The sequence below is a fragment of the Rhinichthys klamathensis genome, unplaced genomic scaffold, assembly GCF_029890125.1.
Source record: "Rhinichthys klamathensis goyatoka isolate OS25496 unplaced genomic scaffold, OSU_Roscu_1.1 h1tg000624l_1, whole genome shotgun sequence".
Taxonomy (NCBI): Eukaryota; Metazoa; Chordata; class Actinopteri; order Cypriniformes; family Leuciscidae; genus Rhinichthys; species Rhinichthys klamathensis.
This window is the reverse complement of record NW_026607073.1, coordinates 384303-525508: the sequence shown is the minus strand read 5'-3', so window position 1 is coordinate 525508 and position 141206 is coordinate 384303. Positions and strand designations below refer to the sequence as shown.

At 38.1% G+C, this 141206-nt stretch overlaps 13 protein-coding genes, 1 long non-coding RNA gene and 2 other non-coding genes across 21 annotated transcripts; 11 read left to right on the top strand and 5 right to left on the bottom strand.

The window, feature by feature from the left end:
• Window positions 1–6780: 6780 nt before the first annotated feature.
• u2surp (U2 snRNP-associated SURP domain containing) lies at window positions 6781–27380 on the top strand. Of its 3 annotated transcripts, none has more exons than XM_056240914.1 (26): window positions 6781–6927; window positions 7852–7950; window positions 10209–10320; window positions 17649–17770; window positions 17870–17937; window positions 18933–19021; window positions 19201–19236; window positions 19355–19437; window positions 19529–19694; window positions 20816–21027; window positions 21576–21619; window positions 23235–23339; window positions 23726–23792; window positions 23874–24040; window positions 24174–24336; window positions 24428–24507; window positions 24605–24692; window positions 24786–24923; window positions 25048–25228; window positions 25439–25513; window positions 25602–25665; window positions 25886–26042; window positions 26139–26249; window positions 26334–26461; window positions 26545–26727; window positions 26859–27380. In XM_056240914.1, exons 1-26 carry the CDS (start codon window positions 6883–6885, stop codon window positions 26995–26997), a joined length of 2922 nt encoding a protein of 973 aa, XP_056096889.1. In that variant the 5' UTR covers window positions 6781–6882; the 3' UTR covers window positions 26998–27380. The 3 variants fall into 3 exon arrangements, with proteins under 3 accessions (XP_056096889.1, XP_056096892.1, XP_056096890.1); XM_056240915.1 differs by having other exon boundaries at window positions 6782–6927; window positions 26560–26727; XM_056240917.1 differs by lacking the exon at window positions 19201–19236.
• A 509-nt stretch (window positions 27381–27889) lies between these two features.
• On the top strand, window positions 27890–32231 carry tmem59 (transmembrane protein 59). The gene is made up of 8 exons (XM_056240944.1): window positions 27890–28121; window positions 28327–28432; window positions 28537–28631; window positions 28759–28911; window positions 29234–29306; window positions 31402–31534; window positions 31617–31734; window positions 31823–32231. The coding sequence occupies exons 1-8, from the start codon at window positions 27966–27968 to the stop codon at window positions 31976–31978; spliced, it is 990 nt and encodes a 329-aa protein (XP_056096919.1). The 5' UTR covers window positions 27890–27965; the 3' UTR covers window positions 31979–32231.
• A 3764-nt stretch (window positions 32232–35995) lies between these two features.
• lrrc42 (leucine rich repeat containing 42) lies at window positions 35996–39385 on the bottom strand. Its single transcript, XM_056240958.1, has 7 exons — window positions 38775–39385; window positions 38110–38241; window positions 37848–37966; window positions 36915–37000; window positions 36700–36813; window positions 36519–36597; window positions 35996–36377 (listed from the first exon to the last, which is right to left on the bottom strand). Exons 1-7 carry the CDS (start codon window positions 39206–39208, stop codon window positions 36097–36099), a joined length of 1245 nt encoding a protein of 414 aa, XP_056096933.1. The 5' UTR covers window positions 39209–39385; the 3' UTR covers window positions 35996–36096.
• Window positions 39386–39538: 153 nt separating this feature from the next.
• Window positions 39539–40155, top strand: LOC130076061 (uncharacterized). Its single transcript, XR_008805596.1, has 2 exons — window positions 39539–39760; window positions 39861–40155. It is a non-coding gene; the product is annotated as an uncharacterized LOC130076061 (long non-coding RNA).
• Window positions 40156–40199: 44 nt separating this feature from the next.
• Window positions 40200–44165, top strand: yipf1 (Yip1 domain family, member 1). Its single transcript, XM_056240959.1, has 8 exons — window positions 40200–40300; window positions 40494–40648; window positions 40736–40816; window positions 41107–41194; window positions 41276–41392; window positions 42017–42183; window positions 42342–42524; window positions 43375–44165. The coding sequence occupies exons 1-8, from the start codon at window positions 40267–40269 to the stop codon at window positions 43459–43461; spliced, it is 912 nt and encodes a 303-aa protein (XP_056096934.1). The 5' UTR covers window positions 40200–40266; the 3' UTR covers window positions 43462–44165.
• Window positions 44166–44246: 81 nt separating this feature from the next.
• zgc:113691 (uncharacterized protein LOC503529 homolog) lies at window positions 44247–45866 on the top strand. Its single transcript, XM_056240960.1, has one exon. It carries the CDS (start codon window positions 45080–45082, stop codon window positions 45827–45829), a length of 750 nt encoding a protein of 249 aa, XP_056096935.1. The 5' UTR covers window positions 44247–45079; the 3' UTR covers window positions 45830–45866.
• Window positions 45867–46611: 745 nt separating this feature from the next.
• On the top strand, window positions 46612–56939 carry ndc1 (NDC1 transmembrane nucleoporin). Of its 2 annotated transcripts, XM_056240956.1 has the most exons (18): window positions 46612–46751; window positions 46987–47107; window positions 50579–50680; window positions 50800–50974; window positions 51327–51456; window positions 52195–52303; window positions 52395–52446; window positions 52579–52711; window positions 52807–52899; window positions 53222–53303; window positions 53383–53547; window positions 53678–53938; window positions 54547–54659; window positions 54895–54945; window positions 55559–55622; window positions 55718–55818; window positions 55923–56083; window positions 56241–56939. In XM_056240956.1, exons 1-18 carry the CDS (start codon window positions 46713–46715, stop codon window positions 56302–56304), a joined length of 2016 nt encoding a protein of 671 aa, XP_056096931.1. In that variant the 5' UTR covers window positions 46612–46712; the 3' UTR covers window positions 56305–56939. The 2 variants fall into 2 exon arrangements, with proteins under 2 accessions (XP_056096931.1, XP_056096932.1); XM_056240957.1 differs by lacking the exon at window positions 54895–54945.
• A 12245-nt stretch (window positions 56940–69184) lies between these two features.
• LOC130076030 (zinc finger protein GLIS1) lies at window positions 69185–100257 on the top strand. The gene is made up of 8 exons (XM_056240918.1): window positions 69185–70111; window positions 73359–73520; window positions 75746–75856; window positions 76603–76747; window positions 93077–93212; window positions 98198–98334; window positions 99937–100044; window positions 100119–100257. Exons 1-8 carry the CDS (start codon window positions 69185–69187, stop codon window positions 100145–100147), a joined length of 1755 nt encoding a protein of 584 aa, XP_056096893.1. The 3' UTR covers window positions 100148–100257.
• Window positions 100258–101816: 1559 nt separating this feature from the next.
• si:ch211-106k21.5 (leucine-rich repeat-containing protein 38) lies at window positions 101817–105805 on the top strand. Its single transcript, XM_056240926.1, has 2 exons — window positions 101817–101910; window positions 104570–105805. The coding sequence occupies exons 1-2, from the start codon at window positions 101898–101900 to the stop codon at window positions 105775–105777; spliced, it is 1221 nt and encodes a 406-aa protein (XP_056096901.1). The 5' UTR covers window positions 101817–101897; the 3' UTR covers window positions 105778–105805.
• Window positions 105806–109049: 3244 nt separating this feature from the next.
• Window positions 109050–112512, top strand: best4 (bestrophin 4). Its single transcript, XM_056240941.1, has 9 exons — window positions 109050–109255; window positions 109343–109437; window positions 109529–109762; window positions 110626–110780; window positions 110864–110941; window positions 111021–111170; window positions 111259–111339; window positions 111425–111561; window positions 111992–112512. Exons 1-9 carry the CDS (start codon window positions 109104–109106, stop codon window positions 112278–112280), a joined length of 1371 nt encoding a protein of 456 aa, XP_056096916.1. The 5' UTR covers window positions 109050–109103; the 3' UTR covers window positions 112281–112512.
• An 820-nt stretch (window positions 112513–113332) lies between these two features.
• rps8a (ribosomal protein S8a) lies at window positions 113333–115899 on the bottom strand. Its single transcript, XM_056240946.1, has 6 exons — window positions 115765–115899; window positions 114692–114798; window positions 114370–114469; window positions 113998–114173; window positions 113675–113804; window positions 113333–113491 (listed from the first exon to the last, which is right to left on the bottom strand). Exons 1-6 carry the CDS (start codon window positions 115766–115768, stop codon window positions 113382–113384), a joined length of 627 nt encoding a protein of 208 aa, XP_056096921.1. The 5' UTR covers window positions 115769–115899; the 3' UTR covers window positions 113333–113381.
• On the bottom strand, window positions 113886–113955 carry LOC130076062 (small nucleolar RNA SNORD38). The gene has a single exon (XR_008805597.1). It is a non-coding gene; the product is annotated as a small nucleolar RNA SNORD38 (small nucleolar RNA).
• On the bottom strand, window positions 114541–114646 carry LOC130076063 (small nucleolar RNA SNORD46). Its single transcript, XR_008805598.1, has one exon. It is a non-coding gene; the product is annotated as a small nucleolar RNA SNORD46 (small nucleolar RNA).
• A 1157-nt stretch (window positions 115900–117056) lies between the features above and the next one.
• Window positions 117057–128818, bottom strand: hectd3 (HECT domain containing 3). The gene is made up of 21 exons (XM_056240925.1): window positions 128221–128818; window positions 127812–127972; window positions 126658–126750; window positions 126087–126222; window positions 125840–125961; window positions 125412–125525; window positions 125036–125118; window positions 124769–124934; window positions 124607–124688; window positions 124129–124311; window positions 123509–123561; window positions 119325–119389; window positions 119148–119251; window positions 118862–118975; window positions 118668–118757; window positions 118359–118565; window positions 118085–118214; window positions 117726–117800; window positions 117543–117624; window positions 117372–117443; window positions 117057–117274 (listed from the first exon to the last, which is right to left on the bottom strand). Exons 1-21 carry the CDS (start codon window positions 128566–128568, stop codon window positions 117190–117192), a joined length of 2565 nt encoding a protein of 854 aa, XP_056096900.1. The 5' UTR covers window positions 128569–128818; the 3' UTR covers window positions 117057–117189.
• Window positions 128819–129234: 416 nt separating this feature from the next.
• acadm (acyl-CoA dehydrogenase medium chain) lies at window positions 129235–132846 on the top strand. The gene is made up of 12 exons (XM_056240940.1): window positions 129235–129394; window positions 129931–130042; window positions 130155–130252; window positions 130334–130403; window positions 131175–131275; window positions 131360–131440; window positions 131543–131673; window positions 131743–131851; window positions 131968–132108; window positions 132195–132290; window positions 132413–132661; window positions 132744–132846. Exons 1-12 carry the CDS (start codon window positions 129380–129382, stop codon window positions 132813–132815), a joined length of 1275 nt encoding a protein of 424 aa, XP_056096915.1. The 5' UTR covers window positions 129235–129379; the 3' UTR covers window positions 132816–132846.
• A 931-nt stretch (window positions 132847–133777) lies between these two features.
• rabggtb (Rab geranylgeranyltransferase subunit beta) lies at window positions 133778–137476 on the top strand. 3 transcript variants are annotated; one of them, XM_056240933.1, is made up of 9 exons: window positions 133778–133905; window positions 134147–134254; window positions 134360–134557; window positions 135011–135116; window positions 135220–135263; window positions 135369–135479; window positions 135568–135693; window positions 136309–136458; window positions 136618–137476. In XM_056240933.1, exons 1-9 carry the CDS (start codon window positions 133903–133905, stop codon window positions 136756–136758), a joined length of 987 nt encoding a protein of 328 aa, XP_056096908.1. In that variant the 5' UTR covers window positions 133778–133902; the 3' UTR covers window positions 136759–137476. The 3 variants fall into 3 exon arrangements, with proteins under 3 accessions (XP_056096908.1, XP_056096909.1, XP_056096907.1); XM_056240932.1 differs by having other exon boundaries at window positions 133779–133905; window positions 135211–135263; XM_056240934.1 differs by lacking the exons at window positions 135011–135116; window positions 135220–135263.
• The last annotated feature ends 3730 nt before the right edge of the window (window positions 137477–141206 follow it).

The following is a 141206-nucleotide window of genomic DNA, read 5'->3' as shown; positions in this document are numbered from 1 at the left end:
TTTATGAATTTGAGGCCTATAAATGCAGTCGCCAGAAGTAAAAAGCTAATGCTATAAACGAACTAGGCCTAGGCATGGTCCACAACTTCAACATCCCCATAGCTAAGCTTTTGACAACTCTTTCAGTTTTTATCTAAAAACATTTTCCTGCCATCGTAAATATGACTTCCCACCTCGTAAATACGAACTTCCCAGGAGGACTTGAAAAACACCATAGGCTGTCTTCAAAAAAGACAGGATGGCACTATCGGATTCGGACGCGCCTTTGTTACCTTCCTACCGCATATCCTGCCGGCGGAGGCAGCATTTTTCCGCTTTCGGACGCAGCCATGATGTATAGCCTATTGCTGCGTCTCAATTCGCCTACTTATACTACGCCCTTAAAGTATGTACTTTTTGGGAAGAAAAAGTGCATACTTTTGAGTGTGTAGCAGAAGAATAGACAAGCTTTGGGACATACTATCATGTCATACAATTGCGTCTTTAAAACGGTTGCTCTGTCGCTAACGCATCCTGTCACGCAAACTGACTTGTCAATCATCTTGTCAAAGATAAAATACTCCGTATCGGAGAGAAATGCAGAAGCACATTGATCTACAGTCGCGGGTCTTTCATGCGGAGACTCTCCTCATATTAATGCATAATGATGCATTTAAAAGTTAATGGTCAAACGGATCTTTATAAAAGTCCACATTGTTATTGCAAATGATATATAATACGGATAACATTAAATAAATATTTTTCTATCAGGTTAAACTTTGATTAGTCGCTCAAACATTTATCTAAACCTCTGACGTCCATGTTTTGTAGTTTTTTAACAGTTTTTACTCATGTTTGTAGTTCCTCCTCCAAAGCGCAATGGGTTGTGGGCGATATTAGCCTTTAGAGTGTGCCAGAGGCTGCGTTCCAGCCCACTTTTAGACATGCACTTGCGAACTTCCCTAAGCACTTCCCCTCGGGGGAATTCCTGCTGCCATTTTGAAGTGCGTCTTGTGAAGTGGACGAGGGAAGTTTCTATGGACAGACCCTCGCTCCCTCGCTTTTGACCAAGGGAGCGAGTCTATATACATCAGGCAGCTCCATATACCACAATGCAACACGATTGTGACGTCAACGCACATTGCGTTTAATTTACCCCACCACAAACAACTCTGATATATTAATTAGGCCTATTTATTATTATTTTTAATCAAACAACTCAAACACACCTATAGCTGATACAGAATGCTGTAAGGGAAATTTCGTAAGGGAAAATAATAAATATTAAATAAACCCCATAGTGGATTCTAAGTGATCAAGGGCTTAGCACGTACCAATTCAGCCTATTGCAAAGGTTCCGCCAGTAGTGGGCACTCAATGCAACGTAAGCAATGACGTACATCCAAGTGAACGAGACAGAGGGAAGTTAGCAAGGGAAGGGCATGACAATTTTGCACTGGAACGCAGCCAGAGCCATTGAAAAATGTCATATTTAATGTCAAAATCCACCGGAAATATAGACCATCCGGGGACTTCTGGCATAGGCCTACTCTTTTCAACATAGCCTACTATGCTTTGGGACACACGTATTTTAATCTCACGTACTGTTTAGCATGGATAGTATGGACCATAGACTGTAAAAAAGTATGGACATTGAGACGAAGGGCATGTCTATGTTTTGGCCTTCAAAGTGATGTCATAGGCCTACCTGCACCAATCTAGAGAGACTACATTAAATATATTTTTGGTGTTCCCATTTGCTCAAATAGCAAAGGGAAAACTCCACACTATGTTTTCACAACTTTCAAAAACATGAAAAAATAAAGAGATATTGATGATGGCAGTCAGAAGAGAGAAAGATGTCAACTTTATCATCAGCTGCTTTATTTAGAACACCCTCACAACAGCGTTGTTTTGCAATGTAATTTGCAAATGTAATATAATATAGTGTTATTGTGTATATACACTCACCGGCCACTTTATTAGGTACCCCATGCTAGTAACGGGTTGGACCCCCTTTTGCCTTCAGAACTGCCTCAATTCTTCGTGGCATAGATTCAACAAGGTGCTGGAAGCATTCCTCAGGGAGTTTGGTCCATATTGACATGATGGCATCACACAGTTGCCGCAGATTTGTCGGCTGCACATCCATGATGCGAATCTCCCGTTCCACCACATCCCAAAGATGCTCTATTGGGTTGAGATCTGGTGACTGTGGAGGCCATTTTAGTACAGTGAACTCATTGTCATGTTCAAGAAACCAATTTGAAATGATTAGAGCTTTGTGACATGGTGGAAGTAGCCATCAGAGGATGGGTACATGGTGGCCATAAAGGGATGGACATGGTCAGAAACAATGCTCAGGTAGGCCGTGGCATTTAAACGATGCCCAATTGGCACTAAGGGGCCTAAAGTGTGCCAGGAAAACATCCCCCACACCATTACACCACCACCACCAGCCTGCACAGTGGTAACAAGGCATGATGGTTCCATGTTCTCATTCTGTTTACGCCAAATTCTGACTCTAACATCTGAATGTCTCAACAGAAATCGAGACTCATCAGACCAGGCAACATTTTTCCAGTCTTCAACTGTTCAATTTTGGTGAGCTCTTGCAAATTGTAGCCTCTTTTTCCTATTTGTAGTGGAGATGAGTGGTACCCGGTGGAGTCTTCTGCTGTTGTAGCCCATCCGCCTCAAGGTTGTGCGTGTTGTGGCTTCACAAATGCTTTGCTGCATACCTCGGTTGTAACGAGTGGTTATTTCAGTCACTGTTGCCCTTCTATCAGCTCGAACCAGTCTGGCCATTCTCCTCTGACCTCTGGCATCAACAAGGCATTTCCGCCCACAGAACTGCCGCTCACTGGATGTTTTTTATTTTTTCGGACCATTCTCTGTAAACCCTAGAGATGGTTGTGCGTGAAAATCCCAGTAGATTAGCAGTTTCTGAAATACTCAGACCAGCCCTTCTGGCACCAACAATCATGCCACGTTCAAAGTCACTCAAATCAACTTTCTTCCCCATACTGATGCTCGGTTTGAACTGCAGGAGATTGTCTTGACCATGTCTACATGCCTAAATGCACTGAGTTGCCGCCATGTGATTGGCTGCTTAGAAATTAAGTGTTAACGAGCAGTTGGACAGGTGTACCTAATAAAGTGGCCGGTGAGTGTATATAGTATAGTGTTATAAATGTAGTTTTTTAATGAAAATATAAAAAAAACTTTATATATTTACGATGTTGATGACCGTTACAACACGTCATCACAGTCTGTGAAAAGGGTCCAGATTAGGGAATATTCCTCAGAAACCTCATTATATGAAATTTTTTTACCGTTTTTTTTCTTTTCGTTTTTTAAAAAGCACGCTTTAATTTGTCTGTTTATCATCTTCCCAAAATGTTTATTTCACATTTTTTAACATCTATCAATCAGTCGTTTGGCACGTCATTTGTTGGCTAACATAGCCTGATAGCTAACTCAAGGACGCAGGGATTGAACATCTGTCTGCATGGTGACGTCACGCGCCTCCCTTGCAAAGTAGCGCTCGGCGCAGTTTCCATATTTATATGTCGTCGTTGGCTCGTCATTTATTTGAAAGTTCTCTTTAATATTAAGCAGCGATATGAACACGTTTTCATGGCTTCACGGAGGTATGTACATGAACACCTAAATCCTAAAATTAACGTAGATAACAAATCCGTCTCAGACATCCACCCTTGTGGGATGATGCAGTGATGATGCAGGGTATTAAACGGATGCTGCCTCCCGACTATAATGGGATTAAATAATAATAATCTTATGAAAATTCTGCGTATTTTGGTTCGATTTAATTATTATTTTTTAAATATTTCGGACCAATTATCTTTTTTCTTCTAATGTAATCATGTTACATATGAGGCATTCATTTTGGCTTCATTTGCGAGTGTTGTCTAGTAGCCTATAATGTTCTTTATTCTGTGTATTTAATTTCTAATAGGCCTGTTTGCCATAGTTTAACTGTTATGATTTTGATGCTTTAGGTCACAGGGATGGAAAGTTGTATTTGATGCTGGATGTGCAGGCATTCTGAATGCATTGCCTCCGGCTGTGTCAGTGCTTTGTCCATCAGAACACAGGCTTCCAGTAGGCTATCAGCAGGCACACCGGATAAGGACATATTCAGCATTACCAAGATGAGATTCACATCTAAATAGGCCTTAAAGTGTGCTTTTGAATAAATACACCTGCTGCCAGAATCCGATTTGTCTGGCCTGTGGTGCAAGTCATGATGTATATCCTAAATCTAAAACAGGTTCAGCAGTTCATCAGGTCCTGAAGAATCTCTTTTTGCACTTTTGGCTTTCGCTTTACGTGTTCACAGTGGACCTTGATTTAATGTATTTCAATTAAGGCACGCGGTGAATGCCAAGAGCGGAGCCACATATCCTTCAAAAAATTTAAAGCTGCCTGTTCATGACTATTCTAAAGGTGTTTCTTTCAATACATTTATGTTAAATTCCTAGTACACTACTAAGCCTACTTGCAATGTTCATACTATCAGACCGGTAGATTTCTAAAGCCTTAACAAGAAGCTCTTCCATCATCTCTGTTTGCATTGGCATACTTTCATATGGTCATGTAAGTATTCACAATTTTGTGATATTTCAAACAAAATACGGACTGATATTTTTTTAATGTTGAGCACCATGGTCAACGCATCTGCAGGTCAATTAAAGGTCATCCTCCTTTTTTATTTTTGTTTATTTAAGGTTTCTGACAGGCTTATGTTTTTCAATTGTATAAATAATTTTGAAAGTGTGTATTCTACCATGTAAATTCAAAGTGTAAATTCTAACATGTTTTTTTTTCTTTCGTTTTTTTTTTGACAGTGCATTGTTGTCTAGAATAGCTACATAGTTTTTAACTGGTTGAAATCTGGTTATCCTGAAGTTGTGTTGTAAAATCTGTCATGTCACCTCAAATACAACACAACTTCAGGATAACCAGATTTCAACCAGTTAAAATCTCCAGTTAAAAATTTGTAAATTCAAAGTGTAAATTCTAACATGTTTTTTTTTTCTTTCGTTTTTTTTTTGACAGTGCATTGTTGTCTAGAATAGCTACATAGTTTTTAACTGGTTGAAATCTGGTTATCCTGAAGTTGTGTTGTAAAATCTGTCATGTCACCTCAAATACAACATGATGCAAATCTAAAACTTCTATTAGAATGCTTACACCAAATAAAGTATTTGCATGAATATGAAAACGGTGTACCGTTTGAAGCTGTTTAACAAAGATTACTAATATGATCAGCTTTATTGGAGTCCTTGCAACACATTTCTTCATAGGCTTCTGCTTTACTGATATGTGAAATTTACTGCACGTAAGGAGTAATTTCATGTCAGCAATTCAGCATACATTCATTTCAAGGGTTGACGGATTCATGCTGTTTCTTTTTATGCTTCTTATCAATATTCTTACAAAAATTACATTTAATTTATTGTCTGGATTCAAATTATTCATACATTTGCACCATTTAAGTGTTTGTCTCAAAATACCATTCAAGGCAAAGCTATCTGAAGTGCATTATACAGACTTTTTAATGCTGCACATACATTTATGCAGGAATTACTGTTGCAGAAATGTTATGAAAATGTGTGTAGGCTATATTAAAAAAAACATATACATGACATTAGTGAAAATACAAAATTATAAACAATAAATAATGAATGTCAATCACTGCAAAGTGCTGCAGAGTCGTCTTTGATACTGGGCGCTAAAGTGGGTCCAGTGTTGGGTGTAAATCATTTCTACTACGTAATTAATTACTGCAACTTAATTACTTTTCCCTTGAAAAAGTAAAGTAAATGATTACTCTTAAATTTTTCTGATGTAATTGCATTATATACTGTATAGACTATAGAAAAATTATATATAAAACAATTGTATCAAAATTAACATCTAATGTTAAAATAATGTAATTTTTCCCCTTTAAATACATTTGTCAGCTCAAGAATAATTTATACAACATTACATTATTTGAAAGAATTAAAAGTGCAGTTTCATGTCTATCCTTGTTTTGTTCAACTGTTTGAGGTTGATATGGGATTTTTTTTTATAGTATAGTATAATGTAAGTAATACATTTAGAGAGAGTAAGAAGCACAGTAATGTTATTAGGCCACAATTTTAAAGATGTAATTAACTAGTAATTAATAACTTGTTTAGAGTAGCATACTGAGTGGGTCAGAGCTTCCATATTTGAGTAGCCTACTTTTACTTTATGCAGCATACAGAATCTGCTTGAACTAAAGCTACACTTCACTGAAAGTTTGGATAGGCCTATATAGGCTACTAAAAAATTATTTACATTGGCAAATATTACATTGATTGACCCATAGCCTATGTATAGCCTATGTCTTGTTGCAAGCCAGTTTAGCACAGCAGGTGGCAGCCATTGAATGGGTAACGTTAGCTATACCGTGTCTGGCTGGTGTTATTGGTCGGGCTTTCATCTGGCAAGGGTAGGGGCAGCTTGTCATCAATGAGTGAAACCAGCTTAACACCAGCTTGACCAGGATGTGAGACCAGCTTGAAACAGCTGGAGACAATCTTAAACAAGCAAGACAGTCTTAAACCAGCTAAGACCAGCAAATCATCTGTAGTAATGGTCAGAGTAAATTAGACTAGGTACCACATTGCATTGGTACAAAAACAATTATTTTAAAATAGCATACTGTAACATTTCAATGTCTAGTGCATCAATAACAGTCCACGTAATGTATACACTAGTACACAGATTGTGCTCATAGGCCAATGCCAGGACATTGACATCTTGATCGGTCTTCACTGTTACGTCAAATGGACTCGTTCACACTGGGAGAGTGAACGCGCTTCACGCGCTTGCACAGTGTCGGGCAAAATGGCGGACAAAACGCCAGGTGGGGCGCAGAAAGCCAACTCTAAGGTATTTCATGACTTTTCCACTTCATATCAGTATGTTAAAGCCGACCATTCTTGTTTATGACAAGAAAAGCGAAATAATATTGTGTTTGACTCAGTGGTGTTTCGCTCTGTGGTACGAAAAAGGTCCATTGAGTTGCTCGGTTGTGATGCTAACTCGCTAGCAGTCGTTAGTTAGCTAGAAACCGGCGGCTGCACAGATTTTTTTTAATAATAAAAATTCCCGGGCTAAAATCTGTTTGCCATACATGCTGCATTTGACCCTGTTATGTTTTTTAATTCTCTTGACACCACCACAGAACATGAAATAAGTTAATGTGTGTTTATTGTGTGCTGACAGAGTTAACACGAACGTATCTTTGCATTAATTACTGTATTGCATTCATATATGGACGCTATACTAGAGAAGATGGGCTTGATATATCGCTGTGAATATCTTATTTACGCGTTCAAAGTTGTGCTAACTTGCTCCTTTTGCTTTGACGAGCTAACGTGATAATGTTCGTCTTTACTGTTAGCCACGTGAAAAAGGGTCAACTGTAAAGGGAGACACAGCTGATATAGTGCCTTAAACATATTTTCTGTATTTGTGTTATAGCCACACCAGCTCATCTGTCCTGATGTTTTCAGTGATTGGTTATTAACGTTACTGCAAAGTGCACATCTTATATGCATGCCAAATAATTACATCTTTACTTCACATAAGCTAAACAAATCATTGCCGAAGATAGATAGACATTAATTGTTCCTTCCCTTTTTCCCTTTCCTTTGTGCAGTTTTGTTTTTATACGTTTTGGAAAGTATATGAGGAATGCACTAACATCTATTTTTTCCCTAGGCAAGACAACTAAAGGTCTGTGACTGTGTATTAAGGAAGGGAATGTCATTGTTGACTTGTATAATTAAATATTTTCATATTTTCATGCAGGCTTTATTGGAAAGTAAGTTAAAGGCCTTTAGTATCGGCAAGATGGCGGTTGCTAAAAGAACACTAAGTAAGAAAGAGCAGGATGAACTCAAGAAAAAGGTAAGTAGATGAGGTCCAATACCAGACTAATACCATACATTAAATGACTGAGGATCACACGCTACTAGACTTCAAGTCATTCTGAAACTACAAACTCACACAGAAATGTGCAGATCATTGCTAGTAGGAACAGCATATCAATTGAAAATATGTGTTTTAAAATCATCTCAAAATATCAAACATGGTTGAAATCCTCTGGACGGTTTCATAGTCTAAAGCTAAAAAATCAATCTGTGCCCAATCGTACACTTACTTTCAGTGAAATCTGTTTACTCCGACTGCCCAAAACCTGCAGACTGGCTCTGGCAACTAGCAGTCATAGATCCAATATGTTTGAAAGGGCCTCATGTTTCTTTGTGGGGGGGTTTTATTATTATTATTATTTTTATAAATTCAGAACAACTTGAAAGTCTGATTGTGTGTGATTCTCAGTCGTTTAGTAATTGATTTCTCTGCCTAATATTTCATAATCTGCTCACATTTTAAGATTTTAGTGTGTTCCATTTCCAGTCTTAATTTTAATTTTAGGGTGAACCATCCGCTTTAAGTCATCATTTACTCAACCTGGTGTTGTTCTAATGCAGTATGCCCTTCTTTCTTTTATGGACCACAAAAGGAGAATAAAAAAATGTCCTGCTCACATTCGTCTATATAATGGCAGTGAATATCGACCAGCCTCAAGCGTTTAAAAAAAAAAAGCAACAGAATCGTCCGATACGACAAGTGTTGTATATTCCAAGTGTTCAGAGGGGTATAGCACAGGGTTTGGTGATAAACAAACCGAAATGTAATTATGTATTATTTATGAATACTTATTATTATTTGTTAATAATTTATTTTTGTATTGTAGAAATGTATTATTTAAAGCTGCAGTCCGTACCTTTGTTTGTGTTAGCGAGTACATCATGAATCCATTTTCCAAACTGTGTTTTTGTATTATCCTGAATCACTATGGTACACCTTTTTTGTATTATCCTGAATCACTATGGTACACCTCTAATAAGTATTTATATTCAGAATATTTTAGACTGGTACGGGTCCTACCACTGCGGAGTAGCCCAGTACCTGCTTGACTCGTCATAGACATAAACAGAGAGAAGTAGCAATGTTCTTCTGCTAAACGCATGCAGTTATGTTGTTTATTAACCGCTAGAGTGCCAAAACTTACGGACTGCAGCTTTTACAAAAATCATGTCGTTGGTCTTAACTGCACGTTTGTGAGACTCTTATTAGCGCCGCAGTTCACTCCAACTGTCCCAGAAAAAGCACACAAGTTGAAAGAAATCAAGATGAATTCAAACGCGACGTGAAATACAACTCCTTGAAATCCCAAAAAAGTATGTGTGTACCTTCTTCACTGAGTTGAAATCTTTGTTTGTCAGTCAGAATGACAGTTGACAGATGTGAACGCAATAACTTGCTGTTACGACGAACACAACAGATATATTCCCCTCAGAGAAGAAGGCACAAGGGTTGTATTTCATGTCGTGTTTTTGTTAATCTAGATTTCTTACAACTTGTGTGCCTTTTCTGGGTGAGAGGGAGTGAACTGCGGTGCTAATAGAGTCTCACGAATGCGCACGTCGCGTAACTGCACAGAGAAGACCAGCAGCCAAGGTCAGGATTTTTGTTAAATAATACAGTACATTTCGATTTACATACTATAGTATACCCCAAGAACACTTGGAATGTACTGTGCGTGTCACATGGGATCATTCTGTGATACTTTTGAGTCTTTTTTTTTTAAAAAATCTTGATGCTGGTCGCCGCCATATTCACTGCCATTATATGTACAAGCCAAGTGGGACTTTTTTTTTTTTAGATAGTATACACGGCATTAAAATAACTCTTGGGTGAGTAAACGATGACTTCATTTTCGGGTGATTTATCCTTTTAAGATGCAAAATTCAGTAACTGACTTGCATTTTACTGATCCCCTATAATGACACTGATTTGCAAAAATACTTCCCAGTCTAGTCAATCTTCAGTGAAAATTACTCTGTGGCACTTTTCTTAGTGTATAAATATTGTAATTAATTTTAGAGATTTCAGAATTTCACTGCATTATAGTCAGTTATCTTGTTCATATTCACAATAGCACAATTGATACATATTACTGTTAGACCAAAAAGCAGTATTATCAATGCACAGAACATAAACACATTGGTAAGTAACTGTTACATCCCAATAAATCTCACAAGTTTAACATAATTCCACTTTATCCACATTCCACTTTTGCAATCTGTGATTTTTCACAGGAGGATGAAAGGGCAGCTGCGGAGATCTACGAAGAATTTCTCGCTGCGTTTGAGGGAGGTGAAGGAAAAGTGAAGACGTTTGTACGGGGTGGGATTGCTAATGCCACTAAAGGTAGGATTATCATTTGGATGTTGCTGCAGTGACCATAAGTTTGAACTCTTTATCTGAGATCAAGGATTTTTCTTCATTATTTGGAGTCCTCCATACAACCATATCAAGAAAATGGAAAAATGCATGTGAGACTACATGTATATATAAATATAACTTTTATAAAAAATAAAATAAATAATATAAATTATATATATATATTCAAAAGTTTGTTTTTTGACAAGACTTTTTAAAATGTTTTTGAAAAGTCTCTTATGCTCACCAATGCTACATTTATTTGATCAAAATACAGTAAAAACAATAATATTGTAAAATACTATTTCAATTTAAAATAACAAATTTTTAGGGATGCACCGAATATTCGGCCACCGAAAATTTTCGTCCGAAAGACTTTTATCACCGACTTTTATCTATTACTGTACGTTCACACCGCCGCCCGTGAGAGCGGCAAAATTCGCTCTCGCCGCCCTGCCAGCGACGCCGTGGAAAGATTCGTGGACGCACTGATGCTCTGACGTAGATCGAATGTTTGGTCTTTTTTAAAACTTTATTTAAAGGGGCCGTAAAGCAAACAAGCATGTCGATCTTTATTTTTGCAGAAAATTGATCGATGGAAAGAACTTAACAATTATAGTGGCATGTTTGCTAACGAAATAAACCAATTAAAAGCCATTTGTGTGGTGTGGCTTTTGTGTTCATGGTTAAGTGCTATTCTAATTTGCTTTCCCGCTGAAAAACAAGCCTTCTAGCGCGAAAATCTTGCCTATAAATAGTGTTGCGCGCCTTCTTATCAAATTCAAATGATAAACCTCTCTTCTATTTTGCTTGGGAACTAATGTGGTCGGAACCAAATTTACTTGACTGCGTTCTCTGGAATCCTCTCAAACGGAGCACTTCTGCATTCCGATTGGTTGACGCCGGTTGCCGCCAAACCGCGTCATAACTCATTACCATAAAGTTTAGCTGATTTCAACTTCTCGCCGCTCTCACCGTCCAAGATGCGCCGCCCTCGCCGGAGCTCGCCGCTGGCTCTAATTGAAAATGAATGACTTCCGGCCACTTTGACGCTCTCGCCAGCGGTGGTGTGAACGCACAGTTAGACCCCTTTTCAGTTGGTAAACATGGTGACGTTTTTATGTGGGCGGAGCTTAGGTGGAGGCTAAACGATCCTTCTGGTCGCTTCATTAACGCTAGTTAACAAGTTTTATTAGCTTGTTTTTTTAACAATGACTGGAGAAAATCAGATTTTATCTTTAATGTGTAAGGTCACTCACTGTCCAGGACTAGGGATGGGAATTGAAAACCGGTTCCACTCGAGAACCGGTTCTAAGTTTAACGATCCATCGATATTGTATGCCCTCGACGTTAACGAGTCCTCTTATCGATGCTCCTGTCAGCCACAGTATGTAGGCTACAGACCGTGAACTCACAACTGTCCCTTTTGTCCTTTATCAAGCACCATAGCACGGCGTCCAAAGCGAATTTTTGTACCGCCAAAGTCTTATTTGATCGGTGAGTAGTTGATCTGCTGCGCTTGTGACAGGGCGCATGTTAAACTGAACGAGCAGAGAGAGAGAGAGCCCCGGTCGCGCGCGCGCACGCACGCTCTCTCTTCGGAGCAAGGCTTCACCGTCTCAAAACTAAGCGTTGTCTTCCTCCTCTCTCTCCCTCGCACATATTAATCAAAATAAATGACACGATGGTATGGTCGGGAAACTAAAGTTTCATGTGGAGCATTCGGAGATTTGTTTTTCCTGAATTGGGCTACCGCTGGGTGTGAATTGTGCTAAAATACGTTGCCTAATCTTCTCTGTGAAAAGCGTTCCGCACATTCAGCTGACATAAACCACATAACGGAAAAAAAACTATCCATTGATGAAATGTTTTCTGTGATGACACACGTCTTGTGGGATGTCCCAACGCGCCGGGATAATCACACAACGCGCACACGTCCGATAATGACACGTCCAATTCGCGAACTAATGACTCATTTGAACCGATTCGTTTTAATGAATGGTAAGAACTTTTCTTTCCAACACTGAAGTCACAGGACGTTTAATCAGTGTATAACTAATCGGTAATAACTAAAAGGTTCCATTTATTACATACATTACATAAAAAGTACAGTTTTAAGCTTTAAAACAGTGGTTCTCAACCTTTTTTGGGCCAGCGCCCCCTATCCAATATCCAGGTCCCCGACCGCCCCCCACCCCCAAACTAATGAGCGAGCAGGAACGAGTAACAGATGAAATAAGTACAAAATTGTCATTTATTAATACAATCGAACTATACTCCACAGCGATTAATCCAAAAAACAAGCTATAAACTGCATTGAATAGCAATAGCAGTGTTTCTCACAGGATTTTTGGTAAATCTGTGGTGGGTGAACCTCGGGCCTTCTAGGGGGGTTCGGGGGGCAAGCCCCCCGTAAGAAAAATGTGTGCATTTTAATGTTAAATGCATCAATCTGGTGCACTTTGAGAGTTCAAAATTAAAAGCTCCAACCCATATTCAGTGTGCAAATTAAACAAAGAAAAATTCAAACCTCTTTTAGTTGTGTTTGTCTACATTACACTACTACATAATAATAGTTATATTATATTAATCCCATGACATAAATAGCCATATATTATAAAACAAATGCACTGAAAAATAAAGGACAGTCATTAAAGCGGTAATGTTTGCACGTAGGTTTTATTAGCATTTAGGAGAGTATTGCAAGAAGCTGCTTACATTAACCTTACTTAAAAATAAATATACAATCATGATTTTTCATGAAAAATTATGTTAAAATTGTAGGCCTAAAATACCTTGGTATCAGGTATAATTAATACAATTACAATTAATTTGGTTTGTCGTGATTAATTTGTTTTCATAATCAGTAAAAAGAAAAATCTTCTAACAAGAATAAACACACGAACAATTCAATTATTATTGTATTATTATTTGTTTTTATATCTTGAAACTAACGTTACCCAAGCAGCGTTTCGCGCTCAGATGTGATGGCGGAATGAATAGCCTACATTACCAAAATGTGATTGCAGAATATATTTAAATATTAATATAATATAAAAATTATCCATCAAATTGTCATTTTCAAATTGAGTTAACAATAATGCCTGACCAGTAAATTACTTGGTGAACAAAGAAAACATTTTGGCATTAGGCATTGGAATTAGTTAATGCCTAAAAAATTTAAAGTTTTACCTTATAAATAGAATTTAGTTTAATTTTGAAATTCGTCGCCGGAGTAAATGGGAACATGATTTATTGAAAATATTTGAAAAAATAGAAGTGTTTCAATACTTAAGTCAATACTTTTTAATGGCATGTCAACTTTCCATTCCTCCGCTGCGTGACTCTAGCCAGCGCTGGATTGTTGTCAGCGCGAAACACATGTTTGAGCGCGTGAATGCAGATTCTAGCCAGCGCTGGATTCTAGTCAGAGCGCTGGTCTATAACTGGAAAAATAATATAGTCGTTGCAAAAGTAACGATACATAGCTTAGGCTACATGTACATTAAACTGGAAGAAGAATCACAACAAGCGTGTCGGTGAGAACACTCATTTAAACAGCATTCACACCCGAACTTGACTGCACATTATATTTTTGACATTATTGATACTGCTTTCAATCGTAATGCAATAGAAATGAACACAAAAAACCTGCTAGTATACTGACGGTGGACTTGCGGTCAGGAGTAGGCTAGAACGGCCGCGGACGAATGATTTTCTTTTTTTTATTTGAGCGCTGCTGACGTTTTCTTTCACGCGCACCATAGACGTGCGCGCACACACAATATGACATCACAATCTACGCATATGTTTTACAACATAATTTAACATATATGGTCCTAACACTTTTTTAATAGCCCACTTAAAGTGTTTATTACAAATAAATTACTAAATGCTTAAAATGAATCACAGTAAATGAACACAAATTTCCGTTACTCGTGAACGCCCCCCATTAACACCTGAACGCCCCCCTTTCAAGACTCTTGCGTCTAACGCCCCCCGTTGTTCTCTGAACGCCCCCTGGGGGGCGGTACCGCCCCCGTTGAGAACCACTACTTTAAAACAAATAAAACCACTTGTTCGACTACTTGTTGTATGACTACTTCCACACAGTGCTATCAGGAATCGATAAGAGAATCGTTAAAGAATCGGATCGATAAGCAGAATCGTTAGTGGCATTGATATTGATAAAATCTAATCAATTCCCATCCCTATCCAGGACCGCGATTGTTATTTTCAAAAGTTAATTTTAACGGAGGGAACCAGATTGGCCGACCCGTAGCCTACACGCTCACTTAATGCATGGGCGATCTGACAGGATTAACGCTACCTCCGGTTGAGTGGCCTGACTTCTACACTAACCTTATAGAGAAACCGAGCGTAAAGAAAAACTGAGGCCATATAAATCTTTAGATGTCTATAAATGTGCTGAATGGTCATGTACAAGACTTGTGTGGTACGATCCGCAGTTCTGCCTAGCCAGCGCCAAGAAGACGACAATGTAAAGAGTGACATTACGGTGCCTAATGCTGTATCTGGAATTTTTATTACTAGGAAATATTCTTAGAAATAAAAATTCCAGATACAGCATAATTAATTTTTCATCGATTCTTGCACCAAACAACACAAGAAGATTACATTTAATAATAATAACAATAATTTAAGCTTCTTATTATGTAGCCGAATCTGTGCTGGTTTGTATTGGCCACCTCCAGTTTTCACTTTGTTTTGCCTCCAGCTAGCGCCGTGACGTAACTGTGACGTCGGCCCAAAAGGGGTCTATACGGCCGAAATGTTGTGATGACGCAAACAGAAACCGCGACCTGCACGTGCTTGTCTGAAGCAACATGTCTGCGGTGTGGACGTATTTCAGTATATCTGAACCCGCGAGGAGACCAAAGCCTTGTTTATACTTTCGCCTGCCTCCGCAGCGCGAGTCTCCACAGACAGCGCGCGCACCTCTCCAAACGGTCGAGGCGTTTATACTTGACGCGCTCGCCGTTGTACTATTCTTTGAAACGACAGGGGACAACTCAAGTAACTGTCCTCTCTAACCATCAGGAATCGGTGAGAAGAAAGATAAACACATGACAATGTTTAATTTTTAGTATACCACCACCAATGCAAAAATAATCATGTAATACCCAGTAAACCCTGAGATTATTACTTGTGACATTACAAAAAAATATGTATATGGGAACATCTATGTATACAACTAAACGCTCTCTTAAATATTTTCTAATTTCACTAAACGTATTTCATTGTTTCGTGTACATTTGTATTAAACATGGACCTTTGTTCATTAAAAATGCTTTTTATGCTATTGTATGCTCATTTGTAAAAATGTAAGCAACTAATTTAGTCGTTCAAACTGGGTGCTGGTGTGATGAGAAATTCCTGCTCGGCTTTGTTTTTATGAGAGAACATTTCATTTTAAAACCTTTCTGCAGGCCAGTAGATTATTATTTAATTTACACATGAGTGGGGTCAAGTTAAACATTTTAGTTTGAATTTTATTTTATACTGTGCATTGTGCTAAATAAATATTTGCATAATTTGTAATTGATTTATTCTTTGAAAATTTTATTTTAATTTATGCAATTGCAATGCCTTGATTTTAGTTAAGTTTGTACACAGTCATAGCCATAAATGCAATGGTACGAACAATTGGCATAATTTCTTTCGGTGTTTCGGTTTTTGGCCTGGTTTCGGACAAGAATTTTCATTTCGGTGCATCCCTACAAATTTTCTATTTGAATAGCCTATATTTTATAATCTAATATATTCCTGTGATGGCAAAGCTGAATTTTCAGCATCATTACTCCAGTCTTCAGTAGCTGCGTTTCCACTGTCGGGCCAGAAGCTCTGCAGCGCTTCACTAAAACACGCCTCTCTGGAGCAACGTCACACTAACCCATCATTTCACGAACAAATGGAAGTTTTATCAGAAAACTAATCACAAAGAAATCACTGGAAACAGTGTGTTCACAAAACAAACATGATAAAAGCGACCGTTTGCTGGCATTTTTGTTGTTTACTTGAATATTTAAAACCCAAGCATCGATGTTTTACCACAGGTTTACAATACAAAAATTATACATTGATAAAAATTGCACATTAGTCACACAGAAATAAAGTGATTTAGCCATGAGACCGTTAGGTCTATTTCACAAAAGAAAGAGGACACACTTACTTATCCAGTCGCGTCTGTTTCTGTTTAATTACAGGACATATTTTACATCACATTTAGAAAGAATGATAATTTCTACAAATATATATGATGATAATATGAATGATAATACTCTACTTGTATTTTGTGCCTGATGAAGACCTGAGGGTCGAAATGTTGCTTTTAATAAATTCTTTTGGAGCAGTACTTTTCAGTGTGCGGACTTCACACTTCTTTATTTTGTTAATTTCTACAAATATGCCACTAAAAATACGACCTGAGGAGCTTTAGCACTCTCTCCCAGTAGTAGGTTACACTTATATTTTCAGTTAGAGAAACAGGAAGCTCCCAAAAAAAAGTTGCTTTATTTTATGATAGTCCAGTATAAAGAGACGAGACATAGGCTACTGACAGATAAAAAAAAAAAACATGATTGTGATAACCTGTGATCAGAATCCACATCGGATCACAAACAGAAGGCATTCAAACATGAAAGTGAGTTTTGAGGTAAATTATTTTAAAAGTCTTTAATGCTGACAGACTCATCCGGCGCTGCTGTCTCGACTCAGGTAAACTCCGCCTCTGTTCGTAAACACTCCCCAGCCCCCCTAGCTGGCCCACTTTGGACCAAGGTATTCGTCGGGCCAAAAAACCCTGGCCGTTGGCCCCAAAGAAGCTCTGACGAGGCCCGATCAATCCCCGGAAGTGACAGTGGAAACGCGACTGGCCCTGGCACGCACTAGCACGCTCGCTTTTGGCCCGACAGTGGAAACGCGGCTATTGTCACATGATCCTTCATAAATCATTCTAATATGCTGATTTATTGCTCAAGAATCATTTCTGATCAGTGTTTTGAAAACAGTTGTGCTGCTTAAATTTCTTTTTGGAAAACCATGATATATATTTTTCTAATATTCTTTGATAGATGGAAAGATCAAAAGAACAGCATTCATTTGAAATGGAAATTTTATGATTCAGTGTTGTAAAATTAGGAATCTCTAATAAATCATTTCTAAAAATTCCAAACTTTTAAATGATATATAAAATTACTTTGCTTTTTTTTTTTAAATTATGCAAAATGGTCAATTTTATGTACATTCCTCTTAATTGTCCCTGCTTTAATATCTGTGTTACATATCCATTACAGAGGAAGCGGCAGTCGATGAAAAAAAAGGAAAGCTCTACAAACCGAAGTCAAGAGTTTTGGAGGCTAAAAATTTTTTACCTTTGGATACTCCACCACAGTTTTTAGCAATAGATAAACGCAATGTGAGTCTTTTGTCATTTATTTTCATTTGACCTTATTTATAAAAAAAAAAGAACCTATTTTGTGTTATTTACCCGTTCTTTTTCTATTATATTGCCTAGGCATCGAAGAAGGGGGATAAAGAAAAGAAAAAGAGCAACCTTGAACTCTTCAAAGAAGAACTGAAACAGTAGGTGTTCTTTGCGTTCTTATTTAAAGCTGCAGTCCGTAGCTTTTTTTGGGTTAAAAATGATCCAAAATACATATTTGAGAAAATACATAACCAGTCAGTGTTCAAAACTATCTGCTTGCCTTAGCTCGATTCAAAACGGTAAGCTTGTAATAATGTTTTTAATTTCAGTGGTACTGGTGGATTTCTGCGGGAGATTCGAGCATGTCTTTGCGTCATTACGTCACATCTGTACACATAAAGGAGTCTCGGCTAGTAGGCTATATTGCGTGTGAGGATGTTGGAGGTGGAGATTTATAGCCTTTTCTCACAGCACTTGATATAATTAAACTTATCAATTTGATGGCGGATCCAGAAAGGTTCAAACGACAATCACCAGCGACAACAGATTCACCCGCTGTAAATGCCAAAGACTTTGGCTAAAGAAAAAAAGAGACTGCAACCGGACCCATGCGAAAACAAGGATACATATCGGAAGGACATTACATGTAGTCACGCAATGCTGATGTTGTTAACATTAACAATTTGAGAACAAAGTATAATTTGCACGGTTTTGCAAATTATTAGTTTTGCAAAGATTTAATTGTTAGATTTAATTTGATTGTTAGATTTAATCAGCGCGATTTACTGCAATGTCAGAACCAGAACAAAAGTGGATGTTTCTTGTTCAGATGACATTTTCCGGTGAAAATTATTATGTTGTTTTTAATTATATCAAGTTCTTTTTACTTCCAAAAAGAATAATCTGTGATTCTGAATGCCAGTATCCACATCGACTGTGACTGACAGCCGCACACTCTCCTCAAACATTGTTCATCCGCGCTGTGCCGTGTCGAGGTACAACTTGCGTAAAGTTTATAATTCCGCGAATAACTGCAATTGCAGATTTCGAACAGAAATGGCGACAAAGAGGAAAAACTGCGGACTGCAGCTTTAACTAATGACAGCACCTTTAATATGATGATCTCAAATGTAATGCTATGTTTTTTTTGTAGGATACAGGAGGAGCGCGATGAGCGTCACAGGTTAAAGGGCCGAGTCAGTCGTTTTGAGCCTCTTCCCACATTGGAAGGAAAGCGATCCTGTAAGTTGTTCTTGTTTTTTTCCCCCTAGTTCCAGTTTCACCCTATGTTCACTCATGGCGTCAGACCCAGTCAAGTTTGCGCCCCCACTCCACATGTCTCGGCCACTGCCACAATTCAGCAGTGTATACGCTTTCAGATTCAGGAAACAAAATTCACACTGCTTTTCTTCTGCTTTTAGCGGATGGTTCTTCACGAAGAAACCGTCCGTCCAGTGGTAATTTTGTTTTATATACTGTGTAATGCAATGGCCTTTTTGCAGTTTATGTTATCCCATCATGGAAGAAGGGATGGTAAAACATCAGTTGTTATTCAAAGCTGCTTTTTTTTTTCAGTCTTGGATGATTCAGCTCCTGGCTCTCATGACGTTGGTGATCCTACAACTACAAATCTGTATTTGGGGAACATAAATCCTCAGGTAGCTGATCTTTTTTTCCCGGGTGATTTATTGTTAGGTAACGTCTCAAGCACAAAAATTTCCATTCTAAAACTGCTCTTTCACCCTCCAGATGAACGAGGAGATGCTCTGTCAGGAATTCGGTCGCTATGGTCCATTAGCCAGTGTGAAAATTATGTGGCCCAGGACTGATGAGGAGAGGGCCAGAGAAAGGAATTGTGGTTTTGTAGCCTTCATGACGAGAAGAGATGCTGAACGCGCACTTAAAAATTTAAATGGTAAATATATTCTTATTTTGATCTATTAGTGGTCAACCAATATAACATAATAAATTAACGCTATTTTGCTCCCTTTTTTTCACATCTGCAAATAAGGTTTTTTATTTGGCCGATAAGTGTTGGAAGTGGGACTTTTATTATGACAGCTCTAATAACATAGCACCTTAGCAGGAGCTCCAATTCTCCTCCTCCATTAGTTCCCCGTGTTTAAAAGTTCTGTCTAATAATTGAAAGGCAAATGGTATAATGCTTTTTTAAATATGTACTGGTAGCATTCAGCAAATACTTTTCTTTTTTGTGTGAAAAAATCTAATGGATTACAGAATCAAGAAGTTGCTATATGAAGCATAAATCTGTTTATTTCGCAATTATATTTAAAATTATTTTTACTAAATATTATATAAAATAACTAAATTTAATTGCAGACATTATGCATGTTACTATCTTTAAATGGTGAGATGATATATATAGGCCTATATCAGCTTTATATCGGCCGTCTGCCACCCTGCTCTCTAAAGCCACTTTTCCACCGTTGGGCCAAACCATTCTTGTTGCTTTACTGTTCCATTCCGTGCCAATCCGGCCCAGCCGGTACGAATATGGTTTCATTTCCACTGAGGCTGACAACAGAGCTTTTTGAAATGTAATACAAATGCATCAGTTGTTGCCTTTATAACGCAAGAGTTTTCAGACGATATGAGATGTAAATAGCTACCGTGTTATGGAGGATTGTCGGATATTTCTAATATTAACTTGTTTACTTCGCTCAAATAGCACACTTGGCCAGCTACTGAGAAACTGGCAACAGACAAGTGATTAATCCTGAGTGGCGACGTCAATACACGCATTCTACCAGCACGGTTAGCTGACCAAGAATTCCAGGCTGAGAAATTGTGCCGTGCCAAACCAAACTCAAATGGATATATATCTATAACTATTCCTTACCACTCTTAGAACCGTTCATCTCAATGGTGAAAAAAAGTGGCATGAGATTTCACCATTAGCCATCAAAAAATGTAATCGGTCAACCACTAAAATCTATGCATTCTTTATAATCACTTTGCATTTATTGTTTCCCTCTTGGAACTAATGAATAATTTGGCAAATTCTGACCATTTCAGGCAAAATGATAATGAATTTTGAAATGAAACTGGGATGGGGCAAAGGTGTACCAATTCCTCCTCACCCAATATACATTCCACCTTCAATGATGGAGCACACCCTCCCACCTCCACCCTCCGGACTGCCCTTCAATGCCCAGCCCAAAGAGAGGCTGAAAAACCCCAACGCTTCAATGCCTCCCCCTCCGAAGTGCAAAGAGGAGTTTGAGAAGGTAACTTGGCATACGTGGGACAAAAAGATTTTGGTTAGCATGGTCATAAATGTAGTTAGGGTAAATTACTTTCTTAGTAATGTTTGTTTATATGCATTTTATTTTTGTGTGTGAAAGAGGTGCAGACATTTTTCAAAGTTTAAAAAGTTTTTGTTCATAGAATTGTGCAATTTGACTAAAATCCAATAAATTACATTGTGTACCATGCTGATTGTACCGGTAAGTGTTTTGGAGTGTAGATTACTTATTGTCATTGCACAAGACATTTTATAGGTTTTGAATGCAAGTTAAGATAAAACTGTTCTCCTTTGATACTGTCTGCTTGAAAGAAATGTAAAGAGACTTTAAAAAAAATATATTATGAATGTAGATTGTGTATGATTTCACTGCCTCTTTCTCTAAGGAATGTGTTCAGTCAAGTTTTAAAACTGACACCGTAGAACACGTTTGTTGTTGGAGTATATGTTGCATTTAGTGTTATGCCTGTTTCTTTTTAACAATACTCACATATATTCTATGTTTATTATCTGATGTGACTTCATATCCAGACTCTGTCGCAAGCCATAGTCAAAGTGGTTATCCCAACAGAAAGGTACATGTTTTTCTTTTTTTCCAAATTCTTATGAAATGTAGAGAACTTATCCCATCTCTGTAGATTGAAAGATTGGCCATATCCATGCTACCAGAGGCTGGTTTGAGTGAGCAATAGTTGAGGCCTTGCATGAAAATCAGGAGCAGCTACTAACAATACAAATCACACACATGCATTGCATTTCTCTACAAAGGGTTTGCATCATACTGCTCAGATAGTGAAGGTCATATTAGTACAGAGTTCTGTGGGTTTATTGTTTTGGTTGACACATTTCTGTTCAAAAGTTTGAGGTCAGTCAATAGTGATAAAGACATATATAAAGTTGCAGCGATTTCTGTTTTGAATAAATGTTTGTTTGTTTTTTTACCTAGTTGTCAAAGAATCCTAAAGAAAATGTGGTTTCCATTAAAAAAAAACTGTTTTTAGCATTGATTATAAGTGTTTCTTGAGCAGTAAACCAACATATCAAAATGATTTCTGAAGCATCACGTGACACTGAAGACTGGAGTAATGATGATGAAAATTCAACTTTGCCATCACAGGAATTAATTACATTTTAAAATATATTAAAATAGAAAAGTTATTTGAAATTGTATTATTTCATAATGTGACTGTTTTACTTTGTCTTGCATAAGAAACTTCTTTCAACAACATTGAAAAATCTTACCAGCCTCAAACTTTCGAACAGTAGTATACATTTTGAATTAATGCTGTTTGGTGTTTGTAGAGCCTCCTTTTAGACAGAACTGTTGCAGATGTTAGCGTTATGGCATGCTTGACCGGTGGTTCCACTAGATTTTGAGAGAGTGGTTCAGGTTTAATCAGACACACTACATCAGATGTTATTCATTACAGCACTACTAATTTAGCAACTAAAACACTACACAATACACATTCACCTAGTGTCAGTTACACAAAAAACAACCCTCTGGCTATTGCTCACTTTAACTGCCCCTGTATCATGGCACAAAAGCAACACCCAATCCCCATAGTCTCAGTGACCTTTGACATTGGCCTTGGTGAGCAGCACAAGTTGAACTGTCTGCAGCAGCGAGGGACCAGAAAAGCGTCACAGGATGGATTGGGGAAAGTATACAGAATGATTGCCTGACATTGGTATGATCGGCTCCAATACTTGTGATTTGTGTTTCAGTACATTTGAAAAACATCATCTCTTGATTTTATCGGCCACTTCACGAGCCAGTCAGGAAGCCAATTGTTGTCCCTATATCTTAACTGACTCTAGAAGTGCTTACATGATTTTGTCCCTCTCCATCCACACTTGTCTATTGTCAATAAGCAAGAAAAATCACTGTCACTCGGCCTCACATTTAGTATCTCAGTTGCACGTCCAGTTATAAGTTACAAGGGCAGAATGCTATGGCTGAGACTCAGATGTAGATGTAGAGAGCATTGAAACGTTTTGATTGTTACAAGCTGTTAGACTGCCAGTCAGTTTTAAATGTTAAAAACACAAACATGTCAATTGACTCATGGATAGTAAGTGCAAGGATGTTGCATTTCATCAAATGTCATAATGTAGCAGTAGCATTTGTTTAGGTGTGGCTGTTGATGGCGCTGAATCTGTTTCGCTTTAACTGTGTTTTTCTCGTAGGAATTTGCTCTCTCTCATCCATCGAATGATCGAGTTTGTTGTGCGTGAGGGTCCCATGTTTGAAGCCATGATCATGAACAGAGAGATCAATAATCCACTCTACAGGTCAGTGCATTTTTATGAATGAGGCTACTTTAAAAAAAAATGAACATTCACCCCATCTATTTTGCAAATGCATGTTTAAGAAACAATTTGACTATCATTTAAAATAAAATGTCATAACTGGATCTTCCAGTACAGACTTCTCCAGTCATTGTCTGCTTAAACTCTGCCCCTTTCTTACAATCGACTGCACTCTCGCATTTACTTCTGCCTCCATCCAATCTGCAACCAATTAATAGAAATCCCCACCCTAATTTTTTTTCCAATAATTCAGTGTTTCGGTCAGACGTAAGTCACAATATGGAAGAAAAGATCTTAAGTGATTTAAGTCAGACAGTAGTGATTTTTATAATTTGATTGTGTATTCAGAATTGATTTGTATTCAACAGATTTTTATTTGAAAATCAAAGTCCAGCTCATGTTTATTACCGGTGGAAGTTATACACCATATTACAGGTTAGTCTTATTTATTTTCATGATTTTGTCAAAAACGTATTGAAATGTCCAGACATAAAATTTCAAAATGTCCGCTCATAGGGCGAATCTCCAACAAAATGGAAAACAGAAGACTTCAGAATGTTTAAGAACGGATCTTTCTGGCGACCACCGCCTCTCAACCCTTATTTACATGGCACTCCTGAAGAGGAGGAGCGCGATGATGACGATGATGAAGAAAGTGGCAAGAAGGGCACCTTGAAAGACGAGTATGTCTTTGTATTGAAATCTGTCTTAATGGATTCTATGGAGATCTTGAATTCTTCTTGTGTGGAGCTACCAGGCTTTTGGTTGTATTCAGTATTGTTGGTTGTGTGTACTAAATGCTCTCGTCTGCTGCAGCGAGAGGGATAAACTGGAAGAGTTACTCCGAGGTCTCACGCCGAGGAAGAGCGACATAGCTGACGGCATGTTTTTCTGCCTCACGCATGCCGATGCTGCTGAGGAAATAGTGGAATGCATTGCTGAGTCTCTGTCCATACTTAAAACACCTCTGCCAAAGAAGGTTACTTCTACTGTAGAATTAAGATTGACAATTATGATTATTTGATTCATTCATCACTTTTGTTTACATCTGCATTTCTGTCCTCCCTCAGATTGCAAGGTTATATTTGGTGTCAGATGTGCTGTATAACTCATCAGCAAAAGTTGCTAATGCCTCTTATTACAGAAAATTGTAAGTTTTACAATAATTTTTAAGTGCGCAATCAAGGTATTAGTTCTTGTTTGTCTTTTTTTTTTTTTATATGTGTTTGTCTTTTATTCTTTTACAGCTTTGAAACAAAACTTTGTCAGATATTTTCTGACCTAAATGCCACTTATAAGACGATACAGGGCCATTTACAATCAGAGAATTTTAAGGTGCGCCATTCGGCTCAAATTTTTAACCCATACTGGTTTATATTATAAAGTTAACTATCTGGAGTTGACGTTTCTCAATTTTGGTCCTCACAGCAACGAGTAATGTCCTGTTTCCGTGCATGGGAAGACTGGGCAGTGTATCCTGATCCGTTCCTGATTAAACTTCAAAACATTTTCCTGGGACTCGTCAGTCTCGATCCAGAAAAGGAGATTGAAGAACTGGTGCCAGAGGTTAGTTTGGTAGAGAGTGACTGATTGAGTTATGATTCATAGATTGTCAATGATAAGATTTGAGTTGTCACAACTCATCTCAGCATGGACTGAATGATTGCATGTTTATTGCGTTTTTACTTAGCTGCCAGAAAGGACTGAGGACATTGATGGTGCTCCTATTGTGGAGGAGGAGCTGGATGGCGCTCCTTTCGATGATGTTGACGGCATGCCCATCGATGGAGCACCAATTGATGGCGCTCCACTCGATGACCTGGATGGAATGCCCATCAAGGGAACAGATGATGATCTGGATGGTATTCCTTGTAAGAATGCTGACAACATTGTTTATTTATTTTACCTTTCATACACTCAACTCCCACTTAATAGACTCAACACATCACTCTATTCCAATATCGACAAGAATATACTTTACAATTACATTAGAATTGCTAAATGTCATTGCAGATGTTCTAAAATAAATTTGTTTAGGAAAAAATGTCAGTACTTTTTTTTTTATTATTATTTTTTTTTAGTTGATCAAAAACCAGGTTTTAAGGTCGCTCCGTCAAAATGGGAGGCAGTGGATGGTGCTGCTTTGGAAGCTCAAGGTTAGTCCAGATTACGTTCATCACATCATCTAAACCTTAGTTACCTCCTCCTGTACATATCATAAAATAGATTTTTCTCTATTTTTAGCTGTAACCACGTCAAAATGGGAAATCTTTGATCTGCCAGATGAATCTGAGAAAAGTAAATCAAGGTACATTTTCCTAGTTCTACTAGGCTTGGGAAACTCATGATTATTAAATGTTAAAGCAAATGCAAAGTCTTAGAAATGTCTGTACTGATAATGTTTTCTTGTTAAGCTCAGTTTAAAAATGTTAAATTTAATCTCTATAAAAAATTTCTTACAGTAATCACAAAAATCACCAATACATTTGCCATGCAGTTTTGATCTAATTTTCACTTTCTTGTCATAGTTCAACACGTGAAGCTGAAAGTAAAGACACTCTCAGAGGTTCCAGTGCTGCAGAGCAGCAGTCCTACAGTAATCCTGTTAGAGAAGAATATGATTCAAAGTCTGCTAAATTTTTTGAGATGAGCGAAGAGAAACGTGCCAAACTTCGAGAAATTGAGGTATACCTAAATGCTAATAAGTGTACTAAACATAATGCTTCACATTCTTGAAGCTTTTAGAGATCCCAGTCATGTTTTTCTTTGTTTGTGTTACAGCTTAAAGTCATGAAGTTTCAAGACGAGCTTGAATCTGGAAAACGACCCAAAAAATCTGGACAGAGTATTCAAGAGCAAGTAGAGCTTTACAGGGACAAGTTACTACAGCGGGTTAGTATCAGCTTAATTGTTTTTGACATTCATCTTAGTCCTTCCATTTTGTTTGAAACCATAATTTTTTTGGAACTTGTTCAGGAGAAAGAGAAAGAGACAGAGAAAGACAAAGAGAAAGAGAAAGAAAAAGAAAGAAAAGACAAAGATAAATCTGATGTGTCCCACAAAGAGAAGGACAAAGATGACTCCACACCAGGCAGAAAAGAAAAGTAAGATCCCTCCATAAGACCCTGAAACTCTTTCAGCAAATGAGTGAATGTCTTTCAGAAATGGAGAACTCAATGCATTTAAGATTGTTTATTTACAGAAAACGGAGACACAGTCCCTCCCCCAGCCCCACCCGAAGTAGCAGCAGTAGGCGCGGCAGGTCGCCCTCACCACGATCAGAGCGCTCTGATAGATCCTATACGAAAGACAGCTCTCGGTTGTCTTATAAAGACTCTCCGAGAGACAGTAACCGCAAGTCTTCTAAAAGGTAAACTAATGATTTCATCTCTTCATCGTCACAGCATAAAATCAATCCTGTGTGTTGTGTTGTCATTACAAGCATGTTTATGGAACTAAGCTGAATGTAATAATCGGTCTCATTTTTAAAAATTATTTTAGGTCTCCTTCACCCCCAAGAACACCTAAGAGGTCGCGTAGGTCCAGATCAAGAACGCCTAAAAAATCCTCAAAGAAATCCAGATCTCGGTCACGATCACCTCACCGTTCTCACAAGAAATCCAAAAAAAGCAAACACTGAGACTTCTGGCTATGAAAATATGCCTGGGTTGTCTTTTGTGCCTCAAATTTGTCCTGTAAATCAGTGTGAGGGACATTCCCTCTTTAACCCATCCTTGTTTTGAAGCTCACTCGCATTGGCACAAGAACAGTGTTCAAGGGTCATCAATTGGGTGTTTTATAATGTCATTTAGGAGCTTCATTTGATGTTCCAAATGTCCGAAAAGAAAATAACTGCAGTGGTTGGGGCAATCTTCCTTCAACACAAAAACTATTGTCTTATTATTTTTTTCTTTTTTTTTCTTTTTGTCATTGTTTTTAGATCCCTTGAAACTGACTTAAATTAAAATAGTGTAAGTTTCAGTTGTATAGATGTTTGCTTTTCAATAAAGACAATTTATGTGACTTCTCTGAAATGCCTTAGTATTTCCTCTTGCATGCATCCCAAATAAACATTGAAGTCTTAAACCTAGTCTATTTAAATAACGAACCAATTTTATGCTATTTTTTAAACATTTAATTCTAAACCAGTGGTTTTCAATCTTTTAGATGACCACATATGATCATTGTTGCTAAAAGGCAGCTACTGTATATATTTTTATGTGTAAAGACCCAATTTATACTGTGAAAAAAATAATATAAATATGGGGAACATATTTAGTTTCAATTACATTTGCATGGTTTTAATTCTATTCTAAAATAGAATTTTATTTATATATATATATTTAAATTCTTAATTTGAATCCATATTTTAATAAACTAGTTAGTATAAATTAATCTTATTATTTTTTTATTTATTTTTTACAGTGTTTGTGTTTGTTTTTCCACGGTCCTCCGCCCATATGCTCATGAAATGCCTTCACGGCGCTTGCGCCTTGTAACTAACTAGGAAGTGCATGCGCGTTGCAACTTGTTCTCGCGACATTTCCGCAGGTAACGTTGCACAAAACAAGGAAGAATCTTTTAGTCGTTGTTTGGTCATTCACAAAAATGAGTGCTATAAAGTCCTGCGGGATTTTAATAAGCTTTTGCTGCATACTTACGAGCTCATCAGCATCTTCCGAGGTCTTCGATGGTGTTTTGGGAAACACTGCGTCTTGCCATAAAACATGTCAAATGACTTACAGTTTGCACACTTATCCACGGGTGAGTGCGAGACATTCAACCAGTTTCTGTTTGTTTACGAACAAAGAAACGCAATTAACATTTTCAACCATTCGTTAGTTTGTCTTATTAGGAGCTTGTGCATTGTAGTTTGTGTTTGTAAAGTTAAATAATTTGTACATCAATAACAACGTTCTAAACGGAACTGGTCTATTTTCTTTATTTGGCCTGTTTGTTTTTGTTATAGGAGGAGGCGCTGTACGCCTGTCAGAGAGGGTGCCGTCTCTTCTCCATCTGTCAGTTTGTAGGTGACAGCAAGGATCTCAACGAAACCCAATCTGAATGCGAGTCAGGTAATATTCAAGTATTGTCTGAATCCTTAAAGGATTCGCTTTGCTCTATGTTGATAAAAGTGTATTTGTTATGTAACCAGTTGTGTGTGTTTGACTTCCTGCAGCCTGTCGTGAAGCCTACAGCCAATCGGATGAGCGCTACGCGTGCAATCTCGGATGCCAGAGCCAACAGCCATTTGCAGAACAAAGGATGGAGCAGGTGTGAAGAACATATGTGAATAATTACTTTGGATGCTCATAGTCATTCCATGAGCAATTCTAATTGCATGTCACCAGGGTGCTTTTTGAAGTCACTATATGTTTCTTCTTTTTTTCCGGGTATGAAGTTGTTGATGATGATGCCCAGAATCCATCTCCTATACCCGCTGACTTTGGTGAGGGGTTTCTGGGAAGACATGATGAGCCAAGCCCACAGCTTCATCACCTCATCCTGGACATTTTATCTCCAGGCAGATGATGGCAAAGTAGTCATTTTCCAGGTAATGTGGTGGTGATGTTATATTAAACTTTTTTTAATATAATTAGACTGTATTGAAAACCATTGAAGCATCTTAATTTCTAATCTATTTGATTATTTTCTTTTTGTATTGAAATATAAGTTAATACAAGTAATATATAAGTGAATTTGATTTTTTAAAAATTACATTTTAATATAGTTGAATAATATTTTTAAGCCACCAGCCTGTAATCGATTTTGATTTTTAGCCCTTCATAGTAAAAAGTTTGGGCATCTCTGGTATAAAGTAGTAAAGCTTATTTATATGTGCCAATGATCAATATTTGCTCTTCTCTCTTTTCTAGTCTGAGCCACAATTTCAGTTTATCCCTCAATTTGAATTCCAGACCGACGAGACCGAAGAGTCACAGAGCACTTGTGAGCACTGCACATAACACGCTTATGCTTTCCGCTCTGATTAATAAGCAAGATGTGGAAAGTGTCACACTTCATAACAGTTTTATTTATTTTCAGACTTTAAACCAGGATTAGGCCTTAGTTCAATTAGGACTTTTTTAAACGTGCCTTAGAAACAAACATTACTGTTGTGCATCTTGAGACAAAACAATGGCACTGACATATGTTAAGATATGTCAGTAGTTGCTTTCAGTTAAAACAGCTCAAACATTCTTGCTATTTACCCCGGGTTTCACAGACAAGGCGTAAACCCTGTCCCAGACTAAAATGCATGTTTGAGCTGTTTTAACTGAAACCTACTTGTGCTGATGCATCTTAATATATCAGTGCCATTGTTTTGTCTCAAGATGCACACCAGTTCTGTTTTCTAAGGGACGTTTATAAAAGCTACTTAATTGTATTAATTGAACTAAGGCCTAATCCTGCTTAATCTAAGCCTTTTCTGTGAAACCAAGGGATAATATCATACTAGTTTAAAGTCACAATGTAACAGAATTAGCAGATCCTTTCTTTTGTATTGTCACGTACATCAGAGTGAAATAGATTTTCAGAAAAAAAAAAAATGTAGGTCAGGGACTTGGTTATATGCATCAGTTGTTGCTTTGACGGAGCCAGATCTGAATGCGAGATCACAGTCGATTGTAAAAAAGGGGTGGAGCTTAAGCTGACTAAATCATTGAAAATATGTAATATGTAACGGAGAAAAGTCCACAATGCTATAACCAGAAGATCCAGTTATGGCATTTTGATTCAAAATGATGAGGTCCAAAATAAAATTAAAAATGAAACCTGATTTGTGAAACCTCTTAGAAAATGTTGCAGTTCTGTTTGAAGCTGCTAGTGTCACAGAAATTACAGACTGCACCGTTAAGAAATGATGTAATGAAGTATGTAAATATGTAATGACAGCCATGATTGGCCAGCAAAGGCCCTGACTTAAACGTGTCACTTTCCACTACAGCCTCTTAGCATCCTTCTCTTAACCCTATAAGGCAGCAGTTTTAAGGCCTCTGATTTATCAACATGATCAAAACTTGTTGCACACAATCTACTACATGCCTGTCATCTGATTGATCGATAATTGATAGATAGCCCCCTTCAGGTCATGGAACAGATGTCTTTTTGCTGTGAAATCTTTAATGATTTTTATAAAGTAAATGTAAGAATAACTTTTATATTAGTAATATTTCAAGATTTACATTTACTGGACTGAAGCAACTTAGGGGGCTTTTGCACTACATAATTTTCAACTAAAAATGGAAAACTTTTTATGCGTTTTGGCCATTCATTTGCACGACAACAGTGTTTTGGGAGCCTGAAAATGCAAACTTTTGAAAACGTTTTTCAAAGTGCACGTTTTTGAAAACGGTAGCATTATCATCTCCGTGTAAACTACTAAAACATGAATTTGTGAAAACGGAGACGTCATGCACATGCGTATTACGTGTTCAGTCTATAGGCGTGTAGTCTTTACAAAATAACATCGCCAACTACTGGCCTGGCAGCAGAATACAGCGTTTTTAATCATTTTCGTGGATCCGTGTGAACAGGGATCGTTTTGACAATATTGCCCTCTGTACATGAAAAACAAAAAGTAAAAATGTTTCCATTTTTAGTACATCGTTGTCTTAAATGTTACCCTTAGCTTTACTTAGTTTTAGTACATCGTTGTCATGTATACATACCCTTAGCTTTTCTTAATTATCCATTTATTTATTTTTAGAAAAATCGTGTTAAAGTGCATGTATCAAATATGATACAACAGATATCTGAGGAACATTTGTTATTTTATCAGCATTTTGGGCCTCTGAATAAAATAGAGGTGTTTTTTCTGAAGTATGAGCTTCATTTTCTCCTATATCATAATATTTGAGCGATAAAAGCCTGATGTTTTAAATTTGATACTCAGCAAAAAAAAAAAAAAAAAAAATGTATACATTGTCTAAAGGTTAAGTAAACTTTAGATTTGTCTGACTATTATTTATTATACTTTACAGGGCTAATAAAGGTTTTAAGATCACAATACTAATATAGCACCCCTTGTTTTTTTTAATAGTTGTAGATCAGGGGATGAAAAGCCCTGTCTATAAAGACTACCCAAAGAGCTTCATTCAGGAGAGAGACAGAGACATGTTCAATGATAGAAGCAACTCTGATGACGATTACAAGCTCTTCAACTGCCTTTCAAGGTTGGGCACATCTTGATCTCTTATTATTCACAATCTGTTGGCCTTGTTGAATATAAACCATCATGATCTTGTGTACTGCTAGGAACCCGTGGTTGCCTAGCTGGATCCTGACCACCACTCTGGTTCTGTCTGTCTTTGTTCTGATCTGGATCTGTTGTGCCACAGTGTCCACTGCTGTTGAGCAGTATGTCCCTGCTGAGGTAAACTACTTCACGTTTCTTAGCCAATTACATTTCTTAGTCAATTCCATTTAACCAACTGTTCCACACATTCTCCTCCTTTCAACAGAAGCTAAGCATAAATGGGGATATGGAGTACATGAAGGACACGAAACTGACCCCTTATCTGCAGTCTTCTCTAGTGATCATCAGATCTCCTGGGGTGGAGGAGCAGGAAGCGGGACCCCTTCCGTCAAAGGTCAATCTGGATCAGTCTAACATTTAGTCAGTCTAACATCCAAAGGAATTGGGGTCTCATAGATGTGGTTTTCTCTGTTAAAGGTGTGATTATTGCTCTAACTCATTTACTATGGGTTTCTCCTTTTTCAAATTTGATAAGCGTGGACTATGGGGAATATATTGTGTTGATGTTTTGGCACTTTAAAGGCATTACCTATCAGAATGAAAGCTCTGTAGTAGGAGCTCAGTTTTCCAGGTTACTACCCATTTGTAGAAATGAAGGTTTTCTTTTTTCTTTTCTTTTTTTGAGTGTTCTCAGTGTGATCAATAACTGCTTGTGATTTGAGGTACGTGTGTTGAACAATGACACATTAACATTTTGATTTATGCTTCAGTAGCAGTGGGTGAACATTTCTTGAACCTTCAAAGCCTTGTAAATGAAAATATTTTACAACCTCAGATTTGCCATCTTGATATTAATAAACAAACCTACAAAAAGTGTTCTGTCCCTATTTTGTATATTTTACAGTTTTAATAGACACTGATCAAAATCAGATATCTGGTGTATGCTTCGTAATTGCAGTAGCATAGTTTTTGGTGTGCATTCTGTCATTTGTTTAGACTAGTCAAAACTGATAGGATTTTTGTTTGTGTGGGCATGTGAAGATTATGCACAAGTGCTGATGATGTTACTATTGTAAGGGGATAATACAGTTAAAGACCCAGAACAAGATAAGATGAATGAAGACCCGGAGTCAGGAGTGCAGTCAATTGAAGAAAAGTGTTACTGAAGATTGTTTGTAGTTTCATCAGCAGAAGTCAGCTTTAAGACTCACAAGGAGTTCGTAGGGCACTCCTAACAAACAATAGTTACAAAGATCACAGCAACCTACACCAAGGTCTAAGCTACGTCATTGCTTCAGGTTGAATGATTCTGATTGGCTAAGAAATAGATAAACATAGTCAGTTTCCACACATGGACTGATAGGCAGTAGCACATCTCCATAGTCTGTATGGCTGCCACCAGGACCCTGAGTTAGGTACGACGAGTGTCCCTCCGAGGTCACAAGACTGTGTGTCTAGGTGCCAACATGTTGAAGAAAACAAGTCAGTCAATCCCCAATAATGCCACTTGTTAACCTGTTCCTTAACCTGTAACCAATAATACTTACACACACACACAGAGACATCGCTCCTTCAAGGTTGGATTTGCTCGGGCTCCAACTATAAACAGGAGACTCTTCCCAAAACATCAAGATAACATGTTCTTTGTCTCAATGAGAGGACACTTTAATATAGAACAGTAAAGTAAATGCTAAGAAATGGTCACTTAAACTATTGGTTCCAATGACCCTTGTGACCTATAGTTGTCACGATGAGCTAGAAGAACAGATATATTTTTAACACATGTCATTGACCTTTCTCAAACAAAACAAGTCCATGTTTCATCTCTGGAAGCCGGGCTAAATGAGCAAGCGCTGCATTTCTGGCATGGGCCAGACCCTCAGTCAAAAATACATGAAAAGAACATTTTTGGTAATCACACACTTTGACACTTTGGAAAAATATTGATCATTAATTAATAACTTGATTCTAAACCATACTGCATAATTATGTAAATCACTCATCAAATAACTCAAAAGGATATACTGAAGAGACAAGGGATTCCAGAATTCCCCCCTTCACTATCTTGGACACTCCTGGATGATTTATATACTGTAGCTTTCTGAGGAACATATTTTTTAATATCAGATGCAAGAATAGTATTTTGTTTTATTTTTATTTTTATAAATGCTTCAAAAATGAAACCTAACCTTAGGTGAGGAAATTAGGCTACATAACGCTTTACTGACAGTTAATTTAATAAGGAATGTTATCTATTCTTCTGTATTGCTTGGAAATATTATACATTCTATTTTTCAACCAATAGAATTTATTTGATAATTATTGTTACTTTTCATACTGAGATAGTCTGATAACCCAACTTCAGAGAGAAGTGAAACTGAAAAGGAAGGTAAGACATACTTCTCTAATTGAGAGTTCCTTCTCTAGACAGAATGTAAATTTATCAAGCCTAAATACTATTTTAAGCTATTATGTTAAATACAACTATCTTTTTCAAATAAATGCGGTTGTTTTGAACTTTCTATTCATCAAAGTGCATCAAACTCCTGAAAAATGGTTTACACAAAAAAACAAAACAAAAAAAATGAGCCAGCAAAACTGTTTTCAACATTGATAATAAGGAATATAGAAAACACTGTAAATTGTAATTTCACAATATAATTGATCAAATAAATGTATCCTTGGTGGGCATTAGAGACTTCTTTTAAAAATATTAAACAGCACTGTTTTGACTGGTCTAATGAATACATCTGCATCAGAGGCTAAAAATGCCAAGATTTCTGAAAATGAAGCTATGTACTAAAATAGATTATTGGACATTTTGTTTTGTTTTTGAGGTCAGATGTACTGTCTGATAGCATTGACTCTGGGCATGTGTTCACACTACCGTTTGTCCTATTTTGTAATTTGTTATTTTAAGGCTGGAATACACTACACAACTTTGGTCCAAATTTTTGCCCTTATTTACAGTCTTGAGTCGAATCAATGCTAGTTCCCAAAACTCAGAGCCAATGTTCAGTTTTGAGTAGACAGATTTCTCAGAAAATTGTGACATCATTCTCAGACATGTGTTTCTATGGGAATTTGTTGTGTTCAGAACGTCTTGAAAGTCTGGTAGTGTTTTTTAGTGTCCATTTTTAGTCAGTTAGTGTATTTTATATTAGCAGATTTTTATAATAAAACCTGTCCAGACTGTAAAAGTTGTGTAGTGTATTCCAGCTTTAAAGGGTTAGTTCACCCAAAAATGAAAATTCTGTCATCATTTACTCTCCCTCAAGTTGTTCCAAACCTGTATGAATTTGTTTCTTCTGTTGAACACAAAAGATATTGTAAAGAATGTTGCTAACCAGACAAATGATGGTAGTCATTGACTTCAATAATATAGAAAATAAATAAATAAATACTAAGTCAATGGCTACCATCAACTGTTTGGTTACCAACATTCTTTAAAATATCTTCTTTCGTGTTCAACAGAACAAACAAACTCATACAGGTTTAGAACAACTTGAGGGTGAGTAGAGTAAATGACGACAACATTTACATTTTTGCCTGAACTATCCCTTTAGTCACCATGAAATCAAAATTGACAATACTTATTTTACTGGAATATTGCACTATTTATTATACATGATCTATCCATGCACATCTTGTGAATGAATGAAAATGAATGCACCCTTGTTGTTGTATATGCTTGAAATAAGGTCTGTGGTGAACAAAAGCTTGAAAGACATAAATATATTGTGTTTTAAAAAAAAAAGCATTTACATGTCTTGAAAAGGGCAGTTGGAAACAAGTGGCTAAATTTGACTACAAAGGTTGTCAGGGACAGTAAACGTCATCAGTCAAACAGATAATCTCATCTACTCACTAGTCAAAGCCTCTTGGCGTTTATAATTGTGCTCTTGCAAACTTTTATAACTCAAACTTTCAGGGAAAATGTTCTTATAGAAAGAGTTGTCGGAAGCTTAGTGATGGTGAGTTGAAGTCATGCAACCATGGTGTGTAGTTTATGTTTAGCCTATGTTTAGCTTTTGACTTCTGCCTATTGTATTTACTCTTCAAAATCCTTAAGAGTTGTGTTCATTTGTGAAGTTTATCACGTAAGAATCTTAAGCTTTTGTAAGTCACAGATCTTTTTTTCTACAATAATCCAAAAGCCAGTTGATAAATTTTGTCGAGAGAACCAGGTTGATGCTACTTTCTGGGTTGGCCTACAAATTTTCATCCCTGCACCACTCTATTCCCCATGGACAAAATCAAGTCTTTCTATATATCTTTTTTTCTTGTTCGAGAAGCCGTTGCACATGGATATGCCGCAATGAAGAGATCGCAACTTCCGTTTCATGTCGACTTTCAGTGATTTACTCAATGATTTTGTATAAATATACCCATGATTGGCAGCCAGTCAATTTGTCTGAGAAAATAAACAGTACAAAAATAAAAAGCAAGCTGTTTTTAATTGTAAATAATCCAAACTAAAAAGCATTTCAGTGTCACGTTCCTCACAGAGGAATGCACTGCATACATGTGTGTGTCCACTCAATAGCTATTTAACAGATCTAAGTCCTCCACAGACAGAGCTGAGAAGGATTGGCGCTTTGAGACAGGAGTTGAACTTTGCTCTTCCTCTGATAGTCTCCTCTTCTTTCCCTTGTGTGCTGCTGCCACGGCTGATGCATGCGTGTTGTGTTCTGCTGTTGAGCTCGGGCCACAGAGATCAACCGTATAAAAGTGAACTGGCACAACTTTGTCTTTGTTTGTGGTGGCACTTGTCCCAGACCAGGAGTTCAATGTCTCTCGAACAAACTTTTCTCTTCCATCTACAGAACACAATGAAAATCATTACAATATACAAAAAATTATTATTCATATTAGAATGATAATAATATAATGATTTATTAATGTTATATAATAATTAATGTGTGATAAAGTGAACATGTAGCTAAAAAGAATAAACTCACAGAAACGGAGAGCATTTGTTCTTGGTTTGGAGTCTTTCTTTGGTACTTCTGAAGCTGTAATTTCCCATTGGTTTATTACCTGATTAAAAATTTGAATTTTATACAGAGGCCACAGTATAAAACCTCTACCACCACAACTTTACCTCTCCATCATGGTACTATATAACCTGATGTATGTTACCTGTTCAGCCCAGCCTTCTGTGTTGCAATCCGAGTGTCCAAACTCCTTCAAAGGGGTCTCTGAGAGGACCATTCCCATCTTCATTCTGAAGAATCCTTTCAAAGACACGTTCACCTAAAAAAGATTGTTAATAATACACAAGACCTCATTTAAAACTTCAGCAGTTCATACAAATTTAATCAAACTCATAGATGTTATATTTTTAATTGTGTTACCGTCACATTAGTCCTAGATATGTCTAGTTTCTGTAGTGCTTTAAAGCACGTTAGATATCCAAGACCTTTCTCAGTGATGTGATTCTCTGTTAAGAAATAAACCGAAGTACAAGAGTGTAAATTAGCATGAAAATATGTTTGATTGTGCAAAAAACACCTGAAAATATTTATGTAACACTACTTTTCAAAAGTTCAGGCGACATTTCTTTCGGCTTCATATTTTTTAGGAAACCATGATACTTTTTATTAAAAGAACAGCATTTATTTGGAACAGAAATCTTTTGTAGCCTTGTAAATGTCTTTACTGTCACTTTTAATCAATTTAAATGTGCATTGTGTAATATTTAGGAGGATCTGTTGACAGAAATGCAATATCATATACATAACTATGTATTCAGAGGTGTATAAAGACCTTACTTAATGAACTGCTATGTTTTTATTACCTTAAGAATTAGCCATTTCTATCTACATACACCGCGGGTCCCCTTACATTGAAATGCACCGACATGTTTCTACAGTAGCCCTAAATGGACAAACGCGTTTCGTCACTATGTTGTTCTTCATGCAAAGAAGTTAGCTAAAGTCAGCGAATAAAACACTGACACAATGATGAACAAGTAACAATAATATTCACAATAACATATCGATTTACTGAATAATTAAGTAAACCTAATTTCTTCATTTATCTTTGTAAAGAAGCGTCATTGCTTAACTGGCTACTCTCTGCTGTCTCAGACTACGACATCTTTTCATGTCGGCCACCGTAACTTCTGTTGGTTGCAATTTGCAACCTCACCACCAGATGTCGCTAAAATTACACAGTGCATCTTTAATGCATCCTAGCTGAAAAAAAAAAAGTATTTCTTTCAAAAAATCTTACTGACTCCAAACTTTTGAAAGGTAGTGTCTGACTATACAAATACATTAACGAACCAGAGACGTCCAAAAGCTGCAGGTTTTCTAGGCCTTTCTTCATCACCCTCACCGGCGCAGTCAGCTTCTGAAGGCCTGCATCAGAAAGGCAGTTTGCACCTATGAAAAGTTTCACAAGACTACAGAAAAAAAAAGGAAATGTAAGGGGAAAAAAGAAAGTGATTTTACTATTCATCACAAACTAGAACAAATTGAACACCCAGCAATCATTTAAAATGTTTGTTTCATTTATGCAATGTACACAATTATGTGTTATCCATACCTAGCCAGAGCTTCAGATGTTATGTATTTAAAAACCTCATGGTTGTCACCTAATCTACATCCATAGAGGTCCAGGCACTCCAGACTCTGAAACTGTCTGATTTCCTCCAACCTTTCAGGTATCAAAAGGTACCTGAAAAGACAATAACACTGCCGTAAATGCTATAGTTTCTGATTATAACGGGTATATAGGCCTACCTAGGCAGTATTTTGGATGTCTCTAAACCTTTCATTAGGTTTTGAGACCGTCATAATGTTGTTTACTTCAGGGGTTTTCAAAGTGGGGTCCGCAAGGGAGTGAGAAAAACAGTGTAAATATTTAAATAATTATAATAATAATTTAAAAAATAGATTACAATAAAAAATATATAAAAATTACATTCAAATCAGAAAATAGGTAAATAAGTTTGCAAATAAATAATGCATCTAACAGTACAGTACTATAATGAGTAAAACAAGTTTATTTATCAACTTAATAGCAACGAAATATGTTCCAAATAATATTTAGACATATTTATAATATAATTTTTTCCCAATTTAAATTAGACCTTTATACAAGAAAATAAATAAATAGGTGGCTTTGAAATTTGAGGATGGGGGGTTTTTGGGGTCCGTGGCATTTAAAAGTTGATTGGCCGGTTTTTTTTTTTTACACTTAATTCTCACCTGTTTCTCAAACACAGGGATTTCAGCACTAGTTCTCCATAGGCCTCACAGAAGACCTGCAGTGCTCTGGGTGCAGTTTGTGGCTCAGTGAATTTGTGTCTCTCTTCGGCGGCCGAGAACAACTTATCAGCCATTTGCTCAGGAAAACCGACTAGCGAGTCCACATGCTCAATGTGATCAGCGATGAACTGTAATGATATGTCAAATAAAGACTTCACCGAGTACCGCAGACTCCCCTCCTTGTTGTAGGTAAATATGAAGTGGTCTCTTCTCTTTGTGTGGCTGGCGGAGGGTAAAGGGTCGATGCAGAGTTGAAAAGAGAAGTCTCTGTTGAAGAGTCTGTGCTGCGGAGCATCATTCTTGTCTGCACTGACATATCGCAGTTCTCCTTTCTCCCTGACATACACAGCGCCGCAGTCCTCGCTTAAATACATCCTCCTTACCACCTCTCGACACAAACCGAGAGTTTAATGTCCAAAATATTCGGGTGTCTTCTTAAATTCAAGGGTATACTGCCGGAAATATCGAGAAGTTTGGAAATCGTAAAGAGATTTAAAAGCGACGGGCTGTTGAAGTAACATATCCCTCCTCTGTGTCGAGTTTCACGAGCATTCCAAAATAAAAGTCTTTACTGAAATCTTTACAAGTTTTTATTTTTACTAGCATTGTACTTCACAGATAACTGCAGTAGTTAAAAATCTTTCTTGAGAGTATTTTACCTTCATTCTTTTCCTGCTGTGCCTCATAACTCTAACGTGATGTTTTCACTGAACCACAAGGTCAAAAACACCAGGTTTAAAAATAAATTGAAAGGCCTCATTATGGACAACTTTTATTTTGCTACGCATCACTGTGATTATTTATTTCCGCGTTTCCATTTCCACAACTTCAAAGCAAAGTTTATGCTCCTGAAACCTTCAAGAAGTTTATTTAACACGACGACAACATTAGAAGTCTTGTTTTGCTATAGTTACATGTATGTAAATGTATCTGAGAGACCGTAACTTCTTAACACAATTTGTCACGTTCTAACTGCAGTTGTGTGTTGCTGGTGTATAATATCCGCATACGTCTGATTGTCAACAGGTTGTGCAGTGTCTCTCCTGCTACGTGATCAGGACACTTCAGTTACAGCAGTGTCGTCTATGGTTCATGTGGTACGTAAATCGTAATACTTAAAGGGGTAGTTCTGCCACCACGTACTCACCTATTACTTTATTCCGAGGAACACAAAAGAAAAATGTTAGGAATATTGAGAGCCTCAGTCATTATTTGCATTCGTTGTACGGGAAGAAGATGCAGTGAAAGTAAATGGTGTCTGAGGTTGTCAGTCCCTCTCATTATGCCTATTGCCCGATATATCCCTTTGTGTTCCACAGAATAAAGAAAGTCTGATTTAAAACAGCCTACAGTATCAACAACATAAACTAAAGGTTGTCTACTTATCGGTCTTCTATTGATTGCCTTTATTCACAGAGCACATAGATCTGTGATGGCAAATACTGATTTTCATCTGCAATTTCAAGGTGAGTCCCCAGACATTTAACAACATATTTGAAAAAGAATGCCAAAAATATCACCCCAAATAAATAATGACTCTATTTATTTATTTATGAATGACAACTGTTCATTTAGCATAATAATAAATAGGATATTGTGGAGTTTATTGTGCCTATTGTTCTTGAAAATTTTTCAATTTTTTTTCCAATATTTTGCTAGAATTTGAAGATGATCAAGGATTCATTGAACGTAACCAAGGTTCCACAACAGTGACCATCGATGATCCCATCAAATCACGAAAACAACGTAAAGCTGCTGGAACTGCCCCTGAAGAAGAAGAGATTGATCCATTGGACAGCAATGACCAAACTGAGGTAAGTGGAACACAATCACGAAAATCTGACATCTTCATTTTCCCAAATGAGGTATTGACTCAAAATATATGTTGCTTTGTCAAACAGCTTCTGCCAGGTGAAAAAAAAAGTGCACCTTTCTGGACGTTTGAGTTCTACCAAACATTATTTGATGTGGACAGCCATCAGGTCAGCCAGCTGGATCTTTACTGTAGGATTCACCGCTCACACTACAGCGATTCATCAGTTATAAAGCGAATTCATTGTGTATTTCAGAAATACTTTTTCAGGTCTTTCTAATCCCCTTTAAATATAAAAGATGCATTTTTGCTCTTTCCCCATTTTAGTAATTTAAATCCAACCAGTACTCATGCACATGGAATGATTATGTATATGCTAATATGCTATAATATGCTGTCAAGACAAGACAGAAATATGTATAGGTATTATAAATATAATACCTGTTTGTTTATTTATAGGTAAAGAACAGAATAGTTGGTTCAATTCTGCCTTGGCCTGGGAAAAACTTTGTCGAGGTCTATTTACGAAGTAACCCGGACCTGTATGGTAAGCTTAATTAAACTAAAATGTATTGATTAGAACAAAGCGAAAGAAGTTGATTAAAACTTGAATATGTTGTTATTCTAGGACCTTTCTGGATCTGTGCAACTCTTGTTTTTGCCATCGCTATTAGTGGAAACATCTCCAGTTTTCTGGTGCACCAGGGTCAGCCGAAGTACAAATATGTGCCAGACTTCAGGAAAGGTTAGAGATATGTTGTTTGAAATAATATTGTGTTATGACCAGGAAAATGAACAGCATTTTCTAGTTTTAACTGTAACAAAAATATGTAATACACTGTTACATTTTTAACAGAAATGACATACAACACTTTAATGTTTGAGGATGAAATGTTTTGATATACACTACCATTTCAAAGTTTGGGATTGGTAAGTCTTTTTTTATTGTTTTGGAAATAAGTCCCTTTAAATATGTTCTATGCTAATTTGCTGCTCAAGAAACATTTCTTAATTTATCGATGTTGAAAAAAGATTTGCTGCTTAATATTTTTAAAGGATTCCTTGATGAATAGAAAGTAAAAAAAACAGCATTTATTTGAAATAGAAATCTTTTGTAGTATTAAAAGTGTCTTTATTCTCACTTCTGATCAATTTCATGCATCCTTGCTGGATAAAAGTATTAATTTATTTCTGAAATTTCTCTCTAAATGACACCAAACGTGTGAACAGTACTGTAGTATGCTGTGAATAGCTCAAAAGAAGAAGAAAAAAAAGAATAAAGAAAGAATATTACCAAAATTACCCAAACAAAAAAGACCCTTTATACTCACCCTAAAAAAATGACCCTGTTTTGGTGATTGTTTTCCAGTAACCATGGCAGCCACAGCAATCTACAGCTATGCATGGTTAGTGCCTTTAGCTCTTTGGGGTTTTCTCACCTGGCGAAATAGGAAGATCACAAGCCTGGTGTCCTACTCCTTCATGCAAATAGTTTGTGTCTATGGCTACTCGCTCTCCATCTACATCCCCGCTGTGGTGAGTAGTACAATCATAAAAGATGCATTAATATGATATGCATTAATCTGTGCATAATTAACACATCTGATAGTTTGTTTTCAAGCATTCTCTGTTATTATTTTACAGATACAGTGGAACAGTTTATTTACTTGTTTGTGTGCCTTTGTGAATAACAGATACTGTGGATAATACCAAGTGAAGGGTTGAGGTGGTTCTCCATCGTGGTAGCTTTGTGTCTCTCAGGATCTGTGCTGGTAATGACTTTCTGGCCAGCCATCAGGGACGATAAACCAAGGATTACCATAGCCATTATAGCTACCATCGTGATTCTTCACGTCTTACTTGCGGTTGGTTGCAAGGTACCTTTTTTCAAGAATCCTTATACATTATAAATGAATGTGATTCTTAAAAAAAAAAAAATATATATATATATATATATATATATATTATTACATTATATCTGGATGCACAACATTTAATTAAGCAGTGTCAGTCTATATCAGGTATTTAGTTTTGCATACTCGTTTTCCCTATTTTAACATTTTAGATTACCTTCGCTGTCACATAAGTTCTTTTTTTAGACCCTAATAACTTATTAATAATGTTAAATCTTTAACATATCTTTTGCAAATCTCAAAATAATCTCATCTTTCATACTATAAATAATAATGTTGTAGTGTCTAAATGGAATGGTAGCATTTTAAAAAATGTTTAATTTATTTAGACAATATATTATAGAATTGTCAAATTGGCTATAACATAAGGACTGGCTTATATGTGTTTTAATATGACTGCATCCCTAATATGAATGCATATGATTATGTACTCCTTCAAATATATTGGATTAAACTTAACTTGATTAAAATGGTATCTTTTGAGTGTTGCAAAAATGCTGTTATTTCATAACAGTAAAGTTTGTTGCTTTAGCAGCTCAACATCAGAACTCCGGCACTGCTTTTTGTAGCGTTAAAGGATCAAACAGGTTGGTGTCAAATGTGTTTTCCCAGTGGAGGGGTGTGTTCTTGGAAACACTGGCAATAGTCATTGACTGGCTTGGAAACGTGCCAGTTTGTGAGCAGAACCATATCCTTGCTATCATGTGTGCCTTCAATTACATTCATTTAATTAGGGAATGCCATGTTAGCGGAGTTTAAGGAACAAAAGTGCTGTCAAAGTCTGAAAGATTTGTGTCCTCTCTCTTTTCTTCAGGCATGTTTCTTCAGTACATACGAGATGGATCCATCAGAGGATCACAATGAGCCATTGAGAACGACCAGCACTTTATCATCCACATAGGCAAACTGAACAACAGCCTTGACTTCAGTGATGATGTGGCACTCTCATGTGCTCTGACTGCTGAACTGTTTTAATAATGATGAAATGGTATAGAAATGCCAGCCCTTTTAAATGAGCCAAGTCATTTGATTGTAGTTGCTAATGGGAAAACAAGACATTGCATTTGGCAAGATGTTAACATTAGACAAGACTTCCTGTGCATAATATGTGCTCCTTGAGAGACTGTTATTCTTCTGTAATTGCAGCTTCTCGTCTTGCCTTATTAGAGAGAATCGGGTATCTTGATAATTAGATTGTGGGCTGTCTGGATTTCTTCATTTTATATTCTGTGAAGGTGAAATTTAAATTTTGATGGCTTTATGTTTGTAGGTGAGCAGCCAAACCTTGAGATAATCATCTACATGTTTGAAGTTTTCTGATTTGAGGTTCAGACACATGTTACTGTTACAAAGCAGGGGATGTGTATATACTGTAGCTGTTGTTTAAATATTTATGTGATAATTGAGATTGAGATGGGTTTTCAAAAGGGTTTCTCCTGTTTCTACCACTTTGAGCCATGTACATCCACTTAAAATGTTTTTAACACTTTAAAACACTACAGTGTCAGCAGACAAAAGGCATGGAAAAATCAAATATTCTATAAATGTACTTAATAACACAATACTTACTCACATAAACTGATTACATATTTAAATTATAATGAAGTTGGAAGTCAAAGCTGGAGTTTATTTAAATATTTTACAAACTTTCAGTTCTCTACGATGGCCATTGATTTTTTTGTTTTGTTTTGCATTCTATATTTGTAACAAATCCGTCTCTTTTCTTTGAACAAGATACTTGTAGACAAAATGCCTAGAACAATTAAATGTATTCCAAGATGTCATGTTGTAATAAATATATTTAATAGTTTTTTCCCCATTTAAAATGAAATGTATATAAATACAAAGTGGTGAGCATATGCTAACTGTGTAAAGTTTTGTTTTTCCATTTATAATGTCTCAATGATTGATTGTGATATTGAGAGCCAATTGGTTTTGGTGCAGATCATAGAATTTCATTCTGAGCATCATCAAGATTCACAAACAAAGGTTTATTGTCATAGATAACATCTATCTTGTCTTTGATGTCAGGATTTGATACAGTGCAAAGTTTCGTATATCTCCGAGTACCATCAGCAGTGCACTTTTAACCTTCGTTCATCACTGTCAATAGATTAATTAGATATATACAAAACATTTTTTTAAAGTTGGCACTAGCATTATGAAATGGCTGAGCTACATTTTCCAAATTAACAAAATAGAAATTTTGTGTCACTTGAAACGGTGCCAATGTGTGGTGTGTGTGTCCTAATTAATGGTCATTCTAGCCTTAGCTTAGAGTTACACCGAAGCTGCCTCCCAAACCTATAACCTTTGTGGAAGAATGTCAGCTTCACAAGTCACTGTTTCCCTTTACACAGTGGATTAAAAATAAGGCGGCTTTATTTCTGAATTCACAGGTATCTGCTGACATTGTTATTTTAATGACCTGCAAATGGAAACCCTATTTAAAGAGAGTTTGACCTGACGACCTGTATCAAAACATGCATTTTCAATATTGCATTTAAGACTGCAAATGAATGATGGCTGGGAAAGCGGAAAAGGTCTCCAAATACGAAACTTCAAAACTTCTGGAAAAGTGCCGTAAGGAAAGAGACGATGCTTTGCACCGCGAGAATATGATGAGGGAGAAAATGAGACAATATGAGTCTCGAATGAGATCAACCGAAGCTCTCAAACAGAAACTCAAGCAATTGGCTATGGACAACAAGGAGCTGCGGAAACAAGTGAAGATTCTGAGGGCTGAAATTGGTTTAGAGTCCAGTCCCAAATTTCACGGTAAAACCACCAAGGATATAATCAACGACCTGCATGAGAAGGAGCGCGAGTGCAGTTCACTTGTTGAAAAAGCGGGAAAGCTAAGTTTTACCATTGATGACCTAACATCTGAACTGGCGAACACTGTCACCTCAAAGACTCTACTGGAGGACCAGGTCCATTCCCTGCAACAGAACCTGAAGGACATGACAAACAATCAGCGGCGTCTTCTGAAGCTCTGGGAGGACAAGAAGGCTCAGCGGGAACAGCTGTCCCTGCCCGCAATACCGCAGAGACCCGGACAAAAGCCGGTGGTGCATAAAGGCATCCAGACGGAGATGTCCATCAGTTCAAACCAGATATTACCCACTAATGCGTTTGAGACCAAGACCCGCCGAGAGATCGACAAAAGCAGAACTAATCTGGAGAGACGCGGCATCACGTTAGCAAACGGCACTCATCGAGAGAAAAACGCATTAATTCAGAATGAAGCGAAAGGAATACACAACTGAAAGTTATATTGTTCCATGAAACATTTGTTTTGTCTGTCTACGCATCATAGGCTGCTCTAAATAATACTATAAAACGTTGTTTTTAAAAAATAATTAAGAAATAACATATGATAGAAGCATATTTGAAGACTGTGTAATTACCAGTTATTTCTTATTATGTTGGTTCATTATTACCTTTTTTTAGACTGCTGTTTGATGTAATGCTCACAACATTGTGTATAATGAATTACTGTTTAACATTAAATATAAAATGTATTCGTTTTTATTCAGCTTTCCTCTATTTAATTAGGATAATTTAGGCTAATTGATATGACAGTTATCTATATGCAATTAATTTATAATGATAAAAAATATGCTCCACTATATTTTAAAATCAAGTAAAAGAATGGCTATAATTAATTTGCGCAGAATTACATTGTTTAAAGGGAAAATCTACCCAAAATGTCATCATTTACTCGCCCTCATGTTGTTCCAAACCTGTATGATTTCTTTATTTCTCTGCAGAATACAAAAGGAGATATTTTGAAGAATGTTGATAACCAAACAGTTTTTGTTACCATTGACTTAGTTCCATTAATGGAATATGAACTAAATTCTCAGTCATTTATCAGAATATCTTCTTTTATGTTCCACAGAAGAACGTAAGTCATACAGGTCTGGAACTAACACGAGGGGTGAGTAAATAATGACACAATTTAAATTTTTTGGTGAACTATCGCTTTAAGTGTGATTGTACTCAGGCAGTAAGTCGGACGCACTCGCAGCGGTCCTTATGAGGTCCTTCATGGGTCCTTCGAATGTGTGGCGCGGGTACTATCCTCACTTTTGCCATGTTGATATGGATTTTACTCAAGTGATGCAGAACTGAAACAAGTATGACAAAATGTTTTCGCTCAAACAGAACTGTTGGTTTATAAAAAAGGTAAGGACTGGTTAAATTTTAAACGTATTTAAAGAACTGGACGGTAACCAACCAACTTTGGTTGGTAGTTTTGTGTGCACCCGTGTCTGTTTCTGATAAATTGATAGTATTACATTTTATTAGTTATTTGCAATGAATTAGAGTTAACTTTTAAAACTATAATCGTAAAAAGATTGTGTTTGAGAAGGTGTATGAAATGCGCCTCAACAAAATCAAAATTCTCCTTTATTTTCAGGTTGTAATATGGAGGGCGATGGCGAGTATTGCATGGTCAGTGCTTCTCTTGCCAGTGACAACTGCAGTCTTTGTGCTCTTGAGTAGATTCAGCCTGTTTCACCCCATCCAATGGATTTCAGGTGAGGAAAAGAGCAAGAAAAGGTCATTTTACAAACTGCATAATTACAAGAAGTTACTGATACCGAGAAGTGCTGGAGTGTGAATTCATTATTTATATAAGCAGTAGTTCTGACCTCAAGGAACATCATACACAATGTACTAAACCCAGGGGCGTAGGAGCAATTTTGAACCTGGGGGGGACAGTAAATGCTAGGGAGGGCGGGCGGGCGGGGGGGGGGGGGGGGGGGGCCTTATAAGTGCCTTATATTATATATAAGGCACTTAAATGCTTATTTCTAAAGACTTATGGGAACAGACTGTATTACTTAGTTTGGTCTAAGCAGTGATTAAATTGTGATTTATTATGTGGGCTCTCCCTAGGGGGGTCCGGGGGTATGCTCCCCCGGGAATTTTTTTTGAAAAATAAACCATTAAATGGCACTTTCTGGAGAGTTTTGTGCAAAGAAATTGAGAAAATGAGTCTTACATGATATGGGAAAAACTGCAAGGTTAAGAGCATATACTTTGCATTGTTGTAGTATCAACAGGTATTAGGACATTTAGCATTTACATACATTACTGTTAATCAGTCATGTTGATTAACTAAAAATTAAAAACTCAAATAAATGGTTGATTTAATTTCCATCAACCACCTAGCTTACCCCCCAAGGATTGAAAAATAAAATCAATCTATACTTGTGGAAAGGTTCCTTGGTAGCTAAGGTCTAGCAAGTCTTATATTTCTGTAATTCACACAGATCAAACACAAATATGCTGCCTGAATAGATTGCTAGTTTGTTTTGAGTAGCCAGTTAGCAGTTCTCTTGGCAGTTTGCTGATAATCCGGTGTCTGAAGTAAAATGCTCAAAACATCTCCTGAGAAAAATCACATGGCCAACCTAGTCTTGGTCATTTAATTTAGATTTAGTCTTATTTTCCTTACCTTGTCATTTAAGGCCAGGGCACTTTATGTACATTTCTGGAACTTTTGCACGCTTCCACGTCCCGCGCAACTAGGATCTCCCAGGAACACTCATTATATATTGCTGCGTACATTTATCCGTGTCACATAGATGCGCATGCGCGAGCGGTGCGCGATCATGGTCGACTGACAACGAGATTAGCAGCTGAAGAATTCGGCCGTTTTTTAAAATTGAATTATGTATTTAAGAGTTGCCGAATGGATTCATTTGGAGACTCCGAAATCGGCAGAGATAGGCAGGCAATGCAAAACAAAATCTTACATTGGGAAATAGTGGGGGGGACAAAACTTCGATTTTGAAATGTGGGGGGGACATGTCCCCCCCACGTATAATGGCTCCTACGCCCCTGACTAAACCTCGTAAAGCCTGAGATGTGACATAAATTATAGATTTTTATTTTAAGTTAAATGCATTTTTGTTTTGTATCATATTTGATCCAGCAGGCTTGTATGTCCCATATCGTATGATTTAGTAAGGAAATGGAGCTCACACTAGGAGGAAAAAAAACTGGGGGAAAAAAAGCAAATTCACATTTATTTGCATAGCGTTTTTTTTAGTGCTGGGCAACGATTAAAAATTTTAATCGCGATCAATCGCATGATTTTCTTGCGATTAATCGCGATTAATCGCATTGTTACGCGCAAAATTGAATAATGAATTCTAGTAGTGTATTGCGCACTTTTGATTTAAATGTACTGCTACGAAAGTGCAATAACATGTGGTTTGCAAAAACTTTAAACAAATAAGGTGCTTTTATACCAGCAGTATTCCCTTTACACAGTATCAATAAAATATTTCTTGTAAATCTCAACTTAAACATTAATGTAATCAAATCAAATATTTAAACAAAGCTATTTGCCACTGCCAGGGCATTACCTTTTATCTAGCTTGTTAAAACGAGTCCAGTTTTCTTGTTTTTTTTTTTTTCTGAACAGGTATCTTGTATCAGGGAGCAGCAGAAACAGTCTAGTCAAAGGGTCATGATCACTACTACAGATATAAGTCGACCAACGTTACTTCTCTGATAGCAGCTTAGGTTTGGTCATGGCATGCCATGGTTTCCCACGTAAGATTACATTAAACAGAGGTAAAGCCCAATTTATACTTCTGCATCGAACTCACGCCGTAGCTGTGTAGCGCGCGTACCCTGACGTGCATCTCTCCAAAAATGTAACGTCAATTCTACGCGTACCGCAAGCGCTGTGATTGCTAGAACCGCTCCCCGGGTTTCACACTCTCCCTCATGTGTAATTGCGCGTCAACGCGGACAACGACGCAGATATATAAATGAAAACCAACGCGTAGTCTATAGCGTAGAGAGGCTCCGGTGTAGGTCCGACGCAGAAGTATAAATCAGCCTAGAGTGAGGTGAAGTGGTCGAGCACAGGTGCAGCGACAAGCGGGTGCGTTCCTGTGAAACTGTTGCAGTCATGCTCGCCTCACGCACGCGCCCGCGCGTTGCCGAAGTTGAATTGTCTAACTTTTTTGTACACGACGCGCAGCACAAATCATTGGAAGAGAGACTGATCCTCGGCTCGCTGTTTGTGAGTTTCCAGAATCTAAATAGTTATCAGGACATCAACAGGAGGGAATTCACATGCAGAGCATCCCCGCTAAACTAAACGCAGGCCTATCAGGTAAAGTTATGTATAATTTTAATTTAAGTTAAAAAGACTAGGCTACAGCTGCGTAGCGCACAGAAGCCGGTGCCATGGTTACTATCCATAGAGCGCCTGTCATTCACTCGCGGAGCGCTGTCTCCCTTTCTGTTCACCTGAGAGAACCTGCCAAAGCCCCTCCACTGCTGGTTTGTGTGGGTTATTTGCTGGCTGACCAACATCCCACCCCTCCTGTGATCATGGTTTGACTGTAGGCCTATGTGTATTCAGAGGCAGTGAGCAACGGACTTTCAAAATAAAAATAAAAAACCTCTGCGTTAACGCGCGATAAAAAAATTGTCGGCATTAATTAATAGTGGCGGCAGTGGCTCAGTGGTTCATGTGGGTTGTCTGCAAACCGGAAGGTTAGTGGTTCAATCCTCGGTTCCACCTGACCAAGTGTCGAGGTGTCCATGAGCAAGACACCTAACCCCAGCTGCTCCCGACGAGCTGGATGGCGCCTTGTATGGCTGCCGTCGCCCGTCGGTGTATGAATGAGTGAGTGAATGGGTGAATGTGAGGCAAAATTGTAAAGCGCTTTGGTGGCCATTGGGTCTGTGAAAGCGCTATATAAATGCAGTCCATTTACCATTTACCATTTAATAAATGCGTTAACGCGATAATAACGCGTTAACTTGCCCAGCACTAGTTTTTTTACAATACACATTCTAAAAGACCTTTTATTTGCCAAAAAAAGTATGCATTTTCCATCACATGACAGAAGCCATGCAGTAGATTTTGTGCAACAGGTTTTCCAGCAATGTTTTGATCATGTCAGTAATCTGGAGGGCGGCTTTATATGGTTAATATCTAAATTACCTATAGTCACCATCTCAAACATTGCTTTCAGAATGCATAAGTCTTCTTACGGCCTCAACCACCATCTTTTCCCTTGTCGTGCTGTGTGGAGTGGTTCTGATGATTGGCTTTTTCAACCTGGAGTTCTACACTTGTGAGTAAATTGACTAAATAGATTTGTCTTTCATTAATGTGCAAAATGATTTAATTTGTAATTTTTGTATTGAATTGCATGAAGCTGATTATTTATTTCACTCTTTGTGTTTCTCTAAGTGGTTCCTTCCATTCGGTGTTCACGTATGGCTCTTCTGGGGACAGTGCTCCACCCGCGACAGTGTGTCCATTCTTTGGTCTATTGCACCATGGGCATGCTGGTAATGTGGTGTGCTTCTGTTACCATCGGTGGACGTTACAGCACTCTAGGAACTCCCTGCAGGCAAAGTGAGAGGTGGGTTATGACCGGATTCTGTTCGTCCCACATTCACTGATCCTTCGACATGCTCAGAGGATCATGTTTCAATAATTGTATTCTAGGCGCTGCGGCTCTTTCTTTTCCCCAGACGAAGAGATTGACACACATACAGATATCTTAAGTTGTTTTAATTAACACTGTGTAATCTTATCTCAAAATTACCAGAGGTCATTCTTACCCCAATATAGGCCAAGTGCACCTCTACTTTGCAAATGAAATGCATTCTCTGTCTGCGCTTGGTTTTTAATGACAAGTGTTTTTGTTACTCTATGCAATTTCTACCAATAACTGGAATGACTGTCCTTTATTTTATTGTGGGCTTTTCTAGTGGTGAATTTGTGACCTGTCTGAATGAGTATCATCTCTTTCTTCTCCTGGCTGGGGCCTTCATGGGATACAGTCATAGTTTTTTGGGAGTGGTTCAAAATATGTACTATGTGTCCTTTCAACCCATACAAGTAAGTATTTGTCTATTCAGATCAGTTGCTAAATGTCATGCATAGTGGTCGACTGATATGGATTTTTTTTTTTTTATGGCCTATGCCAATATCTTAGAGAGCGGGATGGCCAATATGACATATATTAGACTATTTTATTTAAAGATTGTAATTAACACTTGCATAACAATTGCTGCCATTAAATTGATATTTAGGTTACATAATATTTAGTCAAATATTTAGAAATAGAAATAAATAAATATTTTGCAAAAACATTTTTTTACTTTAGATAGAAACTTTTTGATTCTGTAATCCAATTATTTATTAGACATTCAAATACTTGTTTAAATTATATAAATGTGTTTTTGCTATAGTAAGTGAAAAAAATAAATAATTTGCCTCTGAGACAAAGTTTAATGAATCTTAATTCACAGTTGTTGTTTGACAGTTCTGTCTGTGAGAAGAAGGGCGCTAGGTTCACAACACTATCAAAATAAAAGTCCTGTTTTTGACTCTTTTCAGCCAAACGGAAAAATCTATCGGCCAATGCTGGTTATTTAAAAAATACCAAATATTAGCCAATATATCGGCCTTGGATATATCAGTCCACCACTGTTACTATTGTCTCATATTCATTAAAGATTTGATAGTTGCAAAAGTCTTTAGAAGGATTGAATAAGAATTAGCTGAATCATTAATGCTTTCAATAATAAGTTATCAATGCAAAACTCCTTTGTCTCTCCCACATTGGTGATGAAGCAATACAAATATCCACGGTTCAAGAGCTGTCTACCAGCGGTGGTGAAGTGCAGTGTTATTCAATCCTTATATTCAGCCAGGAATTTTGCTGCTCTCTATTTCTTTTTTGGTAAGTTACATTGATGATCAGAGATGCATACTCTAAAATTCATCTATTTTCCTGTTAGATTCTCTTTAAAATGTTGTTTTAACTTCTTTAGGTTATGTTCCTAAGACCTGGATTGCCAGCACACTTAATCTACAGATAGACAGGTCAGATTTGGAACCACAGTCTACCAAAACTGGAATCTTTAATGTTTACTAATATGATATATATATATATATATATATATTAGTAAAATCAACCTATATTCATGAATCTTTATATCCCTTTTGCTACTTTAGTTCTCTCCAACCACTAGATTCATTGACTGGACTTCTAGACTTCTCCCTACTCTACCACCTGGCGATCAGTGGCACTTTCCTGTACCTAACCTGGTACCTCACTGTGCTACTCTTCAGGATTTATGTCATAGAGGTACAGAGGTTTGATTCTTGGATATATCAAAGCAATTGTCATTACACTAGTACCTGTTTTGAAAATGATTCTGATGGCTTGTTGTGCATCTTCAGGCCTACAGTTTTCCAGTGCAGTCCACATTTACTGAGGATGCAGAGCAGTGTCTGCCCAAAGTTTTGGCTGAGAAGAACACTTCAGTCATGAAGGTCAGTTTTTTTTTTTTTTCGTTTTCAGAAAAACACAGTTTCCAGGGTCAATGGAAATGAATAACATATTACGTTTTGGGAATTTCTATAGTCAGTGTAAATGTTTTTTTTGCAAACTATAATTATCTGTTGAATATTTCTTTTTGTAAGTACAACCTCAGTAAAATAATTATTTAAAGAAATTGCTATCTAATTTTGCTATTTTGTTATATTCGTTATTTCCAACTGGAAAAGTTATGGTCAAAACGAATCCTGAATGTCATTATTGATGCTTGTTTGCAGATTTGATAGATCCTTAACTGATTAATTGTCTGTTTCACAGTTTTTGGCTCTGCAAGACCTGGCTTTGTTATCGCAACACTCTCTCTCACGTAGACTGGAAGTCTTCAGTCTGAGTCAGCCAGGTACAAACTAAAAACTTTGAAAGAACTCTAAACTTATTCCTTTTCATCACTAGTAAACTAATGTAACCTGTACATGAAGGTGGTCACCCTCACAACTGGAATGCCATCAGTAAGGAATGTCTGTCTTTGCTGAGTGAGCTGACACAAAGACTGGTGGCTCATCAGGATGCGGTTGCCTCTAATGGCCGAGTCAAATCTCAATCTGCCAGCAGTGACACCAGATCAGCCTCTTCAAGCAGCTCAGGTAAGGCCGCTTGGATTAAATCCAACAAGGGCAAAAATGACCAGTGAGTCCAGCACTGCCCTTGGTGACATGTTAGAGGTATCAAACTGCTCCAGTGAGGGTGATTTTTATTTTTTCCTTTCATCTGTAGTGATGTCAGGAACAGAGGACATTCCCGAGACTCTTCGACTCGGTGTCCCGCTAAGGACCCCTGGTTCAGTCTTCAAGTCATCGATGGGGGGTGCTCACAGCGCTCTGACGGCTCCTTTCACCCCAGACGTGGACAGCCCTTTCTCTTCTCCTGCTATCCGACGTCTGGTTGGCCAACAGGAACCCCAGTCTCCCTGGTTTGGTACTGTACAAAGCCCCCACGTCATGAGGAGGGGCCCCAAACTTTGGAGTGCCTCCACAGGTGAGGCAGATTTACTAAAACTATCTCAATAAATTATCAAATTATTCAAGCAATATGTAACCTTGGGAAGATATGTATGCATGAACAACTCTTAAAATATAATAATGGTAATTATATATTTTTTAAATAAAATCATCATGGACTGTACCTATACCTTTATTTGTTAATTAGCTAATATTTAACAATGAAAATAATTATTTCTATTATTTTCATTGTTAAATAATAGATAATTAAAATAAAGTAAAAAAAAAAAAATTCATATTGAATTATAACTAAATATTAACATTTAAATCAATTTATAATAAATTATTTGAGTAATGTTTTTTTACTTAAATTTCAATTTTTTTAATTGGTATTCGTAATTTATCTTATTCATTATTTGACATAATGAAAAAATCTATTATATAGGATTTTATTATAACGATTTAAAAGGTATTGTATTAAGTATTTTTAAGTGTCATGTTATTGGAGTTCATGTGGTTCTGTGGACTTCTGTGTTTGGTTGTAAATCGTTTTGAGAAGCCAAAAACAAATGTACACACTTGTGGACAATAATTCTCTCATACTGTGAATGTGATATAACCTAGCTTATTTCTTTTTCATTTTAGAGTCACAAACCAATGGCAGTCCTCTGGCCTCCCCAGCCACCGTTCCTAGTCCTCCTGCAGCCAATCAGAAACCCAGCTTCCTGACCCAGTGGATGCAAAACAGGAGAGAACAGGTAGAATCTTCATCTAATTCCAACTGACCTGTAAATGAAGCCTTTATTATTTCATAGGGTTTTCTTGGTTTCCAAGTGTGTGTATCCATAGGAACTGAACTGACAAGCTTTTGAGTGTCCAGTTCGGTTGCTGGAAAAAAAAGAAGCCAGTTCACGTTACAGTGTGATACCATGACATGGCTTAGAGACACCTGTTAACTCATGTTCCTGTCATACTCTCAATTGTTCTGCCCAGGTTAAAAGCTTTTTGGCAAAGCGGGTGCTGATAGTGTATTTATTTAACAAGGTAAGGTTAAGCATGCATTACTTGAATGGAGGATCTGTCTGCAACGGCATGTTGCATGTCCCCACAACAGATTTTTAGTTGCAGGAATCATTAATGCATGTGTCTAGATTCTGCCCATGTTTAAATTAACACTAACACCATTAGTCTCCCCTGTCCTTTTAGTTCTGTAGGTCAGTTGTAGTGATAGATTATAGTGACCCAGTTTACACACAGTTTTAAATAAAAGCATGGCATATTACAGTTTATGCTTGAAAAGTTTTACTTTAGACAAAATCAGTTTAATCCTTATCCATCCATTATAATACCATTATTAGAGCAACTGTAGATAAACTGGGTCTGTATGTTTATTCAGTGTTGTTTCTCTCACTGAGATTGTCAGGTGAAGGGCTTCCAAATCATTTGAGTCAGTTTATACAGTGTGTGTTTATATACCTTCTTGCATGCATCAAATCACGTCTGACATTTATTTCAGACTCAATATAATTAAATTCACATTTATAATGCACAAGCCTTTTAGCATTTTACATCTTTTTTTCTTTATGCTTTGTACCTAAAATGTATAGGTATCTGAATCATGCTTTTTCCATATTAAAAAGTTTCTTCTTTTGAACAGCTTCCAGAAGCCTCTAGCCAAGCTCTGTTTGCTGACAGCCAGGCTCATATTTGGGCTCTCCAAGGTCAGAAAGTAGCTATTCATTTTTTAAGAGATGCCATCTTGCATGCTTATTTGTTTGAATGATTTATTTAGTCTTTTGTTATTTCTATTTGTTAGGACTCTCTCATCTGGTGGCAGCCTCTTTCTCTGAGGATCAGTTTGGAGTGGTGCAGACTACATTACCTAGTATTCTTAGCTGCTTAGTAGTCTTGTTAGAGGTAAAACAAGTCATTTTGGACATTACAGTGTTAAAAGTGATGAGCCTATGAATTCAAATGGGGACAGTCTGATTCATTTGGTTAATCTTACTTATTAATTGTAGGCTGTTGACAGACACTTCAAACTGCCTCATGCTTCCAGCAAACCTGCAAGGACAATCTGCAGTATGGGTGATTCCACTTACAAAACTCTAAGGTTTGCACTGAGGGCTTCGCTAAAGACGGCCATCTACAAGATAACTACCACTTTTGGAGAGCACTTGAAGTAAGTCGCATCATTCTTTGTAGAAATATTGTTGCGAAACGTAAGCGGGATAGACTTGAACCTGCTGTATTTAATAAAAAGCTTTATCTTCCTTTTTTACAGTGCGCAGTGGTGCATGTTTACGCTCAATCTTATTGTTAATTTTCTTTGTTTACAGTGCTGTGAATATTTCATCAGAACATAGAAAAAGGCTTCAACAGTTCTTGGAATTCAAGGAATAGTGCACCACACAACCTTGTCCTCTTAGATGTCTGTGAATATATATATACGTGTGTGTCAGGAGGGAAAAGAGACAATGTGCTGCTTTGAAATGTCTGATATATGGGGGATTAGCACTGTACATCACTCAAAGCCTTATAAAGTATATTGCTTTACAGCCTGGTGCTTAACTGTATTTCCCCTTGAAATCCCAGTAACTTTAACATTTACATCTTTCATACACCATTCCATAACCTGGGAATTTTTTTTGTGTATATGTACCTGTGTGCTAGAATGTGACGAGAGTTTAAATCTGGTGGACTTCAAAATCATGGTGGGGATTTAATGAAATGTTTAAGATGTCATCACTTTTCATCTTCAGTATATTTAGATTTTAGTATGCTACCTTGAGTGATGGGTCAACACTTTCCATTTGAGTCATTTATTGTTCACGTTCTATGTTTGTGATGTTTTTAACAGCACTCTGGTTGGATGGTCAATTATCAAGGACCATTTGCGTTACATGGATTTTCACTATGCTCCATTTATTAATCTGGTTTACATGGTATTTGTTTGCCAAGAGATCATCGATTGGGTTATTTGGTTAAATATCAAATATTTACTTTGATGTAATTAAATAAACTTTTCTAAAATGTCATGCAAATGGCTGCAGGTAAATTTTGCAGATTATTCTAAATGCCCAGTTCCTCCGATTATACTGCAGATGTCACTGTTTGTGTTCTGCGCTGCTCATCAGGTATATTTAGTATTAAATTTCACTGTTTAGAGTAATGTAGTTAATTATAATGGGGTTTTATCACTGAATATTATATAAACGGGGGTAATTACAGGGTAATTTCTAGATTTTTTTTTCAAAGTAAGTCTCCACAAGGTCATTTGTAACACAAAACACTGACATGTTTCCATAGTTATTCCTTAAACGTCAGCTGTGATGAGTATGGATAAAGAAATAATTTCTTGTTTAAAAGTTCGTAAGTGCGTAAATATGAGTCGCCTGCAGAAGTCTGTTCCATTCAATCAGTAGCCTACTAGGCCTACACCATAACGCCGATATCCCTCGAATGATGTGTGACTTTCTATTAGTTTTGTCAGTTATATTATATTACTGGTTTACACGCTTTAAGAACGAGAAGGCGGTTGTTTCATTTTCAGCCGCTTTTTTAGAGGAAGAGTTGAATCAAATTCAAGGTTATGGGTTTGGTCTTCACTCTGTGGGAAGGATGGATGAGTCTTGCACACTAGTGTCGTTTCTGCTGCAGTGGACCAACAGTGATTCGACTTCGGGTAAGTTCACTGTAGTTTTACCACCGTGCATGAAAACAACACTAAACTACCTCTGAACTCGTTTTTGTTCCATCATATTTTGGTATCAGCTCTGTTGGCTAATGAATAAAATGATTTCAGTTAATCGTTTTGTTAATAATATGTTTGCTGTTACACATACTGAAGATGAGCACGATCTTTGGTGTGGCTCTACTTGCAAAACATGTTTTTCTTTTCTTTTTCTTATTTTTAGATAAACATGAGACTCGCTCCTGTAAAATGCACGTTCAGCCTTGTGATTATGAAAGGCTTGGTTGGAAACCACTCACAACCAGCTAATATTTAACACAAACTTGATTTCACTCTTGGTCATATTACAGACAATTTATGAAGTAAAGTTTATATGTTAAGACTTCAAGAAACTATATACAAAAGGGATGGGATCACCCAAAAATGAAAGATGTCACGTTTATAACGTGGTTGAGCAAATGACAGTTTTCATTTTTGAGAAATTAACTCCTTTGACCTTAAGATTTTCTTAAAATCATAGAAAATAGAGAGATATGGGGAAATAAAAAGGGTAAGGTTATTATGAATAACGTATTTTGATATGCAGTTGGAGTCTATGGCTGTTTTGAATTAGCAAGCAATTAAGAGAAACGTGCACATAATGGAAAAACTGCTGCAATCTTCATCTGCTGCCCATGGCTATTTTGTTTCGGGTGAGAAGTTAAATACATGATGAAATGGTTTAGGACCTAAACCAAAATCTTAAGGTTTAAACTTTAGGTTATAGACTTTTCTGTCTCTTTCAAGAGCTTTTGTTTCCCACTGACCAAAACGCTATAGCTCTTTTCCTTTTTGTGTAATACATTGTATTTTTTATACAGAGGACTTGAATTCATCCCACTGGTCCATCTTAGGGGTTCAGTTTGGATAAATATTTATTTAGAATTAAAGTCATCATTAAGGGTTTATGATGATGAATTACAATGTTTGATTGCTTAAAACTTCTGTAAATTGGAGGAAAAACCCAAGTCGTTTACATTTTTTATTATAAGAAAATATCTAACTCTTATGATGGTGGATTGATTCATGCGTTTCTCTGTAGAAATTTTAGGAAATTGCCACTTTTCATGAAAGAAAAGAATGAAAGAACTTTTCCTGCACTATATTGACTTTTACAGTGTTGCTGGAGCAGCAACAGTTAAGTTTGTGTTTAACTATAAAAAATTTGGCCAGAAATTGAAAAATTGATCGGTTTACAGTGAAATCCAATTCATAGTTTCACAATGTAACTGTCAAGCAGAGGATCATTTTACTTGCTTTGTGTGCAATAAAGATAGTAGACATAAATGGAAAGCTAAAGGTTCTACATTTACCAGGAGCTGGAAAAAGTTATTCTCATAAAAACTTTGTTAATAATGTAGTTATTAAAATACAATCGCTGTCTTTCTCATTAAAAAAAAGTTCCTATTGTCATCAAACTTGTGAATGGATTGGGTTTGCTTTTCAGCCTCTATGTGGTCTAGTTGAAGTTGATCTAAATTTAGGTAAATTTTTTATTTCTTTTCTCTTTTTTTGCTGTTTATTATTTATAGTAAATTAATATTTGTTTACTTAACTTCTTATTTAGTATTTAGAGTGGATTTTAGGAGTTTTGTAAGATGTGTTGGCTAACTGCTTAGACATAGTGTGATAGCAGAGACTTCAGTCAGCCAAGTCAAGTCACTCCACATTTGGACTCCAAATTAGAACAGTGAGTGAAGTGAATCAACACAATGTCCGCAACGGGGGAAAAAAAATGCTCAAACCTTTGGCAGTATCAACGCCAAAGTCATGGGTTCTATCCCTTGGGAATTATATCTTGTGTATACCTTGAATGCAATTTAAGTCACTTTGGACAAAATATATGCCAAATACACATGTAAATTACTTACGACTACTATTTTTAAATAAATGTATTACATTTATCGTTCTGTGAGAGAGTTTGTAAAATGCCCCTATATACAGCACAGAGAAAACGTACAAGATATTTGAAAGAAAAATGAGTAAGACTTCACTTAGTTTTGGCCTTGAAATGCATAAAACTTGAGCTGACTTAGACAAAAGACTTCGAAAGTCTTGACTTGAACACAGTGTTGGAGACTTGTAAACTTGTCTGGGTGATAGTTACAGTTTATTTGATACAATTATATTGTGCTGTAACAAGATGAGAAATATCCAGCAACAGGCACCTCAGTAACTCTTGTGATTTTTATATGGAGTGCAGGACTAATGGTCGACTCACTGGCTCTTCTTCACAACCCTTGTTGCTGCCATGTTCAATTTTTGTTATGCTGAACTGTTAGTGCTGAATGCTGAAGGTTTATTATGTCCATTCACAGTGTCTCTTGATTCTCTGTGATGATTTTGTGGTGCTCTATTATATGTTCACAGTATTGTTGCAGTGCTGTAAATCACTACAGTGACAAGTTATTTTTATTGGCCATTTGATACTCCAAAAAGTTAATCTAAACAAACGCTTCAGTGAGTGTCAAATCTAGTTTCATGTCCATGTAGATGTCTTGAAAGCATTATAGCACTCATGCTATTTGTATTACTGTGGTTTTAGTCTGCTCTTAAAGTTAATTGAATGTGATGATGATCGTGTTGACAGGGACAGTAAAATAGGACTTTAAGTTTCCCGTTGACTGTGGCTTTAACCGTTTAAAAAGAACCGACCTCACATATTGGGCCATCATGCCTAAAAGCGAAGATTCCATAAACTTTTATGGAATGCTGGGTAATGTGATATGAGACCAACAAGAACACTGTGGGGGATCATCAGATATTTTCACTGCAACAAGCCCCAAAACGTTTCACTTCTGAACGCAGTTTTATTTGTGTGGTGTGTTTTATAGGTGAAACTCAGATTTGTCTTTTTATGCACTTTTCTTTCTCTATACATCCTTGAGAGAGTGATCACGTTTACATTTCAAAGATTTATTTACACTAAGAAAAGTTAAAGGGGCTGAGGTTTGGAAACCTGATTGGAAATACAGGATGGGAATTTTCTTTTATATGGCTGAGGAGTTTTAACAGAGGCGTACAGGGCTACTGTTAATACTGGAGCTACAGATGGCAAACTATATATGCAAGTACATCCAAAAATCTGTCTTATTCCCACTTTAAAAATACTTTTTATTTTTAGAGAGAAAAGGAAAACCTGCAGTAAATTGCTAGTACAGTAAAAACCTATTTCATATGATGAAACATCACAGAATGTAAAATGTATGATTTTGCCAAGTAAATAAGTACTGTATGAAATAGCCCTGTGTGACACTGTGTTGTATTATATATAACAGTTTTTGACTTATGTAGTTATCAGTAATGGGTACATAAGGGTGTTTTGTGTTACATTTTCTGTTATTTGGTTAATGTTTATTGCATTATTTTGGTGTCGTGTTTTTCCCTAATGGTCGTTTGTCTTGCACCATCTGTTTACAAGAATTGGCCTTGTTTTATGGACAGGCCACTTATGATGAACTCTGTTGAAAATAAAATATACAGGAACCAGTACGCCGTCCTGTAATACGTGAAATACTGTCACAGTTTTTACTGTAAATTTCTGGCAACCACTGCTGACGTTTTTTTTTTTAACCATAAATTTAACAGCATATTTTTACAGTGCACTTCCAATGTAATTACCATAACCTCGATTTCTTTGTATTTTTTTAAGTCACAAAGGAATAACAGTTACTAACAGTTCTTATTTTTATGGAATGTTGCCGTGTTTGTTATGAGTGATTTATCCACGCATCAATATTTTTTTATATATCTGTCCGTAATATTTAATCAAAACATCTTGAGTGAAAAACTTGCCCTCCCCCTCGCTATGACATCTCTTCTTTGATGATGTGTAGTTGTGCGAGGGCTGGGCAAAAACGTTGTCCATTGGCCAGATGAGTTTCACTTCTTTCTCTCTAGCAACTTGTCACTCACATGAAATGATTGCAGCAGTTATCAAATTACAATGATCCAATCCATTCCTTTTCCTATATTCCTCATTCGATTTTCAGTTCATCCTATTTGGTTGCATTTTCCTTTTCATTCTAACATTGAAAAAAATGAGGGATTTCTTTTCTCTATTTTTTTGTTTTTTTTTTGTTGGTAAAATCAACATTATACCAAAAATGCAAATTGATGGAGGTATATTGCTTTACATTAAATTGTTTTTCATTTGTTTGATGCTCTTCAGGTCTCAAGTTACTCCTCATTTAAACATTTAATTTTGTAAATCCACAATCATAGACATTTACTCAACCAGAACCAGAATAGTTTTATTGAGATATGGAATACAAGTCACAACCAATTAGCCGCATGTAATTTAAAGATGTCTAGTCTCCTTAAACGGCAGGCCGTTGGCAGATGCATGGAGTGTGTAAGTACTGGCTCCACGTACTGTCCGCCCACCGTATTCAGTAGAGAAGCTCTGTCCATGTCTGGTGGTTTGGATTCAACCACTGTCATTTCAGTGGAATTTCCTGGCTTCAGAGTTCAGCTGAGTTTTCTCACAGATTTGCACTTGCTTGTAAATGTTTGGACTGACGAGGTGGCTGTGCGGTTGGCTTTAGTTCTTCAGTGATGCGTCCTTCCGTCAGTGCTTTAATAACAGTCATAATGTGAGATGCCAGGATCCTTTTATATTGTTCTTTATATTGTTCATTTATGTTCCCTGTTACACAAGTCCTCATATACAGACATCTTCCATCACTATAAAAGAAAAATTGTACTTCCTGACGCCACAATATGGCCTCCTTATATTTATTTATATAGGATATATATATATATATATATATATATATATATATATATATATATATAGGCTACACACACATATATTATATAAACACAAACTTTTATGTTGAATGCGATTACCGGTAATCGATTTTACAGCACTGGCTTGAGTAACTCATGCAGGCAGCCACCGTGGCTAGTGGTATTTCAAAGTTATATCCACTCTGCATTTCCACTGGCCACAATTTTGACATCGATACCATGGGGAAAAACTACCATAGATATTTTTAATATTAGGCTATCTCATAGTTTGGTAGCAGGTACTACATATTAGGCTGCTGTCACTTTAAGACCTGACGCACGGATCCATTATACTGTTACACATGCGTTTTCTTTCTCAGCTGTTTTTACATTCACTTAAAACATAACTGAGTGTGTTTATGTGAATACTCGCCAAGACCAGCATTTTGACATTATTTTGTGTTTATTTGACTGTTTAAGCTCACTTTGGCTGTGAGCACAATATCTGGGGGAATGAGTAAAATTATGCGCAATCCCTGTTGAATCACCTGTTCCCCAATACCTAACATTATTTGTAGCTCCCCTTCCATCCAATAATCACAAAAAGCTTTGTGCTATGTTACTTTTGATAAGAAACAGTCTAAGCTGTCAAATTCTGTCCTTTTTATCACGAAATTCAAAAGTAATGGAAAAAAATGCATGAACATCAGCAGCAAAGGCGTTTCCTCTGAGGAGGCAAGGGAGCCAGTGTCTCAAAAAACTGGATGAGAAAATAATCCAATTTTATAAAGATAAAACTAAGCCAATATTACAAAATGTAACATTAAAGTGTATAAGTGTATAAATCACTTGTTTTTCTAAAGTTACACTGTCCAACAACAACACCCGCAGGTAAAGTTACAGTGGGAGGCCGCGGTTTAGTGAGCAAGTGAAATTAAAGATCTATATGACACACACACACACACAACTGACATAACCAACTTGACTTTACAAAGAATATTTAATAACGGCAATCTCCACTCTCTCTTGGCACCCATTTTGAACATCCAGTGTTATGGTAATACTGTTTGATGTGAGTAATGCTTTGTAAGAGCATTATGACTGATTTCAGGGGTTTGGATGAGAAAGTGATATTTTATTCTATCTAATTCTGTCTGGATTTTGTCACAGCAGATTAAACATAGTCATTAAACATTTTACATAATGAATACTTGCAAGTTGACGTGTAATAAATGTTTTTTCTTTTCAAATATCATTTCTTTCATAGAATAGAGAACATAACACTAAGTAAATACTGAATTAGAGGAACATAAAAGGCATTTCTTGTTGGCCCTAATATAATTAGATTAGTCCTTTATTATTACTTTAATATGCATTGATTTAACATTTTCAGTGTTAATTATGGTGATAACTTTGGTTGGATGTGTATGAAGATACAGTACATTTTAAAAGCAGTTTCTCCTTTGTCTCTGCAGTATCTTAGCATTGCATTTACTGGATTAGTAGGTTGCTTGTGAGGAGTTTGAACTGCACTCCTTTGCTTCCCAGGTGAGAATTATTAATTATTTACTATTGTAGTAAAAACAAAATCCTATTACTAATCAATCTTTTGTTTTACAATTGTTTTTTTTTTTTTTTGCTCTAGCTGGCTTTTGTATAATAAATTAGTACTGCTTGTGATGTTTCTCATTTGTAAGTCTCTTTGAATGAAAGCATCTGCTATACACGTAAATGTAAATTTGGTAAGTGATATTATTCCTCCCTTCAAGGCCAGGCCACGTGTCTCGTAGAGGTACTGATAGTTTAGCTGAAATCATGTCTTTGAATTCACTTCAAAGATGTCTCGCTTGCTGAAAGTGGCAGAGTTGAAAATGACCCAATACTTTCTAAACCTTAACATGACAGTAAATTATGTCTTTTCCCTCTGTTCAGTTAACAGCTGCCTGGCACCTGCTGCAAACTAAGAGCAATTACAAAGCAGATTCGTTTGAGTCACCTTTTCATAGCCGTTCTGTAGACAATAAACATGCCAGCCACAAGTTTGTCCCATAGTTTACACAACAGTACACCACATTATAAAAAAGAAAGAAAGCATAATGAAAACATAATTTTCATTTGTTTAATGAATCTGTCGTTCCATGGCACATTTTATAATACGATCATAACGTTTGTTCTAGCATAGAAGTGCTCTGAAAATGAAGACTAATAATTATTAATTTTCCAGTCAGCTTACACAGCTGTGTTTAGCAATCTGTGGTTATATTAAAAAGAAAGAATTCCTTAAATTAAATGATATGGTTCTCAGTTTTATGAATTTTGTCCAATTATCACTTAGACATTTCCTTTAAAACTTAATTTTAGTTTTTAAGCCAATTGTTTTGCAGGTTATTTCATTCAGCATCATTCTTAAAATGTATGATAATAAAATATTATATAGTGAATTATACAACGTTCCTTTAAATACCATTGAATGTCTTGTAGAAAATTGAATTTAGCTGAGGTGTTGTTTAATTTCATCATCCTAACACTTGGTTGGAAGGAATTTTTAAGACCTCTGGTTAAAGCCTGAACAGAGTGACATATGATGTTTCTCCGTTGAGCTCTTTAGGGATGAAACATGAAAGCGTAATGGACAACAACGCATTAGTGAAGCACTACTTGAGAAAACAGTCTGATAAAAAGGTTCATTGAGTGCAAAAGGTGAAGATGCTGTGTGTTCAAGGAATCTTATTTGGCCAATTACACTGAATCAATCCATTAGTCATGCTTGTGTGTATGCATTCTTCTCATGAGTATGTAGAGATTTCTTAATTTATTATTCAATTCCCATTTATTTGTAGCTCTTTTCACAATACATATTCAAAAGCATCTTTACAGAAAATGCATGTCTACATTACATTTTAGAGATCTTTTATCAGAGGTGACTGTGTCTAAGTAATGTATTTCAGAAATGTACATATACAAATCACTCAGTTAGCTAACATCATGTATTAATTTTAACCCTTTGATGCACAACATGGGTCTAAATAGACCCGACTGAGTTTTCATTTTCTATATCTTTGCAAGAAATTAATTTCATCATTCAGTATTCCAGGTATTCCTCAATTAACTTGTTTTAGATCATTACAAATCCTTATTTAAATTTTTCCTTTCTTACTTTTCGAATAAAAATCGTTTTTGTGTCACTACCCTTCTAATGCGCAACATGGGTCTAAAAAGACCCGTATTCATGTTTCTTTGCTGAATATTTGAAAGAAATGTATTTGATCATTTATTAATCCAGGTATTCATTAAATATCTTGTTTTTGATTTCCACAAATCATTATTTTTATTGTTCCTTTCTTACTTTATAAACAAACACGGTTTTTGTATTTCTACATCAATTTTACACACATGGTTCAAAAATGACCCATATAGGAACCTTTGATATTTATAAATAGTATAAATATATTTACTGCAGAAAACTATTCACCTGCCACACATTTCACAATTTAAGACGGCTGCTTTTGTATATTTCATGCATGTAAGTTTTATTTAATACATTTTTTGTCACAGAAAATATTTGATATTTTGTGAAAGACATCTAGATATAGCCTAATATTTTAACGTTTAGGCTAAGGTTACCTTGACCTTGAAATCCATTACTAGTGCAAAAGAGAAACATGTCCAATACTATTAGCTAGCTTGCGGTCAACATATTTTATTTTATCTAATGTTAGATAGGTCAACAAAATAAAAGTTGCAAAAAAGTCCTCCATATTAGTTTTTATTTGTGGTCATAAATCAATGCTATCGGTTACATAAGCCGTCGTGTGGTGGCGTTCTGGTGCACTATGGCTGCTGTCGCATCATCTTGGTGGATGCTGCACATTGGTGGTGGGGAGATCCCCCTACAGTTGCACTACACTACAGTTCAATTTCAGTGTCATCGGTTATATGTGTGTTATGTGTGACAAAGTGGCCAATAAACATATTTCAAGTGCTACAGTAAATGTGTTGATCTAAACAACTGTGACAATGGTTATTTTAACAAAAAGTTTTCTTTATTCTTTTGTTTTATCACGCTTGCATAGATGGGTCATTTTAGACCCATGTGTGTGAACTTGATGTATTTACACAAAACCTAGGAAATATTAAAATATGAATTTGTGATAATTGAAAACAAGATATTTTGAATATTCATAAATCATGAAATTTATAGATCATGAAATATAAAATGCTCAAATAAAGTGATTTCAAAAGGTGAAACAAAAAAATGCCGAGCCATGCATGAAATAACATAGGAAATGAATACGGGTCTTTTTAGACCCATGTTGTGCATTAGAGGTGGTATAGCTTGCGCATCAAAGGGTTAAGCAGAAACAATGAGCTCATTGAAGTAATCATTACAAATATTATGCGCATTTTTTTTCTTTATTTGTGGGTATAACCGACCACATTTTTACAAAGAACCTTGGAAATTTACAACAATTTTGCTAAATAAGTGTCCAATTTTATTTATTGTTCTTTAATTTGTGTGTCTTTATTTTATTTTATTTTGTTTATTTATGTATGTCATAAATTATAATTCTGAGATGTAATTCTGAGTTGTAGTTATCGGAGTTATAGTAAGTATAATATATTTATTTATGATAGTCTGTCAGACATTTAGTCACCATTATATTTAGCTAATTAGATTCCTCGCCACTTATTCTGCAAGAGAAAACCACTGTGACACATTGCTAAATGTTTCCATTTAAATGACGCATTCTGTAAGGCAGTGCTGGTTGTAAACTTAAACTGACTTAAAAAGGTGAAAACGTTTTGCAAGAGTAATTGATAAACTTATGATATTGTACCTAAATGTTTATACTCATTTACAATAGTATAAATAGAATTTGGGGAAAGGATTTAGCATACTAAGCCCTTTTGATGTGTTTAGTCAAAGCAGTAGCGTGGGGCAGCGCCCGTGAGGACTCATTTTTACCTTAAAATCCTCTTGCCAGCTCAATTATGGCAGCACATCACTGGATCTCTTGAGCGAATTTGTGCGGCGTGTTAAGGCGTGCATGAACTCAGCACAGTAGTTCGACTGTTGGACAGCAGAGACCTTTTGAAGACCATTCCCCACTGTTCCAGGCCTGCTTCTCATTAGCTGAGGGATGTGGTACATTAGAATCTCTGCATTTGGTACCAGATCTCTGTATCTTCTACTGCCAGAGGTTCCAACCAACCTGCCAGGGCACAAATGTGTCTCTGTTTCTCTTTACTGGGCCAGTGTGTCTGAACAACTTGCACACCCAAAGAGAAGCAAAACAAACACCATGACCAAGTCCAATACACGAGAGGACTGACAGAGTTGTTTTTTATTTAACCATATTGGCTACTAATGCATTCTGCCATGTGCAGTGATTCTGACCTCAGTGGTCGTGTATGTCACCCCTGCCCTGTGGAGCTTGGTGAGGTGGTATCATCCATTAAGATGAGCTGCCATGACAAAGGCATTCTTGTACAGATAAGACTAGTTTTAAAAGGAAGTTCACAATGAAAAATGGTTTCTTTTCTTTTTACTATGCGAGACCAAGCAGGAGCACCTACTGGAAACGAATGGCTGAAGACTCTGTGATCTCCACCTATTTAATCGCTGTCATTGCGAGCACAGCATAATCCAGCTTTTGATAACACAAGTAGTACAATATTAGCATTACTCAAATATGTTAATTTTGTTATATTAGGATCTGTAATACTAAGTTGGGCTTATCAGATTTAAGTATAATATCCTTTTTGCATATCTGACATTTAATCATTTATGATTTGCGAATTAGATATTTCTACTCATTCTGTAAGAGAAAATCACTGTGACCCATTACTACATCTCTTTTCATTTACAGAAAACATTTACTGTAAGAACAAATGGCAGTAAATTGATATATTGTCAATTCAGGTTTCTAAAAAAAATAGAAAGAGAAAAATGTACACTACCATTTGGAGTTTGTAATATTTTTTTTAATGTTTGAAAGAAGTATCTTATGCTCATCAAGGCTGCATTTATTTGATTAAAAATACTGTAAAAAATATTACAGTTTAAAATAATACTTTTCTATGTGAATATGTTTTAAAATGTATTCACTGTGATGGGAAGGCAAAACTTTCAGCATCATTACTCCAGTCTTCAGTGTCACATGATCCTTCGCAAATCATTCTAATATGATGATTTGCTGCTCAAGAAACTTTTCTAATTATTATCAATGTTGAAAACAGTTGTGCTGCTTAATATTTTTGTGGATACTTAGATACTTTGTTTCAGAGTTCTTTGATGAGGAACAGGATTTATTTGAAATAGAAATCTCTTGTAAAATTATAAATGTCTTTTACGGTCACTTTTGATCAATTTAGTGCATCTTTGCTTAATAAAAGTAGTAATTTCTTTCAAAAAACCTTTTGAACAGTATAGTATGAGGATGTGTTCTTTTCTTGTTCACCTGATAATTGTAATTATTAATTATAATTATTACCCTGTTTTCCCTTTGTAGTAAATAGTGACTGGTGAAAGGGCTGAACAGCACTTTGCTTTCTGTACCAATTTAGAAGATGGAACCACCAAACTCCGCTTCAACATGCACCAGTTCCTCTTGAGGTCTTCCACGAACACACTTGATCTGAAATCTCTTGTTTGAATTCACTGTCCAAATGCGTTCATTTTTCTGATGTTTTTTCCAGGTACCTTGGGAATCATCACAGGTGCATCACTACTTAAAAACATTTGTGGGACCCCTGAATCATTTCTACAGTGGCCATTTGATGATCTACATTCAGAGGGAAAGTAACTTGAAGAACATCATGAGGCCTGCTGGTCTCAGCCCAGCGGTTGCACAGCTGGAACAGTGTGGCCTGGTTAACAGTGATGAAAAGTACCTTTCCTCTTTAAATCAAGCAATTCACCTGGAAGGTCTTAAGATGTGTAGCTTATCTGAGTCACCTGTGTCGATAAGAACAGATGATCCCGATTTGGTCTGTTCCACAGAAAGTGCCATTGTGTCGTATTTCAGCGGGGTTAAGAGTGACTCATCCTGCACTCTCTCGGTTGGAGATAACTTCTCGCACGTTAGCGACACATTGCCCCCTTCCTTATTCTACTCTTCCCTGTCTTCTTTCAGTGCATTCTCTCCGTCCTTCTCTTCCCCTTCCTCCAGCCACTCATCTGGCTCAATGTCAGAGCTATGTTTGACTTCTCCATCTTTTTCAACTTTCTGCGGTCCACCTGAGGCCCAGGACCTTCTATACAGTTGCACGCCACAGGAGAAATCTCCAGAAGGATGTTTGTATTCCAAGTCTCCTAAGCAAGAACCTGTTGTTGAATTTCATCTTTGTAACAAGAAGCTTCTACACAAGGAAGAACTGCTTCAATATCTCTGCACTGACTCGGACACAGCCAAGGAACGAACCCAGCACCTTAATGTTGAAGAGCTTCCCACACAGCAGCAGTTCAAGAATGGTTTGGCACTGAGTGGGATGCCTAGAGTTGAGGGAATGAATGGACACCCGAGGGAAGAACAGCCATGTAAATGGATGGATTGTAGGGCTACCTATGGACAGAAGGAAGATTTGGTGAGACACATAGAGAAAGTTCACATAGATCAGCGAAAAGGGGAGGAATTTACCTGCTTCTGGGCAGGGTGTGTCCGTCAGCACAAGCCCTTCAATGCTCGATACAAACTGCTCATTCACATGAGAGTCCATTCTGGTGAGAAGCCCAATAAATGCACGGTGAGTTTATTTTTTATGCCGTATACATGCATATTTGCCAACAGGGCATACAAAAAATGTCCCAAAATTCTACAAACATCATCTTGACCTGCATGTTAGGAAAACAAGTAAATGATCTAATTCCATTTTCATCGTTTTTACACAAAAGCCACGGTCAGCCCAAACCGTTCTTATTGCTTAACTGCCCCATTACGTGCTGATCCGGCCCAGCCAGTAAGGATATGGTTTCATTTTCCACAGTGTTGCTGATAACGGAGCTCTTTGGAATGTTACACAAACACGTCAGTAGTTGCCTTGGTAATGCAACAGTTTACAAACTATATGAGATGTAAATCGAGACCATGTTATGGAGGATGATCCGTTATTTTTATTATTATCTTGTGTTAACTTCACTCAAATAGCATCGCATGCCAGCTACAGAGAAACTTGCCAGCAGCCAGACAAGACAAGTGACCAATCCTGAGTCGCAACGTTACATGCATTCTAACAGCCCGGTTAGCCGAGAACATACCGAACCGAGCTCAAGTGGAAATATAACTGCAACTGTCCCTTACCGTTCTTAGAACCGTTCAGCCTGATGGTGGAAAAGCGGCTAAACTGTAGCGTTGACTTCATTTTTCGAGCTAAAACATTCAACCCTGTTACCAAAGTAATCAAAGATTAAAGATGGAAAATCTGAATTTATCAACACCTACAAACAAACAAACATTTTGTCCCAAACTAGATCTACCCTGCTATTATTATCCAAACAGTTGTTGGTAATAAGGTTAAAATCTTATATAAAATGAATAGAAATTTATATATAAATGATAGTTGGTGAGCTGCGTAAACATCATTTTCTGATGTCTTTTTTACCCTCTTTTTGCTTACTTACACAAGTATCAAATTGTGCCAGACTCTGACTCCGGTGTTGTTTTACTAATACATAGTTTGTATCAATCAGTAAAAGTTCAAGAGATTTTTCTTTTAAACCATGCCAATTCTTTGAAGTAAGACATTTGTGAAAGACTGACATGTGGACTCAATCTCTCTTCACCTCCAAAGATGGATGCAATGCAGATTTGAAAGATTTAGACATTTTAGAATTGTTTATAGTTCACGTACAAATTGCCTTCGTGAGAGATGCTTGAAGTCTGATATCATGCAATGATCAATTTAGTCAACTCATTCCAGGATAACTTTGAAGAAGATTTTTTTAGACTAAGATTTTTTTTTAACTTAATTTTCTGATTGTTCTTTAGGTATTCAACAAGTGTGACTTATAAGTGCCCTCATGCAATGTGAGGGAACAGCAAAACATCTCTTTCCTTATGCTCTGTTTCCATGCTCTGTTAGCTGATATTGAATTATAAGAACAAAAATTTTATTTAATACTGTTCCATCTCTTATTTTTTGCAGAGAGATTTGCTGTTATACATATATATATATATATACATAGACTATAACACAGAATGCAGTAACTGTTAGCAGTTATATCCATTACATGCTCAAATATACTATTGTAGGCAGGGATAAACTATAATAATTGAATACTTTAATGAAGCTGTGTTTCATTTCCTTCACAATGAGCCACATAGGAAATGTGTTTCTGTTTAGTGATGTAAGATAGCCATGGGATATTTTTTTTAATCTATTTGCTGTTTTTATTTGTTTTATTTTTCTCTTTAAACTGTGGTGGCCGAAGGACTATAATTTGGGAACTATTATCAGATTTTTACACTGTAGGTGGATTATTATAATATGTAACCTTGTGATTTTTAAAATAGGCCTACTTTTTTTTGTACATAGCATAGCTGTCAATACAAAGTGAACATTCATATGAATTTTGTAAATTTATTTACTTTTTTAATACTACCGGTATGTTATCAAGATAAAAAAAAGAAAGAAAAGTAAGAGTATATTATACATGATGCAGAAATTGTCTACTTTAACGTAGACAGGGATGGTTGCTTTTTTACATTCGTAACTCATTTGTAAGTGTAATTCACCAAAAGTATATTAAGTTTGGGTAAATATGTCTGCTAAATTAATAAATGTAAACGTCAACTTAGTTTAAATTTTAGTTATAAATGCATAGATATAAGGATGCTCAATGAAACCCTATTCATTTTTCATATAACCTCATCATGACATCACACCTGTGACCGCCAAAATGTGTTTTATAATTTTGCAGAATTGCTCCAACCAAAAGTCTGCATGACTGCGGCTGCCACCTTGAATCAGCCAGGCTTATTACTGACTCCCTCGCTGGCCTCTCTCCAACTCAAACATCTTAGCAGAGCCTTGTTCTAACAGGAACCAACTTTAAACATGTCTGTTTAATAAACTGTCGAGTGGCATGTGCTTGTGTGTGGATCTTCAGAACAGGCCTCATAAATGTGCATGAATTGACAACACAAATGGCACTTTTTGCAATTTACAACTAAAGGAATATTACAGTTTTATGTGGCTTGATATCTATTATTTTTCAATTTAAAGCAGTTAAAGTGTGTCTTTCGAAACCCGTATGACTTTCTTTCTTCTTGCTTTCTAATATTCCGTGGAACACTAAATTAATTATTGCTAACTTGAACAGCTAATGCTAATACAATAAAGTGAATGATTTTTGAGTACATATAATGGCTTAAATTTCAGTCTTTTCAGAAGAACTTGGAACATATGCACACAAATAGAAGTCGCACGGACTTCTTTTATGATGCTCCCTCCCCCCATCCACTTTGATTGAATGAAAGAGAGCAGCTTGAACATTCTTCAGAGGTTCTCTTTTTGTGTTCCATGGAAGAAAGTCAGTCATACGGGTTTGTTGTTAAAACATGAGGGTGGGTGAATTATGCCAGGGTTTTCATGTTTGGGTGGACTACTGTTACATAACTGTCACTGTGGCAAAAGCATTTTCTGTTTCAAAACTGGTATCATTTTGAGTGTTAAAAAAAGACATGGAAAAATGTTTCATGCAACCGTTTTTTAATTTTCTTGGTATCAGACGAGAAATTTTGTTTTTTGAGGAGGTGGAATGGCATTGGGTGACAAATAGTTTCACCAAAACCATCTGCCTTCTGTTTAATATCATCCTCTAATTAATATTAATTCCTGCTTACAGTGCAAAGCATGTTGTGCTCTCTGCCACTGGACTATAAGTCATAATTTGCATGTATATGTACATTCTCATACAGTGACGGACCTGCAGATATTTGTGAAGGCTTGTTTTCTTCATAATATTTCTGTGTGAATGGGTGCTGTCTTACAGTTTGAAGGCTGCAGTAAGGCATTTTCCCGTCTGGAGAACCTGAAGATCCACCTTCGCAGCCACACCGGAGAGAAGCCCTACATATGCCAGCATCCCGGCTGTTTCAAAGCCTTCAGCAACTCCAGTGATCGCGCCAAACACCAGCGCACACACCTGGACACGGTATGCATTACAGTTCTTACTGCTCTATCAGGTAAAAAAAAAAAAAAACATTAAAAAATGCACAGCAAAAAATTATACAATGGAGTTCAAAAGACTGGGAAGAGAAAAAAATAACTAAAAAGATTTAATTAATGTAAAATTTATTCAGAATAAGCTTGTGCAATATGTGCTTATAAGCTTCTGTAATTAAATATTAATAATTTGTTTAGGTCACTAATATATATAATATGTATATATAATAGCCTACATATATATATATATATATATATATATATATATATTACAACTCAATTTTTTTGAGGTCACTAATTAAATAAACAAACTAAGACCCCACTGTGTATATTTATGTAGATATGTTTCATCATGAATATACACTCAGTCATGTGTGTTTTACCCAGTCTGAAAAGGTGTACACCAATAATGAAAACAAACAAGCGAGAAAAGCTTACTTGTCACTTTTTCCAGACATAGTAGTCCCCCTAAAATAACAGGGTTTTATTTACACTCAATTCAGAGTAAGGAATTATAGTCTGGAACAGTGGAGAGGTCTCCTTTTACTTTAATGACTGAAGAAAAAACTTAAGCCACTTCAGTGACTACTAGCTCTGGCTGCACATCTCTTTACGCATGCCAGCCTGTAAAGCTGTGTAACAACCAGCTTGCAAGTGATATCTGTTTCCTCGGTACATTTAAGTCAACAGAGCTGATTTATTCAAAACAGGGTGGTTTCATTCGCTGCTGTCAGTAAGGTTTTGATGGCAGCCATAGCACTTCTAATTGTAGACGTGCTAACCGTGCAAAAATCCTAATTCGTCACTTAGATGAGTGGAGCACATCTGTGAAGGGGATTGTTTAGGCCTGTTATCATTATGTCACTCTGTATTATTAATGCAGACCTTGGGAAAGTTATCCAATAAAGCATTTATTTTTCCTTCTCACCCTCTAAATGTGCAGCTGAAACATATGATGCAAGAAGTGCATTGCTAAAGAGACAACATAATTGATTAGTCTGTGCTGTTTTCAGAATTTGTGTAGCTCATGTGTGGTTAATATTTGAAGTGGACAGATGCAGAGATTTCATAATATTTACTGAATCTTTTTGTGTGCTTATCACTCTGCACCTGTGTATCAGCCTGTGGAGGGTTTGTTTGATGTTGTCATGTGAAGAATCTGAAAACCTTTTTTTTCTTCTTCTGAAAAGTCATGACCTGTCCCATACTTTGAGTTTAGAAGGTTAAGTATTTATTAATTTTCATAACATAAAGTGTTTTTTTAATGTTGGGATTAAACTTGTCAAAAACAACAAAAAGTGTTTTCAACTGTTAATATCATGAAGAAAAGGCCCTAATTGAAAGAATTAAATTATTCAAAAGAAAACCTGGTAACACTTTACAATACGGGTGCACTAATAAGCATTAATTCATACTTAAGTAATGCACAGATAATCATGAGTTAATGTATGACTCATGAAGAACTAAACCATTAATTAATTGCATCTTCAACTAATAAAGAGTCTATATGATTAATAGATTAAGTAATAAATTAATTGCTATTAATTAAACGTGTCATCATGTATTAATTCCTTAATAACATATTTTATTAACTAATAGTGTAAATGAATGTGTTAATTACCACAATTATTCAACGCTATGCACATCAACTTCCAGTTGTCTGCTGTAATTAATCATTAGCTAATGATTTGCAAAGGTATCATTATGTTATGACTTTACTTGTTGAGGCACAATTTAATATATCATTGGTGAATAAATGTATTAATTTCTTTTAGAAAAAAAATCTTACTGGTCAAAAACACTTTTGAACAGTACTTTGTTTATTATTATTTTAAAGCAGTGAAGCTGTTTTGTTTTTATTATTTTGTCATATTATTAATATGTAAAAACCTTTTTTCATCAAATTAAAGTCATGTGGTTCAACATGCAGGACAAAAAAACAACAACGTAAAACCGGAAATTATATGATAGAGAGGACTCCTGCATACCCATATGACAAGCCAAGGTTAGTTCAGGTTGTAAAATCTCATGGGATTTGACCACTCTAGAAAATGATATTTATAAATGAAGAATTTATCATTTGCAAATATTTCTTGTTATTTTTCTTCTTCATCAGTTCATTGTTCATAAATCATTGAATTAAGCATAATGAATGACTCATTTATCCTTCTTCTGTGCCTCTTGCTTTATTTTTTTATGTGACGCTCTTCATAGAAACCCTATGCATGTCAGCTCCCAGGATGCACCAAACGCTACACCGACCCCAGCTCGTTGCGCAAACACATCAAGGTCCACTCCACTAAATCCCTGCAGGCACAGGACAAGGTAACAGTTTCAAGTGTTTGTTTTTGTATCGGGAGACTCTTGTAACAAGCTCACCCTCGCTCCGTAACTTAATAACCTAAAAAAAAATATGCACACACACATCTAGTTAGATTAACTTAATTACCTGATAAATTATGTCATTGTTTATTGCATTAACTTCAGTAATTGTCATCTCAGAGACCTTTGATGAAAATGCCTATTGTTTTATGGGCTGTTCCTGCTTTCCAAACAAAAGAGAATGAAGGAGATCTTTGTGTATTCCCATGGCTTTGGCATTCTAAACAAGAACACATGTGTTCCCGTAATACAGTTAATAAGCAGTGCAGTTCTTTTCCTCAAGAGGCCAGATGTGACATGCAAATAGCAAACATGCTCACCAACTCCACTGAATGCTTAAATGAATTAACAACAGAAAGTTTTCTCAGCCTCAATAAGACTGTGCCACTCCCACAGTCAAGCTATAGATCCTTGCAAAAACGTTATGAGCGGTACTGCTCTACAAAGGCAAAATGCGGGAAATGCGATACGTTGGAACAGAAAAAATGCTTTCATTTTTTATTTAATTTCTTTGATTTTTAAATTAGTTTTCACACTCTGATTTTCTTTTTGACTTTGGGTGAGCCAAATCCATAAATCCATGTCACAGGACAGATCCTAGTCTAAAGGCTCCATACTGGTCATGACCTGATGATTGTGTTTCAGATTGGGACATCAGTGCTGTAGATATGTTTTCTTTATCTTGACAGGTCCAGCTAGGCAATAAGGTGGAGCAGGAAGTTGTGGATGTGCGCATTGGCTTGCAGCATCTCCATGGCTCTACTCCTTCAGTACACAGCCCAAACTACAGGTGTCCCAGCTCCCTCACTAAGATTCATCAGGAAGGCTTTACTGGTAGGTGTGCTTGTGGGCAATGCTGCATTGGGCTTTTTGCTATGGAAGGCCTGAGAGACATTTTCCAGTTTGTGCTGTATAACTGAAGAAAGCAAAGTGTGCCTGATAGAAATGACCATCATGTTGAGTTTTAAATGCTGGTCCTGGCATCTTCTTGGCATCCTAACTAACCAGCTTCCACAGAAAGACTCTTCTTTTTTATTCTTTAGCTGGTCTTTTCTGCATGAAAGGCACCCATATTTTGTGGAAGGCCCCATGTTTTGTTTTTCTTTCTAGAAAAAAAGTACAAAATATTTTAATTTGTAAATTCGTAACGATTTGAGATGAATTTTATAGTTCTGTGTTTTATTGTATATTTGTACTACAATTCTCTGACAATTATCTCCAAAATGCTCAGTTCGAGCATTGCTTTGAAACACATAACCTTAAACTGTAGCCTAGTTTTTGAATAATTAGAATTTCTGAGTTCTCAATTTTAGAATTCTGAATTTGCAGTTCAGAAAATTTGAAGCTATAGTTATCAATGTACAGCAAATTTCACACAAAAAAGATGTTTAAAATAAAAATCTGAATACGTAAAAAAAAGTCAAAATACTTTTACTTATATACTTTTATTTTGATCAAAATACAAAATTCTAATATTAAAACTAAATATAGTATAATAGTATAAAACTAAACATATCAGTCATTATTAGTTAGACTAAAGTAAGATCCATGGGCGACTATAGATTCATCTGACGGTATGTGACAGCAACGTCTACTGTATCTCTAGATGAAGAACTGAAAACTGCTAAAAGCAACAGAGTCGTCAAAGACAACCATTTAGTGCATGTTTACATATGAAAACAAGTGATAAACAGCTCTGTTTGTTCTCCTGATAGTATCTGTTTGTTTAACTGACTGATAAATGGCTTCAGATGATTCAGTGGGAGTGCGTTCCAAACGAATGCAAATCGTTTAAGAACATTTTTGCAAACACGATTGGCCAATTCGCCCAAGAGAAAGAATCAACCCACAAGAATCAGTACTTCACGAATGATTGGAAACGTTGGTTTAGTCGACAGAAATACGGGACATAATAACTGCTGAAATATTTGCACAGAATACGTTTCTCAGGTCAGTCGGAGCGCTCATGGTAAGCACAGTGCGTACGGCCATACACCTGCAGACTCCACTGGTAAGACGTACAGTAAGATATACCGTTCAAAAGTTTGGGTACAGTTAGATTTTTTTTATTATCAATGTTCAAAACAATTGTGCAGCTTAATATTTTTGCAGAAACTGTGCTACATTTTTTCTTTGATTAATAGAAATTGGGTAACGCTTCCTTTTACAGTACAGTACTTACGTGTACTTACAGTGTGCTTACCTAGAAAGTACTGGCTAATATAAGGTAAGTATGGGTTAGGGGTAGGTTTAGGGGTAGGTTCAGGGTTAGTACCTAGTTATTACCCAGTAATTGTAATTACTATAATAAGTACCTAGTATGTACATGGGTAACAGGACTGTAAAAGGAAGCGTTACCAGAAATTGTTATCTTTTGTAACATTATAAATATTTTTGCTGTCTTTTAATCAATTTTGATGCATCCTTGCTGAATACAAGTATTCAGTTTAAAAAAAAAAATTCGGACTGACCCCACACTTTTGAAAGCTAGAGTAAAAGAACCCAATAATGCAAGTAAAAGATGGCATTGTGTAACCCCTGGACACAAGCAGTCTGTTACGTTGATAATAATAACGACTAGTTTCAACTTTCAATGCATAAACTCACTCGTTTATTTCCGGAACCACACAAACAACAGCGCACCTACGGTGGCCTCACAGTGTCAGAATGTGCAACGTAAAACAGGCATCCTGAATAGCAGAACTAGAACTGTATATATGTATACTGTATGTTTTACGTGAACACAACATTTCCCCCCCTCCTCCGAATGTTCGAACGTGAAAGGTAGCAACAAAGTCTTCGAAGTGCCCAGGGCGCTTACGAACCCTGACAGGCCGGGGCTCAGGAACAAGGGGGCCCGGCAGCACGGCTGAAGCAGGAGCGGTGCCCTGAGCGGCCGGAACAGCTTGGGCGAGAGGTGCCGCCACGGGATCCGGCACATGAGGGGCCGACTCAGTTGCTGGGTTGCTCTGCTCCACTCCTGCCAGGTGAGGTTGGTGAAAAGGGGAGGGCACTCTGCGCAGGCAGCTAGCGTGCCACCGGGAACCATCAGTCAGCTGAAATGAAGCTGGGCCGAGCTGCCGACTGACCTGGTACGGAGCCGACCAGAATGATGACAGCTTGTTAGCTCTGTGGGGCCGGCAGGCTCTGACCCAGTCTGACACTCTGATAGCAGGCCACTTAGCCTTGTGCTACTCAGCGAACCTCCGCTTCATGGAACTCTGTTGTCTTTTGACTTGAGCCTTTACTGCTGCTGGGCATGGCCGTGGGCCCGCGGCCATTGGTGGACGGAGTCTTGACAGGGGAAGCACAAGCTCCCTTTTCAGCATGAGTGCGGCAGGGGAGACCCCTGTTGTAGAGTGGGCAGTTGCTCTGTAGTGAAGGAGGGTCTGTGACAGTGCGGCCATCAGGGAGTATCCCTCAGACATGTGAGCACGCAGTCCATTTTTCAGGGATTGGTTGAATCGTTCCACCCCTCCGTTGGCTTGGGGGTGATAGACGGAGGTTCGGATATGGGTGACACCCTTGTTGGCAAGGAAGGTGGTGAACTCCAAGGACAGGAACTGAGGACCATTGTCCGTGGTAATTGCACGAGGCAAGCCCCAGCGGGAAAACAGCTGGTCGAGAAAGTTGACCACAGCAGCAGAGGTAACCGTACCCATGGGAGCCACCTCAGGCCACTTAGAGTGCAGGTCATAGACCACCACAAGGAACCTCTGATGGTGTGGCACGTTGTACAGCTCACCACAGATATCAAGCTGCAAGTGGTCCCATGGTGCAGACGGCCAGTCTACTGGCTGTAATGGAGTTGAAGCGGGTGGCCCAGTCTTCCCACTGGTGAGGCACGCTGCACAGGAGCGGATAAGTCCCTCCAGGTCACGGTCCATGGCGGGCCACCACACGACGTCACGGCACCGTTGTTTGGCTTTGACGATGCCGAGGTGTCCCTGATGTGCCATTTGCAAGACACACCCTCTGAGGGCCACTGGGATGACAGCACAGAGGCCACGAGCGATGCAGGCCTCACCCCAGCATGACAGTTCATGCTTCACTCGATAGTATGGCTCCAGTTCTGGTGGGACGCGGGCAGGCCAACCATGTCTGATATAGTCACGAAGCATGTTGACGACTGGCTCGGCTGCTGAGGCGGACTCCAGGTCGCGGAGGGAGACCGTGTCCTTCAGTGGTGAGTGGACCAGGTGTACTACCTCCTCCTCATCCTCTGGAGAAACAGCAGAGCACTGGATGGCGGCAGGGCGGGACAGAAAATCTGCTACAACATTAGTCTTGCCAGGCGTGAATTGTAACTGAAAGTCATATTGCTGCAGGCGGTCTGACCATCTATAGAGGCGAAGGGGCCTGTGTCCTCCGCCCAAAGTGGACATCAGGGCTGTCAGGGCCTGGTGGTCCGTCCGTAGGGTAAAAGACCGTCCATACAGGTACAAATGCCACCTTCCACACGCCCAAATGCAGGCGAGGGCCTCCCTCTCGCCCACTGAGTATTTCTGCTTAGTGGGGGTGAGCGCCCGGGATGCGAAGGCTACGGGCCTCTCCGTGCCGTCATGGAGCTGTGACAGAACGGCGCCCAGAGCCACAGCAGACGAATCACAGGTCACGAATGTGGGGCAGTCCAGCTGGAAGTGTGCCAGGATCGGAGATGTGGTGAGGAGACGCTTCAGTTCGTCAAACCCTGCCTGGCATTCAGAAGTCCAGGTCCAGGGAGCATCCTGCTTGAGCAGCAACCTCAGCGGGGCCGTGACAGAGGAGTACTGCGGCAGGAAACGCATGTAGTAGGCTGTCATCCCCAAGAACGAAGCCAGCTGCGAGGCTGTCGTGGGGTTGGGGACTGCGCTGATGGCTGCCACATTCGACTGTAGAGGGGAGATGCCATCTGCCGACACACGGAACCCGACAAAATCAATGGCTGGAGCGGAGAACGTACACTTCTCCATGTTCAAGGTGACATGATGGTGGCTGAGGGAGTCAAAGACCTGTTCCAGGCGGGCGTTGTGTGTGTCAACATCTGGCCCGTGTACCACAATGTCGTCCAAATAGGCCACGGTGCCGGGACAGCTGGCGAGGATTGTGGACATGATCTTCTGGAAACAGCTTGGTGCTGAACTGAGCCCAAAAGGCATCCTCGTATAGCGGTACAGGCCAGTATGGGTGATAAAAGCCGTCAGGTTCTGACTCTCCGGGTGCAGAGGAATTTGTAAGTAGCCCTGACGTAAGTCCAACTTAGAAAAGACCCGGGAGCCGTAGAAGTGGGTTGTCAGTTCTTCTGTCGTCGGAAGAGGGTACTTATCAGGCACCACTGCCTTGTTGACCTGATGAAGGTCGACGCAGACTCTCAGTCCACCTGACTTCTTCCTGGCGATGACGAGGTTGGACACCCACGGAGAGGCATCAATGGGTTCTATGATGCCATCAGCCTGGAGGCGTTGGAGCTCCTGTGTAACGCCGTCCCGCAGAGCCAGGGGAACACGCCGAAGGGGCTGGACCACGGGAGGCACACTGTGGTCCAGGAGTGGTTTGTGTGTGAATGAGGTGAGACACCCAAGGCCATTGAACAGTTCAGGCCGGCTTTGTTGCCAAGGGGAACCCACTTGTAGTATTCGTGTTCCGTTGTTGTCCTGTAGGGTAAAACCAAGGCTGAGAAAGAGGTCAAGGCCCATGATGTTCTCACCGTGGCGTGTGATGTGGAATGGGAAGCGGTCCACTGTTGTAGAGGTGTAGCGAACTGGGAGGTAAAGTAAGCCAACAACGTCGATTTTGCTGCGGCCGTAGCCACAGAGAGCAGTGGATGGGGGCTGCATCTGTCTATTTGGGAAGAGTAGAGTACAGGTATCAACATTCAGCAGTGACACCCTGGCCCCAGTGTCGAGAAGAAGAGGGACACAGCGGCCATCCAGGTATACGGGGCACCTGGAAAAGGTCCCTGGGTGGGGGCCTATGGTGCGCACTGGCACCACCGGGTCATGTGACTGTTCAGAGTAGTCAGCCGGAGCAGACCGGCACCATTTAGCAAAGTGGTTAGGTTTCTGACAGCGTCTGCATGTTTGGCCCCTAGCAGGGCAGTCCTGAGCCCTTGTGGCATGACGGGTGGAGCCACAATTCCCACAGCGTCTCTGCTGGCGTGTTTGCTGGGGCCGCGCGACCTGTATAGCAGCAGGGTCAGCCAGGTTGTCTGAGCTTGATAGCTGTTGCACTGGCTGTTCAATAACGGCAGTATGAGGCTTGTTTTCTGCTATTTTAGCAGCACATTGAGTTGCTGCCTCCACTTGTAAGGCGAGTGTTAATGCATCCTCAAGTGACAGTGTTGCATCTTTGAGTAACAACTCCTCCTGGACTCTGGGATTAGACGTTTTTTCAATGAACTGGTCTCGAATAAGTTCATCCCTCATGACGCCGAAATTACAGCACTGTGCTAAGGCTTTTAAATCTGCTACAAACTGCCTAGCAGACTCACCAGGACGTTGACATCTTTGTCTGAACTCCAGCCGCTTAAAGAGGATGTTCTGTGACTTCACAAAATGTCCTGTCAAAGCCGTGATTACAGCATCGTAAGTGTCCAGAGTACCATCGAGCGTGTTGAAAATCCTGTTCCCCTCCGCTCCCAGCAAGTGCAGTAGGATAGCGCGCTTCCTCGCGCTAGTAGCGTTATCCAATCCAATGGCTAAAAGGTACAGTTCAAAAGACGTTCTCCACTGATTCCAAGAAACGACAGGTTCGCCAGGGAGGGGCAGAAAATAGTCCGGAGGTGGCAGAGAAAAAACCGGTGCATCAGCCATCCTCGTCGCCAATGTTACGTTGATAATAATAACGACTAGTTTCAACTTTCAATGCATAAACTCACTCGTTTATTTCCGGAACCACACAAACAACAGCGCACCTACGGTGGCCTCACAGTGTCAGAATGTGCAACGTAAAACAGGCATCCTGAATAGCAGAACTAGAACTGTATATATGTATACTGTATGTTTTACGTGAACACAACACAGTCTGTATAATTCCAGCTGCTATCCATTTTTAACCAGTGCACAGAAAAAAAGTTTATATGTGCATTCCATTTAGCATTATAGATGTGTCGAGTGGAGAATGTGCTCAGAGCCCCGTCCACTCCCTTCCTCATTTCCCTATGCCCATCATTTACACTACGTACTATTTCTGACATCAGCTGTTCCGACAAGCTCAAAAGACCAGTGTTTGTGCAGTCACTGGGCTCACACCATGGGCAAACGGCCACCACACGCATGTCTCTCACACTCCAGGATCTTTTCCATTCCAGCTGTTTTTCCATCAGATGCTTGATACTGAGTCAAAAAGCTGTCAGACAGCACAGGGCTCTTTTAGTCAACACCTGAAGTGAAAATCCATGAGGGCAGTGCACACTAATTGCCTAAAAAGACGACTTTTATAAAAGATGTGACAGGCAGACAGAAGCCACGGATATTTCAGTCGTCTAATTCTGCCTAATAAGAAAGAAGCAACTCTGTGTTTCGAATGAAGAATGACTGTGAAAGATGTTTAACATCAACAAGCCAAACTGACAACATTATTACATGATTTCTGACCTTGATCATTCAGGAAGAATACGATAAATTAAATGGTAATATTGTGACTTTCAGGAAGATTTTACCCAGTCTTACAACAAATCATGTGATATGTATTTTACAGTACACATTTAAAGGGGTCCTATTATGCTTTTTAACTTCTTCAACTTTAGTTAGTGTGTAATGTTGCTGTTTGAGCATAAAAAAGATTTGCAAGGTTACAAAGCTCAAAGTCCGGTCCAAAGGGAGATATTTTATTTAACAGAATACACCTTTCAAGAACCACAACGAATGGCTCGTTTGGACTACAATGCACTTTTTCCGGATCTTATGAAGTCATAATGTTCCTCATTTAAATAATCCGTGCCCACGGAATATGCAAAAAAGTTTACCGGCACTAGAAAAGATGAAGAGTGTTGTCGGGTTTTTTTTTTACACCCCGGTAAAATTTTGTCCTAAGGCTGACGAACTTAGAGTGGATAAAATGTATTTTTAACACTGTTCCTGAACAATATAACTTCAACATTTGTCTGTGCGCTGCACATTTTACTGAGAACAGCTTTCAGAAGAGAGTACAAAGCAGGCTATATGCACAAAAGCTTCTCCTGAAAGACGTAGCCATTCCCATTTTGTCGGGTCAATCTGTTGTTTATGGATCTCAACTATTAACAGTCCCATTTATAAGTTTTATGTAGTTGCTGAGTTATGATGTAAATGAAAGGCAAAGCTTTGCCTCTACTCAGCTGCTAACTAACATTACAATATTGATGTAGTGTTTACTTTAGCTTTTGTAAGCTCTTGCTTTTGTAAGACTGTTCACCACCCCTTAGGAATATTATCCATGATTTTGTGATCGATTACTGTTTTTATTACCATAGTTTTCTGACAAATATGATTAAATGGTGAATAACATCATATCTATAAGAAAACTAAATACCAATCTGAAACGTCCTGTAAAGTCCGTGCTTGCAAAGTCCGTGCTTGAAATCCGTTCAGCACGATCATCTTGTTCGTTAACATTGTCAGAGTCTGAATCGTGCTTGAATCGGTTTGAAATTGACGCCATCGTTAATATTTACATCTGAGTAGAGCTCGCAGATATGAAGGGGCGGGACATTTCCTGAACATGCACTAAGTGCTGCCAATCACAACACACTGGGCTAGCTAATTAATCACAGCGCATTTCGAAAGGATGGGCTTCATCGAAAACAACGCATTCAACCGGACTGGGGAGGGAGAAGCTGTAATGATGTAAAATATGTGAAAAATAATGTTTTTTAAACAATCAAGCATGAAAACATTCTAGTACACCCCAAAAACAAAATCAAGACTTCGTAAAAGGGCATAATGGCTGGATATGCTCTCATGTGATTCTCTTTCCCACAGCACAATTTTTTTTTTCTATTTTGGAAACTTATTGAAGTTTTTGTTTCATGTTTCATCTTTTTTTGTAGAAATAGAAATTGCAACAAAATCTGTTTTGTTTATTTTTCAGTCTTAATTTTCATTGTCACTATTTGCCTGAGTTCCAGTCATTCCTTCGTTGTCATGGTTTCTGAATAGTTATCATCTGTTCCCTGTTCCGTTGAGTAGCATTCTCCGTGTATTTAAGGCTTCTGTCTTCCTCAGTTCCCTTTCAGTCGAGAACGTCAGACGTAGTCGACGTCCACTGAATGGGGATCACGCCAGGGAGCCAATCATCTTCGAGTACTATTGAACGAGCCAATGGGAATTGGCGCGGGTATAAATACGGAAGTGGATGCACGCACTAGTTGCCTTTCGCTTCGGAGCCGATCGTTTGATGTCTCTGAAGAGTGCTGTTGTTTACAACGAGCGAGTGTGTCGGTGTTCTTCTGGAAGACTCTCCCAGTGCTTGTGGTTTCTACAGCGCGAGTGCAGCGGTGATCGCAAGCTTTGAGCTCTCAACTACTGTTTTAACAGCAACAAATTTCTTAAGGTTTGTGTGTGTTGACGGCTGGTTAGAGGGTGGAAAAGTGAGTGCTTCACTGTTTCAGTTAACTGTTCAGTGTTGCCGCGGTCATAAGGGTCATTCCCCTGTGTGCTCCGGCACTGGTGATGGGTCCTATTTCCTGAAAGAGTAACACGGGTGCATTTGCGTCTTTTTCAAGATGCATTCCACCTGTGCGTTTCTGGATGCGGTCGTTCCCTTTTCCTCTCTGACGGTCACAATTGTTGCATCACGTGTTTGGACTTACTGTTGTAGAGGTGTAGCGAACTGGGAGGTAAAGTAAGCCAACAACGTCGATTTTGCTGCGGCCGTAGCCACAGAGAGCAGTGGATGGGGGCTGCATCTGTCTATTTGGGAAGAGTAGAGTACAGGTATCAACATTCAGCAGTGACACCCTGGCCCCAGTGTCGAGAAGAAGAGGGACACAGCGGCTGAAGCAGCTTTTGTGGACGGTTCATGTTCCCATTGCGGGAATATGACTGTCGCGTTGTTGAGATCGAGACTCGCCTTCGTCCGCGAAGCGCGTGTCCCTATTACCATGCCCCACCCCCGGGTGCCGTGTGGGATGGGTGATCGGAGGATAGTGATGGATCACCCGGTAACCATTCCCTGTGGGCTCCCCACTCCTCCATCACACCGCAGCCGATGGAATTCCTGTTAGACGTGCTTGTCCCCCTTGTAATGGACTGATGGACGGTTCAATTGGGGTTCCCCCAGAGGATAAGATGTCGTTAGCAGCATCGGAGGGTGAGCTGGCCTCTGGAGATGACGACTCGGCTGTGTTATCTCCCTCTGGGAGTGTAACGTTGCCCGAGCCAGATCAGGAAAAGTCAGCTATGCTGAAACAGGTCGCCCAGGGTGCCGGGCTCGAGTGGACCCCTCCACCGTGTCCCGTTCAGTCTCGGTTGGAGGATTGGTATCTCGGGGTGGGCCGCACTGGTTCTCAGCTCGCCGCCCCAGTGCTTTTCTTTCCCAAAATGCATGGAGAGCTTACCAGGTGGACGGCACCTTTCTCTGCCAGAAACTGCCTGAATAGCTTTTACCCCTCACTACCCTTGATGGAGGAGCGGTGAAGGGTTGCGAGGCTATCCCTCCAGTGGAACGGTCTGTTGCGACACAGGTGCACTTGTGTCCGGCGGCCGCTGCCTTTTGGGGGGATCCTCGTCTCCCCCCTAAGGCCTGTGAGTTCTCGTCCGTACCGACGGGCAGAGCTTACAAAGCCTGTGGGCAAGTCGCCTCCTCTTGTGTGCCATGGCGCTGCTACAGGTCTGTCAGGCCAGGGCACCCATGGAAATGCACGAGGGTAGCCCAGACCGTGCGCTCATAGGTGAGCACAGCAGTGCTTCCGACCTTGCCCTCCGGGGCACGAGTGTCATGGCGTGCGCGATCGGTCTGGCGATGTCTACCTTAGTGGTCCAGGAGCGCCATCGTTGGCTCAGCCTGGTTGATATCGCGGATGCGGACAAGGTTCGGTTCCTGGCCTCAGCCCACTCAGGCGCTGCCAAGCCAGGTGGCAAGCGACAGCGAAAGCATTCCGTAGCGGGCCGCTCAGGGATGGAGGAGGATGCTCTTGGAGTTGGTCACCGATCCACTCTCTCCCCCCGGGTGAGGGCCGGGTGGAGTCTTTGTTTGTGTGTGTGTCTGTTCCAGTGTTAATTTTGTCAGCAAATTTTGATTTAGTTTTAGTCTTAGTCTTTTGACTAAAATGGCATTTAGTTTTAGTCATATTTTAGTCATCTGAATTGTTTTAGTTTTAGTCTAGTTTTAGTCGACGAAATACAATAACATTTTAGTCGACTAAATCTACAGTAGATTTAGTCGACTAAAATATAATGGGTTTAGTTCAATTGTAATGCGTTAATTTAGAATTTCTCTAAAATTTCCAAACCCATTTACTCCCGGAGAAAACATCTATTAACCTATTAATATGAATGATTTTTAAGTTTGAACATGCAATACAGATACAGATTTAACTGCTGTTACTTAAAAAATATCTTAAAATTAAATAAAACCACTTTTCCTAAAGTACAACACAGTCTTCTTTACAATGAATGATATATGCATTCCTTATAACTACTTGCATACATCATTCTTTATTCTTTCAAGCAGACATATTTATTTGTATGAATTCAATATAATTAATCCTTATTAAAGCTATTAACAAACAGTGAATGCTTTTCTCTTTTTCTTTTGTTGCTTGATCAAAATTAAGGACACGGACCGCATTATGTTTATTGCCACTGTCACTTTAAGACGTCGGATCATGTCCAATGACATGCGGATACAATTGCACTGATGCACATCCGATACACTCACAGTTTAAGACATAACCAGCATAGTTTACATGAATACTCTCTAAAACGGACATTTAGACAGACTGTTGTGTGTATTTGTCCATTCAGACACGAAAGAGAGCTCAATTCAGTAGCCTACTCGCGCGCTGTAGGTGTATTGTGCATGACTGCACGCTTCGGGTTAGGTGTGTGCGCACAGAAAACCGCACCGAATAGAACTCTTTTTTGCATCGTCACTCTTATTCAGATCTATATGTCTGCTCTACTCATTCTCCCAGACGTTCACATTTTTTAACGTTTTATGACCGCGGGGTAGATCACGTTACAGTAGCCTACAAATGTGCGCATCTATCACACACGCTCAGGACATCAGTTCTGACGGATCGCTTCCCAAATCGTCACTATCTAACATTTTCGTCTAGTTTTTATTCGTTGACGAAAATGTCATTAGATTTTCGTCATAGTCTTTGTCATTCAAAACTAGGTTTTATTTAGTTATCGTCTCGTTTTCGTCTGTGAAAAAATGTCGTTGACGAATAATTTTCGTCGTTATTTTCGTCAACGAAATTAACACTGGTCTGTTCCACCGCTGCTCCCAAAAGGAAGTGGAGAAAGCGGTACCCACACTTCAAAGAAAGAGGAAGTTCCTCTTTTCTTGGGTCCCAAGAGGGCAAGTCTCTCGGTGTGCGACCCTGTAAAGCCTTGCACCCCTCAGTCTCCTCTTGTTCGCCAGCACGGCAGCTGGGTGCGGTTCGAGGACACGGTCATCCGCCTTCTCACGCATTCCTGGCCGTCTCGTTGGCCTGCAGCGTTCGACCTGAAGGACAGTACTTCAGATCTCTATCCTTCCGCTCCACAGACCATTCTGTGTTCTTGCGTCGAGGGTACGAAGTATCAGTACAAGTCCTACTCTTCGAGTGCTCCATAGCCAGTTGGGTCTTCAGGTCAACTGGGCGAGAGTATCTCTTTTTCAGTTCAGGAGAAGGACTCGGTCCAACACGTCTCTTCAAGAAGAGTGTGTTAGGCTAGTGCTAGAAGTGAGAAAAAAATTCAGAGGCTCCTGGGGCATATGGCAGTCGCAGCCGCTTGGCTTCCTCCATATGAAGACCGCTTCAGCACTAGTTTTATGATCGAGTCCCGAGGTGACCGTGGCAGAGCGGCACGCCCTGTGTGATAAAAGATCACCCCGGCCTGCCGCCAAACTCTCAGCCCGTGTTTTCAGACCTTCAGGTCCACTAACACCGACTGAGGGGCCATGTACAAAGGGCATGCTTTAACGGAGGCCTGGGCGACCTCCGACTGCATTGGTATTCGTTACCTCGAGTTGGCAGTTCACCTCGCTTTGAGCCACCACTGCTCAGCGAGCTGGTACTGGTCTGAAAAGACAACATCGCGACCGCTGCGCTAAGCTTCCCTCGCATGTCACAACTCGCCCGTTAAAGCTTTTGAGGTCGCTTCATTCCACTATAAAATTCTTCTGGCCTGCTCAATCGTGCCACCAACGAGCCTCACGACAGCTATGGACAGCTATGTGGAGACTCCATCCCCTGGCGGTCCAGCTGGGCAGGGACCACTTCGGGGCCGCACAGTTACATCTGTTGCCTCTCCGGACTCGTCCCTCTGCCAGTTGTGTTTCTGTCTGAGCGGACATCCCTTGAACAGACACTGGCTCTCAGCTGACCCCGGGGCCCCGCAGAAATGCGTTCCCCAGTGAGCCTTCTAAGAAAGCGGCTATGCGATTCATTATCGCTTGGGGCTGCTCAAGTTCAGTGATTTTCATCACATTCAGGTGTTGAGCAGAAATGCCCCTGAAGCTCAGTAAATTTCATCACGCTCAGGTGTTGAGCAGAAATGCTCCTGAAGCTCAGTGAATTATCACACTTAGGTGTTGAGCAGAGTTGCTCCTGAGCTCAGTGAACTTATCACACTCAAGTGTTGAGCAGAGACTCTCTTGAAGCTCAGTGATCTTCACATCTAGTGTTGAGCAGTGCTCCTGTCTTGTGCGCGCATGTCGCTTGCACCTACTGTGCTAAGTCAGGAGTGGAACAGGTCTTGATAGTTGCCCCTTATTGGCCCAACCAGATCTAGTTCCCTCGACAGCCTTCCTGACTTCCCCTGGGTACATTTCAGGGACAGGGCATGATGGCACCTACATTAAAAAAAAACTGGACGGGGAGGTTCAGGTGGCTACCACAAGGATATGTGGTAGTGACCATCACTTCTGCAAGCACCCCCTTAACATAAGGCAGTTGTTCTTTGCTAAGTTAGAAGTGGAACCTATTCGTTGAATGAGTCTTCTCTTCGTGAGGAGATCCTGAGAGCGTTCGGTCATTTCAGTGCTCTCTTTCCTGCAAGTTGGGTTGGAGTAGGCTGTTCCTTCACCCTCAATATGATGACGAACATCTAATGCAGAATCTTGGGAAGCACGTCCTGATCGTCAGGTTCCTGAGGGAGCAAGGGTCATCCCTGAGCCCCTCTTTATCCTCTTGGGCCTATCTCTGGTGCTACTGCACTGCAGAGACCGCCCCTGAGCCACTGCAGGCAGTGAGTTAAAAATTCTGTTTTTAAATATTCTCCTGCTCGCATGGTCTCTACTAGAGGGCAGGGACTTGCCCGCTTTCGGTCAACGACTTGTGCCTGGAATTCGGGCTGGCTAACTCTTACTAGCTGAGACCCTGGCCTGGATATGTGCCCAAGGTTCCTACCTCTCCCTTAAACTGGGACCAGGTGGTGAGCCTGCAAGCGCTGCGTGGAGGAGGCAGACCCAGCCCTGGCTTTCTCTGTCCGTCCGCTTCATTGCGGTTTTACATGCACAGAACGCAAGCCTTAGGACCTCAGACCAGCTCTTATCTGTTTAGGAAATTAGCAGAGAGGGAAGGCTGTTTCCAAGCAAGGTTGGCCTACTGAAATGTGGCTGCCTTCATCTTGGTGAAAATCCCGAGATGCACATGTCCACTTAAGTAGTGAGCTCCTCTTAAATGAGTGTGTGCTCCCGCTTAGGCGTTGACACAGAGTGCTTCGCTGACAGATATTCTAGAGTTGGGGGCTGGGCGACACCTTTGTCGAACCGCTGCTTCCCATGGGCTCCCTTCACATGAAGCCAGTTTCACTGTAAGCCCGGTTCGTTGTGTCGGCTTGCTGCACCATTCCCCTCCTATGGACTGGATACGTGCGCAATTCTTGCTCCAGTTGAGTTCCCCTTTTTTAGCCGAACCCTGTCGAGTTCCTCCATACCCTTCGGCAACGGACGTGGTGGAATGTCCGAAGCCAGGCCTATCACTCGTATGCACTGGTGGAACGGGGGTTGCACACGCAACCAGGACGTTCTTTGTCTTGTTTGTGTTAAAGTTTTGTTGATTGTGTATTGGCTTCTAGCTCTCTTTGTTTATTAAATCTTGGGTATATATTCATTCATTCGTTCAATCTTTATATAAACCAAACCCTGTCAGAACATTAGACCCCAAGATTGGATTAATACAGCATTATATGGATATAACCAGGCTGGCTTGGCTCACTCATTACCCTGACCACTAGCTTTATATAGTGCTATATAAATGTAATGAAATATTATTATTAGATTTTATACCACACTGGGCTTAGCGAGCAGTCGAAGGCACGCCTGCCTTTGAATGGCCCTTGAGGGAGTTTCACCCAGTTCGTGGAATCAGTGCTGGTATAAAACAACTCACCAATGACCATCTGCCTCACTGATGAGGACATTGTGAGCCCCACTCCAGACCCAGAGCCCAGCCAGCCGTCAGCCATGCCCGCTGTGAAAAAGCCAGAGCCCACCGCTGATTTGGAGCCTGAGTCCGCCACAAAATCATCTGAGCCAGAGGAATCGCTAGAGGCTATTTTTGTCCCGGAGCCTGAGCCCAATGCAGAGTCTGGCCAGGTAAGTGAGCCGGCACCAGTGTCCGTCATTGAGGGCATTTTAGTGGAGTTCGAGGGTATGGATTGGAGCCCCGCCCACACTTCTGCCACTGAGGTACAGAAACTGAGCTGGGTTGTTGAGGATATATTGTATGATGAGCTGGAATAGGAGGTGATTGCTGTACTGCAGTCACCACTGCTCCCATACAGTTCCAAGTCGTCCAAGTCGTTGCTGGTTAAGCCCAGCTCCAAGTCGTCATTGGTTAAGCCCAGCTCCAAGTCGTCACTGGTTAAGCCCAGCTCCAAGTCGTCACTGGTTAAGCCCAGCTCCAAGTCGTCACTGGTTAAGCCCAGTCGTCACTGGTTAAGCCCAGCTCCAAGTCGTCACTGGTTAAGCCCAGCTCCAAGTCGTCACTGGTTAAGCCCAGCTCCAAGTCGTCACTGGTTAAGCCCAGCTATAAGTCTTGATCGTCCAGCACCAAGTCTCCTGTGTTGTGGATGGTCCCGCCCAGCCTCCCTCTCCCTCCTCCTCACCTCTTCTGTCTCCCTTCAGCCCCTCGGCTCCTCCAGTGGTTCCGCTATGCTGCACAGATCTGCCAGAGGCTTCCCAGTCATCAATTTCACCTCAAGCCACCAAGCCCTGGACTCCACCTTGGCCCTCCGTACCATCTGCTACACCATGGACTGCCATCACTTAGGCTCTGCTGGGCTCCCTAGTCCCTATGGGGCTCCATCTTAGTCCATCGTCACTCTGGCTCCGCCTCCACCTTCCAAGTCAGCATCTTCGCCTCAACTCTCCACTCCTCTGGGTCTGCCGGGCTCCTCTTTTCCTCTGGTCTATCCATTGTCCCCACTCGCTCGACCCCTCTGGCTTTATCTTCCTGGTTACACCGGGGACCTTCCTGTCAAGGCTCTGGGTTATCCTCCTGCTCCTCCCGTCTCTGCTCTGGTTCCCCTGTCTCTGCCCTAGCTCCCCCCACACTCATCTCCTCCCTGGTCATCATCTCCTTGGTGTCTTCCTCTGCCTACTCCTCGTCCTTCTCTGGAGCCCTGCCCTCCTTCCCTCCTCAGTTTGGACTGTGTTTTTGCAACGTGAAAAGTCTTTAAAAAAAAAGAAGTCTCTTGTCCTCACCAAGGCTGCATTTATTTGATTAAAAGTACAGTAAAAACAGTAATATTGTGAAATATGAATACAATTTAAAATAACTGTTTTCTATTTTAATATATTTTAATATATAGTTTATTCCTGTGATGTCAAAGCTGAATTTTTAGTCTGATTTGTTGCTCAAGAAATATTTCTTATTATTCTCAGTGTTGTCTGAGTTCATATTGAAATCTGATTGCAAAAGACTTAATCAAAGTCTCCATTTTCTCTCCATTTAATTCCATTGCTGTCTTGAAGGAACAACTGTGATGTAACTGTATAGAGATCACATTTATGATTTTTTTTTTCTTCGTTCCTGTTGGTTTACAGCATACTCAGAGGAGGATGAATCGTGTAGCAGAGTCTTATCTGGAACCTCCAGTGTAACTCTGGAGCAGCCCAGAATGGAGCACAGCAGCATCAGCCTTCACAACCATCTGCACAATAACAAGCTCAATCAGACAAGGTGAGGATCAGCAATCTTTTATGACTCTTTTGTGAACAAAGTGATACCCATGTTTTTGAGTGCACTATGTTGCATTGTGATGATAGTGAACATTTCGGTGGCAAATATTATTCGGCCACCCCATAATGGCATCCTAGTAATGCCACTGCCTCAGAACATAATATACATTTTAGCAAACATTAAGCATGGAATCCAGTTTGCTTCTCTGATACATATGGGGACAATTTTACTTGAGTCTAATTGGCTATTTGTCACTGACTGAAAGACTCCATCTGCTGTGCATATATATGCGTCAACCACAGCAGTTAGCAACATGTGCTTATAATGTGAAACATTAAAAAAGCACAGCCGATGAGATGGGAGCAAATCATCTCTGCCCTGAGAACGAAGACATTATGATGTGTGGCAACACATGTTTCTTCAGTAGAAAAATATGATCATTATGCTTTCGCATGGGTCTTTTTACAACACAGTTAACCCATGACCTTTTCTCTCAATATTACTGTTGTGCTGTCACGCAAATATGTGCCGGGTGCCGATTGTGAAGGGATTTGATCTAATCTGGATGTCTTGCATTAAGATCTTTATACAATCATATGGACAATTCAGAGATCACAGGGATTTTTTTGTAATTTTGGTCACTGTTGTGGTCACTATATGTCTTGCATGCATAAATTTTGGTTCTTAGAAAAGGCTTTAATAATTCTTCTCGTCATTTCATTTTTCTTTATTGTTGTTTTAAAAAAAGCATATTGTTATGTTGTCACTCACCACAAACAGGCTGTGTTTGTTTCTGAACGTTTGCTTATCCAGACGTGTCCGGAAAGGGAACACATGCCATGACTTGCTGTATGTAAACAACAATCACTCCTGAGGTGATGTGACAAAAACACTGTGCAACAAACTCTGTGTCTGTAAACAGGAAATGTGTTTTATCAAATAACAAAACATATCAGCAGAACCTACACTTCCTGCACACTATTTGTTGCTGGCTAACCTACCATTGACTATGTGACAGAAACATTGAAGGCTTGGGTTTGTGATCCCAAGAAAGCAAATTTTAAATTAAATTATATTAAACATTTTATAACTAAATCATCTTTTCTAACTCCCGTCATTAGAATCTGATCCCATTGCAAAATGTGTTTCGTTTGACAAAAAAATAAGCATTTAGGAGACTTTGCTTACTGAGTATTGTTGTTATTTCAAAACCCTGTTATGAAATGTGAGATTTTGAGTGACTTGTGGTTGATTTTTGTGTGTATGTTTGTTGATGGACTTTCTTTTAAAACATGTATCAGAAAAGATTCTATCATTTAGAGTTCCTCTGGATATTTGTTCTTTCATCAGTTATTAGCCATTAGATCTTCCTGCCAAACAGATAATTCAGTTTGATTTATGTTTGCATTAAAATATATGGGTTGGTGAAATACTCTGAAGATGACATGTCCTGCAGTTTGACCAGCTTTACTTCATCTAAAACTATTTGAGCATTTTCCACATGATTTTATAATTGATATGCATGCAGTTTTATGACCTCATATCACACTTTTTGTAAATGCATACATCACTTCACACCACCATTTAAAATGAACTACTAAAAAGTAGGTTAAAAAAGTGATTAAAATTGTGGAAAAACTTTCACAACTTCTAAAATATACACTTTTCCTTCTATAATACCATCGAACAGTTTAGAATTTTTTTTTTTTTTTTGAAGAAAGATACTTTTATTTATCAAAGATGCATGGAAATGATCAAAAGTGCAGTAATTAAATTGTTACAAAATATTTATATTCCAAATAAATGCTGTTCTCTTGAACTTTCAATTTCAAAAAATAAAATCACAGTTTCCACAAAATATTAGCCAGCACAACTGTTTTCAACATTGATAATGATAAGAAATTTTTCTTGAGCAGTAAACTGGTATATTATAATGATATGTAACATATAATATGGCATATAAGGATCATGTGACACTGAAAACTGGAGTGAAGGCTGCTGAAAATTCATCTTTGCTAACAGGAATGGCAATTTAAACACAATTCATATTTTTACTTTATTTCTAATCAAATAAATCCAGTCTTGGTGCTTTTAGAGCTCCTAGTAGTCAGAGCAATGTTTGATAATAGTAATCACTTTTATGTTTAAAAGGAGGACTGTTGGATCCATAAAATCTTTTCCAAGATGAAAGTTCCTGCCCTGTAAAGTTGAGTCATTTCATTAACTTATTTAATGACCTCCTCAAACATGACAGGATACGTTACCTAAAAGTCTTTAAGCAAGTCTTTCACTTCAGTGTGCTTGCTGAAAGTAACGCACTGTCAACTAAGAGGAGGATCAATGTGATGGGTAAATTGGGATTTTTAAACACTGCATGAAAGATTCCTCTCATTCCAGCCTAAGGGTGCGTACGGGCAGCTGGCTGTGATTAATGCATATAGAGAGGTTCACTGTAAAAATATAGCGAGTGGAACTGTTTTCTGAGTTTTGTGCTGACAGCCGCTCTATTGGGACTCTGCCCTCTGCTCCACACACATGAGCAGCGCTGCAGGGCAACCCCCTCCCCCTCCAAACACACACAGAGCACTTATCTTCCTCTTATACTCTGTGACAGGACACAGCACCACAGACCAGTAACATGATGGATGGATGGATGGATGGATGGATGGATGGATGGATGGATGGATGGACGTCTCATATTCTGTGTTCATTTGACCAAACCCTTTGAGCTGACAAGTTTTTAAAATCCAAATTTAATTAAGTTTAAGTTAGATACATTTTTTTTTCTAATATAGTGGTGGGTAAATTGAAGTTACATTCAAACCATATTCAGGAGCATCAAACTCAAATATTTGTGTATTAAAACAATCAAATTGAATTGAAATTTATTTTCCCTGAATTTTTTTTCTTTCTTAGACTTGTGGTCCTGTGCACAAAACTTTGTCAAACCATTAAATAAATTAAAGCAGTAAATAATAATGAATATTATTCAATTAATAAAATTGAGAAAATGAAATGTAATAACTTAAAATAATTTTTTTATAACAAAATAAAGATTACAAGATTACAAAATAAAATAAAAATGATTATACAGATGGTAAATATGATCAAAGATGGCTGTAAAAAATAAATCTGCATTGTTTTTGCTTTTGATCTGTTGTTAAAAAAACAATGCACAAAAATCTAATCTTTCATTGAAGTAAAATAATTGAAAAATGGGGGGAAAATCACATTATGAAATGTTTTTCTCCAAAAACAGGTTGGCCACAATTATTGGCACCCCTAAAACAAATTATGAGTAAAATAACTAAGAAGTATATTCCGATTAATATTTACTTTTGTTTAGCATACCAGGGTGATAGGAACATGAAATTGTCTAACTATGACTTCTTGTTTCACAGAAATATAAATATGAGGAAACACAATAATCATCCCCTAATCATCCATCACAATGAGTAAAACCAAAGAATGTAGTTCTGATGTGCAGCAAAACATTGTTGAGCTGTGGCTGTAAGAAAATAGCTACAGTAAAGCATTGAAAAATCCCATTTCCACCATCAGAGCAATAATTAAGAAAGTTCCAATCAACTAAAGATCTTACGAATCTAGCTGTAAGAGGACATGTGTCTATATTATCTTAATGCACGGTCAGGAGGAAAGTTTGGACTCTCCAAGGATCACAGATGGAGAATTGCAGTGATTAGTTGAGTATTGGAGTCAGAAAGCCTAAAAAAAAATCAAACAGTCCTATACATCACCACAATGTTTGGGAGGGTTTCAAGAAAAATCCTCCTAACTCCTCCAAAAACAAACTCCAGCATATTCAGTTGTCAGACACGGCTGGAACTTCAAAAAGGGACAAGATTCTAATTCAATGGTCAGATGAAACTAAAAAAGAAAAAAGATATTTTTGGCAGCAAACCCACCAGATAGGTTTGGTGCAAACAGGGATAAAAGGTACACCATGCCCACGGTTAAATACTGCTGGATCTTTAATGTTATGGGACTATATTTTTTTCTGGAGGTCCTGGACATCTTGTTCAGACACATGGTATCATGGATTCTAGCAAATACCAACAGATGAAAAATGAAAACCTTACGGCCTCTGCTAGATATTTTATAATGGGCCGTGGTTGGATCTTCCATCAGGACAACGTTCCAAAACAAACATCAAAATGAGCACAAAATGAAGCTTCTTGCCATGACTACCCTAGTTCCCTGACCTGGACCCTATAGAAAATGGTGAACTGAAGAGAAGAAGCACCAACATGCATGGAGCTGGGGATTCTGTATAGAGGAATGGTCTCTGGTCTCTTGTTAGGTGTTCTCCAAACTCCGCTCATCTGTTTATGACTGGTTGACACTGGGGTGTAGCTCTATTTATGCTGATGTGAGTTATATTGACAAAAGAATCTTGTTGATGAAAAACACTGAAGATCTTCCAAAAGATGCTTGGGCCGAACACCCTCTGGCCTCTCTGCAAGGGACCACATCATTTAAATGATGCTTCTTTGCAGGCTAGCTGTGAGTCCCTCTGAGTTAAAGCCTATGCTGGGCTCTCAAGAGGAATGAGTTAGAAATAAAACATTATTTCATCTGTTACTGAACTCTAAGTGGATTCATGTATTAGACATGCTCACTCCTCTTAGTTAGTACTGCATGCGAACTATTTGTTTTTATGTCATGACAATCTTTTATGACTTTTTTTTATGAACAAGCAGTTCTTGGCAGAATTTGACATGCATTAGAATGAATAAATGTAAAATTTATAACAATAAAATAAATACATTTTATATATTTTATTCTTAATAAATGCATCTTTTTATTCTTGATACACTCTATATTTTATCTATAAAGAATAATGATTCAATTCATGCAACAATAAATCGTGGGACTTGAAATTTAATAATTTGAAGTCATTATATATTTTAGTAGAAGTGATGCATGCATGCATGAATTTAAAAGCAACTGCTGTGTTCTTTCAGACTTTCTCCACTGGTTTGTGGAATCAACCTCAGTGGTACCAATGAGCTCCAGTTGGTCTCTGAGAAACACAGCTCCTTCCTAAACCCACATCAAAAACTCAACCAGATGTTTAATGAAGTACCAATAAATCAGCACGGTAAGAAAGCTATTCTGTATTACCTTCATTAATGCTAAAAATTGGTGAAAGGCATTCTTCACTCTGCTGGTTTTTATAGTCTCGATATTTCCGCAAACTGACAACTTGTTGGCACCAATGCTGGAATATGCATTAACTTTACAAAACGCAGCAGCGTTAGTCAGCAAAGTAAGTCTGGGACAAAAACCTCGTTTCAACTGATTTTACAGCCTGTTTCAGGAAGGCCTTCATTTACGGGAACACAGAGCATTTCATGAAGAGGGTCATTGTTGCTGTTAAAGATTTATAGTTGGATTGACTTGTTTCCTATTGTCTATGTGGTTAGTTTATAATAACAAGTGGCAATGATTAAAATCTGGCTCTGTTAAATCAGTGTTCAACGACAGCTCAAAAACCACTAAATTAGATAATTTAATCGGATCCATGTGCATGTTAAGATCCATTTGTAAACAAAATGTGAGTTTTTAGGATGCTTCATAAATCCTTTAATTAAATATTGAGGTGATTTAATTGAAAAAATATGTTTGTCCTTTTTTATTGGTGAAATGTAAACTACTATGTAAAAAAATTCGGTAACACTTTACTTGAAGGGGTGTGCATAAGACTGACATGACACCTTCATAATCATGACATGACACAAGTCATGAATATGATGGAGGTTTTATGCATGTTTATGACAACTGTCATTAAGTGTCATTCAAGTCAAGTCATCCTCATTTATATAGCGCTTTTAACAATGTAGATTGTTTCAAAGCAGCTTTACAGAGATAAACATATAATTTAAGGTAACAGAGATTGGTTTGGTTTTATAAAGGTTCTTGAATAATGTTATTTTCCAGATAAAGTTAGTTTTGATTGATTCACTTCCGTCGAAATGAATTCGCTCAATTTATGACATTTTTAATGCAAAGATGACATTGTTTGAGATGTCTTTGTTATGACAACTTGACATAAACCAGTACATCATAACCTGTCATAAACATGACATAGCAGATTAATTATCAAACTTAAGAAAGCACTTAGCTTTATGGGTTAACTTTACATTAAACTGTCATGTGGTTGGTTTTGACATTGGCTGTCATGAGGCATTATAACTGTGTCATGAATATGTTTCTTGACCTCAACTACAGTGCACACATTGAATTTGTCATTAAAATGTTATAATGGCCTCATGACAGCCAATGTCAAAACCAACCACATGACAGTTTAATGTAATGTTAACCCATAAAGCTAAGTGCTTTCTTAAGTTTGATAATTAATCTGCTATGTCATGTTTATGACATATAGCAGGTTGTGTTGTCTTAGTAATGTCAAGGTGTCATAACAAAGACACTGACAGGTTATGATGTATTGGTTTATGTCAAGGTGTCATAACAAAGACATCTCAAACAATGTCATATTTGCATTAAAAATGTCATAATTGAGCGAATGACACCTAATGACAGTTGTCATAAACATAAACATGCATAAACCCTCCTTCATATTCATGACTTGTGTCATGTCATGATTATGAAGGTGTCATGTCAGTCTTATGCACACCCCTTCAAGTAAGTGTTACCAAAAATTCTGTACTAATTCTGTACTTTCTGTGTCTTTGTCTAGTTTTTCAGGCCACTGTTAATCATGTTGAGCAGATTTCCAGTAATGAAAGAGACGATCTGCATAATTTTGACGAAAATGGATTTCCTTTTACTTGTATAAACTCCTCTGGTAAGTGTCAGTTGCAGTCAGCTCCTAACCTTCATCTCTGGTTCAGTTCTTCAAACCTCCCTCTTTGTTGACAGGCTACAGCCTAACTCAGGACATACGGTAGGTGAGTGGGAATCGCCCCTGCTCACTGTCCTGCTCCGGTCGGGATCTATATGAACACTACCACGGTCAGATCGGCTCGCTATAGACTTGAGACACACATTTGACCCACTGCACCTGCAGAGCTGAGAGATTCCTTGAGCATTGAGTCAGAAAAAAAAAGAAACTCCTTGGCTTGGTCACTGGTGATGATGAAGATGATGATGATGATGATGCAGCCTTTTGCTTTGATGCTGAACAGACACTGTAATTTTCTGAGTGTGCACAGAGAATGTTAGGAGATATGCTGTTTACATTGAGTTGGTAACATGACACATTCTTTATATAATGTTTTGCTGTATTTTTAAACATTAGTTTCATGTGTGATGCCAGTATCACATCATATGGTGAATCATTAATTCTTTTTCAAATAAATCACAGAGAGAGAGAAAAAAATATCTGTCTGTCTGTCTTTCGTTCAACCTGTCGTTCTGTCGGTCGGTCATTCAACCTGTCTTTCGTTCTGTCTGTCCATCTATCTATCAATCTATCCGGATCGTTTCAGGTGTTTGACCATGCTCGTCCGCAGCTCCGCAGGCTAACAGAAGGAAGGCCTAGTAGAATGCTTCCATCTTGTGGTTAACTCGAATATAACTTCCAAAAATGTCGTCCTCCTTTTACTCGAATTGTAGTTTAAAATAAGTTGGCCAGATTTCGGAAATGTAAACTGGGGTCATAGTTCATTGGTAAAAAAAAAAAAAAAACTCATTTAAATCTCATTTATATTAGGCTATAGCTAATGAATAACAGGGACAATACATATCTTGGCGGGGGCACAAAGTTATGCAAAATTAATACTTATATAATGATTGTCATTCTATTATTATAATTACAGCAATTATAGCTTTTTCTTTAGCTTTTCAAATTCTGTTTGTGCTTTGGAAATGGATTTTCATCGGTTATTTTGTAGATGTGCTTTCTGCAAATTAATTGTTTCATAATTGAGCGGGCTTTTGCAGTGTAGCTATTTGCCGGTTGTTTTGAACGTGCTGTAAAAACGGGGACATTTTCGGGGACAGATCTTAGTCGGACAGAACTCCAAAAACCGGGACTGTTCCCGGAAAACAAAATAACAGACGGTCTGATCACCCAATCAACTCTTTGGGTATTTATATTATTCTTATATTATTCTAAAGTTGATTCTAAAGTTCAGCTCTTGGTAGGACATTTTATATAAAAGAATCAATATAAAGTATTACCATTCTGATTTTACAGAAAGAGGCAAAGAGCGCGAGCAGCGTGTTGTTGCTATGGTTACCACATCAGGCGAACGCAATTTCTCGCTAACGTTAGCTTAGCACACACTTTTATGGTTTGTGGACTTTTACCCAACTCTTGTGGTTACTGAAACGTTGTTTGAAATGCTCTTGAAACGAATATAGTGTCATGTAAAAGGATAGGCCGTTTTAAGAGCCCCACCCCCCTCCAAACACCCCTCAAACTCAGACCCACATGAAGCAACTGAGGGAAGTCTGCCCTGCCAGGTACGTTTCCCTCTCGCTGTGTTCACTCACTCACACACTTTCCTCTGCATCACACACACAGGAAGCAGAATTTCCACATTCCAGCCGGTGTTGTGTGGATCAGGAGGACACACCCAGCGCTCTCACACACACACACACACACACTGACTGTAGAGACGCGATGGGACATACTGCTGCTCTAGCGCTCATTTTAATGAATGACAGTTAGCAGTATACCAACAGCTCACAATCATGACAAGTGAAGGTAAGCGTCACTTTTAACGCTTTACTGTTGCTTACTATTGCACGCATATATTTGCGCGAGTTGATTTTTAGTAAAGTTAGAATTGCTCCGGGAATATACAGTGGTGGACATAGAGAGGTTGGTTTGTGTTCAATAAAAAAATAAATGTATTAATTAGAAATGTCTTATGTTGACCACTTCTGCTTTGCGGACATAATTTTTATTGTGTTTTGTATTGACTTGTTGCTGTTTTATCAGTGTTAGTCAGACACATTGTGAAGTTGCGCTTGAGTAAAAGATCCGCTATCTGAGAGGAAAGTGCTGGACTGGGTGTAACAGCGCGCATTGTTCTGCCATGAGATCATGTAGGATAGGTAGGAATATATATCTCATCGCTTTAATGCATTCGTTCACACATTAGTAAGAAACCTTTCACCATGCATGTCATATGTAACAAGATGCCCTCTTTTAATAATTGGAACAAACCTTGCGCTCCAAATAGGCCTGTACCTTTAACCTCACAGAATTGATCTCCCTTGTACAACATTGATAACTCAATCAGTCACAATAACGGTCATAATTTTAGAAAAGCAGTCGATGTTTATTTATTATAGGTTGTCTCCTTTTTTCTGGCCTAAATATCAAGTTAATATTTCAAGTGAGCTCATTTTGAGGACTAGCCCAGTCACATCCATTAATATATGAAATAACAGCAGGGAAACACAAAGACCGGATTTGTTTCAACATTTAGTTTAAAAAAAGTTATCGCTGGAAGGATAGTAGTTTGCGTGTGTGTTTGGGACAGTTTATTTCTACATTGAGAACCGCCACAAGACAGACATGTTTCTGTGATGGTCCGGTTTAGGCTTACAGGATAGAAAATATCATTAGCTCAGTATAAAACAATAGTCAATAGAAAGTCTCGACCATGATAGGAAAACAAACCTGTGTGCATGTAAGTGAGAGATTAGCACTTATCTGATGCTTAGATCCAAATATAAGTGATTGTTTTGTTAGTTTGCTGAACTTAAGCCAAAAAGATTGTTTCTCTCCAATGGTATTAAGTGCTTAAAATAAAAAATAATTAGAGCACATTATGAAGGACTTAATGTGGGTTTGGACATATTATATTACATCTGCAAATCTCTCAATTGTGCTACTCTATTACCATTACTTCATTATAAGATTTACTCGTATTAGTTGATTTTCTGTATTAAATACATCTAGATTTATGATGTTTGTCATTTGTGCATGCCTTATAATTTCAGTGAGACAGAAAATCCAGGGCTGGTGTTGTGTAAGCAAATAGCTGTTGATGATATCTAAACTAAATTGAGTGTTTCAGCAGTAGTGAATGCAGGGCTGGATTGGCCTGGTTCCTCAGCCCTCGTTCCTGATGTGGATAGTCTGTGTTGTCAGGGGGTTTGCACATTCCACTTCCATTGTTTACATCAGGAAAGTCTGATGCCAGGCCTATACTTGTTGTGAGGGAACAAAAACATGTACAGTCCTCTGCACAGCATGGAAAAAGATACTGGAGTAAAGTTTTCTTAAAGATAAGATTCTGAAACTACTCATGAAAACATTTACTAATAAAAAAAAGTAGCCAATACTCTAAAAAATGCTGGGTAGTTTCAACTCAACGTTGGGTCAAATATGGACTAACTCAGCAGTTGGGTTAAAACTTTAAATGACATTTTTAACCCAACGTTTGGGTTTGTCCATATCTGACCCCAAATTGGGTTAAACCAACCCAGCATTTTTTATAGTGGTAAAAAACCTAAAAGCATTGCTTCACTAATAAAAGAAAAACATTTGCATTAATTCTTTAGGATATATTGTTACATGCAGTGATCGCTGTCAATAATCAGTGTAATCATTTATGATTGTTTCACTTCTGTTTAATGAACGTGAACAGGAAAGCACTTATTGTCTTGCACCTCAGCCATCAAAGGATGTGTGTGTGATATATTTGTTCAGTTCCCAACCAACCGTGAGCTGCATGGTTGCCAGATAAGATGTTTCTCCGTGAAGCGTGGACTCCTGATCCCAGACTCACCTCATCACCATGCCAACTCCCACACTAATGACAACAGTGCCGAAGCCCTGAGTGTTGCTATGCACATGGGATCCTCACCTCTCTGCTCAACCTGAGCAAGCAGATCCCTGGAGGTCAAGCTAGAACATAACACAAAGAGACAGAATTGGCTTGCATGGTATATTTCACTCTGAAGATGTAGCATCAGAGAGCATTAAACTGTCCTTTTTCAAGTAATGACAAAATTTGTATTCAATTTAACATTTTAAAGGTTGGGTTAAGTGGGTAAGTGCCAGAATTCTTCCAAACGAATTGAATGGCACCAGGATTTTAAATAGAGCAGAATGAAAAAAATATAATGTCAAATTAGTCAAATGCATTAATTAAATATGACACCATACATAATAGTATGATTAAATCATCCTGTTAGTTCAGTATTTCGTGAGCATTTGTACATCTCTAAAGGTATGTTTTAGATGCAGTCAATAGATTAATGTATAGGAGTGTCTGGGAAATATCCTTGGAAACCATCATTATTTTTTTGTTCATTCCATTTGGTGCCACACATGGTATAGAAATTCACTGTTTAAATATTAGAAGTTTGACATTGTGTCTAATCCTTGTTTGTTTTTCTTTTTGTAGGGCTTGTGTTTTTATGCGGGTTGGGGATTCTCCAAATGCTGTGTGTGACTGAAGGAAGCACTGGGGGATGTGGGTGTCCAGCGGCCAGCATTTTGTCTGACTTTCCATCTAAGGTACCCAATGACACATGCTGCTTGAACTACTCAGGATCCACATTCAACCAGGTGTCTTGGCCGGCTTTTTTGTCACATACACACCTGCAGGTTTTGGACCTGACTAACTGTAATATCAGTCACATTGATCACAGTGAGGTCGGTGATGCTGTCAGTTCACTGAGAGAGCTGTATCTCAGCCAGAACAGACTGACATCTCCTCCAGCTGACTTCCTCGCTAAAGCTTATAGTTTGGAAGTGCTGGATTTGGGAGTGAATCATCTGAAGGATCTGCCCGAGCGATTTCTGCAGAACTCGGACAAACTGCGAGTGCTGATCCTGGGATGGAACCAGCTGAGCGCTCTGCCTCATTCAGCGCTTAAGCCGTCGCTACAGCATCTGGAGCTCATTGGAAACCCCTGGGACTGTACATGCTCGCTGTGGAAGGGGCTTCAAGGTGGTCTGCATGACAACTCCAGCAGCCTTCAGGACCTCGTAGGTAATCTGACCTGTGCCTCTCCTCAAAATCTTGCAGGGCAGACGCTTTGGTCTTTGCAGACCAGTGACGTGTGTCATTTGCCCAATCTGACTGCTCTCTTCATCCTGCTTCCCTTGCTCCTCCTCCTCAGCTTGGTGCTGTGCTGGTGCTGTGGCAGAGAGAAGAAGAAGAACAAGAAGAAGAAAGAGACCACCTCGTTCAGCCCTACTCGCAAAAGGGCCAACAACTCCCATTGCAACGGACGGTGGCCACATGCCAAACTGCCCACTGAGGAGTCAGCAGTGTCTGTCGACAGAGGAAAGGAGGTCATGCTGAAGAACCAGCTGATGCTTCAGCCCTCGTCCACCCTGTTAGACAGCACTCGGGATATTTATGAGGAGGTGGAGGTCAAACTGGGCTCTGTGGACTCGCTGGCTCCTCCGCCGTCCACTTGCTCCACAGAAGGGACCGCGGGAAAGCAGGACCTGGACACGGTGAGTGTGAGCGAGGTGATGAAGGACTCGGCCGATCGGGAGAAGGCGTACTTGACCCAGTCCACTGAATACTACAGCCTGGTTCCTGGGATTGAAATCGAAGACTCCGATCATGGAGAGTATGAAAGTGTGGACCTCTCGTGACATTACTGGAAATGCTGCATTTGGTTGAAATACTCAGAGATACTTTTAAGTACACTAGAGTTTTGTGTCTATGAATTGAATTGGATCTCTGGTCATTACGTTGTCCATGATGTTGGTGACAAAGGAAGTCACTGCACCAGTGCGAAACCATTACTTTTGCATACAACGTGAATGAATTACTGTACTGAGAAAGTGTCAAGCGAAGCTGTTTGCAGACTCAATCAGTCTGTTGTCAAGATAAGCTATCATATAGCTGTCGCCTGGATATTTGCATTATATTGAGATTTACTACTGTAATTTAGATGGGAAGTTTTTATTATTATTGTAATATTACTTTGTTTCAAATTATATATCATATTATGAAGAGGAACAAGAGAACATTAGACAGAACCACAGTCCAGCCTCTGGTCCATATCATTAGCAATCAAATCTGCTATAGTAACTATAAATCAAAACAATGCTTTGCTAAAATTTTATGTATGATGGACCAACATTTCTCACAGAAGTATGAAGTATGAATACAGAAGTATTCACAGAATATATATAGTATGATATATATATATATGTTAAAAACAGTGACCATTTATTCAATAGTACCTTGCTTGTATCTGGCCACAGCTGATGTAATCATTATTTTTGACCTTGTTAATAATTAATTTACTCTTTGCGAGGTAAAAACGTGCATAATCAAATCAACAGAAACAGCTATACTGGTCAAATGAAGCGGCTTTCAGATAATGTCAGGCTGACTCAGCGAGTAAAATTTAACATAAGCAGATTTCAGTGGAAAGACTAAATAAAGGAAAAAGGTTGAGTAAGTACACCATAGAACAAATAACACTCAACTTTTACCTATAAAATGACTTTTTCTGTCTCATGTCCATTTTTATTGTTAACTAAAACAAACTATATATATATATATATATATATATATATAAAAAGTTTTCGTTAATTAAAATAAAGCTGAAATTAAATCAAATATAAATATCAGGTGAAACACTTAAACTTAAATGAATATTTGAAATTTGATGGAATTTTACTACACAATTGAAATTTGTAAATCTTAAAAAAAAAGGTTTACATTTTTTTGTGTATTAATGAATATTGTAAATTGTTAAAAAAACAATATTTAAATAATCTCAAATATGCCAATCTCATATTTACAAAATGGCTCAAATGGGGAAACGACAGATATTGACATGCAAAATAAACAAAACAGTTTTTGTAATCTTGGGTACACGAGTTACACTGATATATGTCATTCTGTATGATTTTAATATGAGAGCTTTTGGCATTAACAAAGAATCCTGAAAATAATAAATTGTATTTCATTCTTGGCTTTGAATAAATGCTTTTTCACATAATTGTTGTTCTGGTGTTTTTGAGACTTTTTCAGTGTTAGTTAATTGGAGTATCTATATCATTGGCTGACATTTTGAAACCATTTTTTAAGTGAAATTTGTTCATTTTACTGAGTCCTAAGGGAGCAAGTAGGAAATGAATATAGCCCTTCCAGAGTCTCACACTGGCCTTCACAAGATGCCATTTATCTGCTTCTGTGTCCCCATAATGACCCAGCCTATTCATTAGTGGCTGAAATCACTCAACAGTAATAAAAAGCTAGCTCTGATTTCCTCCTGTGTGGGAGTTTGTAATTATAGCATTGGGTTACTCAGTCCCAGTAAAACCTGCAGCGCTCTAATGGCATCTATACCTGCCCTGCTGCATTTTGTGTGAATCTCTATTTTGAAAGAAACACTCAAGATTATACCTCTGAGAACAAAAGCTTCTTTTATTTAGAAGCATGATTTTATTTAAACCATCATTGCAATTATGACCATACCATAATACAATTTATAATTGCTTAACAAACTACTTGTAATAGTGTTACAAAGACAGTTCATTAGTTATTACCGAAAGGGTCATATTTCACACACAAAAAAAATAAAGAAATAAAATAAGCAAACTAAGATGCCTCTTCAAAATAGATGTTTGTTTGAATAATGAAAATGCATGTAATGTTCCTTTAAGAGCAAACATTTTTCATCAATTACAGGTTTCAATTACAGGCCTACTGTCTTGATGTATCTATTTTACATTTAAAGGAACTAAAAGGAACGTTTATCATGATTCTTCTCGCCTTAATAAATGTATCTGATCAAGCGTCTGCTGTATTTAACTAGGGAGGAAATGTGTGTTCTGCGAATGAAGTGAACTGGAATCTCCAGCGCTGTGATGGGTCTCCCTCAGTGTACTTTCTTTCTCTTAGTGTCTAGCGCCCCCTAGTGTTGGTCACCCCTCACACCCAGTGCATCAGCTGATCGTCTAAACAAGCGCATTCTCTGTGGAAATAGTTTGAAACATAGAATTTAAGAAGAATTTAAAGATGAATTTATTTGATATTTTAACTGTTTAAAAAGCATTTCAAATGTAAAATTTACATCTGCATGACAAATGTTATCTGTGTAACGTTTAACGTTTTTAAATAAATAAATAAAATTTGAGCAGCAGAGGCTTCGTGCAGCTTAATTTTAAGCCTTTTGAACCTTTATTGTTCAAGAACATCTTTAATAGTATCAATGGGAAAAGTCTAATAAAGACTACAAAAGAAGAAATAGGATATAACCCAATTGAGTTGACTAATAAGTTCTCTCTCAGGATGTTTGGATATGGATGTAAAGCACTACTGGTTTTAAAATCACTGTTCTTTTGGGTGTGTTTGTCGATGAGCACTGAGCAGTTCACACGAGAATGGTTTTACAGCAGTGACATAAAAGAGGATTTATAACTTAAGTAAATATTGCCTTTCAGAGAATTCAGGTTTTATATGCTGTAACTAAGAATTCCTATTATTTTATACTTGCTGTTTAACATGCACCAGAGAACAGTGGGATTCCCAACAATTCTCCCCAGACATGGAGTTTGAGGCTTGCATAAGCTTTTTTTTTGGTTCTTACTAAAAAACTATTATAAACAAAGAACAACATTTTGATCAAAAGATAATGTAGCAAATGAATAATCAAGTGATAAATACCTAGTCATAAATTTGACCTTTACTGTGTGTATAATGATGAGACCTGTGTGAAACTGACATTGACCACAAACATGTTCTTTTAAACTGGGTTCCCAAACCATAAATCACAAGATGGATTGATAGGTCCACATTAAAGACAGATATAAAGGTGAAAGCAAGAGGTGTGTGTTTTTTTCTCCGAAAGAAGACGGGCTTGAAAAGAGCTTGAGGTAAGAAAAAAAAAAAAAAAAGACTGTTCCAGTGACAGGACTGATGACTTCTAAATTCCTTGGGTTTTCCCTAGAATTCCACCATGACGGTGTCCTACACGCTAAAGGTGGCCGATGCTAAGTTTGGAGGCTTCTCAAAGTTGCTCTTCCGATGGAAAGGAAGCATTTACAAGCTTATATACAGAGAATTCGTGGTCTTCTGCCTACTCTACAGCTTCATCAGTGTTATATACAGGTATTGTGACATTTCCAAACATTCTGATAATCCACATTTACAATAATCGATCATAAGAAGGTGATCAGTCTATGTGGCATCTTACAGGTGTGTCCTCAATATCGAACAACAGGAGATGTTTGAGCGACTTGCACGTCATTGCAACAAGTTTGCTAAACTCATCCCTATGTCATTTGTTCTTGGTGAGCATAAAAGATCTGACCATAGCAACATGACATTACTTACTCCTTGGATTCCTTGTAACAAGTTGAACTGGTCTGTGGTCCTTGTTAGGGTTCTATGTCACACAGGCGTTTCAACGCTGGTGGGGTCAATACACAAGCTTTCCCCTGCCAGATAACCTGATGATGGTGGTATCTGGGAATGTCCATGGCACAGATGAAAGAGGCCGTCTGCTGAGGAGAACTCTGATGAGATACGCAAACCTGTCATCGGTCCTCATTCTGCGCTCCATCAGTACACGAGTACGCAAGAGATTCCCAACCCTGGAGGACATTGTGGAGGCAGGTAAGATCTAAATTCGCATCTGATAATGTTTTGGAGGAATTTGAATATTAGTACTTTTAAGGTGTTTTCCATATCTTCATCATAACGACGAATGAAGTGAACAGCATTGTTTGTATACGGTGCAGGGGTTTTCAAACTGGGGTTCGGGGACCCGCGAGGAAGTGCTAAAGTTTAGAGTAAAAGTCAGTGGAAAAAGTTTAGAGAAAAACATTGTACCAATAAAAAAATATTAAAATTAATAATTAAAAAGAATTAGATAAATAATTAATTAATAATTAATTAATTGAAATAAATACAAAAGATTCAAATAAATATTACATATTAGATTAATCAAATCAAATCAGGTTTATTTATATAGCACAATTCATCCATCAAAGCAATTCAATGCGCTTTACAATGAAAAATAATTTAACATCATAATAAAAATACAAGATACAAGCAGACACAAGAAAGATTTAAAACAATAAGATAGAAATGCATAAAAAACTGTAATTCTGAACAGTATAGCTAGGTTTAAGAGCTCAGTCATATAGTCAATTAGTCATACTATTGAATAGATTATTTTAAGATAAATAAATACATAATTAAAATTAGGTTCAAATAAGAAAATAATACAAATGTGATTTAAATAGATAATAAATAAAACAGTTAACAGTACAGTACTAGAGTAAGTAAAACCTAATTTAACTGAACAGATATAAAATATTTTCCAAAAATTTCTTTAAATTGGTCTTTATCCGTGAACATATATAGTTCCTTTTTGAATTTTATGGGTGTCCCTTGCAAGGATGATCTTTTTTGGTGGGTGGTCTCATGGCCTCTAAAAGATTGAAATCATCTTATTATTATTATCTATTTTGCAGGATTCATGACTGCAGAGGAGCTCAAGAAACTAAACCATCTGTACTCTGACTTTAACAAATACTGGATGCCACTTGCATGGTTTGCAAACCTGGCTTCACACGCGAGAAAAGAAGGGCGTGTGAAAGATGATATAGCCTTGCGACTGCTTATGGATGTAAGTGTGTTTAAACATGTCAAGATAATGCATATGCACAATAAAAGCACACTAATTTGTTATACTTTCTTCCTCTTTGTCAGGAGCTGAACAACTATAGGTCGAAATGCAGCATGCTCTTCCACTATGACTGGATCAGCATTCCCTTGGTCTACACACAGGTGAAGCTCATCTCATAGATCTTCATGGGTGTAGCTTACAGTATTCACCTCAGGTCATCTCACTTCTGTTTGGATGCAGGTAGTGACCGTGGCTGTCTACTCCTTCTTTACATTTTGCTTAATTGGGCGGCAGTTTGTGAAACCTGAGAAACCTGAGGAGAAGGTTGTGGACTTGTACGTCCCGATTTTCACCCTACTGGAGTTCTTCTTTTACGCGGGCTGGTTAAAGGTACGATGGGTAGCATGCAAATAGCAAATTTATTTTCTACAAAACTGATTCAATTTCTCTAAAATCGAGGGTGCATTCATTCCTAAAGGTAGGCGAACTTATCATCAACCCATTTGGAGAAGACGACGATGATTTTGAAACCAACCAACTCATAGATAGAAACATTCAGGTCAGTAAATTGATAAATACCCTACTGCATTTCAAAGGACGCATGTTTGATCATAACCACTAATGGAAATGTTAATTCTATCTAGGTTTCTATGCTAGCTGTAGATGACATGCATCAAAATCTTCCTCCCCTTGAGAAGGACAAATACTGGGTGGATAAGGGTCCTTCATATCCATTAGCTACTATGAAACCTGTCTTCATGGGTTCTACACATGACATGAGGTGGAGAACTGAAACCTATTTATAATTCATAAATACTTCAAATTTGTAAATATCAAACGGGCAGAATTGTATGTAGGGAGAAACATAAAAAAATAGGTGTTTTTCCAAAAGCCAACTCTCCCTATCATTATTCCAATCACGTGAAGTCGGTTGGTCACTTAACTTGCTATGGAATAATCAAACGCATTGCCAAGTTGTTTAACTGTAAATGTTATCTGTTGTCAAACACAATAAATTAGTAGGTTCTTGGTGATTAAATAAAGTCGTGTTAAACAAAAACAGGTTCTGAAGAGCAGCTCTCAGCAACTGGAAACTGATATATGATATGAAACCTTCTGTTGTCAGTATTTATGCATCAAATCCTTGAAAATGCGATTTACTCACAAAAGTCTTCTCGCATTATTGACTGTTGTAATTCTGTATTTATTAGGATACTTGAGGATGATAATGAGGAATCTGTACCAACCCCCAAGACACAAATGCTTGCCATCAACGTGTGGCCGACTACACACAAAGTAAAAAAGCAGAAGAGCAAGAGCTTGCAGCAGTCATGTCTTTGCTGCAGATCTACATGTAAGGGAGAGCGCTTTAGACATGATCAGCCTTCCAAGACCTTCCAATCACCACAGCAGCAACAAACCATGACCATTCAACATGTCTGCCAGGAAAAACTCTTGGGGTCACCTGAAACTACAGGACCAGCAAACCTAGACCCATAGATAAATGTGCCACTTCCCACTCAGATTTGACTTGTCACGTATTATGTACTTGCTACAATATTTGAACCCTCATCCCTTCTTGTACTTTTGACAAATGTACACTACTGTTCAAAAGTTCTAGGTCAGTAAGAGTTTTTAAAAGAATCAATAATTCGTTTATTCATCAATGATGCATTAAATTGTATAAAAGTATCAGTAGAGATGTGTTAGAACGAACACATTTTCACTAAAATATCAAGCAGCACAATCTTTCACCATTGATAAAAATATTTCTTGGGCACCATTAATGGTGAAAATTCAGCTTCGACATCACAGGCAAATTACACATCGAAAAGTTATTTTAAATTGTAATGATCAGCCTTGCAGTGAGCATAAATGACTTAATTGAAAAACAACTTTTAAAACCCTTACGTTTTAACTTTCTTGACTTTTCCAGTGATTAAAAAACTTTTTTTATCAATGTAAATTTATAAAGCCTCTACCCAGACAGCAACGGTGTCTGCCCAGATCCAGCAGATTCCACACATACGAGATGTGGGCCGACAATGTTGCTGCCTGGTCGTTAATTACAGTTTCAAATTTTAAATGTCTAAATTAACATTAACCTAGATAAATGTATTTTCAATTGTAAAAGTTGGGTAGTTCTCACTTGAATTTAGAATATTTTGAAGATCTAATATATAAAAAAAATAATTAGAAGTTTGACTCTGAAAGGCCTGCCAATCACAGTATGTATTTGGTAGACTGATCAATTTGGATTATCAAGAAATGTACACAAGTATTGCAAAGACTACTTTCAAACAGTAAATTAAAGAACACTTTCAACACTTGTGGTTTTTCTAGGAGTTTACAACCAGTTAATGCAGTACAAGGCCAGCTGCTTAACTTTCTCAATCCTCCTTTCAATATGTGTGCAAGAGCAGAGTCATTTTACTTGCCATGCAATAATTTGTTTCTGGTGTATATTGACAAGATATCATTAGGGACTGAGTCTCCTCTTGGCAAAGACAACAAAACTTTGTGTTGCATGAAATGAAAACAGCAGAAACATGCAGAGTTGGGGAATTTTCTTTAATGGTCGTATCAAACAGAGCTGTACATTTATTTGCCTTTCTTGGCTTTAATCTTCCTCAGGTAAAACTCCAGTTCTTTGCCCTCGATGATGTAGCCATCGGCCCTGCCACACTGTCCTGGTCTGGAGGCAATGCAGGCTGGAGAGAAACAAGCTTAGGTTAAACACTTAAACTGAAGGGTAGTGTTGCTACAGGCAACTTATTTCAATAGGTATCAGAAATGGTATAAACCTCAGCACTGTAGTCTCAGTAGCAGAACTGGTTAAAGTTTCATCATGATCACACATCAGTATCACTTGAAGACCTTTTAACACAACTCACCAAGAAGCTTCCCCTGCAGGAACTGCTCCTCCAACAGAGGACTGATTTTGCTGGTCTTTCTGCGCACGTCAAACTTCTTTTGGACCTTTTTCGACCTCTTTTTGTTCAGGATCTCCTCTTCCTCGGGGGTCTGGATTGACAAATCAAATACAATTAGAATTATGCTGATACGTTGAGCATTAATATTAAAGAGGGTTTATGAACTACAAGCCTTCCTCAGAATCTTAAACTGCATCACTCTCTTTCAGTAGCAGAACTGACAAATGTTATCATCAAAGAAAGACCATCTCTTAAACTGAATTAGGAAATTTGACTGGATTTACCAGCTTGGCACCCTTCTTCCTGCCAAGTGGGAGGGCGTAGTGAGACTCAAACCACTGTCTGTAAGGAGTGCTGTCCACAAGGACCACGCAGTTCTTCACCAGGGTCTTGGTTCTCACCAGCTCATTGTTAGAGGCGTTGTAGACCACATCAATGATCCTGGTCTTGCGGGTACAGCCTAAAAATGTCATTAATACATTAAAACAGCCTGAAACTAAACATCCAACAAACACATGAAACATCAGGCTGAACGTATCTTTCTCAGAGTTAGAACAATGTTATCCATCATGAACATTCAGTAGCAGAACTGGACAGTTTATCTTCATTGAAAGAGCTACACCCGTTTAAGCAGCACCACACGCTTTTAAACTTACATTCTGAGCCCCATGAGAAGTTGCCCACATCAAGCCTCAAGGCACGGTATTTCTTGTTTCCACCACGGACTCTTATTGTGTGAATGCGGCGAGGTCCAATCTACGAAGAGGCACAAAAATGTGTTGAAATAAAAGTAACAAAGATCCGTGAAAACATACTTTGACTTTGGCTATGTGTCAGAGTAACTATGACTAATCCTAACATCGGGAGGTCAAAGACTTTGACCAAAACGGCCAAAAATGACCAACCTAAGGACGTGTTTTCATCATCCACATTGGCATGAAGAGATACTTTCTGATAACACATTTAAGCTAGGTTTACCTTGGTGTTTGCAGGAGGACGCCCGAGCTCATATTTCCTTTTCTTGTGGACGGGCTTGCGTTTGCCACCGGTTTTACGGCGTTTGTGCCAGTTGTCCCTTGAGATACCTTAAGTGGAAATAGATTAAATGCATTACAAACAAATTAAAGAAATCAGAATGAACTTCTATCGCACGCATGAGTGTTCAGTTCTCCAAGGTGTTATCCGCATGAAAAATCGGATTCAGCAATTGGGTTCATCATGTACACTCACGTTTAAAAGTAAAACTAAAACAGAAATTGAATTTTTAAATTACGCACCCTCATGCCGTTCCACACCTGTATGACTTTCTTCACAGAACACAACTCAGTCATCCTGCCTAAAATCTCCGTTCGTGCTCTATGGAAGAAAGTCATACAGGCTTGTAACAACGTAGAAGACGGTTTCATTTTTTGTTTAACTGCACCATTTAAGAGCAAAATCTTGTGTAAATCACAAAAACGGCAGTCAAAAGGCTCACATTAGCAATAAGCTAACAGTTTGGACAGCTCTAACTTAACGATCCACCACAATAACACATTAGTAAAAGCTGCACCCCATTTAAGACGAGCAATATGAAGCAAACGATAGCTAGTTAACATTTACAAACTAACGTTACCCAAATCTAACTTTCAGCTCACGTTAGATGACCATGCAGCCTCCAGTGGTTGACACATGCATCTTCTGACCGTTTAGCCTGTCGTGTTAACTGGTTTCTCAACTAAATGTTAGTTCTCAAAAACGAAGATCCTTTATCTAGGAATAAATCCGCATTGTACAAGTCTCGGCATAGAACTACAGCCTTAACTAAACTCTAAACCCGGGTTGAGAGCATATTCCGAATGAGCGCAGCCATCTTGTGCAATGGCTCCAGTCACTTTCCTATCTTTTCTCGTTAAAATGTCTGAAAAAAAGCATTGCATCGTCTAATTTGCGCCTATATTGCTTGAAATCTACCTTTGTGATTTAGCACAGAACGAGTTTAAACAAAAGCATCATCGGATAGATCAGATGATGACGGATTGTCCCAGCGACGAGAATCTGAAAACACGTACCCATTCTCAGGCGCCGGCTAGAAAGAGGGTTAGCAAAGGCTCATGGGCGGGTTTCAAGCAAACACATATCGCGAGAATTACTGGAGAAATCGCGAGAGTAGCTCTTTGGGTTCAGTGGAAAACACTTGACTGCCACCACGCGTTAGTAGGTCATAACTCCGAGCGTTTCCAGTGTTTTTTTTTATACATAGAAACAATAATTTATAACCATGCTCTACATATTTAGTTTTCTCACTAATTTGCTGCACTCAAGGTAATAGAACTACTGGATTTATGCAGTGAATCAGGCGTGCAACATGGTGTAATACTATTTCGCTAAATCATCTGTTTTACTTCTACCCTACATGAAAGTTTATTTTATTTAAAAAATTGTTACAATAATTTTATTGAACACATTGGAAACAACATTAAGATATAATGTTGTTTCCAATGTGTTCAATAAAATTACTGTAACAATTTGCATTCGAACAGTAGGATTAGGTGCAAAAAAATAAAACAAAAGGCACGGGCTTTTCTTGTAAATCCTATTCTACCAAAAAATTTTTTTTTATTTTGTACAATAAATAAACTCATTGTGAAATATACCAAACCTAGGTTTCACTCTCAAGTATTTATATTTGTGTATATAAAAATATTTGTATGTATATTTATGTTATTTATATAGTATATTTATAGTCGTCTCTGTTTTTGCAAACAATCATAAGCAATGTTCTTTTGAGAAGAGTAGCCTACATGAAAATATGTCAGTAACTGATGTCTGGACTTGAAGAAACAACATTCACTTTACTAAACATTGATGACTTTAACTTTAAACACTGGTGACTTTTAGTAAATATATGGGGACACAGAGCTAATGAACAAATAGTGTCAGAATTAGGATTTTTAATAAAGTTACAAAGTTTTAGGCTTTTGAAAAATGTAAAACTAAGAAATTTGATTCTGAACTATTTCATCTTTCAAATATGACATTGCTCATGTGAGCATCTGTCAGATGTTCTGACTTCAATTGAAGCACAAGCAGTTCTGTTGGATCATGGCGTTCTTGAAGTTCATGTAGCTTCAGTGCTGCTGTCAGTAAAGCAAAAGGTGGACTTAACAAAATAAAAAATAATTTCTTCAGTTCAATATTTCAAATTGTTATACTGGTAAATATATTTTGTAAAAAATAATAATATTTATATGAAATAAGAAAATACAAAATGCTACATTGAAATTGTCATGAGTGGTCACTGTCGATTTCCCCACAATTTCAAAGTTTAATTAATAAGCTTGAAAGAACTGCAAACCAGGAGTTGTTTATAACATATTTATTTATACTGTACAGATGTAATTGGCAAAAGTGTAGACATGGTCATGTGCACGGTGCTACAGTTCATTTATGCCAAAACCCTGCTGTGTAAAATTAGTAAACATGGCAAAATCAGGTCACTCCTCCCAAGGGCTCATGTCTGTGTCGATGGCCACACAGTTATATGCAGCATAGCGAAGCTTCTCTTCACAAACTTTAGCACTGCGGATTAAACACATTTAAAATGCAGTCAAAAAAGGTAATAACTTTTTATTCAGTTATTGTGAAATCATCCAAATATTATATTACATAAACACACCTTGGGTATTTGGGTAGATAAAGGGTGCTGGAACATGTGGAAGATTGAGGAAGTGCATCTGTGGTTTCAGACCTTGAAAAAAAATGCATTTGTTTAATGTTTATTCAGATCACAACCTAAATGAACATTACCTAAATGAACATCTCTTGTTATTTTTTTTTTACTACTTACCCTTGTTTGTCTGGGAAGATGTAAATTGGAGCAGGAAGACGACTTCTGCCAGTCACAAACCTCAAAAACCTGCTACGATCCTCTGGCAAAAGTGTAAATAAAATCAACATGAATAATTTAGGTACTTCCTTTTGCAAATTACTAGAAACAGTTGTTTTACGTACGATAAGGAACCTTACTAACCATTGGTGAAGTTCATCAGGGCTTCCCATAAGTACTGCACTCTGACATCTGTTTGTTCCAAGTCTTCATAGCGTGCTGATAGAAAATAAATAAAAAACATATATAATGCAAGTAATTTAATGTAATATATATGAAAATTCCCATCACATTAACAAACATTTGATAAAATTCTAGCAAAACAAAACACTCAATTCAAATTCAATATAAAACTTGGGTCCTGAAGTAAAACTAGTTGTGAATGACTGCTGTACAGAGCTGTAATACTTTCATCCACTATTCGGTTCAGCGCCTTCGAGAATTCATGCTGAGGCAGAGAATATCAATTATTTAATGCTCATGTCAGCTGCTGTATGACTCACTGAGGCGTTTAAGGGCCTCCACTGTGATCTCTGGGTCTCCGCACACTTTCTTCTCCACTTCCTGCCATGTCAGGAGATCGAGCACAGCTTGCGGGACCACTTTCACCAGTCCTGCCTGTATCGCAGCTACCTGTAGTAGTGCAGGAACACAGCTTGGATTAAGCACAGGATTTAATGGACTGATCGAGAAATATATGCTTAGTACGTCCTCAAAAAGGATTTCGTTTTTTCTGTTAATTCCAAATGCAATAGTTTTAACAGACTTTTTTCTCACCTGTTCCCGGCTCTCTTCTAGTCTCGATTTCTGTACCAGGCGTATGAACTCCATGCGATCCTCATACCGGACCACCACTCCACTTCCTCCTGGAATCAGCTCCACCAGCCGCCCGTCACTCAGGGGTGTGGTGTACACAAGCTCCTGGCCGAACTTAAAGTCAAATGTGTCCTTGTCCATATGCTCCATAGCCTCCAACAACTTCACCTAAGGAACAACATCAAACATGTTCCATCAGTTCCACTGATTCCAGTAGTCAGCACCAAGATGCAAAGAAAAGACTGCGGGAGAGATACATGGGCTTCTTACCAGCACTGAATCTACTGCAGGAAAATCTTTCGTCCAGCTGACTGTTTCCCCAATCAGCTGCTTCCACACCAGCCCTGGCAAAGCCAGAACCTAAAGGATGAATATGATGAAATCCCCTTTTCTACCAAATGATCAAGGAAAGCTAACTTTAAATGAATACTAAGGTCCCACTGCAATTACACAACACAACTGACCAGAAAGTCTTTTCCACGAAGAGCTGCGCCCATTAGTTGCCCAATCCACTCAAACTTGTGGAATTCTCTGCATGAAGGATTTGGCACATAGAAGTCTCTGGCCTCTCCAGCTCCCTAATCCAAAAACAGTTTAATCTTTGTATAAAGAGAGGTTCATAACTACCTTGTCAGTTACATTAGAGTCAACTCCACTGCAATGGACTACAGCGGGGTAAAAAATAAATAAATACATTAATGTACAATTACAGAAAGAAAAGGACAGTGCATGCAATAACTTGTTTGTTACCTGGTTAGAGGTTCGGCTGAAGAATGGAAGTGGTACAGGGCACTCTGATGAGCTGGGACAAAGCTCTTCAGACATGTCTGCCAGGCTGTCTCGAAATCCACCGCCTGCTAGAAAGAAATCTCAGATGAGGATACTGTTTTATTTCAGACACGTGAAATAAGTTTATCACTCTATGACCTTGATCGATGATGCCTTCTGCAATGAATTTACACTCCCACCACTGGTCATATCGTGCTGGCCACCTGTAATAAAGAAAATAATAATAATAATATATATATATATATATACAGTGGTGTGAATAAGTTATTACCCCCATGCTAAAGTTGCCTAAAAAGAGGAATAAAAAAATCATCTTTTGGAAATTGATCTTAATGCCTTAATTAGAAAAATGAGGAAAAATCCAACCTTTAAGGACACCAATTTTCTTTGTGTATGAATAATGTATCATAAATAAATAAATGTTCTTCCTTAAAGGGGTGGTATAATGCCCTTTTCACAAGATGTAAAATAAATATCTGATGTCCCCAGAGTGTGTATGTGAAGTTTTAGCTCAAAATACCCCACAGATATTTTTATATAGCATGTTAAAGTTGTCACTTTTTGAGGGTTAGCAAAAACGCACCGTTTTGTGTCTGGCCCTTTAAATGCAAATGACCTGCAGCTCCCGACACAGTGGGCGGGGCTTCAAGAGTGTGTGTGTTAGCAGCTCCGATTACCTCACGCAGACACACGCTAAAATGTCCGAAACTGTTATGCCTTTTATGTTTAAACCGGAGTCAAACAAAGATGGAGAGACTAAGAAGAAGTGACAACATGTAGAATGCAACAGGACATCTCTGAATGGTTAGTTGATGAATTTATGTTGCTGATGTGGAGTTAACTATCTTCAATTAGCATATTCTGTCAGGATAATCTATAAATTGCTTGTATAGGGACTGTTGTGAGATGTACACAGAGTGACTTTCTATTGCATGTGAAAGGACGGATGCTACAGTTTGAGCTGACTCACAAATGTGCTTGACTACAACAGCTCTTCCTCTTCTCAACATGGACTGTATTCCTGGGGGCAGGGTTTATGTAAATTTTAGGGTTAGTGATGTCACTAACCCGGGAGGAAGCTCGTGTTATTCCTACCAGCCGTTTGTTGTAGTCCTTAAAAAAACGATTTCTTTAAAAGCAAATATCTCCCTTTGCTTTGAACTTTGAGCGTTGTAACTTTGCAGATGTTGTTTATGCTCAAACAGCAACATTACACACTAACTAAAGTTAGAAAACTGAAATCATAATCAACCACCCCTTTAAAATACAGGGTGCATAAGTCAGGCCCCCCCCCCCCCCCCCTATGTTAAATTCCCATAGAGTCAGGCAGATTTTTATTTTTAAAGGCCAGTTATTTCCTGGATCCAGGATAATATGCATCCTGATAAAGTTCCCTTGGCCTTTGGAATTAAAATATCCCACATCATCACATTCCCTTCACCATACCTAGAGATTGGCATGGGGTACTTTCCATAAGATCATCTTTCAATGCAAATCAAACCAGCTATTAGGCTAACTGAAATAACACCATGCCAATCTCTAGGTATGGTGAAGGGAATGTGATTATGTGGGATATTTTAATTCCAAAGGCCAAGGGAACTTTATCAGGATGCATATTATCCTGGATCCAGGAAATAACTGGCCTTTAAAAATAAAAATCTGCCTGACTCTATGGGAATTTAACATAGGGGGGGGCCTGACTTATGCACCCTGTATTTTAAGGAAGAACATTTATTTATTTATGATACATTATTCATACACAAAGAAAATTGGTGTCCTTAAAGGTTGGATTTTTCCTCATTTTTCTAATTAAGGCATTAAGATCAATTTCCAAAAGATGATTTTTTATTCCTCTTTTTAGGCAACTTTAGCATGGGGGTAATAACTTATTCACACCACTGTATATTTGTGTGTATAAAGTATAATAGAGTGATTGTTTATTAGAACTATTTTTTGGAGCATTTTGACTATTTAAAAACATTAAGTACAATAAAGTCCAGTAACTTCTGTGATTTCACGATATATGAAGAGTTTGGTTCCAAAACGCGATAAACGCCATTTAAAAAAAAAAAAATTAGTTACTGCAAAAATCAGTATTGTATCTGGTTGGTATTGAAAAGTCAATGCTTAATTTTAAGTAAAATGCGATATCCGCCGTGTTATTCTGTCATGTTTTCTCCCTTTCTTTCCAAACAGCGACAAACGCCAGTCTCCCCTCTCTGCAGAATGCGATATATCCGCTCTCAACCAATCACAACGCACCATTCCACTCTCAACCAATCACAACGCACCATTCCACGCAATGTAAACAGTAACGGCAGCGCCTTAAATGCACCCAGCTTCCTAGTTTTTCTTATCTATTTTGTACTTTTCGATCAACAAACAAACAAAAAAATGAATAATTTTGAAGGCATCGATGAACCTGTGGTTGTTTCTGCGGTGGGTAAGAAACGTAAGGCATCGAAATCGAATCATTTACGTGAGGAGATTAAGAAGATGAGGCACTCGGGAGGAGGAAAAATGTTTTCAATCTTCTTTACAGTTCTTAAAGGGATACTCCACCGGTTTTTCATATTAAACTATGTTATTCCCTTAACTAAGACGAGTTGATACATACCTCTCTCGTCTCAGTGCGTGCACTATATCGCTCTGTATTGCCGCAAAACTATGTTAGCACTTAGCTTAGCCCAGTGCATTAAATATGGGCCAAAAAGAGAAGCGACCAAACACTTCCTCGTTTTCCCTATTTAAACACATTTACTCGAGTAGTGTAACTCGACCTAGGCTGGTGACACAAAATAAAACGTTGCGCTTTTCTAAGCGTTTAAAATTGATGACTATATTGTATGGCGGAATACCATAACAAGTGCTTTTGAGCACTTCGACTTGGCGCAATAATATCATCACTCGTGAAAAGGCCTCTTACCGGCTCCCGCTTCCTCTCCCCCTCCCTCTCATTTCCGTCAATACAACCAACGTGACTTTTACTACCTGTGCTATTAGCAAACTGCAGATCATTTGTAATGGCGGACTTTGTAGATGATTATGACTTCTTTGTAGCAGACCCAGAGCCATATCTGTTTGAACCCGAGTACACGGAGGAGGAATTAGCTCTTATGTACCGTGAGAGGGAAGAAAGATATGATCCAGAACAGACCGGAGCTGGCGAAAGACCACGGGCAAACAGCAATTGGTGGTGCAAGTGTGACTGTTGCGAACAGATGCCGACCGAAATTGAGAGCCTATGCTGTTTAGAATGGGACCAGGTATTGCAATCGAAGGTGGGGGTCAGTGTAGATCCAGAAGACCCTGGACAAATCGCATGTGTCGCGGCAAGCGACGCGTTTGCAGCGATGATTCACCCGGCAGTCGTAAAAATGTTCTTTCCTCTCACGGTCCATAAGAGCTAATTCCTCCTCCGTGTACTCGGGTTCAAACAGATATGGCTCTGGGTCTGCTACAAAGAAGTCATAATCATCTACAAAGTCCGCCATTGCAAATGATCTGCAGTTTGCTAATAGCACAGGTAGTAAAGTCACGTTGGTTGTATTGACGGAAATCTCCGGGAGGGGGAGAGGAAGCGGGAGCCGGTAAGAGGCCTTTTCACGAGTGATGATATTATTGCGCAAAGTCGAAGTGCTCAAAAGCATTTGCAATGGTATTCCGCCATACAATATAGTCATCAATTTTAAACGCTTAGAAAAACACAACGTTTTATTTTGTGTCACCAGCCTAGGTCGAGTTACACTACTCGAGTAAATGTGTTTAAATAGGGAAAACGAGGAAGTGTTTGGTCGCTTCTCTTTTTGGCCCATATTTAATGCACTGGGCTAAGCTAAGTGCTAACATAGTTTTGTGGCAATACAGAGCGATATAGTGCACGCACTGAGACGAGAGAGGTATGTATCAACTCGTCTTAGTTAAGGGAATAACAGTTTAATATGAAAAACCGGTGGAGTATCCCTTTAATAAAAATATTATACTAATAAACTTACGTTGTGTATTTTCAACAGTTTCAATATGAAAAAAAAAAAGGATTTATTCCATTTTGGGGAAAAAAAAAATCAGTTTTTATAATAAATCTTTGAAAATCAAAACCTGGATTTTTTTTGTTTTGTTATTATGACATACAAATGCTATGTGAAAGTTTGAAACAGAAAATAGTGGTTTTCATCTTTCCACTTTCTTGGTAAAGAAAACACATTTTTACTCAAATTAATCTAAATGGATTTATTGCGTTTTGGAACCAAACTCTTCATATATATATATATATATATAGAGAGAGAGAGAGAGAGAGAGAGAGAGAGAGAGAGAGAGACTACCTGTAGTCCAGAGTTTTTTCATACTTGTCAGACGGCTTCAGACCCTCATACACCTACATAACGACAATAAAATTATAAACACTACTATTCAAAAGACTGGGGTGTTTTTTTTTTTATCTCTGTACGGTTTTTAAGTCTCTTATTCGCACCAAGGCTGCATTTGTTTGATAAAAAATACAGTACAAATGGTAGTATTGTAAACATTGTATAACATTACAATAAAAATAACTGTTTTCTATTTCAATATATTAAAAAAAGCTATTTATTCCTGTAATGGCGAAGCTGAATTTTCAGCATCATTACTCCAGTCTTCAGTGTCACATGATCCTTCAGAAATCATTCTAATATGATGATTTGCTGCTTAAGAAACATTTCTAATTACTGTCAATGTTGAAAACAGCTGTTTAATACTTTTGTGGAAACACTTTTTCATGAATATTTGATGAATAGAAAGTTCAAACGCACAGCATTTATTTGAAATAGAAATCTTTAGTAACATTTTGAAAGTGTTTTGCTGAATGCAGCACTCATTTCTTAAAAAAAAAACGCTAGTATAAATGTAAGGCAAACACAAAACAAATACATTTTGTACATATATTGGCACATGTTTTGTGGACTACCTGAGTGAAGACAGCATTTTTACACGTGGAGTCCAGAGTGGGGTTGTCACGGTGCTCCATGGCAAGCCGACGGTTGATGTAAAGGCGGGGCATGAAGTTAGGCTTACTGGTCTCAGAGTCCTTCAGGCACTGGGTGATGAGGGCAGAGCGACGCTTAGACAACAGCAGGAACTGCTTTATGCACTACAGAGCAGAACAAAGTTTGAGGAAAGAGTTAATAAAGAGAGTTTGGCATGGGGTGTGCGATATGCCATTATTAGATTGTGAGTGATTAAAATGTCTCCAACATTTGCCTCATGCTGCACATTCTATCTGTTACAGTTTTTTTTGATTATCATCTCTATCACGGTTACTCTCACGTGACATTACGTTTTTTCATCATCACGAAAGTTTATTATTTGCATGCGATTTAAAGCCTTGCCAGTTTAAACTTCTGATATACAAACAGGACACACTTGTCCTAGAAAAGAGTACTAACTTTGATCTGGTTGAATGTTCCAAGGCTGTAGTCCCAGGCAGGCACCATATGTGGCAATAGACTGTCCAGGAGTGTGATGAACCTAGACACAAAAAAACAACACTGAGAGTCGACAAAAGCTCACATATAGGCCTTACCAAATCACATATTGCTGGGTGTTACCTCTGAATGACCAGAGCACGGCGATAGAGGACATCAGGAGGAGTGCCCTCCAATCTCGGGTAGCGCACTAGGTTGGGAGACTGGAACACGTCTGCGTTGAGGCCCAAGTCACGCTCGCAGGACGATTTGATCTTTAGACCCCTGATCCGTACATCGATTCCCTCATCTACAGGAAAATATAATGACAAGAAATATCTAAGAATCGAGATGAACAGTCATGAGGCTTTGTCTTTCAGATGACAGCATGTCATGTCAGATTAATCTTACCTCTGCATTCCTCAATCCTGATCTCTATGACAGGCAAATGTGATGTCATGTCCTCCAGAACACAAACCTCTCCTATTAAGTTGCTATGAGAGAAATAAAGCCATACTGTTGCAATATTCAAAACTTTATATAGCTTTTACATATTTATAACTTGAAAATGGTGCTACTAATATAGCATGAGCATATACATATAAAATGATAACTGGCCCCAAAAACTGGACTTTTAAACCACACATAAAATGTATGAAAGTTATTGAATTAGATAACAAAATAACAAAGAGAAATTAAAAATGTAAATATCCCAAGCACTCTTTACAAACAAAACACTGCACCAAAAACGTTTAGTAGGCTTTAAATAATAAAACACATTACTTACTCATCTATTGTTACATCACTGCATTTCTTGAGATTATCTCCCTCTCCACCATATACAGTCACTCTTTTGGGCATGTAGTTATCATCTGTTGAGTCCACTGTTAATATCAGTTTGCTAAAGGAAGAGAAAATAAAATAATTTATGTTTTTATGTTCAAAGTTTATAATCTGACTCAAATACATTCAGATCAAATATGATGTTTACAAACAGATGATGTTTGAATCCAATAAAAATCTGATTTTTTGGAATGCGATCAGATCGGATTTCATACGATGTAGACACACCGAATATTGACAACACGGTCTGAGCAAACTCTGATTTCAGACAGTCAGTCTCAAAGGTTCGGATTTGATAACCAAACCAGGTTTGAGTGCATTGTGAACAAAGTCCATGGTAATTAGAGTGACTAGCAAATCAGTTGTCCTTACTTGACCACAGTGCCTCTCTTCATGTGCAGACGGATCCAGTGCTGTCCCTGCATGCCATCGCTCTCCCAGAATGTCTCAGTGTCTCCATCTGTCAGGCAGCTTGCACCACCACTGGGGTCCTCCTTCAAACATAAAAACTCTCATTTACTACTAGTACTACTTAGAACTAGTCTAGAACATCTGATATGTTCACTCACAGCCATCTGCCCTCCACTATTACACAAAATGATACTAAGCCCTCACATACCGAACTAGAAGACACATCAATGCTGGTCACGCATTGCTTCACACTGCCAAGATTTTCATCTTCCTTCCCAATGTGGTCGTAGAAGTAGTGTACAAGGTCCTCATCACATTCAAACATCCATGTAGGAGGGACATACCTGGAAGACAGAGATTGCCTCACAGAATTAGGGCAGATCTGGGTCAATATCATGATGCTATTTTTTTTCTGGATCTAATCATTTATTCAAAAAATGTAATTCATACTGTACATAAAATTATTTTAGTTTTTATTTTAACTTTACTTGAATACACCTCTTCTACAAAAGCATGTTTTTTAATATTCTGATATCATATTGAAGAAAACAGGCTCATTAAAAAAAAAAAATATATATATATATATATATATATATATATACATTTTTTTGGCCATAGATTTGATTATTCTTAGAAAAAATTATTGAAAACTGCTTATTATTAATATTAGAAAATATTAATTAGACTAAAACAGGAAATATCACAGAGAGTTTTGTTTAATTATATTATAGAGAATTGTTTTGCCATTTTTAAATTTTTGTGTCAGAGCATCCATTCACCTCAGCTTTCGAACAGCGGCCTCGTCCGGCTCGGCAACCTTGGGTTTGGCACCCATGTGTAAGGAGTTTTCCACATCCACCACCTGCTCCCACCTACAAAGCCGTTAAGGAAAAATGTTGGTTATTTATATCCGTTGAATCGTCAGAATTTTTTTTTTTACTATCAACAGTTTTATATGTACATACACGCATTTCACATTGACAATCAATTGAAGTACTGAGCCGTAACTAAACTGAATATGTCAGACTTCCAAGTTAAATTTGAATGGCAGCTTATTTTATAATAGTTGATTGAAGTGTTACTTTAAAGTCTCTTATGCTCACTAAGGCTGCAATTATTTGATAAAAAACAGTAAAAACAGTAACATTGTGAAATATTATTACAAATTAAAATAAATATGTTCAATATTTTAATATAATATTAATAACTAATATATATTTTAAAACGTAATTTATCCCTGTAATGGCGAAGCTGAATTTTCATCATCATTACTCCAATCTTCAGTGTCACATGATCCTTCAGAAATCATTCTAATATGATGTTTGCTGCTCAAGAAACATTTCTAATTACTGTCAATGTTGAAAACAGCTGTTTAATACTTTTGTGGAAACAATTTTTCATGAATATTTGATGAATAGAAAGTTCAAACGCACAGCTTTTATTTGAAATAGAAATCTTTTGTAACATTTTGAAATTTGTATCCCCCTGCCTTCTGGCTGGAGATATAGATGTGTAGAGAGGCCAGGTATAGTAAGAGTTTTGTTCTTGTATCTATACGAGCTCTAAACACATAGGAAATCAGCCATGGATATGTCATCTTATGCTCTCTCTATTTTTTGTGATGTCTGTGATTGTATTATGATATGTCGATAATTTAACATGTTATGCATTGTCTGTGTAATTTACGCATCTACATTGGAAACTTATTTCCTCTCGAGGACAAATAAAACTATATCTATCTATCTACCTATCTATCTATCTTTAATGTCACTTTTGATTAATTGATGCATCACTGCTGAATACAAGCAATTATCTTTAAATAAATAAATGTACTTTTGAATGTCAAAATTGTGCTCACAATTTAAAGATTCACAGTGTAAGTTTACATGGATCAGGGAAATAGAGAATGGTGGACATTTCAAATTTCACAAACCTGCTACAAGGCTTGTGGTCATAGCCAAAGAGCTGCTGTTGGCGGCTGATGGTTTCGGGAGATTCCACCGGAACAAGTCGGTCTCCACCTTCTGTGTGTTTACACACCAGGATCCAGCCCTCCTCTATATCCAGACCAGCACGATACTCCTCCAGCTGCTCCTGTGATGGACAGAGCACTCAAACAATCAGAGGGACAAACAAAACAGGCTGACTCTCATTTGAATGTCCATTGAGCTGAAGAGTGGAAGATTCCGGGAGCCACACCAACAGATTACAAGCAGTGACGTCATGAACCAGGAAGTCCCGTGTATTCTGATATCAATAATGATACAGCAGATCAATAAGAATATCGTCTGACTCTGACACCAGTTCCAGGCAACACCTAATCATACATATAAATGTTCTACCTTGCTTATTTTGACCCACAGGCCATGGCCGTTGCAGTACTCCTCCCCTGTTGTCCGTATACATGTCGATTTCTTGGGCTCGATGTTGCACTTGCATGATTTCTTGTGTGGCGCCTGATGCGGGCTCTCCCTCACCGACACCACGCTTTTGCCACCTGAGTTGCCAGCTGTTGACGAGGACGCGGAAACGGAGCCCGACGACGAATCCTTACAGATTTTGTAGCAAACCTCTTTCGGCACGTAACACAGGGACTCCGGCAGATGTTCACTCTTTCTGAAACATTCAATGCATTTGTTTAAAAAGCGTATTCTCCCCAGGAGGATGTTGGAGTTGACGTCCGGAGACATTCCCTCCTCAAGTTTGAGTGCGCTAGCCGGAAAGCTATCTGAGGATGTGTCAAAACTGAGCAGTTCGGCCGTCAGCAAGCATTACACTCGCATATGCTTGTCATTTTTTACCTGTCTGTCCGCTTTTATTGAGATACGATGTAATAAACGAACAGTACGACAAAAGACTAGATACAGTTAAGCATTTTTACTAGCGACAGAGCTACGTATACTGGCATCTGTCAAGACAGCTATGTCACCAGTCTAAAGGGCGACCCGCCCATGTGTGTGCTCCCCCCTACTGGAAAGACTGTTACACTCCACTCATTTTGGTTTATTATTTTTCTTCTTCATTTTAAAGTCATAACGTTTTTAAATCCTACCTTTTTAAATAAGCATTAGGATTATTTAAATAATTTAATTAAGATTGGATGGGGTCTCGTACTATCCAAGCAATCCCTCTATACATTTATTTCATTTATACAATTGTATTTATCAAGTATATGAATAAATTAATTGATGTCGTATTAAATACAGAAAAGAAGGTTGAAGGTTATTTCTTTAACATATTATTAATAAGATTATTGAGGACACGCTTTTCCTCAGTTTGACAGACTAATGGTCTTGAGGATTAAAAAAATCTTCATAAAAAGATCTAATATTTTTATCATTGGGGTTTTATAACAAAAGTAGGGCAAAAGTCACTAGAGCGACGGTGCTAACCTCACGTGATAAAACAGAGGTCGTTGATTGGTTGGCATTTCATGATTTCTGTTTGGTGAACATTGTAAGGGCATTGAAGGATCTGAGCTGCTGCAGCTGAGAAATAGCGATGCTTTTTAACAAGGTAAATACACATTTCTCCTGACGTATTTGCGAACAGTAACTCTTTTGCATATGCATGCCATTTTATTTGTTTCAAATCTAAATTCTGGTGAATTTGAGAGCTAGCTAGCCTAACGCTAGGCTGTTAGATAAGCTGAATTCCTAGTCGACGAACAACTAACTTAGTCTACGCAGTTAAGAGATAATATCATTACATCTGGGATCATGAAGTTTTTGTGATAAGTTTATTGATTAATGTGGTGAAGTTTTTGCTCTTCTCATTTTGTAACCCTGTCTTGCCTGGCAGGATATAAACCTTGTCTTGGCATACTGTACTGCAAATATACAGTATCATACTTTTGCCAAATTCATTCTATATTAGAATTATATTATTTTTAAATTAGATTTTATTAAATTAAGATGACCGTGATTAAATGCAATATGTATAGGTTAAATTGTGGATTATTTGTATGACGTAATTTTATCGTGGTAAATCTTTAAAATCGTCTGGTCAGTGTAGACATTTGTAATGATCTGTATTTAATCATTGTCCAACAGGTTTTGAGGGCAGGTGTTCAGGCTGGACTCAGGTTTCAGAGTTCTGGCCCTCAAGCTAGTGCCAAAGCAGCGACTGCCAGCTTGAAGGGAGCTCATGGAGGCTTTAGCTTTGGTATGTATGTATGATCATCCTATGATTATAATGTTACTTCTGCTCACTGTGTTTTCAAAAATGCCAAAGCACCATTACACCATCTCAACACACTATTCCTCAAATTTAACAGAATTAACTGACCAGCAGAAAGAGTTCCAGGAGTTAGCAAGAAAGTTTGCACGAGAGGAGATTGTCCCAGCTGCCCCATCATATGATAGAAGTGGTGAAGTAAGTTATTTAAATCTACCTTTCCACCATAATACATATTTTGATTTACATAAATTGTAATTGGTGATTTCCTCCTGGCAGTATCCATTTCCTCTCATTAAGAGAGCATGGGAGCTGGGTCTAATGAATGGACATATTCCTGAGGACTGTGGTAGGTACTTTAAGGTCCTAGCATTATTGAGTGACCTATAGGCTGATGCCCAAAATTATCATTCTGTCATCATTTACTCACCTTCATGTCATTCCAAATCCAAACCTAAACAAAAAAGCAAAAAAAAAAAAATCCATTAAGCATAAAGATATTTTAATAATCTACTGTTTGCTAGTTTCCATGCAGTTATACCATAAAAGTATCATAAAAGTAGTCCATATGTATAAAGCCACACGAAAGCTGTGTGTAAAGTACATCCTGACATTTAAGATGAAATGCAGCGTGAAAGTCAAATGGAACCCTTTTATATTACTTTTATGGCAGGGGTTTTCAAAGTGGTATCCGGGGGTGCTAGGGGGTCCCTGGAAATGTAAAATAAGTAAATGATTGAATAAATAAATGCATTTAAAAAAAAAAAAAGAAACTTAATAGAAACAAAACATTTTCCAGATAATATTTTTACTTTATTAAAAAAATATATTTCATAGTACAAATTAAGTATCCGAGGAACTATATAGATGCCTTTTAAATCTTAGGATGGGTGTCCCTTGCTTGAGGATGATAATATTTGGGGGTCCATTGCATCTACCCCTGCTTTTATGGTGCTTTTTATGTCATTTTAGAGCTTGGCAGCCTCAGGCCTCCTTTCTTTTTATATATCAAAGTGAAATACCCAAGATATTCTTTAATTTAAGTCAGAGGAGTTTGGATCAACATGAGGACAACTATTCTTTTAATTCTGACCATGTTGGATATTGCAATATGTTCCAGGTGGAATGGGTCTGGGCATATTTGATGCCTGTCTCATCACAGAGGAGCTGGCCTTTGGTTGCACTGGTGTACAGACAGCCATTGAGGCAAACTCTCTGGGAGTAAGTGGAGTTTAAAATAGGACCTTATTTTTGAGTGTGATTCATTTAATAATTATATTAAATGGTCATTTTTTCCCCATGCAGCAAATGCCAGTCATTATTGCTGGTAATGATGCCCAGAAGAAGAAATATTTGGGCAGAATGACAGAAGAACCTCTAATGTGTGTAAGTTTGGCATCATTTTTCTAATCATCAATATTTATGAAGCTTTCCCTTAGCAATAGTAAGTACATAGATACACGCTTTTGCATGTGACCGTGTTGACAGGCGTACTGTGTGACCGAGCCGGGAGCAGGCTCTGATGTGGCTGCGATAAAGACCCGGGCTGTGAAGAAAGGAGACGAGTATGTGGTCAACGGTCAGAAAATGTGGATCACCAATGGAGGAAAAGCGAACTGGTAGGTGAACTGCTTTGGATTCATAACTATTTTTGAGTCAATTATAAACCTTTTTGTTTGCATTTAAAGGTACTTCCTCCTGGCCCGCACAGATTCCGATCCCAAATGTCCTACTAGCAAGGCTTTCACAGGCTTTATTGTTGAAGCTGACACCCCAGGAGTCCAGCCTGGCAGAAAGGTAAGAGCTGCTGACAACCGCAGTCTGATGCACTCAGACGATACTTAAACACTATATTAATACCACTTTGAGATTTTTTCATTATTTGCTTATGTCTACATTCTTCTGTTTAACAGGAACTGAACATGGGCCAGAGATGCTCAGACACCAGGGGCATCACGTTTGAGGATGTAAGAATCCCGAAGGAGAATGTTTTGATTGGAGAAGGAGCCGGCTTCAAGATTGCCATGGGTGCCTTTGACAAGACCAGACCACCAGTAAGAGTCCTTTTGCAGTTATTACTGTACTTCTAACAAATTGCAGTTGGCTAATCACATGTCAACCACATCTTGATGCTTTTCAGGTGGCTGCTGGTGCAGTGGGACTTGCACAGAGAGCACTGGAAGAGGCCACAAAGTATGCTTTGGAAAGAAAGACTTTTGGCAAGTTTATTGCTGAGGTGGGAATATGTTTGACAACCTAAACTGATACTATGAAGTTAATACAGTAAATTCTAAAATAAATCTACTTAATTGTACAGTAAAAATAATGAATAAGCTGCTTCTGTTTTCTGACCCCCAGCACCAGGCAGTGTCATTCCTTCTGGCTGAAATGGCCATGAAAGTGGAGCTTGCCAGGATGGCCTATCAGAGAGCAGCTTGGGAAGTGGATGAGGGCCGCAGGAACACCTACTATGCTTCGATTGCCAAGGCCTTTGCTGGAGACATTGCAAACCAGTGTGCCACTGATGCCGTCCAGATCTTTGGTGGGAACGGTTTCAATAGTGAATATCCTGTGGAGAAGCTGATGAGAGACGCTAAGATTTACCAGGTTAGGATTGTAGACCTTTATTAATTTGTTCATTTTTAAAGATGCTAAAATTTGATTAATGGCTTATTGTCTGAATCCACAGATTTATGAAGGGACTGCTCAAATCCAAAGGCTCATCATCTCAAGAGAACATCTTGGGAGATTCAAACAGTGAACCTGTAAACCCAGGACTTCCATGCCAAGAGCTAATCGTTTGGTTTAGCATATTTTTGTACACGATGATGTATTTGATCAATAGATCTCAGGATTGTATCTAATCGATTGTAAATTGCCTACACAGAACTCACTTTGCCTTATGTCATATCAGCATGCCTTGCCGTCTTTGTGTTTGTAGCGTTAAACAACTAAGTTGATCAAATGTTAAGATGACAAATGTTAAACTGCTTTGCAGAGCTCAACATCAAATATTTCTTCTTAACAAATGTTAAGCTGAACAAAGTTAACATGGTTACAGAGCTCTTTCTGAATTTTTTTGTAACTGATTACGTCCTCAAAATAAAAAAAATAAAAAATCTGCTTTGAAAAAGTGTCTTTTCTTGCCCTAATGATTGTGGCCAGTAGTAGAAACTGTATTTACATTTTAATTGCAAAATTAAAAAGTAATTTAGCTGTGTCCTACATTTCGTGTGACCTAATGATTTGCCCCATTATGAAAAATGTAATACAAATTGTGACTCAAGAAGTTATGTTGGGTAAACAAGTAAAAAAACTAAATTTCTAATCACTTCCTATTGCAAAAAAATTATAATATATATATATATATGAATTTTGTTTTGATATAGGAAAAAATACCCCAATAAAAAAAAAATGTGTAATGTTACCCGCATTTTTTTTTTATTAGAAAAAGGTAGGAATCCCACAAATCACTATTTTAAATTGTTTTTAAATTTAAACGTCTAAGTTACAATTTTGCTAACAGCTTGCAACCCCCTTAGAAAATAAATAAACTATAAAAACGGCTCATAAAACTAGTTCAGCATAACAATATATGTTGTTCAGATTATGACAATAATCTGGAGAAAAAATGTTAAGGACAACCTATCTTGCTTTCTCCACTTTGTGACATAATGAGTGAATATAAACGTCTGTTTAGAAGATGCGAATGCAGAATCGCATAACGTCACCAGTAAATGTTTTTTTGTCCTTCACGAGCACCCGTAGAAATGGCGAGTAATGTGATGATGTACAATGTGTGTGGCTGCTGAAGTACGCCTGTAGTCCTCTCTTACGTCTCCGCCAGGATGGTAATGTAAAACACAGTACTTCGCTTTTATAGTTATTTAATTGTGTATCAAATAATGTTTCCCCCGTAAAGAAAGGGCATGCGATTGTGAAGAAAACAGCGCACATTAAAAGACGATTGCAGCATGTCATGTCATACGCCCAGTCAATTCAGCACAGTTTACAGTCTGAGCTAAAAGGAATGTACCAGACTGCTGTTTTTGAGCTTATTGTCAGAAAGTGACAACTATTTTTTTCTTTCAGGGAACCCAGGTTAAAGACGTGATCATTAAACCTGATGCTCCAAACACTCTCCTCCTAGAAAAGCATGCAGACTATATTGCAGTCTATGGCTCCAAGAAGGATGATTATGTAAGTTGATGGCTTATAAAAATACACACAAAAAAAATGTTTGCCCTTCAATTAATTAACTAAATTGGATGTTAATTCCCATGAATTTCGCACCGGCTCTTGCAGGAGTACACGCTGTCAGAGTACTTGAGAATGAGTGGCATCTACTGGGGTCTGACAGTAATGGACCTGATGGGTCAGCTCTCTCGAATGAACCGTGAGGAGATCATAGACTTCATCAAGTCCTGCCAGCACGACTGTGGAGGCATCAGCGCCAGCATCGGCCACGACCCTCATCTTCTCTACACCCTCAGTGCTGTACAGGTCAGCAGGAATCGGCAAGAAACTGAAGTTGTCATTGTCTTCTTTTATTTATATTTATATATTGTGACGTATATCCAAGGGAAACTTCTTTCTGAACAAGAAAAAAATGTGGGGCGGGAATTGATTTTGTCCATCGGGAATTGATTGGATCGTTGGATTGTTGTGGTTTGCTATTGGTTGATCTCATGTGAGTGACAGGTACCGCCCTCACGCCAGTAAACACGTCGTCAGAGAAGAGATTTCGCAGCAAGAGGGAGGGGGAGTTATTTTGATTAAAGATTATGAGGGCTCATACTTTTTCTTTTTTTAAATAACGAAATGCACAGATTATTTCTAATAAATGCTGCAATATTCCATACAAGGCCACCATAATGATTAATAAATGGCTGTACAAAGATTACTACACAGAAGTGGAAATTCATGGGGGGAATTTCTTTTTTTTCTTTTTTTTAGATCCTGTCCTTGTATGATTGCATTAATGTCATGGATGTGGACAAAGTGGTGGACTATGTTAGAGGACTGCAGCAGGAGGACGGCTCATTCGCCGGGGACAAATGGGGTACATTTATATATTTTTTTTTTCTGTCTTTAGTTAAATAAACAACATTTAAATGGTACATGACTACATGAAGGCCTGTTTTTTTCCTTAACAGGTGAAATAGATACACGGTTTTCCTTTTGTGCGGTTGCGACATTGGCACTACTGGTCTGAATTCTTTTGCATTCAATATTATATTCAATTGCCTTTTATGGTGTTTCCTGCAACCTTTGAAGGCTTTAAATACATATAACAAGACTCATTTCTCTGTAGGGCAAGTTGGATGCTATCAACATGGACAAGGCCGTTGAGTTTGTGCTGTCCTGTATGAACTTTGATGGTGGGTTTGGTTGTAGGCCTGGTTCAGAGTCTCATGCTGGTCAGGTGAGATATTTGTGGTTGTTATGCCCTTTTAGTGTATTTGTAAGTGATGCTCTGTCTCTCAGTCATGTTTTTCTCATCCTGTCTTCAGATTTACTGCTGCACAGGTTTCTTGTCCGTCACTGGGCAGCTTCATCAAGTAAATGCAGATCTGTTGGGCTGGTGGCTCTGTGAAAGACAGTTGCCATCAGGAGGCCTGAATGGGAGACCAGAGAAGGTAAGATGTCTTGTAGATCATAGGTATTCATGAAAAATAACTTTGTTAATTAATATCATATAAAAGTGTTAAAAGAATAAAAAAAACCTAAATGGTATTACAGATGAAATGACATTGGTTCTCATATTTTCTATCAATGCTGGATAGTATGATTTAATCTGATTTTTGACTATCATTCTGCATTCTGCTCAGGAAGAGAGCATCTGATCCAGTCATTGTTGCGGGATCATATATATAGTATATTATGGTATAATTGTCTCTTTTAAGTGTTTTGTATTATATTGTATTTTGTATTGTCTGTTATTGTTTCTTTTCTAATGGACCTTGAGTCTGGAAATAAAGTTGAATTGAGTACAATTTGTGGTGTTATAAAATATTAAAACTGAACCGTATAGCCTATTGAAACTAAATAAAAATAATACAAATATTTTTTTAACTATTTAACAAATCAATTAAATGAAATTTATGTTTACACCTTAAAACTAAACTGAAATTGACCAAATAAATAAACAAAATAAAAAATAATGACATTTTCACAACTATGTCCTAGATACTATGTTATATCTGAAAGAGCAAATACAACTGTGGATGATTTTATTTTTTTTCTAATTTCAGCTGCCTGATGTCTGCTATTCCTGGTGGGTTCTTGCGTCTTTGAAGATCATTGGCAGAATTCACTGGATTGACAAAGCGAAACTGCGCAATTTTATTCTTGCCTGCCAGGATGAAGAGACTGGAGGGTTCGCTGACAGACCTGGAGACATGGTAAGCTCTATGGAGTTTGTCACACAGAAATGTTGCATATGCGTAAATATTTCGCTTGTTATTTCTATAGGACTTACCATTCTTTAAACAGATCTTATCAGTCTCTGCAGTTCATTGTTATGAGTATAATGTATATTTTTCATTCGTCTTTCTGTCCAGGTGGATCCTTTCCACACTCTGTTTGGTGTGGCTGGTCTGTCTTTGCTGGGAGATGAGCAGATCAAACCGGTGAACCCTGTGTTTTGCATGCCCGAGGATGTGCTTCAGAGAATTGGCCTCCAACCAGACTTGCTGAGCTAAGTTTACATGTTCAGCATGGCCGTTTTACACTTCTCCTTCACCTGCACAGCCAGCCCAGTTTTAAAACGAGCAAACCGTGGAAAGCTCTCATCTACAACTAACGATCGGCACACCTCTTAGAGGGACCAAGGATTTAGAAAAACATTGTGTGCTTTTGTTCAGAGATTTGTTCTGGTCATCATGTAGGCACAATATTACAGAACTTGCATCCGTTAGTAGGCTTTCTTTCTTTAAAGATGCTGGTTGAAGAGGTACATCTGATATTATTACAGCTTTCACTGTGTATAGAAACATAACTTTATTTATATGACTAATTCAGCAGGTCACTTTTTGTATCACAAGCATTTAGTCTATGAGGGGAGAGATCACTCACTCATCTCTGATGGCTTTTTCAAAGTGAGTATGCAAAACTAACATTTACATGTGTTACATCATACTTTTTATGCATGAGAAAATAGTTTTATGTCCAAATTCTCTTACTGTAGTTTGTTCACACCAATCATCAAGGTTTTGTTAGTTATCACATCCCTAAAGCATTCATGAGAACTATTGTGCGGCCATTTTAAAAGTCGTGTTCGGTTTGCAACTGATTTGGGAGAGAGTTTTGCTGTTGTGGTATGAATGATGAATTATTCTTTCGTTCTGGCATCGATGCCAGTGTGTGAACATGCCTGTGGTGTGGGATGGAATAAATGTGATGTTGATATCAAAAACTCAAGTGATTTTGCTTCATTGGTGTAATTTGGATAATTCATTGTCAGGTGTTAATCTGTTGATGTTCATCACCCCTAGAGCTTCTGACACTGATTGTGAAGAGATTTCGGTGGCCTGCTGTTACGTGATGTTCCTCAGTAGTGCTTGTACATTTCTTTGCGCACTGTAGGTTAGAAATTTGTATAATCTAAAAAACCTTTCAACAATTGATTGCCATTTTTAGTCAATCTTGCTTTCAATGTCACACAATAGGCTTTTTACACAGGGCTTTTAAATTTGTATTCAGTAAAAAAAAAAAATCTCTATAACTTTCAAGTATATGAGCACGTAGTTGGAAAAGTGAAGAGGCAATCAATTCAGAGTGTGTGAAATCATCAGGAGAGCAGCAATCTACAGATCCCTGACTGATATGCAGAAACAAACACAAGGGTTGTTAGGCTACGCTGAAACCCCACTGGCTCTCATTACAACCTGTTCAGAGTGTGACTGCGAGAGATGTGCCACATGTCACCGCTGTCTCCTGTTACACAACACCCTCTACTGCCTCTGTTAGTTTTATAAAGGCATTTGGATCAGTTTTAACACTTAAGAAACCATAACACCAAAAGCATCATGAACCGTTTTAAATTTGATCTTTCTTTTTTTTCAGGCAAAAACATGTAATTTTGTTAGTAATTTTTGATACAAAGTAACAAAAACTGGGTATTGATTTTTATTAACACACTACAAGTCAAATAATTTTAAGCATTTGCTCATAAGGCGTAAGATTAAAGGTTTGGAATAGTGATTCTCAATAAGGCTAACTTTTTTTTATTTTAGTTATCAGTTTCTCTCAGTTGCTTTGGTACATTTCTCAGATCACAATTGAAATCCTTGCGACTGCTTGTTCAACCTCCACATTACCTATTGTCACTTGTGCACATCATAAAAGCATTTTCTCTTTCGCTTAGATACATTCATGCAGTTGATTATGTACAATTTCCTTTTCCTTTAATCCCTCCCTTGTCTAGCTTATGCTACTATAAGCAATGACTGAAACTTTGTATTTTTGAGCACTTCTTGCGTTGTTTGCCTCTTCATGATGAATCACTTGCTGTATTCCTCGTTTGTAAGTCGCTTTGGATAAAGGCGTCTGGTAATTGACTAAATGCAATTGTGTTGCTGTATGTAAAAAAAAAAAGTAAAAACAAATAAGGATGATTAGAGAAATGTACCAAAATTACAAAAAAGTTCATCTTAATTTACACCCTACAAAACACTAAATATAAATATTACATTAAACTGAACTATATTTGGTAATATTACATTAAACTAAAAAATATTGAGTTTATTTTTATTACAATAAAGTACCTGAAGTATAAATCAGCTTAGATAGGATCCCCTTCAAAATAAATCCTCTTGGAAAGAGTCAGAAAGGTGTAGATCCACTGGTTTATGTGACAGGGATACAAAGATGTGCTTAAAATGCATTAGCCTGTTTGGTTTCTCTATTGAAATAAGTTTGCACTGGAGGTAATTCATAGCTAATGTTTACTCACCTGTAAATATTTGGCTTCCTTTATGAATGTGAGATTTACTTGATTATGATAAATTAATAAGACATGGTGAAATCAGTACATTAACTTTGCCTGCATAATCTTCAAACACTGTCTTTTGTTTGAACCATTTTATTCATCCACTAGAGAAAAAAAAATCCAGCTCTGCATTTGTGTTATAATAAGAAAAACAAGCCAACTGGAAAGACATCCCATTAGCAACAGGCTCTCTCTTTCACCTTTTTCAAGTAGATAAAACAAGTACATCTTTTTCATGTCTGTGCTTCTTTTCCAAGCCTGGAAACATTGCAGAATGATATTGATGCCTCTATTGATGACCTGAATGTAGGGCAGTATGTCCATCCGTCCATGAAGTGTGAATCAGATAGAAAGGAATTTGAATCCCTCAGAGGATGATGAGTGAGTTTCATGTAATAGTGTGGAAAGATTTACCAATCAATTGTTTATAAATTTAAGACCCCATAGCCTATAAAACAAGGAATTGATTACTCTACTTTAGGATGATGGTTATCATCGTTATCTGACGTGTGTAATGTGGGTCTTTATGCTAGTTCTGAGGATCCTCTGTAATATTAAAATAATAAATTATAATGTTGGTTTATTTAAAGTAAAACAGAAGAACTAAACTACAGAATGTCACACGTCACACCTGAACTCTGAAAGCTCTGACACAAAGTTAGACACCTTTTCCTGCAAACCCCTCTGCTTTTTGTTGCTCACCATATCAGCATTTTGAGAATGATTGTATTCTTTGATGAGCAGATTAAGGCTGTGCTTAATGGCTGCTTTAGATATGTGACTTCGGCTGTTGTCCATGCCATCTTTATTTTGTAAGTATCTTGACAATGACTTGCTGTCTTGGTCTTGCTGCTGTATATACCCATATAACAACAATGGTGTTCAAGCAAAGGGTTCCTCATTCCTGGAGCAGGACTCTTATGAAGAGTGACTTTTTGTCGTCTTTGATGCACTTGTTTTGCTCTTCTGTCAAGGGTGAAATGTCTAGGAGTCGAGGAACTGTTCTTCAGATCTGTCTCTGCGATATATGAAGGGCTCTTGGGCAAACTCTTCTGAGGACATCCATCACTTTTATCCTCATCTTTTTCACTGCATTCCCTTAAGGAGAACTCGAAATGAGACAATGAGGCTTTTAAGTAATCCTTATTGTTTTTTACATCCTTATGTGGTGAAATGTAAGTATTAGTGTTGGATTTTTTATACGTTTGTAGAGTCAATGTATGCTTTTTGACTTCTGACAGATCCCTTTCACAATCAACAGAGGTTTCATCACCCAAACCGTCATGCTTCTGGCTAAACATGCGTTTGGACTTCACTGAGTCACCGCTTTCAACATTGAAGTCAATATTTCCACATGTGTTTTCTTTCCTTGGATTCTTGAAAGTTGAAAAGGCCATACTCACTGATCTCAGATGAGGCTTCATGACAATATCCGCTTATCAGGTTTATGTCCATCAAGGTCTTTTGAAGCTCTTGTATTTCTTTGTTGATCAAAAACATTGATCTCCTGTGATCTCTGCACAGAATTACTCGCTCATCCACAAACCTTTTCATTTCATAATAGTTTTTGAAGTGTGCTCTCTGTAGATGTTCAACCCTCGATGTGTTCGCTTTTCTCGCTTTCAGAGCTCATGCCTCAGACAGATGAAACATGTAATGACTGTTCAGGAGCCTTGAGACGTGTGTGTTTGTGTTGTACCTCAGGGAACTGTTGGAGACCGTATATGTGCCGCAGATACAGGCATAAGACATTGGTTAAAAGGAAATAGTCCATCCAAAATACTATTCTGTCATTTACTCACCCTTATGTGAGTAAATGATGATATATATTCTGCCGATATTTTGAAGGATGTTGATAACAATTTGTTTTGGTTCCCATCGGCTTCCATTACATGGACAAAAATTGTAAAGTAAGTCAATAGGAACTGAAACTCTTTGGTTATCAACATTCTTCAAAATATCCCATTTTGTGTTCACCAGAAGAAGAAAAAAAAGCGCAGGTTTGGAAATACATGATGAGGGTGAGTAAATAATGACAAAATTTACATTTTTGGGTGGACTATTCCTTTGAATATTTGAAATATGAATCAAAAGTAAAGTTCTGTGAGAGATTAGCTTTATATGTGGCATGAATGACAATACAAATATGGAGAAAACACT

Coding starts and splice junctions, on each gene's coding strand:
- u2surp (XM_056240914.1), top strand. CDS start 6,883: ATGGCGGACAAAACGCCAGGTGGGGCGCAGAAAGCCAACTCTAAG. Junction 6,928..7,851: donor CGCAGAAAGCCAACTCTAAG/GTATTTCATGAC, acceptor ATTTTCATGCAG/GCTTTATTGGAAAGTAAGTT. Junction 24,508..24,604: donor GCCTCTTATTACAGAAAATT/GTAAGTTTTACA, acceptor ATTCTTTTACAG/CTTTGAAACAAAACTTTGTC.
- tmem59 (XM_056240944.1), top strand. CDS start 27,966: ATGAGTGCTATAAAGTCCTGCGGGATTTTAATAAGCTTTTGCTGCATA. Junction 28,632..28,758: donor CAGAACAAAGGATGGAGCAG/GTGTGAAGAACA, acceptor CCGGGTATGAAG/TTGTTGATGATGATGCCCAG. Junction 29,307..31,401: donor CGAAGAGTCACAGAGCACTT/GTGAGCACTGCA, acceptor TTTTTTTAATAG/TTGTAGATCAGGGGATGAAA.
- lrrc42 (XM_056240958.1), bottom strand. CDS start 39,208: ATGTATTTAAGCGAGGACTGCGGCGCTGTGTATGTCAGGGAGAAAGGA. Junction 37,967..38,109: donor ACATCTGAAGCTCTGGCTAG/GTATGGATAACA, acceptor TTTTTTCTGTAG/TCTTGTGAAACTTTTCATAG. Junction 36,378..36,518: donor AACAAATGCTCTCCGTTTCT/GTGAGTTTATTC, acceptor TGTGTTCTGTAG/ATGGAAGAGAAAAGTTTGTT.
- yipf1 (XM_056240959.1), top strand. CDS start 40,267: ATGGCAAATACTGATTTTCATCTGCAATTTCAAG. Junction 40,817..41,106: donor TTGATGTGGACAGCCATCAG/GTCAGCCAGCTG, acceptor GTTTATTTATAG/GTAAAGAACAGAATAGTTGG. Junction 42,184..42,341: donor CCATCTACATCCCCGCTGTG/GTGAGTAGTACA, acceptor TGTGAATAACAG/ATACTGTGGATAATACCAAG.
- zgc:113691 (XM_056240960.1), top strand. CDS start 45,080: ATGATGGCTGGGAAAGCGGAAAAGGTCTCCAAATACGAAACTTCAAAA.
- ndc1 (XM_056240956.1), top strand. CDS start 46,713: ATGTTTTCGCTCAAACAGAACTGTTGGTTTATAAAAAAG. Junction 52,304..52,394: donor TGCTCTCTATTTCTTTTTTG/GTAAGTTACATT, acceptor TAACTTCTTTAG/GTTATGTTCCTAAGACCTGG. Junction 53,548..53,677: donor AGCCTCTTCAAGCAGCTCAG/GTAAGGCCGCTT, acceptor TTTCATCTGTAG/TGATGTCAGGAACAGAGGAC.
- LOC130076030 (XM_056240918.1), top strand. CDS start 69,185: ATGAGGCCTGCTGGTCTCAGCCCAGCGGTTGCACAGCTGGAACAGTGT. Junction 70,112..73,358: donor AGAAGCCCAATAAATGCACG/GTGAGTTTATTT, acceptor GCTGTCTTACAG/TTTGAAGGCTGCAGTAAGGC. Junction 93,213..98,197: donor AACAAGCTCAATCAGACAAG/GTGAGGATCAGC, acceptor GTGTTCTTTCAG/ACTTTCTCCACTGGTTTGTG.
- best4 (XM_056240941.1), top strand. CDS start 109,104: ATGACGGTGTCCTACACGCTAAAGGTGGCCGATGCTAAGTTTGGAGGC. Junction 109,763..110,625: donor GGAGGACATTGTGGAGGCAG/GTAAGATCTAAA, acceptor TCTATTTTGCAG/GATTCATGACTGCAGAGGAG. Junction 111,340..111,424: donor TCATAGATAGAAACATTCAG/GTCAGTAAATTG, acceptor AATTCTATCTAG/GTTTCTATGCTAGCTGTAGA.
- rps8a (XM_056240946.1), bottom strand. Junction 113,805..113,997: donor GGAAGAAGGGTGCCAAGCTG/GTAAATCCAGTC, acceptor TTGTCAATCCAG/ACCCCCGAGGAAGAGGAGAT. Junction 113,492..113,674: donor CCTGCAGGGGAAGCTTCTTG/GTGAGTTGTGTT, acceptor GTTTCTCTCCAG/CCTGCATTGCCTCCAGACCA.
- hectd3 (XM_056240925.1), bottom strand. CDS start 128,568: ATGTCTCCGGACGTCAACTCCAACATCCTCCTGGGGAGAATACGCTTT. Junction 126,751..127,811: donor GACCACAAGCCTTGTAGCAG/GTTTGTGAAATT, acceptor ACGGCTTTGTAG/GTGGGAGCAGGTGGTGGATG. Junction 118,566..118,667: donor CTGCAGTAGATTCAGTGCTG/GTAAGAAGCCCA, acceptor GTTGTTCCTTAG/GTGAAGTTGTTGGAGGCTAT.
- acadm (XM_056240940.1), top strand. Junction 131,674..131,742: donor AATGGAGGAAAAGCGAACTG/GTAGGTGAACTG, acceptor TTGCATTTAAAG/GTACTTCCTCCTGGCCCGCA. Junction 132,109..132,194: donor TTGACAAGACCAGACCACCA/GTAAGAGTCCTT, acceptor GATGCTTTTCAG/GTGGCTGCTGGTGCAGTGGG.
- rabggtb (XM_056240932.1), top strand. Junction 134,558..135,010: donor ACACCCTCAGTGCTGTACAG/GTCAGCAGGAAT, acceptor TCTTTTTTTTAG/ATCCTGTCCTTGTATGATTG. Junction 135,694..136,308: donor TGAATGGGAGACCAGAGAAG/GTAAGATGTCTT, acceptor TTCTAATTTCAG/CTGCCTGATGTCTGCTATTC.